This window comes from Chiloscyllium punctatum, chromosome 16 (assembly GCF_047496795.1).
Source record: "Chiloscyllium punctatum isolate Juve2018m chromosome 16, sChiPun1.3, whole genome shotgun sequence".
Lineage (NCBI taxonomy): Eukaryota > Metazoa > Chordata > Chondrichthyes > Orectolobiformes > Hemiscylliidae > Chiloscyllium > Chiloscyllium punctatum.
In genome coordinates, this window is record NC_092754.1 from 7,555,214 (window position 1) to 7,694,896 (window position 139,683).

General features: G+C 44.0%; 2 protein-coding genes across 4 annotated transcripts; one reads left to right on the forward strand and one right to left on the reverse strand.

The window, feature by feature from the left end:
• The first annotated feature begins 13,977 nt into the window (after positions 1-13,977).
• slc2a5 (solute carrier family 2 member 5) lies at positions 13,978-74,865 on the forward strand. 2 transcript variants are annotated; one of them, XM_072586148.1, is made up of 14 exons: positions 13,978-14,030; positions 28,935-29,092; positions 29,530-29,641; positions 33,173-33,271; positions 39,487-39,647; positions 43,424-43,548; positions 46,530-46,682; positions 47,604-47,729; positions 52,499-52,686; positions 57,619-57,729; positions 57,835-57,936; positions 63,442-63,517; positions 70,322-70,449; positions 74,394-74,865. In XM_072586148.1, the coding sequence occupies exons 3-14, from the start codon at positions 29,597-29,599 to the stop codon at positions 74,616-74,618; spliced, it is 1,539 nt and encodes a 512-aa protein (XP_072442249.1). In that variant the 5' UTR covers positions 13,978-14,030; positions 28,935-29,092; positions 29,530-29,596; the 3' UTR covers positions 74,619-74,865. The 2 variants fall into 2 exon arrangements, with proteins under 2 accessions (XP_072442249.1, XP_072442248.1); XM_072586147.1 differs by lacking the exons at positions 13,978-14,030; positions 28,935-29,092 and having other exon boundaries at positions 29,296-29,641.
• A 2,703-nt stretch (positions 74,866-77,568) lies between these two features.
• ca6 (carbonic anhydrase VI) lies at positions 77,569-109,702 on the reverse strand. 2 transcript variants are annotated; one of them, XM_072586146.1, is made up of 9 exons: positions 109,544-109,702; positions 109,113-109,295; positions 107,742-107,890; positions 104,129-104,224; positions 97,316-97,382; positions 95,189-95,346; positions 87,232-87,355; positions 87,050-87,142; positions 77,569-79,596 (listed from the first exon to the last, which is right to left on the reverse strand). In XM_072586146.1, exons 1-9 carry the CDS (start codon positions 109,656-109,658, stop codon positions 78,980-78,982), a joined length of 1,602 nt encoding a protein of 533 aa, XP_072442247.1. In that variant the 5' UTR covers positions 109,659-109,702; the 3' UTR covers positions 77,569-78,979. The 2 variants fall into 2 exon arrangements, with proteins under 2 accessions (XP_072442247.1, XP_072442246.1); XM_072586145.1 differs by having other exon boundaries at positions 87,050-87,145.
• Positions 109,703-139,683: the final 29,981 nt, after the last annotated feature.

Consider the following 139,683-nt stretch of genomic DNA (forward strand, 5'->3'; position numbering starts at 1 on the left):
TCCTCTCCTGTTGTCTGTCTCAAACCAAAAATTGCACAGTGGCATCAAATCACACGATGAAAGGAATTTTCAATCTAATTGTACTTTCCTACTACATCCCCATGTCTCTTGATTTCCTGAGAACTCAAAAGGTCTTATGAAAAACGTTTAAACCAGTTTTAAATGACTGAGTTTTCAATGAAAGTGTAAACTCTGTCAACTGATAACCCTCCTTGACCTAACAATTCCACAGTAAGTGTTTCAGAATTGGGAAGTCCTGAGGGTATGATAAGCTGATATATAAGTACCAATCATTTCTACTTTCAGATGCCTCATGTTATTAACTGGGTCACGTTGCAGACGACTTCAGCAGTAGCAGCATTAGATTATCAATTTCTTTACTTGACAAGTTAGAAATAGCCCAAAGATACTTGTATAGCAGCTTTTAAAATTAATATTAAAATTGGCTATAAGAGATCTGAACCTTGAGGGACCTGCCTGTACCTGGGAGAGGAATTCTTGATGCTAACCCTGAGTTCAAAAATTGGAAATCTTTCACCTTCTCCAGCACAGGCCCCACTCTTCAATGAACACATACACATAGAATTCTGGCCTGGGTCTTTATCATTGGGGGTAATTCACTGAACAAGCCCAGTTTGGATAGAATTGATAAAATCACAGTGCCATTCAGCATAGAAAGTGCCCATTCAGTCCATCGTGTCTTTGAAGGAGCTTTATCTTCACTGTCACTGGGTTCAAATCCTGGAAATTCCTCTTTAATGGCACTACAGGTGTAACTTCACCAAAAGGGGTGCAATGGGTTAGAAGGCAGCTGACTACAGCCTTCTCCTGGGCAATTAAAACCATCAGTTCTCAGGAACGATCACTCAACCTGAAACATTAACTCTGATTTCTCTCCACAGGTGCTGCTAGACCTGCTGAGCTTTTCCAGCAACTTCTATTTTTGTCTGTAAAATGATCTATTCTTTGGAAAGGGAAAGGAAATAGAAGAAAAGGAAGGACATCCATCACTTCAGGTCAGTTAGGGACGGGCAAAAAATGTTAACCCAGCCAGCCACGCCCGCTTCCCTTCATCAATCTTTTTCAAGTTAGTTTGACTTCCCCTGCTGGTCCAAACAGCAATCTCTGCCTCTTCATGCATATGTTTTATTCATTACTCAAGGTTGGTATTGAATCTGTTTCCACTGTGCTTTAAGCTCACTCATTCCAGATCAGATTGACCTGCTATGGAAAAAAATATCCTCTATCCTTCTTGTACCATCGCCGACGAACTAATATCCTCTGGATTAAGTTAAAAACCACACAATACCAGATTATAGTCCAACAGGTTTATTTGGACGTACAAGAGCTTGTCCACCCCAGTCCAACACCAGCTCCTCCATATCATCCACTGGATCGAAACAGTGTGATGCCTGAGACATTCCTGAAACGTGCAGTATTAGAAAGTCACTATTCTGCATATGAATGAGGCCTATGAAGCATTTCTGTCTCAATTCTATGACTGTATTGGTGAATTCCTCAGAGATTATATATTCTGCGCACTTACCCTCCAGGCATGTGAGAGACTGACGTTACTAACAACATTGGCAAAATCAAATCTATCACTAAAGTGCGCACCTTTCCCTTTTGCAAACATCGTCGCTTGGGTTCGTTTGATCTTGGTCAGAAAGGGAACCAATTCGCAGCGTAGTTGTTTGGAAATTGGCCACATAGTTTGTTTTTGGTGTTACAACATTACCCAAAGTTACAAAAGAGCCTGCCTTTCAAAATAACATCACCAGCTTATCCTGAGGTTGTGAAAGTTGCTATGCAAATGCAACTCTTTATCATTAGTCGTGCCAAGACTTGGAAGGTTAAATCACCTGGCAGCCTGAGTTACAGTACAGCTTCGCTTGTTATGAAAAAGTGAGGGCAGCGACCTTGGAATCTGATTCATTAGTTTAAACATTTAAAGGATGCATTTGTTTGAGATTGAGAGATAGAATCTGAGGTATGCGTTTTGTTTTTTTTTGTACACATCATCATCTTGCCTGCTGCCCCCTTGGTAAGATGCCACTCTGATGAAGATTTTAGCACATAATGACCTGTGTTCTCCCCTATGACCTTCTCCCACAGCCTCTCCTCTGCCCTCAGTTCCCATTTACATCACAGGCTTCGCTAGGCATGGACACGGTTCATGTTTCTGCCATTTTTCCAGCTCATCAGCTGTTGTTGACACTGAAACATAATGGGGAAGCAGTTGGTTTTGATAGTGACTTTGCTTGAGCTGGCAGCCATCACTGAGCAACCGGAATCTCACAAGGATGTCTCATGTCTGACCCAGCAGCTGCTCTGGAAACCACAAATACGCCTCCACATTCCCCAAGTGCTTCCATCCTCGCCATTTGTTCCTTGGTCTTGGCTGACTCTGCCTTATTCATGCTCAGGCGTGCAGATGGAATGTGAAGTGAGCATCAGAAGGATTGTTCCCTCAACGTTCCCTCCGTCGGTGAATAATCCCCTTTTGACGGGAGAGGATTCACCAACTGGAGGGGAAAAGAGCACCGCAGCTGTGTTAATTTATCACAAACAAAAGGTCAGAAGTCACACGACACCGGGTTATAGTCCATCAGGATTATTTGAAATCACAAGCTTTCGGAGTGCTGCTCCTTCATCAGGTTCACGAAATAAAGCTTGCTATTTATTCATTCAAGGGATGAGGGTGGCACTGGCTAGGCCAGCATTTATTGTCCATCCCTATTTGCCCAGAGAGCAGTTAAGAGTCAACTCCATTGCTGTGGTTCTGGTGTGACATATATGCTGGACCGTGTAAAGATAGCAATTTTCCTTCCCTAAAGGGCATGAGTGAGCCAGATGGGTTTTTTCCTGACAATCAACAATGTATTCATCATTCCAAATATTTATTGAATTCAAATTCCACCATCTGTCATGGTGGGATTTGAACCCAGGTGCCCAGAACATTACCCGGGTTTCTGGATGAACAATAACACCAGTTGGCCACCACCTCCTAGGTTTCAAAGAAACCTGTTGGACTATAACCTGGTGTCATGTGACTTCTGACTTTGTCCACCACAGTCCAACACTGGCACCTCCACATCATGACAGACAAAGAGAACGCTGGAGAAACTCGGCAGGTGTGGCAGCAGCTGTGTGGAGAGAAATCAAGAATCCTTGGCTGAGATCCTGAGATTGCATTTAATGATTGAATCACTAGGGGGCATGTGACCCTACGGTGGTCTCATCCAATCAGTCGGGGCAGTCTGAAGTTCTCAAGCTCCTACTTGGAAGCATCAAGTCGTCATCCAGAAGAGAATCCTGACCAAGTGTTTAGGTGCGCACTCAGGAATTTAACCATGGAAATCGTCCTGCATCTACATTCACACTGAGTCTAACTTTTCACACCAATAGTAAAAGATTACAGGCAACAAGTCCATGCTTTTTAAAAAAATCTAGGGATAAATAAAAGCCAAATAATGAAATTATACATCAATTCCTTGCATTATTCAAGGATGGTTTTTGTTGTTGAATGGTTTATGATGTAAATTAAGCTATTATTCAGTGCTTTGGGCAAATAAAATAAAATCAATGTCTAGAAAGTAATAGTTTCTCCAAGAGAAAGTAGTTAGTTCATATGGCTAGGAAATAGATTGCCTCAGTGCAAAGGCTATGGCTTGACAATTCCAGACCAGAAATATTTGATTAAAACTCAAAAAGGCTTATTTGAAGCAAGGCTCTTTTTAGTTCAAAGTTTTATGTGATCATTTTTGCAGTTGTTTTTATTTTGCACTTTCTCTAGCCTTCACCCACAAACCCTGGTGTAATAGCCCCTCAGTCTATTGGTTCTCCTATCAATGGTCTTACAGAAGGAATATACATGTACACAGAACCTTATCACATCATCTCAATGATCTAAAAACAGTGAGCGTGAGCACGTGTGGTAACAGATTTGTCTCTTTGAGGCATTGAAGGCAGCGAGGATCCTGGGGGAGGAGAGCAAGCTCAGTGTTGTCACTTCCTGTTTCAAATAGTGTCACCAAGCTATAGATTCTCTTTTGCTGTTGTCTCAAGGCCTGAGATGGCAATGAGTGGAGACAAGATCATAGAATCCCTCGAGTGCAGAAACATAGAACATAGAACATAGAAAGATACAGCGCAGTACAAGCCCTTTGTCCCTCGATGTTGCGCCAATCCAAGACTACCTAACCTACACAAGCCCACTATCCTCCATATCCCTATCCAATGCCCGTTTAAATGCCCATAAAGAGGGAGAGTCCACCACTGCTACTGGCAGGGCATTCCATGAACTCACGACTCACTGAGTAAAGAATCTACCCCTAACATCTGTCCTATACCTACCACCCCTTAATTTAAAGCTATGCCCCCTCGTAATAGCTGACTCCATACGTGGAAAAAGGTTCTCATGGTCAACCCTATCTAAACCCATAATCATCTTTTTCACCTCTATCGAGTCACCCCTAAACCTTCTTTTCTCCAATGAAAACAGCCCCAAGTGCCTCAGCCTTTCCTCGTACGATCTTCCTCCCATACCAGGCAACATCCTGGTAAACCTCCTCTGCACCCGTTCCAGTGCCTCCACATCCTTCCTATAGTATGGCGACCAAAACTGCACACAATACTCCAGATGCGGCCGCACCAGAGTCTTATACAACTGCAACATGATCTCAGGACTCCGGAACTCAATTCCTCTACCAATAAAAGCCAGTACGCCATATGCCTTCTTCACAGCACTATTTACCTGGGTGGCAACTTTCAGAGATCTGTGTACATTGACACCAAGATCCCTTTGCTCATCCACACTACCAAGTATCTGACCATTAGCCCAGTACCCCATCTTCTTGTTACTCTTACCAAAGTGAATCACTTCACACTTAGCTACATTGAACTCCATTTGCCACCTTTCTGCCCAGCTCTGCAGCTTATCCATATCCCGCTGTAACCTGCCACATCCTTCCTCACTGTCAACAACTCCACTGACTTTCGTATCATCCGCAAACTTGCTCACCCAACCTTCTAGCCCATCCTCCAGGTCATTTATAAAAATGACAAACAGCAATGGTCCCAAAACAGATCCTTGCGGAACACCGGTAGTAACTGCACTCCAAGATGAACCTTTACCATCAGCTACTATCCTCTGTCTTCTTCCAGCCAGCCAATTCCTAATCCAAACCTCCAACTCACCCTCAATACCATACCTCCGTATTTTTTGCAGTAGCCTACCATGGGGAACCTTATCAAACACCTTACTAAAATCCATATACACCACATCTACCGCTTTACCCTTGTCCACCTCCTTAGTCACCTTCTCAAAGAATTCAATAAGGTTTGTGAGGCACGACCTGCCCTTCACAAAACCATACTGACTATCCTTGATCACATTATTCTTATCCAGATGTTCATAAATCCTATCCCTTACAATTCTCTCTAAGACTTTGCCCATAACAGAAGTGAGACTCACCGGCCTATAGTTACTAGGATTATCCCTACTCCCCTTCTTGAACAAGGGAACCACATTTGCTATCCTCCAGTCTTCTGGCACTATTCCTGTAGACAATGAGGACAAGGCCAATGGCTCTGCAATCTCCTCCCTTGCTTCCCAGAGAATCCTAGGATAAATGCCATCAGGCCCAGGGGACTTATCTATTTTCACCCTTTCCAGAATTTCCAACATCTCTTCCCTACATACCTCAAAGCCATCCATTGTAATTAATTGTGACTCAATATTCACATCGGCCACAATGTCCTGTTCCTGAGTGAATATTGACGAAAAGTATTCATTCAGTGTCTCCCCAATCTCTTCAGCCTCCACACGCAACTTCCCACTACTATCCTTGACTGGACCTATTCCTACCCTAGTCATTCTTTTATTCCTGACATACCTATAGAAAGCCTTTGGGTTTTCCCTAATCCTACCAACCAATGACTTTTCATGTCCCCTCCTTGCTGCTCTTAGCTCTCTCTTTAGATCCTTCCTGGCTACCTTATAATTCTCAATCGCCCCAATTGAACCTTCATGCCTCATCTTTACATAGGCCGCCCTCTTCCCTTTAACAAGGGATTCCAATTCCTTATTAAACCACGGCTCCCTCACACAACCCTTTCCTCCCTGCCTGACAGGTACATACTTATCAAGGACACTCAATAGTTGCTCCTTGAACAAGCTCCACATATCGATTGCGCCCATTCAAAAGAAAGAGACCATTCAACCCATCATATCTGCACTGATCCTCCAAGGAGAATCCCTCCCTATCCCCTCATTTACCATGGCCAATCCCCACCTAGCCTGCACATCTTTGGATTGTGGTAGAAAACCCAGCATACACAGGAAGAATGTGCAAACTCCATATTGGCAGTTGCCCGAGACTGGAATCGAACCCAGGTCCCTGGTGCTGTGAAGTAGCAGTGCTAACTACTGAGCCGCCCCATTAGATTCCTAATTCTCAATATTCTTTATTCTACCAGCTGCCACAGCAGGATTTGAACCCCAGCCGCAGAACATTAGATGAGTTTCTGGACTAGTAGTCTGGCAATAACACTATTAGGCCGTCACCCCCCTATTCAATGATTGATTTATTGGGCTGGGTGTTAGGGTTAGGTTTCAGAGTGAGGTAAGGGTTGGGAAGCATTGAGTGGAGGCCAGTTATCCACTTGAGAAAGTTGGGGGGAGCAGTCTCAGAGTGGACCCTAACCAGGTTTCCTCCTCTTTATCTCCTTTCTATGCCACCAGTGAATTTGATAACTCCCTGATTGTTTCTCTAAAAGTTGAAGGAGCAACTAAGACCTCCCTTATATTTATTCATTGATATTTGAATTGATGCAAGGATTTATACAATAGTAAGAAAGGGAAAAAAAAGTAGGGGTCAGTGTGATAAAAGTTTCAGAGATGACATTAAGAAGATTTATTGTATTAATGATGCAAATAATTGAGGCACTGTAACTAATTTTGATTTAATTACCAATTCAACCATAGTAGGGGATTGTAACATGTCAGGTATGCAGTTCAGAAACTAATTCAATGAATACATAATGAATTGTTTTCGATCTTAATGAAGCAGAATGCTTTAATTTGCCATTGTGGCTTTGGAGTTACAAATATTGATAGTCTTGTTCTCGAGTAATAGCTGAAGATAGGAACATGTTGGTTGTTAATCTATGAACAGACTGAAGCTTTCTGTTCATTGATGCAGAGTCCGAGAGTCATACAGCATGGAAACAGAACGTCCGGTCCATGCCAACCTTAATCCCAAATTAAACGAGTCCCACTTGTTTGCTTTTGGCCCATATCCCTCCAAACCTTTCCTACTCACATACTCCTACCTACATCTATCACTTCCTCTGGAAGTTCATTCCACACATGAAGCACGGTCTGTGTAAAAACGTTGCCCCTTGTCTTTTTTAAAATTTTTGTATTCTCACCTTAAAAATAAATTCTCTAGTCTTGACATCCCTCACCCTCAGAAAAAGACACCCTCCATTCACCCTATCCATGCCCCTCATGATTTTATAAACTTCTATAAGGTCAGTCCTCAACCTTCAATGCTCCAAGGATAAAAAGTCCCAGCCTATCCAATCTCTCCTTTAGCTCAAACCTTGCTTTCCCAGCGACATCCTGGTAAATCTTTTCTGAATCTTCTAATCTTGAACAGGGTGACCAGTGCTGGACACAGTACTCCAGAAGAGGCCTCACCAACTCCTGGACAATCTCAACATAACGTCCCAACTCCTATAGGCAAAGGTCTGAGCTCTGTCTAGCCCAGCAAAAATAAACTCAGGGGAGGGGAGGGTGCTGGGGTAAAACAAAAGCAAATATTGGGAAAGTGCAGTCTGCCCATTGAGATTAGATTAGATTACTTACAGTGTGGAAACAGGCCCTTCGGCCCAACACGTCCACACTGACCCACCAAAGCGCAACTCACCCATACCCCTACATTTACCCCTTCACCTAACACTACGGGCAATTTAGCATGGCCAATTCACCTGACCTGCACATTTTTGGACTGTGGGAGGAAACCGGAGCACCCAGAGGAAACCCACGCAGACACAGGGAGAATGTGCAAACTCCACACAGTCAGTCGCCTGAGGCAGGATTTGAACCCGGGTCTCTGGCGCTGTGAGGCAGCAGTGCTAGCCATCTGAACAGAAAAAAAGACAGAATTACAATTTGGGAATCACATCATTAAAAAGGAGATCGTCCCAAGTCTGAAGTCAACACAAAGAGGCATTTCAGGCGGACAGGAGATTTCTCTTAAATCCATTCTCTCCAGCTGAAGACCTTGAGCTCTTTATTAATGCTCTCTCATGACTGTCTTTCAAGAGTAAGCACTGTGGAGGACCCAATGGATTTCCTGTGGGGAGCTGGGCGCTGGGGCAGGAAGAGGGAAATCCGAGTCACAAAGACCTTACCTCCTCATTCTCATCATAATTAAAAATACGCAGTGACCCGGCTGTTGAATGCTCTACCCTGGAAAAACAAGCCGATATATTCTTTCCAGACACATTGTGTATTTACAGGATTTGAAGGGTGATATAAACTCGAAAGGGAGACTTTCATGTTCCTATTGCCCGAATTCTTTAAAATGAAGGTTTACTAATTCCATCTCTCCATATAATTACATTATCATCTAAAGCTGAGCAGAACCTCTGAGTCATGACCACAGCTGCAGTCTTTCCTGAGAAAACAGGCAGTTTGCATTCCTGCTTGCTGGCAATCTGTTTTTATTGCCCACAAAATATATGCTGTGGGTACAGGCATTAGGGAGTTTTCAACAGCAGATGACCTGGTGCCAGAGGGGAATAGACATGACTGGCTGGTTCTGGACACTGTTATGAAACGTGAAGCAAGGTAACTGAGATTGAGGCTGCTTGACTGTTGGTGTGATCAGACAGGAACATGAGCGATAAATCACTGGAACACTTATCTAATTATTGAGTTTAATGGCCATGCTGGGAAGCAGTCCACTGACCATGATTGACAATGCTCTGGGAAACTCACAGTTGGCCAGATATATCACTGAGTGGTTCCACAAGCTGAAATAAGATTCCTATCAGTTTGAATCAAATGATTAAACAGTTGCTACTTTTGTATGGATCTGTTTGTTGACACCAATACACTTCCATCACCAACTTACTACTGACACTAACACAGTCCTGACACCAACTCGCTACTGATACCAACTCACTACTGATACCAACTCACTCCTAACACTAACATACTACTGACACCAACTCACTAACACCAGTACACTACTGACACCAACTCACTATTGATGCCAGCTCACTAATACCAACACACTACTGATACCAACTCAATGCTGATACCAACTCACTAATACCAGCACAGTACTGATACCAACACACTACTGATACCAACTTACTACTAACGCTAACTCGTGACTAACACTTACTCACCACTGACTAAAATTCTACAGATACCAACACAACTTGGACATCAAAATGCCACACATGTGTGCACAAGGTTAAGACAACTATAGACTACAAAATAAAAGTTGCACTTTATGACACGATTTATTTCTATCACCACTGTAAAATATTACCATTGCAATAAACATGTTTATTATAGTTGCATTTTTTAGGTCATTCTTAGGACATGGATATCACTGGCCTGACCATCAGTTATTGGATTAGTGGTGCTGGAAGAGCACAGCAGTTCAGGCAGCATCCAACGAGCAGCGAAATCGACGTTTCGGGCAAAAGCCCTTCATCAGGAATAAAGGCAGTGAGCCTGAAGCGTGGAGAGATAAGCTAGAGGAGGGTGGGGGTGGGGAGAGAGTAGCATAGAGTACAATGGGTGAGTGGGGGAGGAGATGAAGGTGATAGGTTAAGGAGGAGAGGGTGGAGTGGATAGGTGGAAAAGAAGATAGGCAGGTTGGACAAGTCAAGGAGACAGTAACTGAGCTGGAAGTTTGAAACTAGGATGAGGTGGGGGAAGGGGAAATGAGGAAGCTGTTGAAGTCCACATTGATGCCTTGGGGTTGAAGTGTTCCGAGGCGGAAGATGAGGCGTTCTTCCTCCAGGCGTCTGGTGGTGAGGGAGCGGCGGTGAAGGAGGCCCAGGACCTCCATGTCCTCGGCAGAGTGGGAGGGGGAGTTGAAATATTGGGCCACGGGGCGGTTTGGTTGATTGGTACGGGTGTCTCGGAGATGTTCCCTAAAGCGCTCTGCTAGGAGGCGCCCAGTCTCCCCAATGTAGAGGAGACCACATCGGGAGCAACGGATACAATAAATGATATTGGTGGATGTGCAGGTGAAACTTTGATGGATGTGGAAGGCTCCTTTAGGGCCTTGGATAGAGGTGAGGGAGGAGGTGTGGGCACACAGTTTTACAGTTCCTGCGGTGGCAGGGGAAAGTGCCAGAATGGGAGGGTGGGTCGTAGGGGGGTGTGGACCTGACCAGGTAGTCACGGAGGGAACGGTGTTTGCGGAAGGCGGAAAGGGGTGGGGAGGGAAATATATCCCTGGTAGTGGGGTCTTTTTGGAGGTGGCGGAAATGTCGGTGGATGATTTGGTTGATGCGAAGGTTTGTAGGGTGGAAGGTGAGCACCAGGGGCGTTCTGTCCTTGTTACGGTTGGAGGGGTGGGGTCTGAGGGCGGAGGTGCGGGATGTGGACGAGATGCGTTGGAGGGCATCTTTAACCACGTGGGAAGGGAAATTGCGGTCTCTAAAGAAGGAGGCCATCTGGTGTCTCCTATGGTGGAACTGGTCCTCCTGGGAGCAGATACGGCGGAGGCGGAGAAATTGGGAATACGGGATGGCATTTTTGCAAGAGATAGGGTGGGATGACCAGGGCCTCCAAGCCCTCTGTTTTTTCCTCTCCAGACGTCCCCAACAGTACCCTTCCACTGACACTCTCATTCGTTTGGCCGAACTGGTCCTCACCCTTAACAATTTCTCCTTTGAATCCTCCCACTTCCTCCAGACCAAAGGCGTAGCCATGGGCACACGTATGGGCCCCAGCTATGCCTGTCTCTTTGTTGGCTATGTAGAACAGTTGATCTTCCGTAACTACACCGGCACCACTCCCCACCTCTTCCTCCACTACATTGATGACTGCATTGGCACCACCTCGTGCTCCCGCGAGGAGGTTGAGCAATTCATCAACTTCACCAACACATTCCACCCTGACCTTAAATTTACCTGGACTATCTCTGACACCTCGCTCCCCTTCCTGGACCTCTCCATCTCCATTAGTGACGACCGACTTGACACTGACATTTTTTACAAACCCACTGACTCCCATAGCTACCTGGATTACACCTCTTCCCACCCTATCTCTTGCAAAAATGCCATCCCGTATTCCCAATTTCTCCGCCTCCGCCGTATCTGCTCCCAGGAGGACCAGTTCCACCATAGGAGACACCAGATGGCCTCCTTCTTTAGAGACCGCAATTTCCCTTCCCACGTGGTTAAAGATGCCCTCCAACGCATCTCGTCCACATCCCGCACCTCCGCCCTCAGACCCCACCCCTCCAACCGTAACAAGGACAGAACGCCCCTGGTGCTCACCTTCCACCCTACAAACCTTCGCATCAACCAAATCATCCACCGACATTTCCGCCACCTCCAAAAAGACTCCACTACCAGGGATATATTTCCCTCCCCACCCCTTTCCGCCTTCCGCAAGACCGTTCCCTCCGTGACTACCTGGTCAGGTCCACACCCCCCTACGACCCACCCTCCCATTCTGGCACTTTCCCCTGCCACCGCAGGAACTATAAAACCTGTGCCCACACCTCCTCCCTCACCTCTATCCAAGGCCCTAAAGGAGCCTTCCACATCCATCAAAGTTTCACCTGCACATCCACCAATATCATTTATTGTATCTGTTGCTCCTGATGTGGTCTCCTCTACATTGGGGAGACTGGGCGCCTCCTAGCAGAGCGCTTTAGGGAACATCTCCGAGACACCCGCACCAATCAACCAAACCGCCCCGTGGCCCAACATTTCAACTCCCCCTCCCACTCTGCCGAGGACATGGAGGTCCTGGGCCTACTTCACCGCCGCTCCCTCACCACCAGACGCCTGGAGGAAGAACGCCTCATCTCCTGCCTCGGAACACTTCAACCCCAGGGCATCAATGTGGACTTCAACAGCTTCCTCATTTCCCCTTCCCCCACCTCATCCTAGTTTCAAACTTCCAGCTCAGTAACTGTCTCCTTGACTTGTCCGACCTGCCTATCTTCTTTTCCACCTATCCACTCCACCCTCTCCTCCTTGACCTATCACCTTCATCTCCTCCCCCACTCACCCATTGTACTCTATGCTACTCTCTCCCCACCCCCACCCTCCTCTAGCTTATCTCTCCATGCTTCAGGCTCACTGCCTTTATTCCTGATGAAGGGCTTTTGCCCGAAATGTCGATTTCGCTGCTCGTTGGATGCTGCCTGAACTGCTGTGCTCTTCCAGCACCACTAATCCAGTATTTGGTTTTCAGCATCTGCAGTCATTGTTTTTACCTCATCAGTTATTGCTCATCCCTAATTGTCCAGAGTCAACCACATTACTGTCAGCCTAGAGTCACACGTAGGCCAGACCAGGTGAGGACAGCAGTTGCCTTCCCAAAGAACAGAAGTGAACCCAGTGGGTGATTTTTCCTGGCAATCGTTTCACAGTCAACCTTAGACTCTCATCTCCAGGTGCAGCAAATTTTGAAGATGGTTAATGTAATATTAGACTTTATTGCAAGAGGATTTGAGGACGGAAGTAAGTAAAGTCTTGGTTCTATTATTTAAGAGCTCATTTAGTCCATCTTAGTCTCTTTATTTCAGGAATGATATTATTATCCATGCAAGGAGTGCAATGAAGAATCATCAGGCTTGCTCACTGCATCTTGGGACTGTCCTATGAAGAGAGATATTGGTAAGCTGGGCATGTATTGTCTCAAGGTTTGAACAATGAGAGTTGATTTCATTGAACTACTTAAAGAGACAGAGAAAATCAATGCAGTAACAGGCGCAGTGAGGCAGTACCAGGGGGCTGCCAGGAAGGTAAATGTCTCATTTAAATACTTATGTCATGGAATCAGCAGCCTTCAGTTTGCAGAGGTAGCAGGGATAGTGAGGACCAAGGGGCTGCCAGGAAGATACATTTCCCATTTAATAACTTAACTTGTGGAATCAGCAGCCTCCATTTTGCAGCGGGAGTGGGATAGTGAGTGTGAGGACCAGGAGGTTGTCAGGAAGGTTAATTTCCCATTTAATAACTTACCTCATGGAATAAGTGGTCTGCATTTTGTAGCAGCAGTGAGTATGGTGAGAGCGAGGACAAGGGTGCTGTCAGGAAGGTTCATTTCCCATTTAAATAGTTACCTTGTGGAATCAGCAGCCTCCATTTTGCAGAGGGAGCAGTGAGAGCGAGGACAAGGGTGCTGCCAGGAATGTAAGTTTTTCATTTAATAACTTACCTCATGGAAGCATCAGCCTTCATTTCGCAGTGAGAATGGGAGCGATGAGGGCGAGGACCAGGGGGCTGCCAGGAAGGTACGTTTCCCATTTAAATAATTACCTCATGGAATCAGTGGCCTCCATTTTGCTGCAGTAGCAGCAACAGTGAGAGCGAGAATCAGGGGTCTGCAAGGCAGGTAAATTTTCCATTTTAATACAAAGCTCATGGAATCAGAGGCCTCCATTTTGTAGCAGCAGTGGGTGCGGTGAGAGCGAGGACCAGGGTACTGTCAGGAAGGTACATTTCCCATTTAAATAATTACTTCGTGGAATCAGAGGCCTCCATTTTGTAGCAGCAGTGGGTGCGGTGAGAGCGAGGACCAGGGTACTGTCAGGAAGGTACATTTCCCATTTAAATAATTACTTCGTGGAATCAGAGGCCTCCATTTTGTAGCAGCAGTGGGTGCGGTGAGGGCGAGGACCGGGAATTGCCAGGAATGTAAATTTTTCGTTTAATAACTTACCTCGTGGAATCAGCGGCCTCCATTTTGCAGCGTGAGCGGTGAGGACGAGGACGAGGACGAGGACGAGGAGCAGGGTGCTGTCTGGAACGTACGTTTCTCATTTAAATACTTTGCTTGTGGAATCAGTGGCCTCCATTTTGCAGCGGGAGCGGGAGTGGTGAGAGACAGGACAAGGGGTTTCCCAGAAAGGTAGTTTTTTTTTTCCCTCTTATAGACTTATGTTGTCAATGGGCAGAGCAAAGGCTGACACGGTGGCACGGTGACACAGTGGTTAGCACTGCTGCCTCACAGCGCCAGAGACCCGGGTTCAATTCCCACCTCAGGCGACTGACTGTGTGGAGTTTGCACATTCTCCCTGTGTCTGCGTGGGTTTCCTCTGGGTGCTCTGGTTTCCTCCCACAGTCCAAAGATGTGCAGGTCAGGTGAATTGGCCATGCTAAATTGCCCGTAGTGTTTGGTAAAGGGGTAAATGTAGAGGTATGGGTGGGTTGCGCTTCGGCGGGTCGGTGTGGGCTTGTTGGGCCGAAGGGCCTGTTTCCACACTGTAAGTAATCTAATCTACACAGGATTAGAGCAAACAAAGAGATTATAGAGCAGTAAGAATTTAGAATTATCACCTTCACGAAGGAATGGGAGCGGACATGGGGATTGCTGGGTACGTGAACTGATATATTCAGGCTAAAGCTAAACCTGAGACACCTCCCAGCCTTCCACTTCCTCTAACCAAAAAAAAGACCGTGTGGAGGCTTGGTAAGATGTTTTTGTTTTTTTTTCATTTATTCAATCTCTCTTCCCAGTTTAGAATACAAAGGATAGAAGCTCGGGCAGTTGCATGCTCCCCTTGCAGGATGTGGGAGGGAAGGGTCACCACTGGACTCCCTGCTGAATTGGCCTGCGAGAGGTCTATCCAACCCCAGCTGCTCACAGACCGCGTTAGGGAATGGGAACGGGAGCTGGAGCTGGATGAACTTTGGATCATTCGGGAGGCTGAGGGGCTGATAGAGAGGAGTTATGGGGAGGTAGTCACACCTAAGTTACAGGATAAAGGTGGCTGGGTGACTGTCAGGAGATGGAAAGGGAATAGGCAGACAGTGCAGGGAGCCCCTGTGGCCATTGCCATCAATAATAAGTATACCGTTTTGGATACTGTTTGAGGGGGGAACCTACCAGGGGAAAGTCACAGCGGCCAGGTCTCTGGAACTGAGCCTGGCCCTGTGGCTCAGAGCAGAAGGGGGGAGAATAGGAGCGTGATAGTGTTAGGAGATTCAATGGTGAGAGGAGATTGTGTGGTCACGAGCAAGTTCCCCGGTGGTGTATTGCCTCCCAGATGCCAGGGTCAGGGATGTCTCAGATCATGTCTACAGGATTCTTAAGGGGGAGAGAGAGCAGTCAGAAGTCGAGGTACACATCAGTACCAATGACATAGATAGGGAAAGGGAAAAGGACCTGAAAAGAGAATATAGGGAGTTAAGCTAGAAGGCAGGATGAGCAGAGTAGTAATCTCAGGATTGCTACCACTGCCACGGGCTAGTGAGGCTAGGACTAGAGAGTGACTGCAGCTGAACACGTGGCTGCAGCTCTGGTGTAGGAGGGAGGATTTCAGATATGTGGATCATTGGGATGCATTCGGGGGAAGGTTGGACCTGTACAAGGAGGACAGTTTGCACCTGAACTGGAGGGGCACCAATAACCTCCAGTTTGCTAGGGAGGTTTGCTAGAGCTCTTTGGGAGGGTTTCAACTAGATTGGTTGGGGGGGGGGGGGTGGGAACCAGAGCAACGGATCAGATGATGAAGGCAGTGAACAGCCAGAAACAGTGTGCAGAGAGTCTGTGAGGAGGGATAGGCACTCGTTAGGGCAAAGGTGCCGTGAGTGTGATGGGTTGAAGTGTGTCTATTTTAATACAAGAAGTATCAGGAATAAGGGTGACAGACTCAAAGCACAGATCAGTACTTGGAACTATGATGTTGTGGCCATTGGATATCACGGGCAGGAATGGTTTGTTAATGTTCCAGCGTTTAAATGTTTCAAAAGGAATAGGCAGGAAGGTAAAAGAGATGGAGGAGTAGCATTGCTAAACAGGGATAGTATCACAGCTGCAGAAAGGGAGGTTGTCGAGGAGAGTTTGTCTGCAAAGTCAGTATGGGTGGAAGTCAGAAACAGGAAAGGAGCAGTCACTTTATTGGGAGCTTTCTAGAAGCCTCCCAATAGTAACAGGGACACAGAGGAGCAGATTGGGAGGCTGATTTTGGAAATGTGGAGAAGTAACAGGGTTGTTCGTCATGGTGACTTTAACTTCCCTGATATTGATTGGAACCTATTTCGTTCAAATAATTTGGATAGAGCAGTATTTGTCAGGTGTGTCCAGGAAGGGTTCCTGATGCAATATATAAATAGGCCGACTCGAGGGGAGGTCATATTGGATTTGGTGCTCGGCAACGAACCAGGCCAGGTGTCAGATCTCTCAGTGGGAGAGCATTTCGGTGATAGTGATCACAACTCCCTGACCTTGATTGTACTCATGGAGAGGGATAGGAGCAGATGGAATGGGAAAGTATTTAATTGGGAAAGGGGGGATTACAATGCTATTAGGCAGGAACTGGGGTACCCAGATTACGAATAGATGTTCTCAGGGAAATGCACAACAGAAATGTAGAGGTTGTTTAGGAAGCACCTGATGAAAGTGCTGGACAGGTTTGTCCCACTGAGGCAAGGAAGGGGTGATAGGTTGAAAGAACCTTGGGTGACAAGGGATTTGGAACATCTAGTCAAGAGGAAGAAGGAAGCTTAGTTAAGGTTGGGGAGGGAAGGATCAGACAGAGTTTTAGAGGGTTATAAGGTAGCCAGGTAGGAAGTGAAGAATGGACTTAGGAGGGCTGGAAGGGGACATGGAAAAGCTTTAGGAGGTCGAACGAAGGAAAACCCTAAGGCATTCTACACTTATGTGAGGAACAAGAGGATGACCAGCGTGAAGGGAGAGCCGATCAGGGATAGTGGCGGGAGTTTGCGCCTGGAGTTGGAGGAAGTAGGGGAGGTCTTTAATGAATACTTTGCTTCAGTATTTACTACTGAGAGGGACCTTGATGTTTCTGAGGACAGCATTAAACAGACTGATATGCTAGAACAGGTTAATGTGAGGAAGGAGGATGTGCTGAAAAATTTGAAAAACATGAGGATAAATCAATCCCCTGGGACATATGGGATATATCCCTGGTTACTACAGGAAGCGAGGGAAGAGATTGCTGCATTTGGAGATGATCTTTGCATTCTCACTGTCCACTGGAGCAGTGCCAGATGATTGGAGGGTGGCAAATGTTATTTCCTTGTTCAAGAAAGGGAATAGGGATAAACCTGGGGCCAGTCAGTCTTCCTTCAGTGCTGGGCAAAGTATTGGAGAGGATTCCGAGGTTTTATGATTACTTGGAAAACTAAGATTGAATTTGAATGAAGAATATTGGGTTAAAGGCAGGATTCTTGGCAGTGTGGAGGGACAGAGGGATTTTGAGATCCATGTCCATAGATCCCTCAAAGTTGCCACCCAGATTAGTAGGGTTGTTAAGAAGGCAGATGGTGTGTTGGCTTTCATTAGGAGGGGGATTGAATTTAAGAGCTGCGAAGTTATGCTGCAGCTCTATAGAGTCTTGGTTAAACCAGACTTGGAATATTGTGTTCAGTTCGGTTGCCTCATTATAGGAAGGATGTAGATGCTTTAGAGAGTGTGCAGAGGAGATTTACCAGGATGGATTGGAGGGCATATCTTATGAAGAAAGGGTGATGGAGCTAGAGCTTTTCTCTTTGGAGTGAAGAAGAATGAGAAGTGATTTGATCGAGGTGTACAAGAGGCATAGAGTGGATTGCCAGAGACATTTTCCCAAGGTGGAAATTTCTATCACATGGGGACACAATTTTAAGGTAATTTTTAGGGGAGATGTCAGAAGTAGGTTCTTTAGTCAGAGGGTGGTGGGTGTGTGGAGTGCACTGCCAGCAGTGGGAATACAATCAGAAACATTAGGCAACTCTTAGATAGCCACATAGAAGATAGTACAATGAAGGGTATGTAGGTTAGTCTGATCGTAGAGTAGGATAAAAGGCTGGCACAACATCGAGGGTTGAAGGGCCTGTACTGTGCTGTACTGTTCCATGTTGTATGTTGTAGTCCACTGACCACGATTGACAATGCCCTGGGAAGCTCACAGTTGGCCAAATACATCTGTGAGAGGTTCCACAAGCTAAAATACGATTCCTACCAGTTTGAATCAAATAGTTAAACAGTTGCTACTTTTGTCTGGATCTGTTTATTGACGCCAACAAATTCCCAATGCCAACACACTCCCGACACCGACACCAACTCCCTGCCAATGCCAACTCCCTGCCAACGTCAACTCCCTGCCGATGTATGCACAAGGTTAAGACAACTATAGACGGTGAAGTAAAAGTTGCACTTTATTCTACGCTTTATTTCTGTCACCACTGTAAAATATTACCATTGTAATAAACACGTTTATTATAATTACATTTTTGAAATCATTCATAGGACATGGATATCACTGGCCTGACCATCAGTTATTGCTCATCCCAAATTGTCCAGAGTCAACCACATTACTGTCAGCCTAGAGTCACACATAAGCCAGACCAGGTGAGGACAGTAGTTGCCTTCCCATGGATAGGAGTGAACCCAATGGGTGGTTTTTCCTGGCAATAGACAATAGGTGCAGGAGTAGGCCATTCTTCCCTTTGAGCCAGCACCACCATTCATTATGATCATGGCTGATCATCCTCAATCAGTATCCTGTTCCTGCCTTATCCCCATAACCCTTGAATCCACTATCCTTAAGAGCTCTATCCAACTCTTTTTTGAAAGTATCCAGAGACTTGGCCTCCCAGCCTTCTGGGGCAGAGCATTCCATACACCCACCACTCTCTGGGTGAAGAAGTTTCTCCTCAACTCTGTTCTAAGTGGCCTACCCCTTATTTTTAAACTGTGTCCTCTGATTCGGAACTCACCCATCAGCAGGATAGTTTCACAGTCAATCTTAGCTTGCTGCACCTGGAAATAAGAGTCTACGAAGATGGTTAATGGAATACTAGACTTTATTGCAAGAAGATTTGAGGACAGAAGTAAGTGCAGTCTTGCTTCAATTGTTTAAGAGCTTAGTTAGACCGCACAGAATGTTCTGTGTGCAGTTTTAGTGTCCTTATTTCAGGAATGATATTATCCATGCAGGGAGTGCAATGATGAATCATCAGGCTTGTGCACTGCATCATGGGAGTGTTCTATGAAGGAAGATATTGGTAAACTGGGCATGTAGTGTCTTGAAGGTGGTGAATCTTTGTAATTCTCCACCACAAAGGGCTGTGGAAGCTCAGTCTTGGAACAAAGGGGGAAATTGGTAGATCTCTGATTATCAATGGCACACAGGATTATGAGGATGTTGGCGAATAAAAGGCATTGAAGTGTGCAATGAGCAATGCTCATACTGAATGATGGGCAAACTTGATAGAGTGAATAGTCTACTATTATATTCATATGTCCCTATAACTAGCACAAAGGCAATTGATAATGCTTGTTGAAGGCAAATCCTATCTGCCCTAGGACATTGTTGCAATTTGCCAAGGCTCCTTCAATAGCACTTGCTAAAACCATAACATGGCACCAATGAGAAGATCAAAGCAGACCACAAAAACACAGCCACATGAAAGCTCTCTTCCAACTCACAGACTATTCCGACTTGGAACAGCCAGTATTTTAATTATTCTGCTTAGACAATGTTGTGACACACACCTCTGGGACAGACCAATGAATGAATGATGATTTAATGTCACTTGTACTCCACAATAAACAGCATGGTAAAATACAGCGAAAAGCTTCAATTGTCACTACAGTATGGCGCCATTTTGAATAGTTTCAGAATAAAACGATAAAGAGAATCCATCTTGGTTCTGCCACCTCCACCAGGAGGCCTGTACCCTGAGCTGGCTGACTGAGGACACCTGCACCACCACCCCATAGCCGCCTGTGCCAGACCCACCAACTTTGCCACATTCCAGGCACCATCTCTTCATCACTGGGCCCTCCTCACCGAGAGGCCGCTGGGTTCCATACTGGACCCACAGTTGCCCGGCAACCAGGAGCACCCCCCTCAGCTCCACTGCCGTTGCCATCTCATTGCTAACCAGGAGTCCCTGGCTCTGGGCCTACCACAACCAGGAGCTGTGGTCACTGTCTTCCCGATAACCAGAACTTGAACCCAGGCCCAATGGTATTGACGCTACCACTACTTGACCATCCTGGTCAGATTCCTGGAACTCCCTCCATGATAAAAGTGTTATCATGTGGACTACAGCGGTTCAAGAAGGCACCTCACCTTCTTCAGGGAAAATAGGGATTGGCAACAAATACTGTCCTTCAGTCACTTCCACATCCCATGAAACAAATTTACAAAAAGCCGTAAGGCCTTCTTAGCATGCAACAAGTGTTTTGGTTTTTGGAGCACTCGCATTGAAAACATTGACAATTTGGGCACCCAGCATCTTTAGTTTCTATCTTATTCATTTTCAGGAAGTGGGCATCACGGTTAAGGCCTACAGTTATTACCCATCCACACTTGCCCTCAGAAGTATCGGTAGCTCTTTGCCTTCTAACTACAGGAGCTGGTTTGATACACCCTAGGCCATGCCAGAGGACAGTTAAGAATGAATCCCTCTAGACACAGCTCGACAGAGTAAAGACAATACCGTAATGAAGACCGTCATGAACCAGCTGGATTAGCAGCACAATCGGACAGCTTCACAGTTACTTTACCTGGAGCCAACCACTTTTTAAAAACTGAATTCCGATTTCCAAAAGATTTCCAAAAGTTAAACCAAAACATGACTGTTAACTATTTCTGATCGCATTCTCCATGACAAAACCTTTATCAATCAGACTCCACTGACCAACCCCTCTTTCTATGCGGTATAAATTGTATTCCATTTGAGATTTGGTATTCTTGAAATCCTGTCCTGATGAGCAGAAGGTGAACAGTTTGAGCGATTTGTCTATTTTTGCAGCTGCTGCCAAGTGAATTCAGATTTTTAAATTGCCCTGCTGGGATTTGAATTCCTAGCTTAATTGGATTACTAGCAGCATAACCACTGAACAATCGAACTGAAACTCTCTTATCTCTCTATGTGGCTTGTGATGTGTCTTTACAAACACTAGAGTGGCTCACAAGCCAGTTTGACAATTCTTACTCAAAGTGCAGTAATACTGACAATTGCTGCCATCATGAAAATAATTGATGGTGAAAGTGGCAATTGTACATGTGGCTTACAATGTTCAGTGATTTATTCTCTCTGAATCACTGATCCTGACATGTATTTTGCTTTTGAATACATTGTAAAAAGCCATCTGGTACCAGCTCAGGAGGGAACATCCAATTTATGGAAAAGACATCAAAACAATTAGATGGCATGGTGCAAAATGGAACTCTTTGCTCCACAATAAAGGAAAAATGCAGACACTTCTATCTGAATGAAAGACAGTGATGAGAGAATGTGTCCCAGGGAGGGCCAGGAACTAAAGTTGTGTGTGCATGAATAAATGATGCTGCTCTCTAATGCAGCAAAATAATGATGTCAATAAAATATTTATAGATGACTGCATTTCTGCCATGTGCTGGAAATCAGGAATCAGCTGGTATCCTGTTGAGAAGAGTACAAATCCCCATTTATTGGATGCTCCTGTTTCACAAAATATTGACGAATATTTTAGAGTGATTCAGGGCCAGGAAGTAATTCAGACAGAATGGGTTTGTCTACTCAACAGCGCGGGGCCACAGTTGTTCGCAACTGATATTGATTTAAGCTTTAGAATCAAAAACACAACCTGCAAATTTGCACCAAACACCCAGCTGACAGGACGAGGATGACTGCACTGTGAGAAAGGGCATGGGGGACCACCCAATGGCAGAGGAGGACGGGGCAGTGGGGGAGTGGGTATTGGTACGAGAGTGTGGTGCTGGAAAAGCACAGCAGGTCAGGCAGCATCCGAGGAGCAGGAAAATCGACGTTTCAGGCAAAAGCCCTTCATCAGGACTTTTGATTCAGGGCTCATGATTGCTCTTGAAGGGCTTTTGCCCAAAACGTCGATTTACCTGCTCCTCGGATGCTGCCTGACCTGCTGTGCTTTTCCAGCACCACATTCTTGACTCTAATGTCCAGCATCTGCATTCCTCCCTTTCACGGGGTATTAGTATGGTCAGAGGTAGGAGAACAAAGAAGCTGCCCAAGCAGGCTGGTCAAACTTAAAGCACATACACAAGCAACTACTGCTTCCTTAAACTGTTGCTGAAGCTCCCATCAGCATCCCACACATTGCAGTTATATAAAGGCAGAGATATAACAAAAACCAACGCCGACTATTATCCTCCACCCTACCCTGATGCATTCATCCTTCAGACCAGTGAACATGGATCATCTGATTATTTTATCACCCTCCTCCCTGTCAGAGGAGATTTTAATTTTAGGGACATAACTTTTACAAGTTGTTCTGCGAATCTCACTGAATCACTCAGTAAGTTGCACCAAAAACAGACCATCCGAGAGCTTGTTACAATTTAGCAAAAATTTACAGTCATAGAGATGTACAGCATGGAAACAGACTCCCTGGTCCAATTCATCAACGCAGACCAGATATCCTAAATTCCATTTGCAAGCACTTGTGCTATATCCCTTTAAATCCTTCTTATTCATATACCCATCCAGATGCCTTCTAAATACTGTATTTGTACCAGCCTCCACAACTTCCTCTGACAGCTCATTCCGTACACACACCACCTTCTGCATGGAAGTGTTGCCCCTTCAATCTCTTTTAAATCTTTCCCCTCTCACCCTAAACCTATGCTCTCTAGTTTGGATTCCACCACCCCAGGGAAAAGACCTTGTCTATTTACCCTATTCATGCCTCTCATGATTTTGTAAACTTTTCCTGATAATGCATAGAATCCCTAAATCATGAAGGCAGGCTTTTCGGCCCATTGAGTCCACACTGACCCTTGAACAGCATCCCACATAGACCCATCCTATAGCCCTGAATTTCCCAAGGCTGATCCACATCACCGGATGCTATTGGCAATTTAGCATGGCCAATCCACCAAACCTACATACCTTTGGACTGTGGGAGGAAACCGGAACACCCAGAGAGGAAATCCACACAGACATGGGGAGATTGTACAAACTCCACACAGACGGTTGTCTGAGTTTGGAATCAAACCTTGGTCCCTTGTGCTGTGAAGCAGCAGTGCTATCTACTGTGCCACCCATGAATAATTTCAAACATTTATGAGCATCACTTCAGCAAGTTGCAGAGAAATCCACCCTCAAACACTCTTCCCCCTGCCTCCCAACATGACATACAAATACACACACACACACACACACGCACATACACACACGCACATACACACATACACACACGCACATACACACATACACAAGCACATACACACACACACACACACCTCGGTGCGAAAAATTTTAATTCCCTTTATATCTTCGAAGGGTTTGCCTTTTGTTGTGATCTCACTGATGATACATCTTGTGGTTCCATCATCATCTTTCATATTGGGCCACCCTTAATTTTCTCAGCTCAAGTACATAACTTGTATTGTTTAGCCATGATGTGGAGGAGCCAGTGTTGGACTGGGGTGGACAAGGTTAAAAATCACACAACACCAGGTTATAGTCCAACAGGTTTATTTGGCAGCACTGGCTTTCATCCTAGCTACCTGATGAAGGAGCAGCGCTCCGAAAACTAGTGCTTCCAAATAAGCCTGTTGGACTATAACCTGATGTTGTGTGATCTTTAGGAGAAAGTGAGGACTGCAGATGTTGGAGATCAGAGTTGAGAGTGTGGTCTGGAAAAGCACAGCAGGTCAGGCAGCATCCGAGGAGCAGGACAATCGATGTTTCGGGCATGAACCCCTTATCAGATGTGATTTTTAACTGTGTATTGTTTAGGAACGAGTAAGAGGACTTTTAGGTTATTTGGCTGCTCAGTGAAGAGTTGATAATATAAATAAAGCTTTAATTCTCTCAGCTATAGATCCACAGGAGTAAATTATTGACCAAAGATAATGTAATCAGGCGATTATAACAAGATTGCAATGCAAGCAGTATCAAGCAGCTTAGCATTAATCTGATTATCACTGTACTATGATCACTCTGTCTGAGTGCCCCTTAACCCTTCAAGTAGTGTCTACGTTTGGCCTGATTGATTGCATTGAAAGTACAACAGAATTGAAGCAATGGATCCAGATTAAATTCGATTCCCTACAGTGCGGAAACAGGCCATTCAGCCCAACCAGTCCACACCGACCCTCCGAAGAGTAACCCACCCAGACCCATTTCCCTCTGGCTAATGCACCTAACACTGTGGGCAACTTGGCATGGCCCATTCACCCTAACCTGCACATCTTTGGACTGTGGGAGGAAACCGGAGCACTCGGAGGAAACCCACACGGGGAAAAACGTGCAAACTCTATACAGACAGTTGCCCGAGGTTGGAATCAAACCTGGGACCCTGCTGCTGTGAGGCAGCAGTGCTAACCGTTGAGCCACAATGCCACCCCTAATCTGCACTGGCACTGCTGCAACATTCACCCAAAGGATGGCCCACAGTTTTCAGTCAGTCAGTAATTCATGCAGTAGTTGGATGCTCTGGGAAATGTTATAACATCAGTCCATTGCAGAAACCTCACAGTAACAATAACTTCCATTTACTCAGCATCTTTGACATAGTGAAAGGCTTTAAGATGATTATACAGGATCGTTAATTGAACAACATTAAACGGGAGGACAGATGGGAGGATGGGCACAACAATTTGGATCAAAATGACTCATATTGAAGGGGTAGAGAGGGGGAGGTGAATGGAAAGGTTTAGGGAAGGAACTGTACAATTCTAACAAGAGGAAGCTTCTCAAAATTCTCATTTAGGTTCTCACAGGACCAACATTATTTTGCTTGCTAGACCATTTCCAAACCCACTTCCTGTTTTTCTAATTCTCCCTCACGTCTCGTCTCTTTCAATCCAAAGGCCACAAATAGAAAACTGTGCAAAGAACATTTTTAAATATAGGAAGCAGAATTTCTTAACTCAAATTAGGTCATTTTCAGTGTTTACGTGTTTCTTTTTGGCTGCGTATGTTGGGGCACATTAACCATATTATTACCCAGTCTTTTGCAGAGACAGCAAAGAGGCTTCTGACTGAGATTCAGAGTAATAGCTCCCAACAACCCTTTGGTTTCTATCCAAACAATCCAATGCCTGGGCTCGGAGATTAAGTGTGAGCATTTTCAGTGACGCTCAGTCACCATAACTTTGATGGAAGAGCTGTGGGAATTCAGCAATAATGTCAGTTGGCTGGGGAGGGACACGTTGCCCTGTGGGCATTCAGCCAACATTGGGCTCATACACAAGTGACAAAACAGCTGGATCCAGTCAACACGTATCAGATCTTCATTCACACTCTGGCTCTTGTGGCACAGTGGTAGTGTCCCTTACTCTGATCCAGAAAGCCTGAGTACAAATCCTACTTGCTTCAGTGGTATGTCAAAACACTGGTTGAATTAAGAAATACTCGCCTCCACACATTGGCTTTGCTAATAGGGATGTTTGGGTAGTGATCTCGAAGGAAATTAGCACTCTTTTTCTCCATTGTTTAAAGGTACTTAGGCCTATTTTATTTTTATTAGTTCATCCAATGTGAAAGTCACTGACTAGGCTACAACTTATTGCCTGTTCCTAAGTTCCTTGGAAAAGTTGGTGGTGAACCATCTTCTTGAACTACTACAGTCATTGGGGTTCAGAGACATCCACAGTGCTGTTAGGAATTTCGGGAATTCCAGGATTTTGATCCAGTGACAGTGAAGGAACGGCGATATATTTCCATGTCAGGATGGTGAGTGGTTGGGAGAAGAACATGCATTTGGTGGTGTTCCCATGTACGTGCTGCCCCTTTATCCTTCATGGTGGTAAAGTTCGGAAGGTGCTGTGGAAGGAGCACTGGCAAACTTCTGCAATGCCTAATGTAGATGGTACAGCTTGCTGAAGCAGTGTTGGTGGAGAGAATGAACATTGAATGTGGCGGAATGAGGTCCAATCAACTGATCTGCTTTGTTCTTGCTGATGTCCAGCTTCCTGAGTGTTGTTGGAGCTGCACCCAACCATACAGACAGGTGGAGAGTATTCCACTGTGTATCTGACCTGTGCCTTGTAGTGATGGACAGGCTTTGGGGAATCAGGAGGGGACTTGGATCAGCCTTGGACTTGTTAGCAAGAATATTTATATGGCTGGTCCAATTCAGCTTCTAGTCAATGATAACCCCTAGAATGTAAATAGTGGGAGATTCAATGATGGTAATACTATTGAATGTCAAGGGGATTTGGTCAGATGCTCTCATGTTGAACATGGCCATTGTCAGGCACAAAATAGCTCATTCTAATAATACTGTGGTTCTTCCTACACCCCAAGGACTGCAACCGCTCAACGTAGCACCTTACATCAGCTTCTCCAGGGTAATTAAGGACGGACAATAAAGATTAGCCTGGCCATGTCACCCACTTTCCATAAACAAATTTGTGTGGCACAAATGCTACTTGCTACTCATTAGCTCAAACCAGGTCTTGCTGCAAATGGACACAGAGGTCTTTAGTATCTGAGGAGTCACACATGGAGCTGAGCATTGTGCAATCATTGGTGAACATCCCCATTTCTGACCTTTTGGTGAATTGAAGGTCATTGATGAAACAGTTAAATGTAGCACATCAGCACTTACTCAGTATTGACCAAACACTGCCTGGAACCTTGCTGGATCAATACCATGCTGGATCATTAATCAAGTGTTATACTTGCTGATTTTCATCATTCAAACTGAGGTAAATCCAACAGCATTCCCATTCTATGGCCTGTCATGTATCCAGTCTCCCATTGTGATTCCTAATGTCAAGAATAAAATGTCTCGATGAGAAAACAATATCGTTCCATGTTTCCCTCCAAGAGACAGACCATTTGCAAAAAATGCTGCTGCTTCTACAGCAGTGACAGATGCGATGTGACAAGGTTTGGAATAACCTTTCTGCTTGTTTTAGTTTCATAATTAAAATTATAGCCATACTTCTACTGAGAGCACCAGGGCTGTTGTGTCAAGGTTAAAGTAAAACTACACATTTCTGTGTTCCTTGACAAGAGGGGCTACTTATAGCAAAATCAATAACACCATCAGAAAGAAACCCAGCACAGCTGACATGGAATGGGTGGTGGGACCTCACCAGTGTTCAGCCCACAGATCAATATCCATTAACTTTAAATAAATGGAAGAAAAAAGCATCTTTCGCAACGCATGTTTTCTGTGAGTTCTGCTTCTTGTTGAGGGTGTGGGTGTGCAGGATTCTCTGTTTAATAGATTTTGTTGCTTGGTATGAGCAGTTGCGTTAACCTGAAAGAAAGAGGAATATCATGCGTTGATGTCCCTTGGATGTTCCAACCTGGAAACCAGGAAGGGTCTAGCCTGGTGCAAGAGTAAAGCGTGTTTTTCACTGCATCTTCAGGGGCAAAACAGTCCCGAGGGATTTCCAGGGTGCAGTGTGTATTTTTAGGACCTGTCCTGTAACCCTGATTTGGAAAAACACACAAATCGTGCCTCTAATTGCACACCATGAGAGAATACCACAGGGAGTCGAAATAGGTTCCTTCGGCACTGACATTCCAGGATACTCCACTGAAGAATGTTTCTGGGATACAAACGAGACTTTTTAAAACAAAGTGATGATTGTATATTTTACCTTATGAATATTTGCACTAATGCAGAGTTCAAGACTAAAATCCCTTTCAAATCCCACCAGGGAACTCTCAGGCCTTCTAGAGTGTCATCAAAAACAATAAAAGAGAAACCGGGACAGGAGAGACTAATGATCAAATGTGATGTTTAACTCAAACATTCAGAACTAAATTAAGTCAATATCGATTCGTGCATTGGTCCAGCAAGCTCTTTCAAAAGTTGAAGTTTGAGATTGTTCCATGCAAACATTTGTGTAATGGTAGATAAGTAACACAATCAGTAAACAGTTCATATTAGATTATTAGGTATTTTAAAGAGGCCACATCCCATCACCAATCACTCTTTATTCACAAATGCATAGCCTTTGACAATGGCACTGCCTCTCACTGAGTCAGGTAATCCAGGGCTCAGTATCATTGATATTCATCCTTTTATGCTACATGGGGCTCCTGGATTGGACTAGATTAACAGCCCCAGTTAGGGAACTCACATTCTATGAAAACTGAAAGAACTTTGGAAGCTGTAAATCAGAAACAAGAACAGAGGTTGCTGGAAAAGCTCAGCAGATCAGGCAGCACCTGTGCAGAGAAATCAGAGTTAACGTTTCAGGTCCACTGACTTTTCCTCAGAACTGGACCCGGAATGTTAACTTTGATTTCTTTTTGCAGATTAATCCTGCGATCCAGGTAGTATTCTGAGGGCCTGGGTCCTGCGATCCAGGTAGTATTCTGAGGACCTGGGTTCGAATCCCACCACAGCAGGTGGTGGAATCGGAATTCAATAAAATCTGGAATTAAGGATCTAGTGATGATTATGAAACCATTGCCAATTGTCGGGAAACCCCATCTGATTCAGTAACAGGAACAGAAACTGCCATTCACACCTGATCTGGCCTACATGTAACTCCACACTCACAACTATGTGGCTGTCTCTTAATTGCCCTCTGGGCAATTAGGGTTGGGCAATAAATGCAGGCCCAGCCAGTGACGCCCTCATCCCATGGATGAATAAAAAGAAACCGTGATTCAAACCCAGCGAAAGGAAGGGAAGGTATATTCTGTAACTGTGTCAATGGCATGCAAATTATCTCTTTTTTTATAGCAATTAAATGCTTTTTTGGTGTCAATTTAAGGTGTTTTTGACTGAAAATCCATGTGTTCCAATCACATTGTAGGACGTGCATTCAATATCTAATCTGGCATTAATTTAGCGCAGTGATGGTGGAGTGCTGCATTGCTGCAGGTGCCATTTTCCAGATCAGGCATTAGAAGCAAGGTCCTATCTGCCTGTCCAAGTGAAAATCAAAGATCCCTCGGCATCATTTAGAGGAAGGTAAGGAGATCCCCAGTGGGCTGTTTTCAAACCCCAGTGACAGATTAAGCAGTCATTTATGGCATTTCCTCACTGAGTCAAAATTGCCTCGAACCACAACAGTGACTGTGATGAGTTAATAAGGTTTCAAAAAGCAACATGGATTTTTTTTTTGTAACAGATTCTTGCATCATCATTTGTGTAACCAGTGGTGTAGCATTTTGACTTTCAAAGTTTAGAAAGCACATTTGTCTTAATGTAAAGTGTAAGCATTAATATAATGCACAAACGTAGTACATTTTGATCAGCAAGAGGGTAGTTTTTACTCTCTGTATATAACGTTTGTTTTTAAATATGCCATAGTTGCAGTGGACTAGTTGCAGTGACCACCTAATGATTAGAAGCCATTATAAAATTCAACAGGTAATAACATTGTCTTCCTGATAATGTGTCCAAAGTCCAAGGTATCAACATTGAAGACATTCAAGATTAGGATTTCCAAACTATGAACAGAATCAAGAAATCATGGAAGGATCAGAGGTTTTGCAACAATCTACTAAAAGGAAAGGGGTGAGTTCTCATTTTACCTGGCCATTTTCTGTGTGTTGTCTATTGTGAGTACAATGAACTGCTCTTCTGATATTCACTGGCACTTTCTCTGTCAGGTTTCTTATCAATATCACAGAACAGCACCACAAGAGCAAAACCGTACGGCAGACTGAAAGTGAAAAAGGGACTCTTAAAAAAGAATACTCAGCAGATCAGGCAATTGAGTTAGTGGATGTGATTTTCAATCACTCATAGGGGCTGAGGTGGTCCCTGGGTGTGTTTTGGAAATATTGCTGCCAATGTTGTGTCAGTGCTCTGTCATTTTCATAACGCGAGAGGAATGGGAAACTGGGCTGGTGGGGAATAGGTTGGAACCCACTCACCTCTAAATAATAGCCATCATTCTCCCTGGCCAGGGAATGCCAATTTTGAGGGCAATTTTCAAACTGCTGATTGTCATAGCCCACACCGCCTGTTGCACGTTGCTGCACACCTTTCCAACCCACTTGGAAGAAATTCCACCCTTAATATTGCATTCAGCAGCTTCTAGAGCTCTTGTGATGCACTGGTACTGTCCCTACCTCTGAGCCAGGCAACCTGGGTTCCAGTCCCACCTGCTCCACAGGTGTGTATCAACATTTCTGAACAGTTTTGTTAGAGGCCAAGGGAACAGAGGAGTCTATGTGGCACAATAATAGTGCCCCTACCTTTGAGCTAGGAGACCTAGGTTCAAGTCCTTCTTGCTCCACAAGTGTGTAATAATGTTTCTGAGCAGGTTGGTTAAACCTGATCAGTAGCCCAACTCCATTTATCAAATTTATATTTGCTTCATATCCCTTGATTACCTTAACTAACAAGAAATATTTAACAATTTCAAATCATGAACTCTGGCCTCCATTTTGATTTTCTTTTGCCTAATGCTGGCTATATCCTCATTTCATGTTTTTTCTTTCAGATATCCCTTACTCTGCCAGTAGCACCCACTCTAGACTGAAGCTTTCCTTCTTTACTGCATCTCTCCCTTTGCTTTCTGACCCATGACACCTTTTGGCATTTATCTGCCCCACCCTCTACCCTAAACCAGACTCTTTCTTTTGTACTTCATCCAACTGTCCCCTTTCTACTTCCCTTCCCTTCTGAAGAAGAGCTGAAATGGTAACTATTTATCTCCATAAATGCTGCCGGATCTGTTGAGTATTTTGAGCACTTTCTATTTTTATTTGAACCATAAAGTAATGTTTCCCTGAGGAAAGGATTTTGACAATAAGTGTTTCTGTTTCTGGTCAGATATTATTGGCCTTTAGTCAATGATTTGTCCACTTCGGTCAACCATGAGGCTGCAGACCTCTGATGAACTGTCTCCTTTCTTCCACAAGATAGTAACAACACCCATCATGGCTGCTGTCTGCCTTGGACGGTTGTATTCTACAGGCCGTTCCTGCCTCCTCACAGATCTCAGTGCCATTACTCTGATACAAAACTCATTTGTAACCCAATTGGATGTCTGCAGGGAAGATGAGGCACATGAGGAGTACAGATATGACACAGAGAAGAAATCCAGAATGTGGCTGGCATTGGGCTCCAAAGCCCCTTACTGAAAATTGTTAAAGTGTTTCAGGAAGATGACAGAACTTGAAATAGTTAGAAATCCAACAGTTTACTAGAAAGCTCAAGTGCAAGAGTATTTTGTACTTTACAAAAACAAAATGGAAAGTCCCTTAAATCATCAAATCCCTACAGTGTGGAAGCAAGCCATTCAGCCCATCAAGTCCCCTTCAACCCTCTGAAGAGCATTCCACCTAGACTCACCCTCCCCCACCACCCTATATTTCCCATGGCTAATCTACCCAGCCAGCACATCCCTGGACACTACGGGCAATTTCCCATGGCCAATCAACCTAATCTGCACATCTATGGTCGGTGGGAGGAAACCAGTGCACCTGAAGGAAACCCGTGCAGACAGGGGGAAAATGTGCAAACTCCACACAGACAGTCACCTGAGGGTGGAATCGAACTCAGGTCCCTGGTGCTGTGAGGCAGCAGTGCTAACCACTGAGCCTTAGCTTCATCTTAAACCATTTAGGCCAAAATGTCCCAAGATACATATATGAGATAACCTTGTACTGGGAGCAGCTGCAGTGGCTGGAGTGTTCCACAGACCTGAATGCCCCCAGAATATATATCCAAAATGAAAGTGGAGGAGTGGGCCTACCTGTGGGAACTAGCGAATCAGCCTCATTCAGGGGGAGGTCATTATAAGGTCACGTCAGAGGCTGCTCAGGGTTTTCCAGTGATTTTGAGATGCCAGAGAAACTGGAGTAGCTGCTGGGTGGTAGAGCTGGGTGGCAACGGTGAGGAGGTGGGCAACTGTCCAAGTTGGATCCCTCTATTTCTCATATTAGATCAAGAGACTCCATCTGAAGGGCCTGATTCCCTGAGTCAGCTCGAAGCAGCAAGTTCTGTTCTTCTGCTGTGCCTTTGAACATTGAGGGATTCTGCCCTGTGACCACTGCACTTCCCAGACAGGGTGGGATTCTGATCCCATTGGAGTCTGACAATGGGATCCTGGAATGTGCAGTGAGAATCCTGCTCCTGCTCCTGGTTATCAGTGGGAGATGTAGACATCATTTTGTGTGCATTCCTCATTGACCTTGAACTGAGCAGATCCCTCAGGCTATTTCAGAGGAAGGTTAAGAGTTAACCATATTAAAGGAGTCATCTGTAAACCACACCAGGTAAGGACGTGAACCAGGTAGTTTCATAGTCATCAGTACTGAGGCTGGCTTTGTGTTCTCGCTTTGTTAAGTGATTTTGAATTCCGTTTAGTAAAATATAATCCCACATCCTGGAAGATTAGCACAACCCTCTGAATTACTGGGCCAGTGATATTACCGCTGTGCTATCACATGCTTGTAAATACATATGTTTGTAATACATTTGACCATAAAGTTGATCCAGAGTCAAACCACTAAGTTCATTTGATGTGTGTACCAGCTACAATATGCATTGTAGGAACTTACCAGAGGACTTTTAATAACATCTTCCAAACCCACGACATGCCCTTTGTTTGAGGTGTGGTGACCCTCAGGTTAAACTCACCCCACTGCATCTTCTGGAATAAGACAGCAGCTCTATGGTAGTGATATTACCTTTACCATGTCGAAGGACAAAGGCATCAGACACAGAGAAACACAGTACCTGCGAGATCCTCTCCAAGACACTCACTTGGAGGTATATTGCCGTACTTCAGTGTCACATGATTAGAATCCCAGAACTCCCTCCCTAACAGCCAATGTGAGCAGACATACACCTCAATGCCTGCAGTGGTTCAGGAAGGCAGCTCACCACAAACATGAGTAATAAATTTCTGGCATAGCCAGTGATGCCCACATCTGATGAATGATAAAAAAAAAATGCTCTTTTCACAAAAGCTACAACTAATCTATTTTAACTTTTCCATTTGTTAATTTTAAAAATTATCTGTGTTAATATCCTATGTTAATTTTGCCATTTAATTTGATCATGTGATGTGACGATGTTGCTTTTCCCCAGCGACTAACCAGAGTCCTGGCCTTTGCTATTCTCGTGTCGACATTTGGATCTTCCTTCCAGTATGGTTATAACGTTGCAGTTATCAATTCTCCAGCTACGGTAAGTTATTAGTGCATTTGTATCCCTCATGCTTTACTCCTTCCAAGGATTGTTCAGTGGCCTTCAGCGAGCAATGTAAGATGAGAAAAATGTTCAGTCTGTGCTGGTTTCCTGGTCACTGCACCAGTGGGCTCAGTCTTTCCCTGTATATTGCTTAACCTTTTTGGACTCCACATTTATTTCCTGAGTGCTTCTCTGCCCCAGTACCATCATGGGTTATTTTTTTTTTCCTTTTCTCACTTCCACCCTCCTCTCAATGTAAAAACGTTATAGAATCACTGGTGAGATTTCTGGTCAGCCTGGTTTTTGGTGACTCGGGGGCAGCGGCGGAGTTGGAGGTGCAGTTTCTGGCTGCGGGGTGAGTGCTGACCCAGCATCAGCGGCCCATCAATGAGGTAGCTCCTGTGATAAAGCCACGGCGCCTGTAGAGTGATGGCTCTGACCTTGGTGCATCAATGTCAGTGTGGTCAGTCAGCAGGCTCAGGGCTCATGGTAGAGACGGTGCAATGAAGATGGTCTCTTTCAGCTTCATCCCTTTATTCTTAAATTATTAAAGTGGGGCTGGATTGTGATGACAGTTGAAGCTTTTCACCGTATCTTACTGTGCTGTTCAATATTGAGTACGAGTGCCAATCAATCATCATTCATTCTTTAATTGTTCTGGACTCACCTGCAGAAGGAAGCATATATTATCCACCTTGGTCTTGTCACCACCTTTCAGGATGGTATATACTTCACGTCACCCCTCCCTTTTCTGAACTCCAGTGGAAAGTGTACCTGAGAAAGAAAGCCGTCACTCTATAGGTGCCATGGCTTCATCATGGGAGCCACCTCACTGATGGGCCGCTGATGCTGGGTCCACACTCACCCCACAGCCAGGAACTGCTCCTCCACTGCTGCCCCTGAGTCACCAAAAACCAGGAGCCTCCCCTGCTCCGGACGACCAGAAATCTCACTGATTGAGTTTGTTGATTGTATAACCTTTCCTCATAAAACAACCTGTTCAATCCAGACAGCAATCTAGTAAACATTCTTTGAGCTGCCTTTGACACATTTCTGATGAAAGGCTTCTGCCCAAAACGTCGATTTTCCTGCTCCTCGGATGCTGCCTGACCTGCTGTGCTTTTCCAACACCACTCTAATTTTGACAAATTTATATACTTCCCCAGTAATGGAAACCTAGACAGTCTACAGTATTGGAGATGTGGTCTCACCAATTCCCTATATCACTGAAGCACAATATCCTTACTTTTACGTTCAGTCCCTCTCAAGCAAAAGATAGCATTCCATCAGCCGCCTTAGTTACTTGCTGCATTTGCATGTTATCCTTTAGTGACTCATGCATTAAGAATGATTTGGAGACACCGATGTTGGACTGGGGCGGACAAAGTTAAAAATCACACAGCACCAGGTTATGGTCCAACAGGTTTATTTGGTAGCACTAGCTTTCGGAGCGCTGCTCCTTCATCAGGTGGTTGTGGAGAATAATTTGCTATAAATTCTGTGTCTTACAATCTTAGTCTCCACAATCACCTGATGAAGGGGCAGCGCTCCAAAAGCTAGTGCTTCCAAATAAACCTGTTGGACTATAACCTGGTGTTGTGTGATTTTTAACTTTATGCATTAAGAACACTTTGTTTTTTCTCCACCTGAGAGTTCTGCAGTCATTCTCCATTAGGTAATGTGTTGCACTCCACAGGAAGCTCCAGTTCTAGTTACTTGTGCTTTCGATGAAGCCAGAGTTTTCTGGATAAATGGCTAACATCTTCTACTGAGACTTCAGTGCTATCTCACCTAATAAAGGGCCCATTTTATGGAACTGCATTCTCTAGTCTCAATCTTTTTTCCGCTATTTTGATAAAAGCCAAAACTTAATGGATAAATAAATTGTTGCAAATGTTGGCTTAAACTTGCAGAAATTAATCTCACTAATGAACACAATCATGTAATTACAAACTGGGAGAGTTAGTAAATGAAACCTGTGTGACCCAATTATGAATCTATCATCTGGTATCATCCAATTCTGCTGCTTGTAGCTAACAGCAAGACTGAGGCCAAATGTTTGCCTCAGAATAACCCAGTGCAAGAGATTCAATTCACTCAAGAATATTAAGATAACTGAACTGAAAAATACTGTTCATCATCACACACCTATATATTTCCCAAGGAGCCCATCCCCTCAAAACTTGCAGTAAATGATATGTTACAGCAAATGATATTGTAAAAATCAGTGAACTGCTTAATGAGACTTCCAGTTAGTGAAACAATCTCTTGCTTAGGTTAGCTACTTGAGACGCAGTGCACATTTTGTGAAATTATTATTTTGGTAATGCTACATGATTATAGTAAGGAGTAATGACAACTAAAATTTTATAATTCTAATATGCATTGAGTGGGAGTGTTCCACATTTATTTCAAGATGAATCAGTTGTGTGGAAGGTGTTGAAAGAGAGAATACGGTCACTTATGACACCTGAATCCTACTTACTGATGAGGCACACCCTAAATAGAATGACAGTCTGTGAATAATATTGGGACAACATTTGCTTGTGAAATGGAAGGTGGTCAATTTAAACCCCACTCCACAACTTGGATGTATAATTGCATTAAGCCATCAGTGCAAGGATTATTCTCCATTATGGGGGATGCCATGCTTCTGATGAGAGTAAAACTCTTAGTCCATTCAAAATGCCGTTTGATGAAGAACAGGGATTTTTTTTTGCCCAGTGCCCTAGCCAATATTTCTCCCTCAACCATTCTAATTAAACTTATTATCCGACTGCTTAGTTTATTTGTGTTGAACTGAAATGTGTCTCAGTTGGGTAGTGCTGGAAATCAAGTCCCAGGGTCATCACAAAAATTAATGATTTTATAAAACTGTGCAAAAATGTATCCGTCTTTTCGACCCAAGTTGACAGAAAACACAGGCCAGGTCTCTGTGCTGAACAAGAATTACTATTCTTTACAAATCAATAGATTCTAGAGACAGGTAAACAATTTTGATTTATCAATATGTAACTCGACTCATAAAAATTCCTTGATAAAATCCTTCTCGCACAAATACATGCTCACGTGCACACACGCACACAATCACTCACACGCAAGCACACATGCACACGCACACATGATCACACACACATAATCAAACATGCGCACATAATCAAACAAGCAGACACATAATCACACACATGATCACACGCACACACAATCACACACATGCGCACGCACACATGATCACACACGTGCACACACAATCACACATGCACACAATCACGCACGCACACAACCACACACATGTGCACACACAACCATGCACACGCACGCATGCAAACACACAGGCACACAATCACACACGTGCACAGTCACATGCACAATATAGCGCACAATCACGTGCACACATGCACATGCAGAGACACACACACAGGCACACCCAGACAGACAGACATACAGGTAAATGTACAAACAGACGGGCACACACAATCACACACACTCTCACTCTCACACACATATTCACTCACACTCTCTCACACACACACACGCAGGCATGCACACACATACACTCTCACACACGCACACTCACTCACTCACTCTCACACATGCACAGATGCACACTTGCTCACTTACACACACACTCTCTCACACTCACTCTCTCACACACACACATACACACACTCTCTTACACACATGCTCAGACTCACGCACTCACACACACACTCTCACACTCTCACACACTCTCACACACATTCTCACACACATTCTCACACTCTCACACTCACTCACTCACGCGCACACGCACACATGCATACTCTTACACACACTTTCACACACTTACACATACTTACACACTCTTACACACTCACACACTCTCATATTCTCTCTCACTCTCTCACACATTCTCACACTCTCTCACACATTCTCCTGTACGGACACACACACATTCTCACGCTCGCACACACACACATTCGCACGCTCTCACACACACATACTTACACTCTCTCACACACACTCACTCACGCATGCACACACTCATACACACACTTTGCACACTCTCACACTCTCTCACACACTCACACTCTCTTACACACTCACTCACTTCCACACACTCTCTCTTACACATATGCTCAGACTCACACACTCACACACACACTCTCTCTCACACACACTCTCACACACATTCTCACACACTCACACTCACTCACTCGCACACACAGTCACTCACGCACACACACGCACACTCACACTCTCACACACTCTCACACTCTCACACTCTCACTCTCTCTCACACTCTCTCACACACTCTCACATACTTACACTCCCTCACACACACATGCACGCACACACTCATACACACACTTACGCACACTCTCACGCTCTCTCACACACACACTCTCTCATACACTCTCACACACTCACGCACGCACACTTACTTTCACACACACACTCATGTACACACACACTCTCTCACACGCACACCCTCACACTCACAGACACATTGTCACACACATTCAGTCACTCTCACTTACTCTCACTCACTTTCACTCACTTTCACTCACTCACACACTCTCACACACTCTCACAGTCTCACACTCTCACACTCTCTCACACCCTCACATTCGCACACACACTCACATTCTCACACTCTTTCTCACACTCACTCTCTCACACCCTCACGCACACACTCGCACTCACACATACTCACAGTCTCTCTCTCACATACACACTCATGTGCACACGCACACACTCTCACACGCACTCTCACACTCACATGCACTCTCACACACTCACACACTCTCTCTCACACTCTCTTTCACACACACTCTCTCTCTCACACACACACTCTCTCTCACACACACACTCTCTCCCACACACACACACTCTCACGCACACTCTCTCACGCGCACACTCACACGCACGCGCACACTATCACACACTCACTCACATGCACACCATCACACTCACTCAGTCACTCTCACACACACACTCTCAGACACACACACACTCACACTCACTCACTCTCACATCTCACACTCACGCACACACTTTCTCACACACACACTCACTGTCACTCACACACACATCCTCACACACCTACATTCTCACACACACAGACATTCTCACACGCACGCACACACACACACATACACACACACACACACACACACACACACACACACACACTCTCTCACACACACACAGATAGACACAGACAAGAAAGACACAAATAGAAGAAAAGACCGGGAAGGCAGGTTCCTGTTTACATGGTTTGCTGAGATGGCTTGTTACGCTGCGTTGCTCCTTAATTCTCCTTCTCCAGATCCTTTCATTTGCTTGCAGAAAGCTCAGGGTGACTGGTTTCTGCTCATAATAGTGTCTGGCTTCCTGGTTAAGAGGCACAGTTGATAGAAACAGCTGATGGAATAACAAGCTGACATTCCTCAGGCTTAAGGTGTTTTCTCGTGCAGAGAGAAGACATGGCTCCTCCTTTGGGGAGATTTACTGGCTTCCCTCCAACATTCACACCCCCAAATTGTTAGGCTGCCTGGAAGCTGAGCACATAACTGTTAGTGGGCAAAAGGCCTTCATCATTAATAACTGGTCACTAATCTATGGAGCAATCAGCTATTTGTTCCCTACCAAAACTCCATGTATACCCGCCCTTGACTTCAATTCTCCTGCAAACCTTCCCCTTCCCACCCCCACTGCTTGAGCCAGCAGCTGTGTAAACAGCAATTACAATGAGGGTCAGGTAACTTGCTTTTTAAAATGTGGCAATCCTTCAACACACCTGAGTTTTAAAAACAGCTGTTTTCTCATTTCAGCCCAAATCAAAAATATTTTTAAAAAGATATGGTCTTTACATTGTGTGGAACTTATCTCCTTTTAGAACCCCAGTGATTAAAATTCTGAAGTAATTTATTGGGTGCAAAGCACTTTGAAACATCCAAAACATCTGAAAGAAAGCCCCTAAATGCAAATTCTTTCTTTCCTGAGAATAAACTGCAAAGCTACCTACCATGGCTGCAAGTTGCCTTGATTCTGTTCTGATGATGCGTTTCTTATCACCATTGCATACTGCAAGAGTAGGAAAAAATGTTCCTCAACTGAAAATTTATTTGGAAGCACTATGTAGTTAACAGTAATTAAATCAGACCTGCAATTATAGAGTTAAATGTTGTACATTGTTGGAACTTTACTTAATGTTTTATGTCTTACAGTACATGCAACAGTTTTACAACCAGTCTTACTTTGATCGATATGGGACATACATGGATAATAGCTTTCAAACTGTGTTGTGGTCTCTCACCGTCTCCATGTATCCACTTGGAGGGTTTTTTGGATCCCTTATGGTTGCCCCACTGGTAAATACATTGGGCAGGTGAGCAATGAGAGGTCAGCACACCACATAAGGAATATTTAATGGCTCAAAGTGTTTACAAAGCAGTCATCTGAATACAGGTAGATTCAAGATGACACACTGAACCATATAATTGCGGACTGACCAGTCCCTGCTATGGGGCTGGCATGGTGGCTCAAACATTAGCATTCCTACTTCACAGCCTCAAGGACCTGAGTTCGGTTCCACCATTGGGTAACTGTCCATATGCACATTCTCCCTGTGACTGCATAAGTTTCCTCTTGGTGCTCTAGTTTCCTACCAAAGTCCAAAGTTGTGCAGGTTAGGTGGGTTGGCCTTGCTAAATTGCCCATAGTGCCCAGGGAGGGGGGTTAGGTAGATCATTCATGGGAATTGCAGGGTTACAGAGATAGCAAAGGGATGGATCTAGGTGGGCTGCTCTTTGGAGGGTTGGTGGGGATTTGATGGGCTGAATGGCCTATTTCCACACAGTAGCGGTTCTATGTTATGTGCCCTGAATAATGTTGTAATCTTGAGATACTTCACAACGCTGTGTCCAAGTGTAAATCTCTGTTTAGACCATGGAATTGGTGAATTTAATGAATGAATTTCATGAGGTGGTTTTTAATTCAATCACAGTTGATGATTCCAACATTAATAGCTTGCAGCTATAAAACAATCACTACTGGTTCTGGAGAGAGAATCAGCTGCCAATTATCAGGAAGCAATAATGTTTCAATGTTTTGAAAAAGAAGAGGCACTATTCTGCCACACTTGTTCCAGATCTGAGCGGAAACCAAAAATAATGTCCTACAATTGGATTCATCATCTTTAGATTACAGCGGTTTGAAAACGTAGCTCACCAACACCTTCTGAACAGTAGTCAGGAACGCTGGCCTAGTCAATGATGATCACATCCCATGAACTATTTTTTAAAGGCCAAAGTCAAATTCAGCAATGATTGCTGAAAGTAAGGGAAACAAAACCCAGGTGACTAGAGGTCAGTTAGCTTAACATTTATCATTGGGAAAATGTTGAAGTTTGATATAAAGGATACAATAGCAAAGCATTTAGAAGTACTTAGTATAATCAAACAGACTCAGCATGGTAGCATGAAGGGGAAATTCTACCTGAGAAATTTATTAGAATTCTTTGAAGTGGTAACGACTAGGGTAAATACAGGGGATCTTGAACATGTAATATATTTGGATTTCCAAAAGGCATTCAGTAAGGTATCACACACAAGGCTACTTAATAAAATAACAGCCCATGAGGCTGGTAATGGTATATTACAATGGATGGGAATGGATAACTAGTAGCAGACAGAGAGTTGAAATAAAGGCGCCATTTTCAGGATGCAACCTTTAACTCGTGGAGTGCCACAGGGATCATTGCTGAGTCCCCAGTTACTACAATCAAAATGAATGACTTTGTTGAGAGAATGAATATACTATAGACAGGTTTACAGAGGACAGAAATAAAGGTGGCAAGGCAAGAGGTGAAAATGGCAGGGAGTCTGGAGAGAAGTATAGACAGGTTAGGTGAGTGGGCAGAACCATGGCACATGGGCTATAATGTGAGGCATGCATTTTGGCAGAAGAATAGAAGAGTTGAATATTAGTTAAATGGAAAGAGACTGCAGCACAGAGGTATTAGGGGGTGTCTTGTGTTTGTATCATAAGTTTAGGGAAAATAGGGGAGGCAAATGAACTGTAGGCCTTTGTTCCAAAGAGAATGGACTATGGAAATAGGGAATCCATGCTAAAACTATACAAGTTTCTGATGTGTACTTTTGGCCCCCGATTTTTAAAAAAAGATGGAATAGGAGACAGTCTGGAGAAGGTTTCGAGAACAGAAGGATTTTCCTATGACGAGATGTTGTGTTGTTTATATTTGCATTAACTGAAGTTTAGAAGAATGAGAAGAGCCTTTGTTGACATATATAACATTTTTCAAGGGCTTGACATGGGGGCAGACACCAAGAGGTTGTATCGTCTTATGGGATAGCCTGGGACCACAGAGTAAGTAAATTAAAGATTAGATTACATTAGATTCCCTACCGAGTGGAAACAGACCCTTCGGCCCAACAAGTCCACACCGACCCTCCGAAGAGCAACCCACCCAGACCCATACCCTTACGTTTACCTGGCTAACGCACCTAACACTATGGCCAATTCACCTAACCTGCACATCTTTGGACTAGGGAGGAAACCGGAGCACCTGGAGGAAACCCACGCAGACACGGAGAATGTGCAAACTCCACACTGAGGGTTGCTGTGAGGCAATAGTGCTAACCACTGAGCCACCATGCCACAGAGATGAGAAGAAATTTCTGCTCTCAGGGGATAGTGAATCTGTGGAAGTCTTTGTCACAGAGGGCTGTAAAGTCATAGAGTCAAGAGCACGGAAACAGACCCTTCGGTCCAACCAGTCCATGCCGACCATAATCCCAAACTAAACTAGCCCCACCTGCCTGTACTTGGACCATATCCCTCCAAACATTTCTTTAAATATCTTTCAAACGTTGGAACTGAACCAACATCCACCACTTCCTCTGGCAGTTCATTCCACAAACAAACTATTCACTATGTAAAAAAAATTGCCCCTCATGTCTTTTTTAAATGTTTCTCCTTTCATCGTAAAAATACGGATCTTAGTCTCGAAATACCGCACTCTAGGGAAAAGACATCTGCCATTCACCTTATCTATGCCCCTCGTGATTTTATAAAGTTCTATAAAACCATCCCTCAACCTCCTGCGCTCCAGTGAAAAAAAGTCCCAGCCTCTCCTTATAATTTAAAACTTCCATTCCCGCCAAGATCCTGATAAATCTCTTCTGAACCAACTGCAGCTTAATAATATCCTTCCTATAACAGGGAGACTCGAACTGGAGACAGTATTCCAGAAGAGGCCTCACCAATGTCATGTACAGCTTCAAAATAATGTCCCCAGCCCTACACTGAAAGGTCTGTGCAATGAAGGCAAGGGTGCTAATTGCCTTCTTTGGGTGGCACAGTGGCTCAGTGGTTAGCATTGCTGCCTCACAGTGCCAGAGACCCGGGTTCAATTCCAGCCTCAGGCGACTGTATGTGTGGAGTTTGCATGTTCTCCCCATGTCTGCGTGGGCACCCTCCGGATGCTCCGGTTTCCTTCCACAGTCCAAAAAGGTGTAGGTTAGGGGAATTGGCCATGCTAAATTGCCTGAAGTGTTAGGTGAAGGGGTAAATGTTGGGGAATGGGTCTGGGTGGGTTGCGGGTCGGTGTGGACTTGTTGGGCCCTAGGGCCTGTTTCCACACTGTAAGTAATCTAATCTAATCTTAACCTCCCTGTCCATCTGTGAGCAAACTTCAAAGAGTTATATACCTGAATGCCTAGGTTCAGGCTGAGTCATTTTGTATCTTCAAGGCCAATGTGGACAGTTTGTTAATCGGTAAAGAAATCAAGAATAGTAGAGAAAAGGCAGGGAAAATCGAGTTGAGGATTATCTGATCAGCCATGATCTCACTGAATGAAGGAGCAGACTCAATGGGCTGAATGACATATTTCTGCTCCTTTGCTTTATAGTCTTACTTGAGGCCTACTTCAGTGACCATGTCATCGGAGTAGAGGTGAGAAAATGAAAAGGAAAAGATCATCCATGTGGGAGTTAAATTGAAAGGTATAAGGAAAGGAGAAGGAAATTAATGTTATGCAGCGCTATGTCATATTTTGAGACTCTGTATTTGGTGCTATTCATGTAGTTCACTCAGCGCCTCTTCAAATTTTAACACAACCTATTTTCTGTGAAATATTTCAGAAAGGGCACTTTGTTATTCAACAATATATTCTCCATTGTGCCAGCGATACTGATGGGAACAAGTAAAGCAGCAAAGTCTTTTGAAATAATAATATTTGCGAGAATTATGATTGGAATCTGTGCAGGTATGTGAAGTCAGCTGAAGTGAGTGAAACCTGAAGTCCCTGAGTGAGAGACTGTTTGGTTTTAATTTGATCAGCAATACATGAACATATTTCATGCTTCAGATCGATTAGTCTTTATTGGGTTATGACATGGCTGTGATTTAGTGATATTAATTCCTTAAAGCATGACCTGGGTGATACAGATTTGAACAGTACAACTATAGGGTTCAGTTTTCACAGCTGTTTAGTACTGCCATGCAAAACATTATTCTATGTTACACAAGATGACTATGTAACTCCAAACCACAGAATATTTATGAACCACTTGGCTTTCTACACCAATACAGCAGCTTAGCCACAAATAATCAGCTTTATGGAATTCAATTTCACAGCATTTAAACTCACAAGTGCAGGGTAATTAACCACTACACTACACTGCCCAGAGCTAATGGGAGCAGGATAGTTATCGTTAGTTCCAATGCTTCCCCAGTGTCTCGTGCAAGTTTGTCAGGAGTTATTGGTGTTTGACACAAAGGACATATTTACAGAACGAACAATCCATCAATCGCATTCTCTTTTCCAAAGTAGTGCGATAAACATTGAAGGTAACTCAAGGCTGTAGCTGTTTTTGTCCAAGGCATTGCAGGTTAATTTCAGGGTCCAAGTACACAGAATTCTGGCACTATTCTTGATCAGACCATAAGACCATAAAAAGTAGGAACAGGTGTGGGACATTCGGCCTCTGAACCTGCTCTATCATTCAATGGGATCCTGGCTGATCTGAGATTTCTTATTTCCACCTCCCTACATTTTCCTCATACCCTTGATTCTCCTAATGATCAAAAATCGATCTATTTCAACCTTAAATATATACAAGGACTCTGACCCCACAGCTGTCTGTGGCAGGGAGAACAAATTCCTCCTCATTTCAATCTTAATACTCCGATGTGGTATTCCCAGCACCTTGTACAGTTGCAGTAAGATTACCGTGCTGTTATACTCCACCCCACCCCCTTGAAATAAGGACTAATATACCATTAGCCTCCCTGATTACCTGCTGCACCTGACTGCTAGCTTTCTATGTTTTGTGCACAGTCCCACCAAGTCGCTTTGGGTTGCAGTTTGCTGCAGTTTTGCTCCATTTAAATAGTTTTTTGCTCTTTTGTTCTTTCTTCCAAAATGAACAACTCACACTCTCCCACATTATACTCCATTTGCCAACTTACTTAACCTATCAATATCTCTCTGTAAGCTGTTTGTATACCTGCCTTTCCACCTATTAATGTGTCATCTGCAAATTTAGCCTCAATGCATTCACTTGCTTCCTCCAAATCATTAATGTATACTGTAAACAGTTGCGGTTCCAGCACTGATCTCTGTGGAACACGACTGATAAAGAACTTCTTATTCCCCGCTCTCTGTTTCCTACCCATTAACAAATTCTCTAACCATGCCGATATACTATACCCAACACCTTATGTGTTTATGGGCTTATGGCTTCACCCTTTTGTGAAGTAACTTGTGAAACATCTTCTGGAATTCCAAATGCAACACATCTACTGGTTCCCCTCTATCTATTCTGGATGAGACCTCAAAATGTTCTGATAAATTAGTGAGAGGTGATTTCCCTTTCATGAAGCCATGTTGATGCTGCTTGATTAGATTAATGATGTTCCAAATATATTGCTCTGACTTCTTCGATAATTGATTCCAATACTTTTCCAAAAGTTGATGTCAGGCTAATTGGCCTATAGTTGCCTGCCTCCCTATTGGAATAGAGATGGACAAAGTCAGAAGTCACATGATGTCTGATGAAGGAGCAGCACTCCGAAAGCTTGTGATTTCAAGTAAACCTGTTGGACTATAACCTGGTGTCATGTGACTTCCGACTTTGTACACCTCAGTCCAACACCAGCACCTCCACATCATAAAGCCAGGTGTGGCATTGGCAATTTTCCAATCCACTTGTGCTTATTATCATCTAAGGACCCTCCAAACTGACAACAATGCCCCCCGCCCCCACAAGTCCCTTGTTGAAGGCACACGTCCAGGTTCACTGCAAACATCACCCACCATGCCCTGATCCAGAGGGACCTCGATCATCTGGCCTTCAATTATCCGAGTATCAGATTATCTGGCAAAGTCCTGCCGCTCGGCTAAACTATGTTATCCGGCATTTGATTATCTGGAATTCAATTAACCAAACGAAATACTGCCCGCCCCTGTCCTTTGGATAATCGAGGTTCCTCTGTAACTGTTGAAGTTTTGAGTTTACAACCTACATGGAAAACATGGACAACCTTCAACTGGTTGTGGATGGGTTGAGGAAGATGTAAAGCACTTATTTCACTAGGGGGGACCATGAGGAACTCAGTGACACTGGCCACCCGAGTCAGACCATTGTCAGCAGTGAGATTCACTCCTACTGCCAATACAACCATTCACATTCCATCAGCTGAAGAGATTAAATGGATTGTTGAACCCAACATATCTGCTTCACCAGCCACATGAAAGAAAATCTTCAAACAACGGGCTGCCACAATACTTAAACCCAGTCTTGCACATTTTGAGATTCTTTCTCAGCGCTATGAAGTGGACTTTTAAAAAATACTTTTATTGCATGGAAATTTTTGACCAGTATTTACTGGCGCAGATCTGTTCCTGACTGACTGCAGGAAATGCAGGTCATTGTTGCCAAGTTCAGAACATTCATGGCAACTCGGAGAAAGTGAGGACTGCAGATGCTAGAGAGTCAGAAGTGTGGGGCCGGAAAAGCACAGCAGGTCAGGCAGCGTCCGAGGAGCAGGAGAGTTGATGTTTTGGGCATAAGCCCTTCATCAAGAATGTCTTCTTCAATTCCTGATGAAGGGCTTATGCCCGAAACGCCGACTCTCCTGCTCCTCAGATGATGCCTGACCGGTTGTACTTTATCAGTGGCACACTTCTGATTCATGACAATTCACTGAATGGGAATTGACCCTTGCTCTTATACTCCTGCCTAGGTCTCTCCTCCAATGTGGTCCCTATGTACTTGGGCGAGCTTTCACCAAAGAACCTTCGAGGTGCCATCGGTGTGATGCCCCAGCTCTTCATTACGACTGGCATCCTGATTGCTCAGATATTTGGAATAAGAAGCATTCTCGCTAATGAGAAAGGTACTCAGGGTGTATTCACCTGCAGCTCAACAAGTTACCTGTAAAACAGGTTGTTGGAAAATTGTTCAATTACAAATAGAGTCCACACACAGATTTGTGAAATTGACAAACACTGGTTTATTTCTCACAATGTAGTGGCAAGGAGAAATTGACCAGACTGATACAAAATGGACAATTTGCACAGTTAAGTCAAGGATTCTCCTCCATGGGCTTCGATGCGGACAGTTCTTATAGGGTTACAGTAGCGGCATATTAATTACAAGACAATGCAGTTTCAATTACAGTTAATAGAAAACAATTGCTTGTCCAGCAGTATCCATCAGTTAACAATTGTAACAGGAGGGTTAGCTAATCTGCAGAAATGGGTGCTAATGGCTAGCATCCTGGCTTCAATGGGCCCCTAGGGTAGTGTTCATTCTTGTCAGGTATCTTGGTGCCACCTAGTCTGCGTGGGCTTTATGGGGATTGAGTATCTGGGGAGATAGGGAAAGCCAGTGATACTATTGTGAGGTCGGAAAACTAGTTAGCAGATCATCTAGATAATGTATTCCTTCAGTCAGGAAACTGTTTAGGTATTGTGTCATTTCACTGTTAGTTTCTGAGCTGAGTGTGGTCTAGTCAGTGGCGTTATGGGTAGACTCCCTTTAGCTAAATGGTTTCTGTGAGCAGTTGGTGGGCAGGCAGAGCGATTTGCTTTTTTCCCACACAGGTAAAGGTCTGCTGACGCCTCAGCTAAATATGTAATTGTACAGACCTGTATATATGAATGATTACTCGGTCTCTGTATACCAAGAAATGGAATGTTTACGGATGTATGGTGTGACCAATTGTACAGCTCATCAAAATATTTTATGAATAAAGTATATTTTTGAAATTAAAAAAAAGGTAAAGGTGTTTAACATTTCTTTATCTTCTTTTCAGGCTGGCCATTACTTTTGTCACTCACTGGATTCCCTGCCGTTGTGGAGCTCATTCTATTGCCTTTTTTCCCTGAAAGTCCAAGATTCACGTTGATCCAAAAAGGCAATCTTACTGGAGCAAAAGCAGGTAAATAAGGCTGGACATAAGTTAGACCGTGGTTTCGGGGCTGCAGTCAAGTCAATGTGAAATGGCTTGGGTCCATAGGAAAGTGAGAGCTCACCCCCAGAGTCAAGTCTACTCCGAAAGCTGATGCATAAAGGCAAGCAGTGTCGGAGTTTGGTCAAATAGGCTATTCCTCAACCAGTTTGACTCCAGTATTGTGTGAAGTCAGGGGTTCAACGGAACTCGGCTTGGCTCCACTTTCTCCAGGTTCATAGAATCCCTACGGTATAGAAGCAGGCCATTCAGCCCATACCTCCACACCGACCTTCCTGAAGAGCATTCTACCTAGACCCACACCCAACCCAATGCATTGCGAGTCTACTTACCACAAGGCACAAAATCACTTTGCTGCAGTAAGAGGCCATTTGGCCCACTAGATGGACTGCAGTGGTTGAAGAAGGTGGCTCACCACCACCACCTTCTTAAGGGCAGTAAATGTTGGGCCCAGGCAGCAGCACCCGCATCCCATGAATAAATAAAACAAAGCTCTGAACTATCTTCTATTGGTGAAGGACAACTTACAACCAGCAGTATAACTCGCATCAGTACTGTGTTTTTCACTCAACAGCAACAAGTTACAGCACCTTTAGCATTTGGAAAAACACAAAGCCACTTGCTACTAAGCAGAATTTAGCACAAGGAGACAGGGTAGAATGGCTATCAAAAGCTTTCTGATGAAGGGTTTATGCCCAAAATGTTGACTCTCCTGCTCCTCGACCTGCTGTGCTTTTCTTTTAGATTAGATTAGATTACTTACAGTGTGGAAACAGGCCCTTCGGCCCAACAAGTCCACACCGCCCCGCCGAAGCGCAACACACCCATACCCCTACATCTACTCCTACCTAACACTACGGGCAATTTAGCATGGCCAATTCACCTGACCTGCACATCTTTGGACTGTGGGAGGAAACCGGAGCACCCGGAGGAAACCCACGCAGACACGGGGAGAACGTGCAAACTCCACACAGTCAGTCGCCTGAGGCGGGAAATGAACCCAGGTCTCTGGCGCTGTGAGGCAGCAGTGCTAAACACTGTGCCACCGTGCCGCCCAGCACCACACTTTCCGACTCTGATCCCCAGCATCTGCAGTCCTCACTTTCTCTCATCGAAAGCTTCTGTCAGCCAGATAGGTTTGAAGGACAACTTAAATGGGTGGGCAGAGAGGCAGAGAGATATAGGAAGAGAATTCCAAACCCTGGGGCCTAGACAACCAAAGGCAGTCCCCAGTGCTGGAGCCATTAAAGTCAGGGCAGCTAAACAGCCTTGAATTGGAGGAACATGGCCATCTAGGAGGCTTGCTAGAGCTGGCGGAGATTACAGAGTTAGGGAGGGCTGAGACCATGGAAGGATTTTGAAGCAAAGATGCAAATGCTACATCAGAAGCACTGCTGGAGCCAATGTAAGTCAGAGACCACAGAAATCAGGCTGATAAGGAGTTGGTATGAAACAGGATATGGGGAGCAGAAGCTGGAATAATTTTATGGAGGGTGAAACAGGGGAGGCAAGTCACCAGGAGTGTGTTGGAATAGATAAATATCGATGCATCAAAAGAAGTCCAGTCTGAACTTTTACAGAGATTGGTTTCAGGTGTTATATAACAGCAGTAAGGTTTAGCTTCTAGATTAGAGTGGTGCTGGAAAAGCACAGCAGTTCAGGCAGCATCCGAGCAGCAGGAAAATCAACGTTTCGGGCAAAAGCCCTTCATCAGGAATAGAGGTGGGAATAAAGTTTAGTTGGCAAGTGAGGGAGCTGCCAGCATAGCATGAGCGCAGGTAGATAACCCTTTATCCAAAATCCCGAAATCCGAAAAGCTCCAAAGTCCGAAGGTTTTTTTGTGAAGTTTTTTTTTCATTCACAAGGTTGTTTGGCATGCAAACAGTTAACACACTCACTCGATGCGTGTCACTCAGATGTGACGTGTAGGGATGTGGCCTGGCACTGGCAGGCCTCAATTCTGTTTCAGGGCCCATTTTACTCACAGTAAGTCTATTCTTCGGAAAGATTTTTAAAAATTTCACCATCAAACTGCCACTTACTCTGAAATTCCAAAAATTCTGAATTCCGAAAACCAGCTGGTCCCAAACATTTTGGATAAAGGATTATGCGGCTGTAAAAGCCTGGAACCGACTCAGTGACACCGAGCACTAATTCCCCGTTATCTTGAGGAACAGAGCAGAGACTGCAGCATCTGGACATTGCACACCTTGTACTTGCTGAGACGGTGTCAAATCACGTCAAAGGTCTGGATCTCCACCACGATTAAGAGTCATGGCAAAACTGACTGATCAACCTGGGAATGGCAAGTCTCACTCCCAGCCCACGTCCCTCTGCCCACCTCCGGACACAGTTTTTCCTGTTTTTGTGGGGTGCAGGAACAGATAGAGGTAAAGTTTTGTGCCTACACAGCTCCCAGAGGCAGCTGGCTTTCTGCCTCACTCCTGTGTGATTTTTTTTTTGGTGGCCCCCAGAATGTGCCCTGTAGACCCGTTAGGTGCAGGTCTGAACTTCTTGCCTTTCTTTGGATAACTGGGGTCCACCTTTCAGACAGGTGATGTGTCCCTTTGGATAAGGTCCTGGAACATTTTGAGGGGAGGTCAGATGACATTCGCAAGGTTTGTGAAGGTTTGTAGCCCAGGTTTAGGGTGTAGGTTTGCTCGCTGAGCTGTAGGTTTGATATCAATGGATATCAAACCTACAGCTCAGCGAGCAAACCTACACCCCCCCCCCCCCTCAGATGACATTTTTGGAGCAGTTAAAGGACCAGTTGGGATGGTTAAAAGTAGGTATGAATGTATGTAAAAAGTCTGTCAAGTTCATTGGAACTGTCAACAGATCAATCAAAGTGAGCAGTTAAAAGTGTCAAAAGAAATTGTTAAGAGGTCACGTCAAGAAGACCTCTCAAATATAACTACAAACTGAGTTGTCAAGGCACTTAAAAGTCTGTCCCTTTAAAATTTTGCAAAATGTCTAAAGTGTTTTGAAAAACCATTGGTTGCTATTTCTCTCTGCCTATGGACATGAGCCTGTGGGTTTCACTGCTGCATGGCTTATTTCACCACCATCACAGCGGGGTGCCTTCCATTTCATACTGAGATTGTTCGCAGTATCTGGATATAAACTCTTTGAAATGGAACAAAGAATGAATTTCAATGTTCTTTGTTATCAGATGCATTTGAAGGAAATGTTCAGGCATTATGTAGTCAGAGTATTGTAAATATTGGACATGGTTCTTAATGATTGATTTTTTTCAGTAAGGCAAAGTGTTGACCTTTATCTAGTAGAACTTAAATTTAACCTATTCCAGGAATGTCTTGAGGTGGTAACTAGGTGAGGCATCATAATTTGTGTAAGGGTAAAGGGTGGTGACTGGAGTGGGACGTGGGTGGACACAAGCTGAATCTCTGTTGACATAGAGTCATAGAGTCATAGAGATGTACTGCATGGTTACAGACCCTTCGGTCCAACCCGTCCATGCCGACCAGATATCCCAACCCAATCTAGTCCCACCTGCCAGCAGCTGGCCCATATCCCTGCAAACCCTTCCTATTCATATACCCATCCAAATGCCTTTTAACTGTTGCAATTGTACCAGCCTCCACCACTTCCTCTGGCAGCTCATTCCATACACGTAGCACCCTCTGTGTGAAAACGTTGTCCCTTAGGTCTCTTTTATATCTTTCACCTCTCACCCTAAACCTATGCCCTCTAGTTCTGGACTCCCCTACCCCAGGGAAAAGACTTTGTCTATTTATCCTATCCATGCCCCTCATAATTTTGTAAACCTCTATAAGGTCATCCCTCAGCCTCCGACGCTCCAGGGAAAACAGCCCCAGCCTGTTCAGCCTCTCTCTGTAGATCAGATCCTCCAACCCTGGCAACATCCTTGTAAATCTTTTCTGAAGTTTCACAACATCCTTCCAATAGGAAGGAGACCAGAATTGCACGCAATATTCCAACAGTGGCCTAACCAATGTCCTGTACAGCCGCAACATGACCTCCCAATTCCTGTACTCAATACTCTGACCAATAAAGGAAAGCATACCAAACACCTTCTTAACTATCCTATCTACCTGCGACTCCACTTTCAAGGAGCTGTGAACTGCACTCCAAGGTCTCTTTGTTCAGCAACACTCCCTAGTGTATACCATTAAGTGTATAAGTCCTGCTAAGATTTGCTTTCGCAAAATGCAGCACCTCGCATTTATCTGAATTAAACTCCATCCGCCACTACACGGGGGTTATGAAGAGCCATGGGTGTGGGTAGAGGGGCAGAGATTGGCACAGAGGGTTTGAGAGGTCATGGGGTGGATACAGGGCATGGTGTAAAGAGGAAGATTTTAAAAATACATGAGGGGCAATTTATTTTTACACAGAGTGGTTCGTGTGTGGAATGAACTTTGACAGGAAGTGGTGGATGCGGGTACAGTTATAACATTTAAAAGACATTGAGATGCGTGCATAAATAAGCATGGGACTAGTTTAGTTTGGGAACATGGTCTGCATGGACTGCTTGGACCACAGGGTCTGTTTCTGTGCTGTATGACTCTATGATATAGAGACAAAAGCCTAATGGTATGGATTAGCATGAATGTGACAGGAGGAGTGTGAGGCGTGGGGCGTCACCACCCTGAAACAGGCCCAGCTCCCACTTAAAGGAAATCTAGAGCTTGAATTGAAGGCAATGAATTGCAGAACAGTAATAAACAGCGGAGTTCACATGTATTGTGTTCAAGCTTTGAGACGGATAAGAGGCTGGGATGACGTGGATGATGAAATAGAAGAAATGCGTTTGGAGGATCAGTCAGAGAAAGCTGAAGGCCACATGTCAGTACTGAACCTCTTCTCGTTCAGGTCATTGCGATGGCAACTGGTATCCATCATTGTTCTAAATATGGGGCAGCAGCTGTCTGGAGTTAATGCAGTAAGTATCACAAACTTATCAACGCAGGCACTGGGTAAAATACAGAACTTGCATTTGTTGTAACTACAGTACAATAGCAACTTGTATTGACGTAGCCCCTTTGGCGAGCCACAACATCCTTTCAAGCTTTGCAGGAGCATTGTTGTGGAGATCTGACCTGGGTCACTTAAAATGAGATAATTGCACAGACCAAATTCATCTTTTATCATTCGTTCACAGGATGTGGGTGTTGATGGCTGGGCTGTTATTTATTACCCATCTATAATTGCTCTTGTGAAAGTCGTGGCGGACTGTTCCTTGAAATGCTACAGTTCCTGTACTGGAGGTTGACCCCACCACATAGTTTGGGAGGGGATTTCAAGATTTTTGTCCCAGAGATACTGAAAGAATGGCGCAGAATCATTTTCCTTAGTTTCAGTTACCCGCGATTTACTGTGGTCGGAACATATTAAAGGGATTAGTGGTGCTGGAAGAGCACAGCAGTTCAGGCAGCATCCAACGAGCAGCGAAATCGACGTTTCGGGCAAAAGCCCTTCATCAGGAATAAAGGCAGTGAGCCTGAAGCGTGGAGAGATAAGCTAGAGGAGGGTTAGGGGTGGGGAGAGAGTAGCATAGAGTACAATGGGTGAGTGCGGGAGGAGATGAAGGTGTACCTACTGGAACCAGGGACCAGGGGATGCTGGGAAGGTAAAATTCTCATTGAAATGAATGGGTTTGCGACTATCCACGATTTTGGGCATCCGCGGTCGTTCTTGGAACGTATTCCCTGCATGTACGGGAGGACTACTGTATTTTCAGCTCAGGATGATAAGCAGCTTGGAAGGAAATTTTCAGGTGGGGATGTTCTTCTATATCTGCTATCCTTGTCTTTCTGGATGGCAGTGGTTGAGAACTACAAGGTGCAAAGGAGGCTGGGTGAGTCCCTGCAGTAATCTTGTAGATGGCCACTGTGCATTGGCAGTGGAAGACATGGGTATTGAACATGGTAGATGGGGTGCCAGTCAAGTGGGCTACTTTGTCCTGCATTGTGCCAGCTTCTTGAGTGTTGTTGGAGTTGCACTCTACCAGGCAAGTATTCCTTCAGATTCCTGACTTGTGCTTCGTAGATGGTGATGGACAGGCTCTAGGGAGTCAGGAGGTGAGTTACTTGTTGCTCTGTTAAAGAGAGAGATTTTAAGGAACAATTTAAAGAAGATGGGGAAGGAGGCAGAGGGACTCAGAAAGGGAGTTCCACAGTTTCAGGCCGATGGGGCTGAAGGTACAGTCACTGATCAGAACTGAGTCAGACACCAAGATTGGAGGGGCACAGATGTCTCAAACAGTTTTAACTCCTGGGAATGTTTGAGAAACAAAGAGGGACAAGACTATGTGGAACTTGAAAAAAGGATTAAAAATTTCAAATTGCTGCACTGGGAGCCAATGTACATTAATAAACAGAGAGTTGATGTGTGTATAAGACTTTGTGCGAGTTAGGATATGGGCAGCAGAGTTTTACATAAGTACTGAAGAGTCAAGTCTACAGGTTGTGAAGATTTCAGCAGTAATTGAATGAAGGCAGTATTAGTGTTGGGCAGGACTGCAGAGGAGCGATTCAGTGGTCTGGACATTGGAGTATTGGGGCAAGAGGTTTCTTTCATGGTTAAATATAGCATAAAGTTTGCAAAATTTCTGGCTGATTTTCAGTTGCCTGGGGGATTAGAGTCATAGAGTCATAGAGATGTACAACATGGAAACAGACCTTTTGGTCCTAGCTCAGGAACAGATTTTGTATTGGAAATAGGAGCCAGGGGTTTCAGACATTTCACAAGCTGGGTAAGATCACAGCTCAATGCAAACTCAAGAACCTACACCTTCTCTCTTGACTCTACAACTTCACAGCCTTCTGGACTTGACACCGAGTTCAGCAATTTTAGACCCTAACTTCTGCCTCCATTTTGTTTTGTGTTTTATTTAGTTGGTTCACATTACACTTGTTCCTTTCCTTGTTCCTTCACTTTGCATTCAGATGGCTACTATCCAACCACGCCCCCCTGTCATGATGTGTCTTTTGTTTCTTCACTTCTTACCACTGCCTTTGATTTTTGTACCAGTTGGCTTTTTGTTATTTAACCTCTCCTGACCTCCACCTGACCAAAGATCTTTCCTTTTACTTTTCTTCCAACTCTCTTCACTTTCACATTCTCAAAACGTATCACATTCTATCCTTACCTCAATTTGCAATGAAGGATCATTAACTCTGTTTCTCTCTCCCCCCATATGCCAACTAACCTGTTGAATGTTTCTACAATTTTCTTGCATTTCTGTTCATTCAGTATTGAATGTCAGAAATGGATTGTAACAAGAAATTAAATTTGATCTGGAATTGAAAGCCAATGTTGAGCATAAAATAACTCTCAATTGTTTTAAAAGCCCACCTAGTTCACTCAAGTCCTTGAGGGAAAGAAATCAGCTGTTCTTACTCAGTCAGGCCTATGTGTGACTCCAGACCCATAGTAATTGGTTCATCCTTAACTGCTCTTTCAAATGGCCAACAAGCTACTCACTCCAATGGTAGCTAGGGATGGACAACAAATGCTGGTCTTGCCAGTGACACCCACATCCATGACAAACAAAAAATCTAGTACAATGGATGTTTGAGAGGGATGTCATGCATAACCTCACAACATCCCAACATGCATCCAGGCAATGTTTGAAGTGACACTGAATTGTTTGAAGGATGGACGTATTGGAATCTAGGAAACATGGCAGCTAATTCACAAAGAACAATTTTCTAAAAAGAGCAATATGATAATTATCAGAATTTTTAGTAATTTTGTTTGAAGTATCAATTTTGCAAATGATGAGTTCCCTTAATCTTTTTGAAATTATCTCTTACATAGACCTGAAAGCAGCCTAGGCCTCAATCTTACAACATCTCTACCTCTTGGTACTGCCCTAAGGTGTCAAATTTACACTCAAAGTGGAACTTGAACAGATATCCTCTGACTCAGAGGCAAGGTGCTGCCCTTTGATCCATGGACCATACCACTAGACCTGAATCCACATTCCAAACTGACTCCGTTCTCACTTAATATACAAAGCAGTCGATCCTATTGCTATGCCTCAATCTTTACAATTCAACTTGAAAAATATGTTTTTATAGATCAGTAGTTTCTGAAATTATTTTAAGCAATATTTTCTTACTTTAGTACTTGAGCAGAAATTTCACTCAATTTCAAATTGGAGATCTTTAAGCTTCAATACACGGGAGATTCCATTTTCCACATCATGAGCAGGGCCACCCGATTTGGCAAATGTTTCAGTGTATGTGACACTCGACCTACTTTGTGGGAGTAATAGTGAAAACTAGATTTTATATTTCAGGTTCTTTTGATGTTAAATTGTGTCTTTTTATTGGGAATATTAAAATAATGCTGGTTGGAAAGAGTTTAATAATGTCCTTCCCTTTACTGCAGGTTACTGCAAGGTCTCGAAAGTTAAGTTATTGAGATAAATCTCAGCAGATGCCAACCCTGGTTACTACTGAGGAGGAGGCCTGATTTTTAGCACCACTGGTGATGGTACTGAGGACAGCAGGTTCCAAATTAATGCCACCTGACTCTGTGCAGGGTCCCCCATTCCAAGGTGACACCCCAGAGTCATTGGCCCATTATCAACCATTAAAGGAGGCTTTACCTGACAGCCTCCTGGGAGCCGTAAGAGACTGAGAGCAGGACGACAGCCTGCAGACTGTCCCATAGAGAGTGACTACAGGCAGGGTGAGGGGGTTGGGAAATTGGAGGGGGGAGGGTGCTGTTAGATTTCCAGACATGAAACTTGAAGACTGCTTTTATCTTCCTGTCTGGGTGCAGCATCTACTGGGACAGCCAACTTCACCACCAATGCTCCCCCACTATCAACTCCCCTCCCCTTCCCCATTTCACTGCTTCCTCCCACCCACATCAATCACCCCTCCCTATTTCACTCCTCCCTCCCACCCACATCAACTACTCCTCCCTCCTCCCTCCCCATTTCACTCCTCCCCACTAGTCACATCAACTCCCCTCCCCCACCACCACCAGCACCCACAATCCCACTCTGATGAACATGCTGCAAAGCCATTCTTTATTAGAAATGTTAAGATTTTAAAGAATGAGTAAATCCATTTTTAATCTTTGTCTACTGCATGTAACTCCATGGCAGATTCTATTATGCTGAAAGGCCTTGGATTCCTGCCCCCTCCCCCAAAAAAGCTATAATCCTTAATTGGATGACCCCAGTCTTTTGTCATTAATTTTTTTTACTCATTCATGAGATATGGGTGTGACTTATCAGGCCACCATTTATTGTCTATCTCAATTTCCCACACCTGGTAAAGATGGCAGAATCCCTTGCCTGAAGAATATTCATGAATGAGGTTTTTTTAAAAAATGACAATAATTTCATTGTTATCATTACACTCCTAATTCAAGATCAGTCTTGAATTCAAATTTCACTACCTGCCGTGGCAGGATTTGAACCTGGGTCCCCAGAACATTATGTGAGCCTCTGGATTGTAAATAATACCACCAGGCCATTGCCTCCCCTTGATTGTCTGCTCTGGGAAACATCCCAATGAGTGACCATTTCCCACATGGTATGACCTTTCAACCTCCCTTTACAAACAAGGGTCAGAACCCTAATTGGGGAAACTGTGCCCAGAGCACACTTTCTGGCCCAGAGAGGGAGGTATAAGTGTCACCTCACTGCAGGATCTCTGGCTTGCTTCCCTCTTTACCCAACAGAGGTGCAGAAAAGCTTTCAAAATGGTGATTAAAACTTGCAATGCCAAATCTAAATTCTCCACCAGAGACTGAAAATGACAGGAAGAACAGCAGGAGTTAATTGCATAATAACATTGAAAATCTGTATCAGTAATCGCTCTTCGTCTACTGAAACTATTTCTGTTTGCAGATCTATTATTATGCTGACAGCATATATCGATCAGCAAGGGTGAAAGAAAATGACATTCAGTATGTCACCGTTGGAACAGGAGCTGTTAATGTGTTCATGACCATAGCAGCAGTAAGTCCAAATAGAGTTGTCTTTAACAGGCATTTCTAGAGCTGTGTGTTACTGCTGTACATTCACATTTCTGAGCTCAGTCTGTCACATTATTATGTTCTGCAGATTTCTATAATAGAAGCATTAGGACGAAGGATGCTTCTCCTGGTTGGATTTGCGATTTGCTGCATTTCATGCGCAGTGTTAACCATGAGTCTAAACCTTCAGGTTTGTTCAAAACCCCTTCCACTGTGCAAAATCTTAAAAATGTATTCCAGCCAACAACAAACATGCAGAATAATGGATTATTGTTGGTTTGCCACTCTGGAGTCTGTGACCTCTGTACAATTAAAGCAGACTTCTTCTGATCTTTGGCTACTTGGCATAATGTAGAAGAGCAGGTAAATTGGAGGAGCCTCCTGATGGGTGTGCTCCTGACCCTGTCCTAGGTGGTCATTACCAGATCCAGGCAGGAGGCTGTGGAGTGCACTATGAGACCCAACTGCCTGCCACTGTTCCATGGCTATGTCTGCACCAGATGTCCCTGGAGAAGGTGCACCTGATGTCCCATTGCATTGTTTGACATCTTCCACTGGGGGACACTACAGGGGATGGAGAGTATCATTTTCCCCATCCCCAAACAATATTTCCATTTTCAATTTGTTAAGTTTTCTTTGAAATTTGGCCTTCTGGAAACAGAGGAGGGGGAGGAAAACAGAGGGGAGAAATGGGGGAGCAGAGAGGGGGAAACGGGGAGGGAAATAGAGAAAAGGAAAACGAGAGAAAAAAACAAAGAGGGCGTAACAAAGAGGAAGGAACAGAGAGGGGACAACAGAGAGAAGGAAACGGGGCAACAGAGAGAAGGAAACAGGGGGCAACAGAGAGTGGGGCAACAGAGGGGCAGGTAACAGAGGGAGGCAATAGGGGGCAACAAAGAGGGAGGCAATGGAAGGGAAGGAAACAGAGGGGAAGGAAACAAGGGGAAGGAAATGAAGAGAAGGAAATGGAGAGAGGAAAATGGAGGGGGAGAATGAAAAGTAGCTAAAGAGAGGAGGCAGAAGTAGAGGGTTTCTCCATAGTGGTGGAGAAATAGTGAGAAAGAAACAGGACGGGAGAAATACAGGGAGAAATAAACATGAGTGTTGTTGGTTAAGGGTTCCTTTAAGGAATTGTCACTCATTTATTTGTTGATTCAAATCATTGGAATATTTGAAATATTATAAAAGCACGTTAGTACCTATTACGGATGAAATTTCTTTTCCTTGAGTTTTGACCGGGGCACCAGGCTACTAAACTAATTCATAAGGGAATTTCACAAAAGTGTGATGATCATTGATTTGTTGATATGACAAGCTGCAGTTTTCATGCTATAGTTTCTGTGCTAATTTTATATGTTTTTCTGTAGACGCTGGTTTGAAGTTCCCCATTGGCTGTTCACTCTACTGTGACATTTAGTTATGGCAGTTTGTTGTTGTTTTCCTCCTCTTTAGTGAATTTTATGCCAGTAAGGGTAGTATTGATGGTCTTGATGGTATTGATGGTAGCCCACAAACCCACCAACACACTAAAACAGCAGCTAATGAACTTGAAAGACCCTATACAAACAATGAGCAAAACTAATATCATTTACAAAATACCATGCAAGGACTGTAACAAACACTACATTGGACAAACAGACAGAAAACTAGCCACCAGGATACATGAACACCAAATAGCCATAAAAAGACATGACAGTCTCTCACTAGTAACCTCACATACGGATGAGGAAGGACACCACTTCGACCGGGATAATACATCCATCCTATAACAAGCCAAACAAAGACACGCACGAGGACTCCGAGAAGCATGGTATTCCAACCAGAACTCTATCAACAAACACATCAAGTTAAACCCCATCTACCACCCCCTGAGAAAAGAACAGGAAGTGACTTCAACACAGGAAATAATATCACCACAGGAAATGACATCACTAACCCAAAGAAACCCAAACATATAAATAGAGAGCAGGAATTTTCAGCAATGCTTTGCAAGAGGTCCACTGAAGATATTAACTAGCAAGGTAACGAAACGTCTGGAAATGAACCTTTCAGCTCAGTGAGCAAACCCGCATGTCATAATTCCATGACGTTCAATGTCACTATTGCAAAAAACGTTGCTTCCACTTTGCCATGATCATCCCATGTAACCTGTTAGACTTATATTATAATTTTTAATATTAAAAAAAACACAAAAATTGCAGATGCTAGAAATCAGAAACAAAATCAGAAATTGCTGATTGATGTGTTCTGAAAAAGGGTTAGTGGACCTGAAATGTTGACTCTGCCTTTTTTCCACAGATGCTGACAAACCTACAGAGTTTTTCCAGCAATTTCTGATTCTGTTCTTAATTTTTTATGTTATTTGATGTTAGTTTGGGTTAATAACTAGTGGGTTTTTTGAGTGTCTTTAATTTTTAATCATCAATTGTTATAAGTATTTCTGTGGCCACGGTGATTTATTTTAAAAACAGATTTTTTTTGTGTGTGACTTTAATTTTTAATCATTGACTTTTATGTATTTCTGTAGCTGTGGTGATTTATTTTAAAAACAGATTCTGAAGCCTAGCTATAGAATGGTTGGATTTGGGCATTGCTCATAGATTTCTGCTTATTTCAGATTGTTGCAGCCAGCCTGGTAATAATGGGGTCTCCATGGTTTGTGAGAGTCTGGAACTTGGCATTTTTAAAGCTTAAGGAAATACCCATAACTGAAAGAGAGAGACTTTTTATCTCACATTTGAATTTGAGTGGGGCTGTGAAGTCTTTGTTATAGAATGACTGCGGAGGAAAGTGCTCCTGAGAAGGAAAGGATAGATGTAGTGAATTGGATTATCTTGAAGTGAAGAGTTAGTGTTAGTCCCAGGGCAGAAGTGTTAGGATAAAAAAACCCTAAAGAGGTTACCTAAAGCTAAGACAGATCTTCACTCACTCTGTTCGCCCTGTACAACACTCCCACCTGCCTTCACATCTGCCCCAGTCACACTCCACTTTCCTGGATTTGTGTTCACAAAGGAAAAACCCATTGAGCCACCAGTTTGTTGAGCCACCAGGGGGATCCCAGTTCTGAGAAAATCCCAGAAGTGCTGCCATTGGGGACTGCTGCTAAAATTGGCAAAGAGACATGTGAGTTCCAGACATCAGGCCAAGACTCACACTGGAGACCAAGCCCTGGTAGCACTGGGGATTAACTGAAGGAGTCACTATTAATGCTTCTCAACCCACTGGGAGTAGGGGCAGGTGCATGAATCCTTTACTGATGCACACTACACCTGAGCACCACTTTGCACATAATGACCTCAGCAAGGGACAGTAAATAGGGAAAGAAAAATCCTCTGGGAATTTTGATTAAACTCCAAAGAGCACAATATTAAACTACAGAGCCAAATCTCTATGACTTCTCTCTGTCACTGCTTGATAGTAATTAATTTTTTTTTGTAAATAACAAATAGCTCTAAGTAATTGATTATTTGAATCAGGCTAATCAATTTACTTGAGCTGACTAAAGTAAGATTGAGCTTAAGCTAATCCCTGGAAAGTAGACTTGCGTCTTCATATTTATATTTTTCCCATACATCCTCACTGATCATACCTTCCTACCAATAGCTCACATACTGCCACTGAAGACCATTTACCAGTGAGGTGGTCCAGCTTATCCCCTAATTCTGCACTGATCATGCCTCCGACTGGGATATTGAAAGAGAGAGGAATTGCTCTCATTCCCACAGAGCAGAGAGAGAGAGAGATGACATTAAGATGCAGAATCTAATTGCATTCCCCATGGCAACACTCTGACCAATCAGTCTACTTGTCTGCTCCAAAATCAGCCAGTGATCTAAGATTAACCATTAACAGATCCTGCAATTTTCCAGCAATTTCCGATTTGTTCTTAATTTTTTATGTTATTTGGTGCGAGTTTGGGTTAGTAACTTATGTGTTTTTCTGTATGTCTTTAATTTTTAATCATCAATTGTTATAAGTATTTCTGTGGCCACGGTGATTTATTTTAAAAACAGATTTTTTTGTGTGTGACTTTAATTTTTAATCATTGACTTTTATGTATTTCTGTGGCTGTGGTGATTTATTTTAAAAACAGATTCTGAAGCCTAGCTATAGAATGGTTGGATTTGGGCATTGCTAATAGATTTCTGCTTATTTCAGATTGTTGCAGCCAGCCTGGTAATAATGGGGCCTCCATGGTTTGTGAGAGTCTGGAACTTGGCATTTTTAAAGCTTAAGGAAATACCCATAACTGAAAGAGAGAGACTTTTTATCTCACATTTGAATTTGAGTGGGGCTATGAAATCTTTGTTATAGAATTACTGCGGAGGAAAGTGCTCCTGAGAAGGAAAGGATAGATGTAGTGAATTGGATTATCTTGAAGTGAAGAGTTAGTGTTAGTCCCAGGGCAGAAGTGTTGGTATAAAACCCTGAAGAGTTTCTTTGTGTGACTTTAATTTTTCTATGCCAACCAGGGATCCAATCAATCAGCGCCTTCTTCTCATGCTGAGTAAATGGGTGTTTCCTTTCTAAGTTTAGTTTTTTGCTTCCCTAGGCAAAAGTGAGGACTGCAGATGCTGGAAATCAGAGTCTAGATTAGAATGGTGCTAGAAAAGCACAGCAGGTCAGGCAGCAGCCGAGGAGCAGGAAAATTGAAGTTTCGGGCAAAAGCTTTGCTTTTCCAGTACCACTCTAATCTGGACTCTTGCTTCCCTGTTCTGATGAGTGCAAGGCGAAAAACTCTGCCTTCTTACCCAGTTTTACTGATTCTCGATTACCAATCATTTACCCGATCTAATTGGAGGTGCAGAATGGTTGGGCACTGCTTTTTTGAATAGTACACTGACAATCTCTTGGGAATATGCTCAGTGACTATTCACCACTAAAACCAAAGTGCCAAATAAAACATGGTAGTCTATCAAGGCAGGATTCAATTTGGGATCTAACTTGTCCAGTATTACCATCAGCTGGGATTAAAACAGTGATGATATTACCTGTAGCTATATTACACAAAGAGAGAGAGAGAAAAACAGACAGACTTGCACTTACATAGGGCCTCTGACATCCTTAGTGTATTCCAAAGCCTTTAGTAGCCAATGAAGTACATTTGAAATGAGGTCATTGTTGAATGTAGATATGGCAGCCAATTTATGCACAGCAAGCTCTCCCAGACAGCAATGACATATAATTTTTTGGGGGATATTGAATAAGTGAGAAACCTTGACTAGAATGTTTAGTGATAATCCCCTGTTCTACATTAAAATACTGGCATGAGATCTAAATGTCCTTCTGAGAGAACAACAGTTCATGGGTGGCATAGTGGCTCAGTGGTTAGCACTGCTGCCTCATAATGCCAGGGTCCCAGGTTCGATTCCAACCTCAGGTGAATGTCTGTGTGGAGTTTGCACATTGTCTGCGTGGGTTTCCTCCAGCAGGCCAGGTAAATTGCCCATAGTGTTAGGTGCATTAGTCAGAGGGGAATGGGTCTGGTTGGGTTTCTCGTCAGTGTGGACTGGTTGGGCCGAGGGGCTTGTTTCCACGCTGTAGGGAATCCAACCTAATGCTTTATCAGCGCACCCTTTGTTTCATACCAATGTGTTAGATGGACCCCCTATTTGGTGGCAATTGTGCAATTGAAATACAAAGTGACGACTGATGTTAAAACTCATTAAAAAGCATAAATATATTCTCTCCTCAGGATAATGTTGATGGAATGCCTTATTTAAGCATAGCCTGCATAATCATTTATGTTATTGGGCATGCAATTGGACCCAGTAAGTATAATAAGTATTCTTTTGTTTATTTGATTTTTCACACTCTCTTTTTCATAAAGGTATGTTATAGTTACAGAACATCAGCAGCCTTATTATAGTCAGCGTTCTTTTGTGTATACTGCTGTATTCTTCCACCATCAATGCATTTTATTTTCTATCATGTTGAATTTGGTTTGATATGTTTGGATTTCAAGTTGGATTTTACAAGTAACTTAGACTAAACAGCAGCTGATGGTGGAATAGCAGTAACCACAACGGTGAAGCAATACTCAGCTTCACAGAAAAAATACATCCCTGTCATGCCATATAATGAACCTTCGTTTATCTAATGTGCTCTGACTTCTCCATACATTCCTCTGTACTTAATCTAATGAATGAATTGAAAGAGTTACATTTGCTGCTGGAAAGTGGAGTTGAGGATGATCAAATCGGCAATGATCTCATTGAATGGTGGGATAGACTTAGTGGGCTGAATGGTCTACTTCAGCTCCTACATCTGTTGCTTAAATAGCTGCCATTTTGAAATCTCTATGTACAGCAGCTGAAGGGTCAGGTCATCTGCTTTTGAGAGATGTCCTCAGGAGAATTCCCTCCTTTATTTTTTGAATTGCCCTACCGAGACAGGTAGGTTTGCAGTTTAAAGTCCCATCCTATACAGAAGACTCCCATATTTCCTTGGATTTAGGGAGAGGTGAAGGTCTAGTGGTATTATCGTTGGACTATTAATGCAATTCTGGTCTCCTTCCTATTGGAAAGGTGTTGTGAAACTTGAAAGGGTTCAGAAAAGATTTACAAGGATGTTGCCAGGGTTGGAGGATTTGAGCATTTGGGAAAGTTTGAGTAGGCTAGGGTTGTTTCCCCTGGAGAGTCAGAGGCTGAGGGGTGACCTTATCAAGGTTTATAAAATCATCAGGAGCATGGATAGGATAAATAGACAAAGTCTTTTCCCTGGATGGGGGCGTCCAGAACTAGAGGGCATAGGTTTAGGGTGAGCGGGGAAAGATATTAAAGAGACCTAGGAGGCGACGTTTTCACTCAGAGGGAGTTACGTGTATGGAATGAGCTGCCCGAGGAAGTGGAGGAGGCTAGTACAACTGCAACATTTAGAAGGCATCTGGATATGAATAGGAAGGGTTTAGAGGGATATGGGCCAGGTGCTGACAGGTGGGACTAAATTGGGTTGCGATATCTGGTCAGCATGGATGAGTTGGACCGAAGGGTCCATTTCCGTGCTGTACACCTCTATGACTCTAAATGTTCTGGGGACTTGGGTTTGAATCTTGCCTTGGCAGAGAGTGGAATTTGAAGTCAAGTTGATTATCAATAAAAATCCATCTAGTTCACTAATAATGAAGGAAACTGCCATCCTTCAGTGGTCTGGCCTACATGTGACTCCAGACCCACAGCAATTTGGTTGACTCTTAACTGGCTTCTGGACAATTAGGGATGGGCAATAAATAGTATTGTAGTCAGTGAAACTGACAACTTGTGAGAGAGTAAAACATAAATCATCCAACTGCTAAATTATTTGGATTGTTGGGTGGTTGGAAATAAGATTTTGGAGCCTGGCTGAGTTATTCTCATCTCCCACCCCTCTCGCCCCCCCCCCCCCCCCTCCCGAATTAGAAACCTAGAGAATGGCAGATGCTGGAAAATCAGAAACAAAAACAGAAATTGCTAGAAAAACTCAGCCAGCTGGTCAGCATCCATGGAGCAAAAGCAGAGTTAATGTTTGGGATCCAGTGACCCAAAGTTCTGAAGTCACTGGACACACAATGTTAACTCTGCTTTCTCCCCACAGAACCACAGAGCATTTCCAACAATTTCTGTTTTTGTTCCTTGTCCAATTTAATTGTATCTTATGTCAAGGAAAGAGGTGGTAAAATAATAAAATGTTAAAGAAAAGCAGAGAATGGGTGAGGGATTGTGGTGATGATGCAAACAAATACAATTTACCTAGTTCTGTCCAATGCACCTAGTCAGGAGAAGTCTGCTGCAGTACCAGCAGTGGCCATAGCACCCAGTGGCACTGCTGAGGCTGAGGAACTTGCAATCCTCTAATTGATCCTTAGGTTTGTCCTTAGGTGGTGTGGAAGCTCTGAGGAAAGGCAGTTAACTGCATAATTGCCATGATGTTCTGCAGGGGCAAGATTAACACCAGTTTTCTGGCTATATCCTGTCTGCTACATATTCAGCTTTTTTGTGTAAGGCTGCAGAATGCTGACACAGTACTGTCGAACTGTATTGGCCAACTGTTACATTGGATCCCTACACTAAAGCTTTAAAAATTCACATGATAACTGAATGAATCTTTTGTACAGCTAAAGTATTTATATTCCTTCTCAATCAGACTCTGTAAATAGCAACCCTGAGGCTGAACAGTATTTATAACTCAAGGGGCCTGACTGGACATGAGCTTGTGTGTTTTGAGATTGGATCATTGTTCAAATATGGTGTCACATTGTTCACATGTGAGGTATCCTTTATAAAGTGATACTGACTCCATGAGAAAGGAACATCACGAATCTGATGTAGGAACTCAGAGCCACAGCCAGACACTGAATCATAGAAATAAAAACAGCAAAAGCTTCAAAAACACCCGGCAGGTCAAGCAACATCTGTGAACAGAGTCCAAACCTACAGTAATCCAAGGGCCCAGAGCTAATGCTCTGAGGAAATGTGTTCAAATCTCTCTATGGCAGCTGGGGTGTTTTTATTCAGATAATAAAATCTGGAATTGAGAGTTAATCTCAGTAATGGTGACCAAATAACCAGTGTCATATTACAGAAGAGTCACTGGCATAGGTTTAATGTGAGAGGAGAAAGATATAAAGGGGACCCAAGGGGCAATTTAGAAGATGGTGTGTGTATGGAATGAGCTGCCAGTGGAAGTGGTTGAAGCTGGTACAGTTACAACATTTAAAAGGCATCTGGATGGGATATGAATGTGCAGGGTTTGGAGGGCTGTGGGCCAAATTGGGACAGTGCAGTGGCTCAGTGGTTAGCACTGCTGCATCGCTTCCAATCTCGGGCAACTGTCTGTGTGGAGTTTGCAGATTCTCCCCATGTCTGTGTGGGTTTCCTCTGGGTTCTCTGGTTTCCTCCCATAGTCCAAAGATGTGCAGGTTACATGGATTGGCTGTGTTAAATTGCCCTTAGTGTCCAGGAGTGTGCAGGCTTGGTGGACTAGCCATGGGAAATGCAGGGTTAAAGGGAGAGGGTGGGTCTGTGTGGGATGCTGTTTGCAGGATTGTTATGGACTCAATGGGCCAGTGTAGGGATTCTATGCTCCTTCTATGATCCTATGAAATGCTGGCAAATAGGACTAAATTAGGATATCTGGTCATCATGGACAACTTGGATTGAAGGGGTCTGCTTCTGTGCTGAATGACTGTATGACACTGGACCCAAACAATGAACTCTGCTTTCTCTCCACAGATGCTGCCAGGCCTTCTGAGTTTCTCCAGCAATTTCTGTATTTGTTTCAGACTTCCAGCATCCGTAGTTCTTTGTTTTATCATAAAGACTTGCTAATTTGCTCTAGGGAAGGAAATCTGTTGCCCTCACTTGGTCTGGCCAATATGTGACTCCAGACTCACAGAAATGTGGCTGACTCAGAACAGCCTTCCAAGATGCTCAGCACGTTACTTAGTTTGAAGGCAATTATGGATGGATTTCAATACCAGCAACATCCACATTCAGATAAAGAAACAAAAGCAGTGGGTTACATATTTGAGCAGCTAACTGGAGTGTAGGAAAAATTAAATGATAAAAGGAGCAAAGCGTTTAGGGGGAGATTGGGGAAATATAAGGAAACACAAATGAAATATGGGCCCAGCGTAAATGTTTGAAGAATGTCAAAAGAAATTGTGAGTGATAGTTGAAGGTCTAAAGTTTGTAATGCTTATATTAAGATTGGAAAAGTATGAAATACCTTGTGTAAGGATGATTTGCCTGTTTTTAGTCATTCATGGGATGTAGGTGTCATTGATTGGGCCAACATTTATTGCCCATCTTTTCTCTTCCTTGAGAAGGGGGTGATGAGCTGTCTTCTTGTGCAGTCTGTTTGTTGTAGGGGCACCCCTATAATGTCATTATGGAGGAAGTTTCAGGATTTTGACTCAGAGACCCTGAAGGAATGGCGGCATATTTCCAATTCAGGCTGGAGAGTGGCCTGGAGGGGAACTTACATGTATTCCCATGTATCTGCTGCCCTTGTCCTTCTAGATAGCAGAGGTTATGTGTTTGGAAGGTGCTGTCTAAGGAGTTAAGGTGAGTTGCTACAATGCATCTTGTAGACAGTATCTACTACTGCCATTGGGTGGTGGAGGGAGTGCATGTTGAAGGTGTATGGAGTGCCAATCATTACTTGAGCTTGAGTTGCCTTTCGTTGAAACAGTACAGGACATTGAGGACAGATGGATGAGAGTGGCAGAAGGATACAGTAATAAAGTAGTGAATGATGGGAATTGGGGTCACAGCAGTGAACTGAACAGAAGTGTTCAGTGAGGCAAATTCCTCATCTGCATGCGGTCTGCCCAGTGAAGAGGAGATTGCATTGCGAGCAGTGAATGTAGAATGGAGAAAGGGTGTTGAAAGAGCAGATGAAGTGATGGGAAAGTGAGAATGGCAGAATAAGGTGTGTCTAACAGCCAGACTGGAAAGAACACAGTCCCAGTGAAGTGGGGCGAGTGGAATGTCACAATAGGAAATAGGAAATTTGGCTGAGAGACAGGTAGAGACAGAAACCCTTGTTATAATTATCAACATCCTGGATACTCAGTTAACTTGGCGAAAGCTACAGGACCACAAAATCAGAGCTGGAGGATGAGCATAGACTGAGCAGATGTGTTTTTTTCTCAGCCCACACAGACATAATAGGCCAAGTGGCCTTCCCTCTATAACTCTTGAGGCGAGTGAAGCCACTAACCTGCTGAGCACATTCACAGGGCAGATTGGAAGGAGTTGATTCTGCAGAATCTCATGCTGACTTGGGGCCAGAGCATTGCTCATTCTCCTTCAAAGCATTCTCTCCATTACAGAGCCAGAGCTATCTCCAAGGTTTTCCTTTGCATGTCCCAGAGCGTAATTTATCCGTTTTGTTTCTGGATCCTATTCATCTCCCTCCTGCTCCCAGGCCCCACCATCCCAAGAATGTGCAATAATTCTAGGGCAGGTTTACCGTGCTGTGCCATAAGATGGAAGGACACAGGGTCAGTAACTGATTGGCATTGACAGCCGGCCTGGGAACAGTCATTTGACTGCTCTTGGCTCGGAGGATGGACAGACTGGGGAAATAAAAAATGTCTTTTATAAATGAAAAAGCAAGTTAGAGCCATTAACACTGAAAATGGAAATGAAAGAGAGGAAAGCTTTATCCCCAGACAATTAACTTCTATTCTGTCACAGTGAATTGCATGTATAATACAGTGAAATACCTCAAGATGCTTCACAGAAGGATAAATCAAACAAAATTTGATGCTGAGCCATGTAAGGAGATATCTGGACAGATGACCAAAACTTTTTAGAGGAGGAGAGAGAACAAGAGAATGGAGAGGTTTAAGAGAGAATTACAGACACTGGAGTTTAAATTCACACTACAGTGCGATTAATGTGAACATCTATCGAGGATTAAGTTTGTATTTCAAGCCTACTTGAAAGTAGTTATCAAGTTACATCCTCTGCTAAAAATCTCCTTGTATCAGGTAACTGACTTAATGCAGTGGAGAATTTGGAAGAACCTGACATTGTGAAAAGTTCTGTAGAAATGCACTTTCCTGAAGTCATATGAACAAACATTGACAATGGCAGGCAGGAAAAAAGTTTCATTTGTCCATGTAATCTATTGCACACAACTTGTACATCACAATATATACTCACCGCCTCACCCAAATTCTATAATGTCAACCTAGAAACACGAGTATGGATTGTCCCCAGTTGGATAATTCTAACAAATGAATAAAAATAATTCCCATTTTTGTAATGGCAGCTTGGTGGCCTTGACCTTCACACAGCATCAGACCTGGGGTGGATATCCATCTTCCTATACAAAATAATTGTGATAGCAATTTGGTTGCATGATAGTGGTACGAGATGAAAATGTGATGTTTCCCTCAAACAGGCCTTCCCACCAACTCAATGTCAGACATGGTAATTTATTACTGATGGTTACATAAAATTGAGCACCATTTGCAACTTCTTAGATACTGAAGCAGTCTCTGTCCAAATGCAGCAAGACCTGGACAATATTCAGGCTTGGGCTGACAAGTAACAATGAACATTCACACCGCACAACTGCCAGATAATGATCATTTGCAACAAGACAGAATCTAAACCCTTGATATTCAATGTCCTTACCCACCAAACTCACCACCCCTTCCATCTAGAAAGACAGGTGCAGCAGATAAGCAGCAACACCATCACTTCCAAGTTCCTTCAGTGCAGCTGGGTAAAAACTCCCTTCCTTTCAGCATTTTGGGTGACCCTACACTAGATAGACTTCAGCAGTTCCAGAAGATAGCACCATTGCCTTCTCTCAGGGAATACATGCAAACCCAGCCAGTGACAACCATATCCTGAGACTGAATAGAAAGAACAGGAAGAATTCTCTCCATTTTTCCAGCTGGTTAGAAACTCAGCGCCAGCCAAATTTTGAATCTGAAGCTGAGATGGAATATAGGACTTTCAGACAGGGGTGAAGACATTTGCTCTTTCATGAAACGGAGGTTGATTAATTTTTGAAGAATACTGTGGAATATCTGATGTTGTTATTAACTAGACTCTTTCTACCTTTCTCAATTCAAGGCCCTATCCCATATGTGATAACAACAGAAATGTTTCGTCAGTCTTCCAGGCCAGCTGCTTTCATGGTGGCAGGGTCAGTGCATTGGTTATCCAACTTCATTGTTGGTCTTATTTTTCCATTTTTAGAGGTAAGTGTCATCCAACATTCACTTACTAGGCGTCTAAATGATGATCCTAATCATTTGCAATCTTACTCCAGGACATTTGAACCAGGTTACTAGGCACTATTAGCCCAAATCAGAAAATGTCACTGGGAGAAACCATCATGACAGCTGATGTGGGAAGGAGAGAAATTGTAAAACTTGCTCTACTGAGCTCTGTTCTGTCTCTAAGAAACATTGAAAATAGGAGAGGAGTAGGCCATTCAGCCTGTCGGAATCTGCTTTTCCATGTTATCATGGCTGATCACATAACTCAGTGCCATGTTCCACTTTCTTCCCTTACCTTTTGATCCCTTTAACCCTAAGAACTACATCTAATTTCTTGAGGGAGTTGGTTGAGACATGCCTGAATGAGATAGAGATAGAGAAATAGGAATAAGTATGGTTATTCCTCCATATTCATGAGGGTTCCATTCCTGAGAGACCCCTACAAATGGTGGAAGTCTCAAGTGCGGAGGTCATTTAAAAATAGGTTAAAGGTAGGTTAAAAATCACGGATCTGGGAGTTTTGCCCACAGATGTTGTTTTTTGTTGTTACTTTCATTTTGTGGAGAGGCAAATTCACAATTTGTGGATGAAGAGGGTATACGGCATTTAACTCCTGTTGTGAGTGGTGGCTGATGGAAAATATTCAGCCTGGAGTCCAGTTATTAATGGTGTGCTACCAGGATCTGTTTTGGGACCACTGCTGTTTGTTATTTTTATAAATGACTTAGGCTGGATGGGTTAGTAAGTTTGCAGATGACCCTAAAGTCAGTGGAGTAGTGGAAGTGTGGAAGAATGTTGCAGGGGGACTTGGATAAACTGCAGAATTGGGTGAGAGGTGGCAAATGGAGTTCAATGCAAATAAATGTGATGTGATTCAGTTTGGGAAGAATAACAGGAAGGCAGAATACTGGGTCAATGGAAAGATTCTTGGTGGTGTGGATATGCGGAGCGATCTTAGAGTTCATGTACATAGATTCCTGAAAGTTGCCACCTAGGCTGATAGTGCTGTTAAGAAGGCATACAGTGTGTTAGGTTTCATTGGTAGAGGGATTGAGTTCCGGAGCCACAATGTCATGCTGCAACTATACAAAACGCTAGTGTGGCTGCACTTGGAATATTGTGTACAGTTCTGGTCACCCCATTACATCACATGGATAAGCACATAGATGATGATGGGATAGTGTAGGGGGATGGGCTTAGATTAGTTCACAGGTCAGCACAACATCAAGAGCCGAAGGGCCTGTTCTGCATTGTGTTGTTCTATGTCCTATGTTCTGTGTTCACTAAGCGCAACATGTGCCTTAATCATTGATTTATTTTGAATAAAAATCTGACAATAGGACAGAACATACAAACATAACAGCACATCAGCTGATAGGGCTAGAATAGGGAACAACGGTAAAAAATTCTTTGAAAACATACAGTGTTCATAACAAGTTTGTTGAATGGATGGTACAGGTAGAAATAAATAGGTTCGACATGAAAATTGTTACAGAGACATGATGGCTAGGAAAAAGACTATATATTCAGAAATACTTGGCACTTTCAAAGGATTGGAATAAAGAAGAAGATGAAGTGGCCCTGTTAGTAAAGATGTAATCAGTGTAGGAGTGAGGAATGATCTTAGCTCAAATGGTCAAGATGTAGCATCAGTTTAAGTGAAGATAAAAGCTAGCAAATGATCAAAGTCACCAGTGAGAGTAATTTATAGATCTCTTAACTGTAGCTCCAATAGAAAAAAAATCAACAAATCGAGAAAAAAAATTACTGTCTATAAAAAAAATACTAGAATGATCATGAGTGATTTTAATTATTCTATAGATTTTTATTTGTCCAATAGACAAATAAAATGGGTAAAGGTAGCCTGAAGCAAGACTTCACAAAGTGTTTTTGGGATAGTTTCTCAGAACTACATTCTGGAGCTAATCAGAAACAGGTATTGTAGACCTGGTAACGATTGGTGAGATCGGATTAATTTATGATCTCATAGTAAATGATGCTCTAGTAAAGACGAATCCTAACATGAAAGAATTTTGTCTTCAGTTCGAACATAAGAAATTTGCAGCTGAAACTAATTACTTAACATTATGTAAAAGATTTTCAGAAGTACAAAGATAGAATTAGCTAAACTAGACATGGAAATAGATTAACAGGTAAAATGGAGATTAGCAGTGGCAGTCATTTAAGGTGATAAATGTAGAAGATGAAACATCTATGGTTAATCAAGGAAGTTAAGGATTAAATCAAATTGAGAGAAAAGACATTTAATACTGCAGATTACAGTAAACCAAAACATTGCAATTTTGTTTAGAAATCAGCAAAAGTTGAGTTTAAAAAGGGAAGATTAGAATTTAAGAGTGAACTAACAAAACAATAAAATAAAATATATGCAAAGGAAAAATGTAGCTAAAATAAATATTGAGCCCTTAGAGGACGAAACTGAGAATTAATAATGGAAAACAAGGAAATATAGCTACTTTGAACAAGTATTTTATATCCACCCTCACGATAGAAGATACAAAAAACACTCCAAGAATGATGCAAAATCCAGGGGCAAAACGGAGAGAAGAACTTAAAGAAACCACAATCACCAAAGGACAAATACTGTGGAAATTCAGAGGTCTAAATCTGGCAAGTCTCCTGAACCTGATGCAGTTGTAACGATGCTGTTCTTTTAACAAGGTTTTGTTGTCCTTGGTGTTTTTCAAAATGGGTTGTAAAAGGCAGATGTTCCGATTTTCGATTAGATTCACTACAGTGTGGAAACAGGCCCTTCAGCCCAACAAGTCCACACCGACCCTCCGAAGAGTAACCCATCCAGACCCATTTCCCTCACTAAAGCACCTAACACTGTGCGCAATTTAGCATGGCCAATTCATATCTTTGGCCTGTGGGAGGAAACTAAAGCACCCGGAGGAAACCCATGCAGACACGGGGAGAATGTGCAAACTCCACACAGAGAGTCACCTGAGGCCGGAATCGAATCTGGGACCCTGGTGCTGTGAGGCAGCAGTGCTAACCACTGAGCCACCGTCCTGCCCCCCAGGTTTGGGTTGTCTACGATAAAGCCATTTTGCTAATGGCTAACAGATACTGCCAAAGGCAACAATCAAGGAAAAGGGCTTTGAGGTTTTTTTTAAAACACTTGTACAATGAAAATGGGGTGGCCACCTCTCCCAGTTCAGGGAATTTTCTAGTTTGGTTTAGTTTTACCTGGGGACCCGAAGAAGCTGCTGGTTTGATGTTTCAGCCAATGATACCTGGCTGATCCTCTCTCTCTCTCTCATCTCTCCTTAAGAACTTGTGTTTGAATTTACCTTTATGCCAAGGGGTGTGGTTTTGGGATGTTGCAGGAAATCAGAACAGCATTTTGTTAAGTTGCAGGGGATATTGTGTTGGTTGAGTTTTCAAATAGTTGTTATTCTAACTTCTGTTTTCTTTTGCTTGTGTTTCATTCAGTAGTGTGTAAGTAAATTCTGTTTTGTTTCAAACTGAGTGGTTTTACCAGCTGCATCGCTCCTGGAATATCCACTCTACACCTGCTTAAACCAACTAGAAAATTTAGGGTCTGGGCTATCTTCTTGAAATGTTTTTGTGGGGTGCCTGGCCCAGTCCAAAACACAGTTCATGATGTTTAGGGATAACTACAGTGATGTTAGACAGTTCCTGCATTTTGACCCATTGACAGTGAAGGAACAGTGATATAGTTCCAAGCCAGGATAGTGTGTGGCTTACAAGGCAACTTTATGTGCCCTTGACCTAGTTGTTTTAAATCGAGGTTTAGAAATTACTGCTGATAGCTACCTCTGTTCACCGTGTTGATATTCAGTTGGATAATTCATTAATGATGGGAATGGAAGTTGGGGAATAGCAAAAGCTTATATTCTTCAAATGTTCAACTTCCAAAAAACCTTTTCTTTCAGAAAGGGCTCGGTGAATATAGTTTCATCATCTTCGGAGGCATCTGCCTGGCAACATTTGCCTACATCTTTATCATCATTCCCGAAACAAAAAGCAAAACATTCCTGGAAATCAGCCAAATGTTTGCAAAGAGGAACAAAGTTGAAATTAAATTGGAATCAGAGCACCTTGAATTGCACAAGACGAATACAGATGAACACAAGGAAGTGAAGAACACACCAATGTAGCCAATTTCAAGATGTCCTTTGGGTGAGGAGCAGTATAAACAACCAGTACAAGAGCTTGTCTCTATCAAGTTTGTCTTGCACTGCAGAAAATGTGCTAACTCATTGAAAAAAAAATTAGGTCTGTTATTATAATGGACCGATGAATTGTTAAACTTCCTTCCCTTAACCTTCCAATTCTCTACCTCTCCTGGATTCTGAACAATGTTCTTTAAAACCTACCTCTTTGACTAAAAGCTTTGATCACTTATCCTGGTGTCTCCTTTGTTGGTATTGTCTGACTTTGCTCCTGTGAAATAACTTGGGGTGCTTTAACACATTAAAGATGTATTTATATGTGAGATGTGTTCATTGCACAGCATGATGACAGTTGATTCGCTTGTGTTAACATTGTGCTGTAGTTCTCTGTTTGCTTAATGAGATCATTGATATGATTCAAATTGAGATATATTTCCAACATCTTATCATGAATTGAAGTGACGGACCTTAAATAATTGTTCCGAATAGAGTGGAAGGAACAGACAATTGTTGTAAGCACTTGGACTTATTTTACTCTGTTAATGGTTCTACCTAATGCAAGTTGTTGTTTCGATGCAGTTGCGAAGATGTGTCAATGTACAACCAGGATCTAACGAAGGCAATGGTTGACATTTTCTAATAGCATCTGTTTCTATAATCGTTTTATAATTCACTGCATCTCTACAATATATAGAAATAGCGGCGTTACTGACAAATATAGGAGCAGGGCCAGGCCATTTTGATTTTTTTGTTTCATTGGAGGGTCCAGTTAAGCTGTCTATCACCGGAAACAGGAGGTGTATAAGTTACTCATCGGAGGTGACCAAGTGGCAGAAAGGTCAGATTGTAAGACCCCCATGTTTACTTTGCAAATCAAGCATGTTCACAACCATCAGACAGGTACGGCTGAATCTTACTTATTTTTGGCTAAGTGTCAGTTGAGTCAGATTTTTTCACCCTCAGGCCCAGCAAGTTTTCTCACCACATCTTGTCAAACTCACCCCTATTATCTAAATGCCCTCTCTGTATGGCATCCCTCACATCCAATTCCAGCTCCAATTTAATTCACACCACTCCCAGATCAACCCGCTACTAATGGGATTTCCCGAAATTAACTGGCATCCCTTGTGCTGGCACCTTCTTTAGTGGTCTGTTGCACACTGGGAAAGGCACTGCCAGTCTGGAGCTGCCCTGCACCGTTCCTGACATTTGTCCCAGACGTGGCAGAAAGGAAGAAATCACATCCTGCTTTCTGGGAGGGATCCAGAGATCCTGCTGGATAGGGTGGTGCAGAGATGGAACTACCTCTTTCCTCAGGACCAGCATTGAGGGGCACAACACCAAACAACACCAGACTGGGTCGGTACAGGTTCAGCCACCTGGAGGAATGTACAGATTTGTCAGAAGTATGTCCTTCTCCTCTTCACCAGTGTACCACACATCTCTCTGCTACTTCACACTCACTCTATCTCTACCACTGCACCCACTTCACACCAAGGGCTCATGCTTTACCACTCTCACTATTGCCTGCAACATCTCTTCCACTCTCTCACACTCCAATCCCCCAACACCAATCTTTGCAGCCCACTCAGTTGGGTCTCCGTGCCCCCCAACTGCACCAACTATAATAGCTGTGCCACTCACTTTCATCTCCCATAATGGCTGTCTCTTTGTCTCTCACTACTGAAGGTGGTTGCTTCCCCCACAGGACAAACAGAATCAAGAAGGATGGTGGGCTGCCCAACATTTACCTCCCCACCCGTCATGTGGAGAGCATTCTGATTCTGACCACCCTGAGTGCCTGACTGACTGGGTCCAAGCCCCTGGACTGGCAACGCAGCCCACCTGTGGTTTACTGTTATCAACACTCCTTGAGTAAAGACAGTTCCCCTTGTCTTGACTGAGGACTGCTGACAGTCTGGACGAGTGTCCTGGCTTTATGTCTGCGCTGAGTGACATAGCAAGTCAGAAGTAGTTTGAGACTGGTATCTCTGACTGAGGGGGCAAAGTGCACTACGGCGAAGTAAGGCAACACAAGGCAGGGATGTTGTGAGCATCCAGATAAGGCTCAGAGTGAGTGAGCGCTGTGAAAGCAAGCAAACAGCCTGGAGTCACAAGCTGGTCCAGTCCCCGTGTCCCTGAGCACATGGTGTCCTTTCAGTAGTATTACAATGAGGTGCAGTGCAGAAACGACCTGTAAGTGGATCATAGATGTGCTGTGAGTGTCCCCAAAGGCTGGCGCATGTTATGACGAGGGAGCATATTTTTAAGGTGAGAGGAGAAAGATTTAAAAACGACATGGGGCAATTCTTTTTAGACAGAGGGTGGTTTGTGTGTGGAATGAACTTCCAGAGGAAGTGGGTAAAGTTATGACATTTAAAGGACATTTAGATCGGTGCATAAATAAGAAATGTTTGGAGGGATATGGGCTACACACAGGCAAGCAGGAACTGTTTAGTTTGAGACTTTGGGTCAGCATGGCATGGTTGGACTGTGTCAGATGCCCGTGGTCCATCAATGCGGGGTACGCGTGGCCAGTGCCCATGGAGCATGCCCTGAGAAGGTGGTGTCCAGTGTCCAATGTGGAGCTCCCTTAGAGCAAGTGACGAGCTAAATTCGCCAGGTTCTTGCTCTGACTTCCATGTCAAGTTCCCAATATCTAACTGTGTATGATGAAAGACAGAAAGCTGAATAATAATGAGATGAGTTAGGTTGTTAACAAGGGGTTTAAAAAGTAATAATACACCTTAATTGGCAAGATGCAGATGCGGACTGTATGAAATGCCAAAACCATGAAAAATTTGAGCTGCTTCCGAAATTGAGATAGGTGCCACCTGATCTCCTGCACAATTCTCCATAGATCCCCTCCAGTGTGGAAACAGGCCCTGCAGCCCAACAAATCCACTCTAACCCTCCAAAGACTAACCCACCCAGATACATTCCCCTACCCTACATTCTCCCCTGACTAATGCACCTAACCTACACATTCCTGAACACTGTGGGCAATTTAGCATGGCCAATTCACCTAGCCTGCACGTCTTTGGATTGTGGGAGGAAACCCATGCAGACACGGGGAGAATGTGCAAACTCCATACAGACAGTCACCCAAGGCTGGAATCAAACCCAGATCCCTGGCACTGTGAGGCAGCAGTGCTAACCACTGAGCCACGGTGCCACCCTAATTCTGACCACAGCCTGTGTCGCTAAGACCCCTATATGTCATAGCTAAAATTTAACAAGTTACTGTGAACAGTTTGAATTCTGCTGTTTAAATCAATTCCCTGAAATTTCCAGTCTTTGTATTGTTCAAAGCAATTGTGGTAAAAATATCAGCAACCCTTTTGAGTTTGATACAAAATCATGCAACTGAATAAATTCTTTAAGCTCCTAAACTGTGTCCTATCAGTTGTAGATTGATGATGAAAATGATACACCTCTCTACTTCAATAAAAGCAAAATACCACAGTTGCTGGAAGTCTGAAACAAACTCAGAGTGCTGGAGAAACTCGGCAGGTCTCGCAGCATCAGTGGAGAGAGAAACTGTTAATGATTCAAGTCCAAATGATGTCTTCAAAACTGAAGTTTCTTCAACATTTTGTTATTTCTTTTGTATTACTTCCCAGTGGATATTTTTAAAAATGCTTTGTCCCAAGCAGTTGTCTTAGCTGTTTCTCTCTTTATCATAGAATAACTCAGTACAGAAGAGGCCTTTCACCCATCAAGTCTGTACTGACAAAATGCTACTCTTGAGTTTACACTAGCCCCACTTTCCAGCATTTGGTCCGTAGCCAGATGATGACATTTCAAGTCTAAAGAGTGGTGCTGGAAAAGCACAGCCGAGGAGCAGGAGAGTCTGAGCATACGCTCTTCATCTCATTCCTGATGATCTGGAGTCAGGTGTGTTAACATTGCATCACAAGACCATCCTTTAAAGGACATTAGTAAAGCAGATGGGTTCTTTATACCGACTGATGGTAGTTTCATGACCATTATTACTCAGACTAGCTTTCAACCCTAGATTTTATTCACTGGATTTAAGTTCTACCACCTGCTGAGTAGGATTTGAACCCATGTTCACAAAGCATTAGCCTGGCTCTGGATTATTCATCCAGTAACATTACCACATGTGTCTGGCTCCCCACAATTGTGTCATCCACATTTAATGATGGAGATAATTATGACCTGTCTACCCAATGTGTAGCCTTTTGTGACCCATTTACTAGTGATTCTCAAAATCAATCTGTAAATTTAAAACTGTACCTACTTTCCCAAACCACGGATTTGTGCTAAAGGTAAACTGATTAATATTTCCCTGGCCCCATGTAGCACATTGTAATGGAAATAAATTACCCCAAACAAGTGCTATCCTCTTCAAGTTTAACCCCACCAAACACTGTTGTGGAACTCTTCCCCCAACCTATAACATTTCCCCTTTTCCACCTGTATCGGCATTCCATTATATTTCGAATTTCCAAGGGAGTGAGGACATAATCCCACATGTTAACAGCGCTAATGTCACCAATGAAAGCATCAGATAACATGTCCACAATGCCATCGTGATCTTTACCCAGCAGCACAGTACCACCAGTTTTAATAATATACCCTTTCTTAAGATAATTGATCTTTCCTGACAGCCCGTTATTCCACATTTCCACAGCCCCTGATTGAGATGTCCATGTCACACAGTAGTGCACCCATTCATTTGGACTGAAAGACAATGGCATGTTCACAAAATGCCCTCCAATCCATAGCCCCCAGTCGAAACCCACAGAGATGACCAGTTCGTTGTCACTATCCGCTGTTGCATACGACAGAAGAATTCTTGGCTGGACATCTCTTGTTCTGACCAACATGCAGATGGTAAAGGAACTGAGATTCATGCTGCAAAGGGTCTGGATCTGAACGTAACTTGAAAGGCTTTCCTCACAGAAGTGAAAACTGGGATAAAAAGGCAACTTGCTGCCTGCAAAAATAATTGAAGAAAGGGTGATATTAGCTATTTTTACTCACTCTGCTTCTAAAGTATACATCATTCTCTGTTAAATCAAGTATTACTTCTAGGGATGAGGAATATCAGCACTGAAAAATGGAATACAGTCAGCACTTTGCTCCTTGTGCCAACGTCAAATCAATTAGTTAAGTGTGGAATTCTTTAAATTTGTCCTCAATTGGAGAATTAACCTCAATTGGAGAATTAACTCTCAGAAAAATACTCAAGATTGCGCTGTTTTGACTTCAGGCTTCTCTCTCTCAGCACGAACCTACAAGGGGCTTTGCAGTGCAGTGCTAGAGTCCCTATCTCTGGACCCGAAGGCCCGAGTTTGCATCTACCTGCTCCACAGTTGTGTTATAATATCGTTGAATGGGTTGATGAAAAATATCTAGCAGGAACCTACCAGGCTATTACCAATTTAATGCTAAATATGAACAGTCTGTTTGCCCTCTCAGTTTCTCTATCTGACAAGTCAATTTTAATTCACGTCTTCAGAAACTCTGATCAACATCTACATCTCTTACCTTCAATGGCTACAATTTTACTCTTCACCGACCAAGAGTTTAGGCCTAATTTTCTTGCCCATAACTCCATTTCATCAAATCTCACAAAATTCAGATCACTCTTTTATCTCAAAATCTCTTTTCCCACAAAGACTCGCTTCCCCTTAGCAATAAATACAAGAGGGATTGATTTTCATCTCATACCATGGGTGGGGTGGGGGAAGATCCCCGCCTAGATCCAAATTAAAGATAAAAATATGGATTTTTATTCTATTCGTTTTAAAGGATTAGGGTTATAAGAATATAAGGTGTAGGAGCTTATGGCTATTCAACCTATCAAATCTGCTGTGCCAGTCATTGAGATCATGGTTGATCTGATAACCCTCAATTCCACTGGCCTCCCTTTTCCCTTGATTCCCTTTACTGATTAGAAATCTATTTCAGCCTTGAACGTAGTTGTCATGCACACACATATACACTCTCTCTCACAGATACTCACAACTCCCTACCCCAGACAAACAGACAGACACACACACACCCTCACAGACTTAGACATTCTACACTCACATACACACACATATACACTCTCTCTCACACTCACAAACCCCCACCCCAGACAGACACACACACACAAAAACCCACATGCATACATGTGGTGCAGTGAATTTGTACTTGCAGAGTTACAATGTACTTTGCTCAAAAACTGCATGAACTCAAGTAAGACTTGGTAACTCACTTTTTAGATTAGAATCAGGCAAGGAGGTCAGTTTCCTTTCCTAAAGGACATTAGTGAACCAGAGGGATTTTCCCCAATAATCAGGAATGGATTCAAGGTCATCGTTAGACTCTTAATTACAGATATTTATTGAATTCAAATTCCACCATCTGCCACGGCAGAATTTGAACCCAGGTCCCCAGAACATTATCTGGCTCGATAGATAATACCACTAGGCCATCATTCCAGGTACAGTCTGACTTCTGCCAGGTATAGATCAAAACCTTATGTGTTTCTACTGTGGCAAACCTTGTGAGACATCACTCAGTGAAGATGAAAATATACCCCACTCACCCATAATTTCAGCCTCCTCTTTGCATTCTAGTTGAACTAAAGTTCATTGTGGATTATTCTGACTTCCGACGATATAATGTGTGAGGGATAACACTGCCATTATCCACGTCTCTCCCCATTTTCAGTCCCAGTTACATTAACGGAAATGAAAATCAGGAGCAGTGAATAATGGGCAGCTGAATCGATATCATCTGTTTCACATTGGTTCCCAAAGTCAAAGTGACACCTTCCTTGTTTAACTAAATTTCCTACGATCTTTTGACTCGGTTTTTGCTTTTCCTTTTGATCATCAGGTATTTAAGAATGAATCTTGGCCAATCGTTATCTCTCCATTTCATTCCATCAACCCAATTCTTCATTTTTCATGGTATCTGGCATTTCCAGCCTATTTGGCCCATCCCCCATATCTCAGTCCCAGTGAGATTGTGAAGGACTGTGCAGTAATTTTCCAGCAAGTTCTCTAAATTAAATCTGAATTCTAGAAGGTATTACACTAACATCTAGTGACAGATTATCAGCACTGCACCCAAATCTACTGTTAGCTCAGAAGTCAAACCTCAATGATAGCTATCAATCTGTATATAAGTGGGAAAGACTGGTTGATGTTTTGCCAAATGTTGACGAATTTCTCTCTTGCAGAGGGCAACATCCTCTGTACAACTCCAGAAAATTTTGCATTTATTTCCAAAGGACAGTTTTCTCTTTTTACCTTGGCTTGCTATTCTGGCTAGATTTGCATCACAGGAATACAGGAACAGGAGTAGGCCATTCAGCCCCTCAAGCCTGTTCCACCATTGAATGAATTCATAGCTGACCTTGGACGCAGAGAGTGGTGCGTGTTTGGAATGAGCTGTCAGAGGAAGTGGTGGAGGCTGGTACAATTGCAACATTTAAAAGGCATTTGGATGAGTATATGAATTGGAAGGGTTTAGAGGGATATGGGCCAAATGCTGGCAAATGGGACCAGATAAAATTAGGATATCTGATCGGCTTGGCGAGTTGACCCGAAGGGTCTGTTCCTGCTGTACAGCTCTACGACTCTGTGACTGTATGAAATTATGGCTGATGTGTTGCCTACCTCTGAATACCTGCCTTTGGCCCAAATCCCTGAGTAACTTTGTTTCACAAAAAGTTATCTATTTCAGATTTAATATTAGCCACTCCTCTTTCCAATTTGGGTTCAATCCCAAAGGGAGCAAATATTTGAGAACTTGAATTGTAGCTGATCCTGAGTTGGTATGAAATGAGATTTGGTCCTGACGACATAGAGACCCAGGCCACTTTAATACAGGGCACCCGTCTCCAAGCCTCCATCAGCCCTCACCCTCAGTGGATTTGGCCAAGAGGTGGCAACTTGCTGTTGAGAGGGTGGAAGAATGGGCTAGTATTCCTGGAGAGCAAGGTGCCATCAGCAGGGAGAGAAGGAAACTTGTCCAGCACTCAGTGAAAACACTGGTTATCAGAGAATCTTGTGATCCGAAAGAGGAGGGAAAATGGGTCAAGAGAGGCCTAAATATTCCAAGTGGGATCTTCTTCCTCCTCCTACAGCAGTAACCAAGTCCACCTAAAGTCATAGAATCAAACAGCATAGAAAACAGCCCTTCAGCCCACAATATCAATGCTGACCAACAAACACCAAGCTACACTAATCCCATGTACTTGCACTTGTTCCATAGCCCACTCCACCTGGGTTTTTTAAGTGGTCATCCAGATGCTTCTTAACTGTTGCAAGAGGACCTGACTGCATCACCGTCCCAGGCAGCACACTCCATATTTCTACCACCCCTCTGAGGGGAAAAAAAAGTGTTCTATAAAATTTTTATGTTTGAACTTCCTGTTGTCCTGATTCTTTTTCCCTTGAGTTTCACCCCAGGGATAAACCATGGCACTTCCCCATTTCCCCACAGAAATCCTCATAACGTTTAAGAACAATGTAGAATTACACTTCCAATGCCAAAGCATACGAGGCTATGGGCCTGGTGCTGGTGAATGGGAAATAGAACAGTCAGGGACTTGTTTACAGTTGAGTCAGACTCCTTGGGCTGAAAGACCTTTTTCTGTGATGTATCCCTCTGTGTAGCCCCTTTTCGGGGGAAAGCCCACCATACTGAGTGGCACCTGGACACTTGACTGTTCAATGGCAGACCCAGAATCAAGAACCAATATCTTTTTCCCAGTGGGGAAGTGGGGAGGAGGTTGTGAAAGAGTGGCCAACCCAAGAGTTGCCAGCAGATTGGCAACTCTATTGAAGGGTAGTACCCACTGGGAGGTGATGCAATGTACCTGAGGCCCAATGTATCTGCTGTATTCCAGCCCAGAGGGGAAAAAAAATGGTTAAAATGCAAAAATAGTACATACTGGTACAACTCATCAAGCGTGTACACTTCAAAATAGGGGAGGGCATTTCCAGTAGGCTCATTTCCAACCATGACAGGTTTTAGCCCAGGCCATAGGGTCAGTGAGGGTTGATGGTCCATGTGGTGGGGTCATGGGAAAAACAGGGGAGGGCAGCACCAAGGGCTGTCAATGAGGGTGCTTCCCAACAATTCCCATTTCTCGATGTCCAACCCCTCAACAGGGCACCAGGAGCTCCGGAATGAGGAACTCCCACATCCCAGAATCCACAAGTGACTCTGGACAGGAATGCTTGTGGCTTTCCCAATGTTACGAGACCCCCTCCTTCCTCCATTGGCCCCATCCACTGTTGGGTTGACATCACCAAGAGCAGTAGCATGTTGAGACCCTCAGCAGGTGGGTTAGGCTATTCACAAAGCACCTCATCCTGGATTTAATTGGGGTTGCACCTAGATAGGGAAGCCCACTCACCAATATCTCTGCTGATTAAATGCCCCCCATATCCGCATTTGCCTTGAAGGCATCATTAGATTCTGTCCTGAGTCATATTCTAGTAGAATCCTGCACTATTCCAAACTGCCCCAGCTGACCTCCCTCCATTTTGAAATATGTAAGAGATGTCAGGGTGGGGGCTCTTGTGGTGCACCGGTAATGTCCTTACTCTGAGCTAGGGATCCTGAGTTCATGTACTACTTGCTCCAGAGGTGTGTCAAAGCATCACTGAACAGGTTGAGTAAAAGTACCTACAAGAGGTCTCGAACCAGTATGTGCCATTTGCCAATTTAACCCCGTTCTGTTGAAAGAGAATTCTTTATTCATGTGTCTGAGCTTTTCAACCTTTGTGAGTTTTACCTGCAGCTGGGTTAAATGATGACAGGTTCCCCAAATTAGGTTTGAGTTCCTTTGCGTTTTGAAGATGTACTGGGCTGACCCACTTGAGGTGTGCAAGACGCTTAAAGAATTTGCTGGATTAGCAAGAGATAAACTCTATCTGTTGGTGGAGGAGTCACACAGTGGGGTTCCAAAATCTCAAAGTTATCGCCCAGGCTGATGTCAGGAAGCATTTCTTAAGGTCCTGGAAATCTGGAATCCGGTCTCCCAAAAGAATACTACTGAACCAAGGTGAATTGAAAATTTCACAAAGGAATTTGGTGGATTTTTGTTAAACAAGGGTATGAAATATTACAGGCAAAATAGATAGATTGGGTTAAAATGCACATCAGTCAGTTTCCAACTGACATGGCACTTGTAAAAGCTCTCTCCTGGCAATCTTTATCAGCTCCAGATTTCCAGCTGTATCATAGCAATGATGGACACCCTTCAGCAAAGGCATGTCCCCTCAGTGCATGGAACAGAGAGAAAAAGGAGGGAACTCCGGGAAGCAGAAAGCCCAGGGACAGACTGATGATGAACTAAATGACCCAGAGAGAGAAGATGCTGCTGATGCTATGGGAAGACAGAGGTTGTTCAATGTTTCACTGCCATCTTCAGGAGTAGATGCGAAACATCTTCACGGTGCACACTTTAACAACAGCTTCAGAGCTCAGCCCTCCTACCTTTCAGGGAGAAAGTGAGGACTGCAGACGCTGGAGAGTCAGAGTCGAAAAGTGTGGCGCTGGAAAAGTACAGCAGGTCAGGCAGCATCCGAGGAGCAGGAGAGTCGATGTTTTGAGCTAAATCTCTTCATCAGGAATGCTTTTCTGATGAAGGGCTTATGCTCGAAACATCGAATCTCTTGCTCCTTGGATGCTGCCTGACCTCCTGTACTTTTCCAGCGCCACACTTTTCAATGATTACTTTTCAGTTCACTAAAGAACAGCACTAAAAGCTTATATTTCCATATGGTACCGGAGGGGTTGGGGTTCAGTAAGCTCAGACGACTGGTCTGCGATGCTGAGTGATGCCAACAGTGTGGGTTCAATTCCTGCACCAGCTGAGGTTATCATGAAGGACTCTCCTCAACCTCTTCCCTCAGCTAAGACATGGTGACCCTCAGGTTAAACCACGACCAGTTGTCTCTCTACTGACAGAACAGCCTTATGGTAGCTTTAGATTTATGTAGCACCTTTTCTCTATTGTAAAGTCTCCATAGTCTTACCAGACCATAAGGGCCTTGAAAACCAAAGCTAGCAGATTCTTGGGAATACCACCCCTTTCAAGTTCCCCTCTGAGTCACTCACCATCCTGACTTGGAGCCTGTTTCTTCACTAACGCTTGGTCAAAATCCCAAATCTCTCTTCCCAGCAGTCCCATAAGATATCCCTACCCCACCATGGATTACAACATTACCCAGTCCTCCAGGCCAGTTAGGGAATGGGCAATAATCATTGGCTGTCCAATGATACCCTCATCCCATTGTTACGACACGGGGTAACCCTTCTGCTTAATTTAAACCAGCAACACAGGAAAGGTTTATCCTGTGCAATAATCTGTGAAAACTCAAGAGGCCCAGAACTATTTAAAGTAAAAATTAACAACTTAAAGTATAACAGAAAATAATTAACTAACAACTATCTACAGCTCCTGCCTTTAATCCATCTTTTTACCTTCCCTTTTTTATACTAGTCTGATAAAAGCCCCCAATTTAAGATTTACCAAAAATTCAAGTTTTCAAAACCAACTAGCTGTCGAATCTTCTATTTAGATCTTCCCGTGTCTTCTTTTCTTCCTCGAGATTCTGCTTCACAGGTCACGGATCAATAAAGGTACCTTTAAGAGAGCTATTCTCCAGCAATCTGCAGATGTTGGCTTGGCAGTTCTCCTCCCAACTGTTCAATTTTCCCCGGCCTTATATTAGATTGTGTCATTGGCTTTTAGGATTGTCAATAAACTAAATTCAAACTTGATTGGACTTTGTTATTTTTCAGGATATAATTTAAACTGATTGGCCTAATTTGAATCTGTTTAGTTGTTTCCTGGAAACCCATCTAATCTTCAACCAAATGTTACATTGTCACCTTATTGATACCTCACTTGGTGCTGTCAGGTAGTTCTGTTAGCTTTTAACTCTCTTAAAGGTACAGTACACCCACATCTTCATAACACTATGATTGAATAAACAAAATGCAAAGGGTCTGACTGTACCTACATCCTATCACTCACCATTACAGAGAAGCATAGAAAATAGGAACAGGAGTAGGCCATTCAGCCCTTTGAGCCTTCTCTGTCACTTATTATGATCATGGCTGATCATCCAACACAGTCCCTCGTTCCTGCTTTCTCCCCTGTACCTTTTAACCCTGACAACTATATCTAACTTTTTTTAAAAATCCAATGTTTTGACTTCAACTGCTTTCTGTGGCAGTGACTTCCATAGGCTCAGCACTCTCTTGGTGAAGAAACTTCTCCTCAAATTAGTTAGAAATTGTAATTACAATTTCATTATTCAGAATGCAGTAAGGATTGTCATTTATTCTGAGCAGGGCAACTTTAAAATATTTTCACGACATTTCTTTCTCCTGACAGTAATGAGAAATTACACTCCTTGATTATTTACCTGTAAGTCTTGATTCTGAATTTGCGTCAACATGGTTCAGAATCCCTTCAATTTTGTCCAGCTTTTCATGAATTGTTTCAAGATAGCAGGAACCTGCTAAAGAAAATGAGCGTGACAATAATTTCAGTTCATGTGTGGTTGTAAACTTAGTACTTTTGAGTTAAAAACAATTATTATCGCACCTTTCATCAGGGCGGGTTGAAAAGAGGCTTCCACAATTCTATCATTGACAGGTTGTGCGTGTCGATAATCATTTCTCAAAGTTTTGTTTTCCCAGTCCAGCACAGAAGTCTCCAATAGCCTGATCTGCAGCAAGACATCAACATACTGTTTTTAAAAGGAGGAAAACCAACATGTGTACAATATGAGAGCTGAGAATTGATTAGTTGGCAAGTACATAGAACATAGAACATAGAACAATACAGCACAGAACAGGCCCTTCGGCCCACGATGTTGTGCCGAACTTCTATCCTAGATTAAGCACCCATCCATGTACCCATCCAAATGCCGCTTAAAGGTCGCCAATGATTCTGACTCTACCACTCCCACGGGCAGCGCATTCCATACCCCCACCACTCTCTGGGTAAAGAACCCACCCCTGACATCCCCCCTATACCTTCCACCCTTCACCTTAAATTTATGTCCCCTTGTAACACTCTTTTGTACCCAGGGAAAAAGTCTCTGACTGTCTACTCTATCTATTCCTCTGATCATCTTATAAACCTCTATCAAGTCACCCCTCATCCTTCGCCGTTCCAACGAGAAAAGGCCGAGAACTCTCAACCTATTCTCATACGACCTATTCTCCATTCCAGGCAACATCCTGGTAAATCTCCTCTGCACCCTCTCCAAAGCTTCCACATCTTTCCTAAAGTGAGGCGACCAGAACTGCACACAGTACTCCAACTGTGGCCAACAGTAGGCTCTGATAAGACCATTAGATATAGGAACGGAATTAGGCCATTTGGCCCGTCATGTTTATTCCACTATTTGACCATGGCTGATATGTTTCTCAAACCCATTCTCCTGCCATCTCCCTGTATCCTTTGATCCTCTTACCAATCAAGAACCTAGCCATCTCTATCTTAAATACACTCAATGTCTTGGTCTCTGCAGCTCTCTGTGACTTCTTCCAGTTGAGGCATTAAACTGAGAATAATAAAACAGAGAACTGTGGATGCTAGAAATCTGAAACAAACAAAAACAGAAATTGCTGGAGAAGCTCACCAGGTGGGACAGCATCTGTGGAGAGAGAAACAAGCTTCACGTTTTGAGTCCAGTGACAGTATTCTGAAAAAGGGGCATTGTCCTCGAAACGCTAACTCTGTTCCTCTCTCCACAGATGCTGCCAGACCTGCTGAGTTTTTCCAGCAATTTCTGTTTTTGTTTGCAATTAAAGCAAGGCTTCCTTTGCCTGCTTGGAGGGATGCAAATCCAATGCCACCATCTCCAGAAAGAGCAGGGAAACTATCCTCAGCGTCCTGGCCAATAGTCATGCCTCAATCATCTTTGCAAAAATAAATTATATTGTCATTATCACATTACTGTTTATGGGAGTCCATTGCCAGGATTCATGCAATACAATAGTGACTCCACTTCAGACTACTTAATTTCCTGCAAGGTGCTTCAACACAATCATGAAAGCTATGATAAAAATGCAAGGTTTTAGCTCTTTGTCCAACTTTGTGGCTGTCACCTCAATATTCTGAGAACATATTAGTTCCTGCTGATTCTTGTATCTCAGCAGCACCACCAGCAGGAATGTAGTGGTACTGCATATACATGTAGCAGTTTTATAATTCCTAATAAAATTGGCATGACAGTGTGTGCTGCATGTCTGCTGCTCAGAGATAATTGCATGTCAACTTTCAGGAAACTATAATTCAGCCTAATCTGACCCAGTCTGGCGTACAGTATTGTTGGCTGTTGACTGAGTTCTGAAGGAGGACCTAAAACGGTAAAAGCAAATTACTGCGGATGCTGGAATCTGAAACCAAAAGAGAAAATGCTGAAAATCTCAGCAGGTCTGGCAGCGTCGGTAAGGAGAGCAAAGAGCTGATATTTCGAGTCTAACTGACCCTTTGTCAAAGCTTTGACTCGAAACGTCAGCTCTTTTCTCTCCTTACAGATGCTGCCAGACCTGCTGAGACTTTCCAACATTTTCTCTTTTGGACCCAAAACAATAACTCAGTTTCTCTCTCCACAGTTGCCACCAGATCTGCAGCATTTTCTGTTTATGTTGTCGACTCGAACTTAAATGACCGAGCAAGCTACTTGGAGCCAAGGGCAATTAGGGATAGGCAACAAACCTTCTCGGGTCTCTTACATCCCATGGAAGAATTAAGAAAATAAAAGAAGAACTCCATTGCTTTCTGACTGGGGCACAGTTTAAGCAGCTGGAGAAGACGGCTGGTTTGCCATGCCTGAGTTTTTGCAAGTTTTTTTCAAACACAAAGGATGTGAGAGGCAGGCCTTTGATGATGTCCTTTGTTCCTGTGCTGTAATTTTCTTTGCAACAGGTTTAGATAGAGGATCTAGATCAATGGAGGGCCGAAGGGCCTGTTCCTGTGCTGTAACTTTCTTTGTTCTTGTTCTTTCTTCTCACCCACAAACTAAACCCACACATTTTCAAGTGAGCTTCGCCACTGAAAGGTAAATAATTTGCAGCATTTTGATCTCTTTAGCACTGAATCTTTCCAGAATGTCCTGCGCAGCATGAGACCTCGCACAATGGCTGTTACAACAAATATTTCATTTCCCTCAAACATAAAGAATTTCTAATAATTAAGGACAATTCGGAGGTGACAGTAAATACTACTGAGGCACGTGTGTTTGATAAGCTGACATCAGCTGGTTATCTGGCATCATGTAACAATGTCTGGGAAAATAAATGTTTTGTTCCCAGAACGCATGAAAACTAACTTTCAGGCAAGGGGACCACAGCCATTCCGACATTGTGAGGAGCTGACCATCCTCTTTGGCTGAAAGAATTGACGTGGAGGAGCTGGTGTTGGACTGCGGTGGACCAAGTTAAAAATCACACAACACCAGTTTCTGGTCCAACAAGTTTATTTGGAAGCACTAGGTTTTGGAGCGCTGCTTCTTCATCAGGTAGCTGTTGAGTATAAGAGCATAAGACACAGAATTTATAGCAAAAGATCATAGTGTCATTGAACTGAAATGATATAGAGTCAGAGAGATGTACAGCACGGAAACAGACCCTTCGGTCCAACTCGTCCATGCTGACCAGACATCCCAACCCAAGCTAGTCCCATCTGCCAGCACCCAGTCCATATCCCTCCAAACTTTTCCTATTCAAATACCCATCCATATGTATTCTAAATGTTGCAAGTGTACCAGCCTCCACCACTTCCTCTGGCAGCTCGTTCCATACCACCCTCTGCGTGAAAAAGTTGCCCCTTAGGTCTCTTTTAGATCTTTCCCCTCTCACCCGAAACCTATGCCCGCTAGTTCTGGATTCCCCCACTCCCGGAAAGAGACTTTATCTATTTATCCTATCCATGCCCCTCATGATTTTATAAACCGCTATAAGGTCACTCACCCCTCAGCCTCTTACTGAACAAACCTAGATTGCTGTTAAGTCTTTCATCTTTTAGAATGGGTTTTGGTTCATTAATATGTAAATCCCAGAACTTCTTTCAAGTCACATTCTCGAGATAAGGTTTTATAAAAAATAGGTGACATCTTAGCTCAGACAATGCATTAAAGCTATGAGGTTAGAGTCCGAATGTATCCCAATCTTGAGTAAGACTGGAACTTCCTATTTTTATTGACTTTACTCGTAATCCTGTGCCTAAAATGAAAGCAAGAAAGAGTTCCTACCGGGTTCAAGCTCTTAATAAAAGCAAATTACTGCGGATGTTAGAATCTGAAACCAAAAGAGAAAATGCTGGAAAATGTCAGCAGGTCTGGCAGCATCTGTAAGGAGAGAAAAGACGTTTCGAGTCTAACTGACCCTTTGTCAAAACGAAACGTCGGCTCTTTTCTCTCCTTACAGTTGCTGCCAGACCTGCTGAGATTTTCCAGCATTCTCTCTTTGGATTCAAGCTCTTGTTGATTTTAGACAAGATAAGGAGGTAAGATTCCCAAAGGAAAAATGAGTCTTGAAACTCTCCTCCCAAAAAGCCAGTGAAAGCAGAGTACTTGACAATATCTCAGGCAGAAATAGATATATCCTTGATGGAGCAAGGGGTGAGAGGTTATTGGAGTAGGTAAGAAAATGGAGTACAGACACACCCCGGGTTGCAAACGGGTTCCATCCTTGAGTGTGTTTGCGAATCAATTTGTACGCAAGTTGGAACACAGTGCAGGACAATATAAAACAGTCAATCAGGAAATGCTTGTATGTTGGATGTTAAACATTGTACCCCCGTATGGGATAGTGCTCCTATGTATGATTGATCATCAAATGTTCATAAATCAGAGACCTCCTGTAATTGGATCAGCCACGATCTTATTGAATGACAGAGCAGACTCAATCATTTTGAACGACTGATCCTTTATTCACATGTCCGTATAAAAACTGTTTTGTATATTAATATGTTATTATTTTCTTTGAAGTTGCATACACAGAGCCTGGTGGTTGGAAATGTTGGCCATTATTCCCTCCCGGGAGAAGAGGGACCTGCACACGAGCAGTGCAGAGAAATCCCAAACACAGTACATAAGTTGCTCACTCACTCTGCTTACTGAACTACACGGACAAATACAGAGCTGCCTGCCTATTGCAAAATTCTATTTAGCCTTTTATGTGTCAGTGGAGTCTATAAATGATAAATAAAATGTCCATCTTTAAGTCTCCCTCCTTTTGTAAAATGACTTGGGGGCATTCTCAGAGCACTATATAAAAGTGAGCCATAGTTTGACCTCATTTTCATTCAGCCCTCCCTAACGTTCTCCTTTCCATTACCAAAGGACCGACTTGCACTTGCTGGCAGCAATAAGCATGAGCTCATTCATTCTACACTGTGCCCTTCGATAAAATCAGCAGCCTGTTTGCAGAGGGTGCACTTCATAGCTAAACCTGACCCGTCTTTACCTGACGTCCAACCTTGCATAACATCCAGCTCCCTAAATAGTAATCAGGACTGAGAATCCAGCGAGTTTTCTATTTCTGGAACTGTCAGTGCTGCTCTCAGCTGAGGCTGGCTGATTAGCTCAGACCTGGAAACTCTCCTAATTTGTACAGTCAACTACCTCCTTGGATACTTCACTGAGACAGACAAGATCGTGAAGGGGTAGACACAGAGAGGTAGTATCTATTGGATGAAGAATCTAGGAAACAGGGCATGGTCTCACAGTAAAGGATCAATCACACAGGAATTCGATAGGGGGAGTTTCTTCAGGATACTCTTATTCTTTTGGAATTGTCTCACCCAGAGGATTGGGGATGTTCTGTCATGAAGTAGATTTAAAGCTGAGATAGAAAGACCTTTAGTTTGTCGGGAAATCAAGGGGAATGGAGAAGGAGGTAGGATAATGGAGTTGAAATAAAAGACCAACCATGGCTTGATCAGGTGTACCCTGGAACTCTTTGGGAAGTTAGGGAAGTGATTGCTGAGCCTCTTACTGAGATATTTGTATCATCGATAGTCTCAGGTGAGGTGCCGGAAGACGAGAGGTTGGCGACCGTGGTGCCACTGTTTAAGAAGGGTGGTAAGGACAAGCCAGGGAACTATAGACCGGTGAGCCAGACTTCGGTGGTGGGCATGTTGTTGGAGGGAATCCTGAGGGACAGGATGTACATGTATTTGGAAAGGCAAGGACTGATTAGGGATAGTGATTTTGTGCATGGGAAATCATGTCTCACAAACTTGATTGAGTTTTTTGAAGAAGCAACAAACAGTATTGATGAGGGCAGAGCAGTAGATGTGATCTATATGGACTTCAGTAAGGCGTTCAACAAGGATCCCCATGGGAGACTGATTAGCAAGGTTAGATCTCATGGAATACAGGGAGAATTTACAGAACTGGCTCAAAGGTAGAAGACAGAGGGTGGTGGTGGAGGGTTGTTTTTCAGACTGGAGGCCTGTGACCAGTGGAGTGCCACAAGGATCAGTGCTGGGTCCACTACTTTTCATCATTTATATAAATGATTTGGATGTGAGCATAAGAGGTATAGTTAGTAAGTTTGCAGATGACACCAAAATTGGAGGTGTAGTGGACAGCAAAGAAGGTTACCTCAGATTACAACGGGATCTTGATCAGATGGGCCAGTGGGCTGAGGAGTGGCAGATGGAGTTTAGTTTAGGTAAATGTGAGGGGCTGCATTTTGGGAAAGCAAATCTTAGCAGGACTTATACATTAATGGTAAGGTCCTAGGGAGTGTTGCTGAACAAAGAGACCTTGGAGTGCCGGTTCATAGCTCCTTGAAAGTGGAGTCGCAGGTAGATAGGATAGTGAAGAAGCCGTTTCGTATGCTTTCCTTTATTGGTCAGAGTATTGAGTACATGAGTTGGGAGGTCATGTTACGGCTGTACAGGATGTTGGTTAGACCACTGTTGGAATATTGCGTGCAAGTCTGGTCTCCTTCCTATCGGAAAGATGTTGTGAAACTTGAAAGGGTTCAGAAAAGATTTACAAGGATGTTGTCAGGGCTGAAGGGTTTGAGCTATAGGGAGAGGCTGAACAGGCTGGGGCTGTTTTCCCTGGAGTGTCGGAGGCTGGGGGGTGACCTTATAGAGGTTTATAAAACCATGAGGGGCATGGATAGGATAAATAGACTCTTTTCCCTGGGTTGGGGGAGCCCAGAACTAGAGGGCATAGGTTTACGGTGAGAGGAGAAAGATATAAAAGTGACCTAAGAGGCAATGTTTTCACGCAGAGGGTGGTGTGTGCATGGAATGAACTGCCAGAGGGAGTGGTGGAGGCTGGTATAATTGCAAAATTTAAGAGGCATCGGGATGGGTATATGAATACGAAGAGTTTGGAGGGATATGGGCCGGTGGGACTAGATTAGGTTGGGATATCTGATCGGAATGGACGAGTTGGACTGAAGGGTCTGTTTCTGTGCTGTACACTTCCATGACTCTCTGACTGAAATATCTCCACAGAGGCTGGTATCCCATCACCAAGTCACCCTTCATTTACACATTTAGGGTCCAGCCTTTGCATTGTCTCACCTATCCCCAAAACCAGAATCTCTGGGCTAATGTTTATAGAGAGCAAGGGAATCATTGTGGAGATCCAAGATATGCCAAACTCTTGTGTGACCTTTAGTGTGTTAACAAGAGAGGAAAGACACACAGCAGCTGCACTCATCCCCTCTCAGTAACTCCATGGAGAGCTGGAGTAATTCTCAGCAGTGTTTGAAGAGCCCTTCCTCAGATTGTAGAGAATAATTAAATTCTCTTCCTGTCCAAACAAAAGCAAGTAATGAATACATTAAATTGTAAAATATTACTTTCAGTGATGGACTCAAAAAGCAAGCTAACATCCAAACATATACTCTGCTTTACACTTTCTTCACTTTTTAGATATCAATTGCCACTAAACACTGTGAAATAACTCCACAGGGGCCAGTATACTGTCACCAAATCTTATTTACATGCAGAGAGTCCTGGACACTGATCCAACTCTAAGAGTGAACAGAACCTCTGACACTCCCGTTTATATCTGTCAGCCAGGGCTTCTTGATTGGACCAGGTTAACAGCCCCAATCACGGAACTCATATTCTATGACATCCATCTGGCTGACCTTGTTACAATCACTACAGTGACCATACTGAATGGTACTCCAGGGTCAGGGGGCCAAATGGCCTACTTTCTGTTCCTATTTCTCATTCTTCGGCTCTTACATTGGGAGAGTAATAAGTCTGGTTTAAAACAAAACTTGCCTTGCTAAAAGAAAAGACTAAATATTGTGAAGATCAATCTTGCACTGATCTTGGGGCTTAAGAGGTGGAGATGCTGGTGTTGAACTGGGGTGGACAAAGTCAGAAGTCAGAAGGACTTCACCTAACGAAGGAGCCGTGCTCTAAAAGCTTGTGATTTTAAGTAAATCTATTGGACTATAACCTGGTGTCATGTAACTTGGAGCTTCAGATCACAACAGCTTGGCACATTCATTGCCAATCACACAATCACAGAGCAATGTAAAAGGCAGTGGGTCAAATTTACCTGATTAGATGAGAGCACAATTGGTGTGTCAAAAATGGTCCAGATTATTGACTCAAAACAAGGTGGAGTTGTTAAAGATCCTCTGTACCTATAGAAGTTTGAGAGGTTATGAGGCAGCAAGGTGGTAATGTCTATCGGCTGTATTTCTGTGGATTGCCCTGAAATTGAACAGAAAAATGAACAGCATCACTAGTCATACAGAATATAAATGTTGCAAAAAATGAAGTCAGACATTACAGGTTGTTTGTGATTTCTTTCTAAAGGCTCTCCCAGGTAACCATCCATTCCCAAACTGTCTAACTGCATGTCCACAGGCCTTAAAGTGAACCTCCAGGATTAAATTTAGACGCCCGAATTTGCTTTGTCATTCTACTGAAAGATGAATTAAGCAGATGGGCAACATTAAAAGGAAATCTATTTATACTGTGTGAAAAAATTCTTGCATATTTTCCTCTTTTTATTAATGAAATAATTTGGCAGTCAAGGGCCCGAACATATCAAATCTTCATTTCTGTAAGGATGATATTTTATATTAATGTGTAAATTAGTGGCACCTAATTGTCTATTGCAATGATTTTCAATAGCATCTTAGAACTATACAGTACAGAAGAGGCCATTCAGTCCATCAAATCTGTATTGCCAAAAATATATTATTGTCCACGTTAGTCCCACTTTCTACACTAGGCCAGAATGTTATGACATTTCAAGTGCTCATTCAATTATATTTTAAAGATCTCAAGGATCCTTCCAGGCGGTTCATTCCAAATCCACACCACTCTGTGGATGACCAGGTTTTTCCTTAAAATCCCTCCAAACCTCATGCACTTCACGTTAAAATTATGCCCTCTTGTTACTAACCCTTCAACGAAGGGTTTTCTATTCATTCTGTCTGCACCCCTCAAATTTATACACCTCTATCAGGTCCCCCTCAACATTCTCTGCACCAAAGAAAATAATCCAAGCTTATCCAGTCTCTTTTCATCATTAAACTGCTCCATCCAATGCAACATCCTGGTGAATCTCCCCTGCACCCTCTCCAGTGCTATCACATCCTTCTTACACTGTGGTGACCAGAACTGCACACAGTACTCCAGCTGTGGCTGTCCTGTACAATTCCATCATAACCTCCCTGCTCTTATTAATATATGTCATGAGTGATAAAGGCAAGCATCCCGTATGCCTTCTTGACTCCCTATTAACCAATCTGCTACCTTCAGGGTTCTCTAACCAAACACCCTGAGATCCCTCTGTTCCTCTGAAGTTCCTCATGTCTTGCCATTCATTGAGTAGTCCCTTGTCTTGTTCCTTCTATCAACTCATATTTATCAAGGTAAGAGTCCATCTGCCACTGATCTACCCAACTGACCCATCCGTTTATATCCTCCTGGAACCCAATATCCTCATTGCCAACCACCTGGCCAATCTTCCTGTCATCCACAAACCCATTTACCATCCTTTCCACATTCTCATCGATGTCGTTTATGAATACTACGGACGATAAGGGACCTAGCACTGATCCTTGGGGTACACCCTGCACATGGGGCTCCAATTACACAGACAGCCTTCTCCCATCATTTGGATCCACCTTGCCAAGTTAGCCTGGATCTCATGAGCTTTTACCTTTTTCTTATCTATTTCCCATGTGGGAAGTATAGATCAGGACTGTGCAGTGTCAGCCATGATTTGTTCCATGGTGTATGATTGTGGAATGTGAGTACTGGAACCTTCATTACCTGTCTTCCCATTAGCTTCACTCTTCTGGCACAAGTAAGTTACTAATGCAAGAAACTGTAGTTTTCTTTAAAAGGCTTACAAAATCAAAGGATGACTTGCAATTATATAGTGACTCCAAATGCATGTCACAGGAGCATTATCCACCAGAAACCAGACACAAAGCCACAATTGTGCTTTTGTGCTGTATCATTCTATTATTGTTGTGGGGGCTCCCATCCTGTACAAATTAAAGGCTGCATTTCCATTCATTAAAACCCTAATTCCACATTAAAAGCTCTTTTGAACATGCTTAAAGGTGCCATGTAAATGCAAGTTCTTTCTTAAGTAGGAACTGTACTTACAATAGCACAGACTGCCAGAAAGGTTGAAAAGCTTGCCGAGAAAGTAATGTACCTGCGTATCTGATTTTGCTTAAGCTGGATATGAAGTCACTATAGTATGTGTTTTCGAAGTGTCCATCCTGAGAAAAGACCAAATTCCAGTCAGAAAATCACAAACAGACACATCCCAGCCAAAGCCTGATGATATTTCTTTGCTGTGTTTACACAACAACAACTTAGATTTCTACAACACTTTTGACATCTTGAAGGACTTTGACGGGATAAAATGAATGCAAAGCTAGAGGGAGCAGGAGTTGCAGGAAGACTGGATGGGGAAACTTAGAAGTTGAAGATTTGGAAGAATATTTGAGGAGGACTCTAGAAATGGTCTCAATATTGTAGAAATAAATAATTGCTTTATTTGAATGTGATTTGCTTTGTCTTTGGAAGATTTGTTCCATGTTGTATGATTCTGGAGTGTACGTACTGGAACCTTCATTACCTCTCTGCCCATTAACTTCACTCTCCTGTCACAAGTGCATTACCAATGCAAGACACTGTGTAGTTTCCTTTAAAAGGCTTATAAAATCAAAGGACGACTTGAATTTATATAGTGACTCCAAATGCATGTCACAGGAGCATTATCCATCAGAACCAGACACAAAGCCAGATAAGGAGATATTGAAAAGTTTGATTGAAGAGGTAAGTTTTGAGAAAGAGGGTTAGGATGGAATTATACAGTGTTAGGGTCTCAGCACCAGGAAACACAGCTGCCTCTGAAATCTGATTAAAGGGGGAAGAAAATCAGGGAAGAATGCAGAATCTCCAGGAGGTTATGGGGCTAGAGAAGGTTACAGACAGATTAACAGCAAGAGTCAAAAACAAGGGTGAGAATGTTAACTATTGAGATGTAGCTGGATCCTGGAGTTAATCTAGGTGAACATATTCAGGGATGAGAGGGGAAGAGCACTTGGGGCAAGTTAATTTACAGGCAGCAGGATAGGATTTTTTTTTGAAGAGGTTTGCTTACGGTTCCTGCTGAAAGAAGATTTGGGGATTGTTAATAATCTGTCAGTTTTTATTATCTCACATGGAGAGTTGCCCTTTGCTTAATGTATATTCCACTGTAATTGATACAGGCGGATTGCAAGTCTCCTTAAATACAAAATAGTGAAAACATGTGCCTCATTGACAGCTCTAGCTGTGGCAGTGGATCAATAACAGCTTCTTTTTCAATCTTTTTCTTCCATCCATGAGCTTTTATTGCTCTGTGATAAACCCATCCAGATTGCAATGACATTAAGCTCGCTAAGCCAAGTATGGGCTGCCTGATTCATTCAGGTGCTGTTTTAAGTTGGAAATAGGCTTCGTAATTGACAGATAAAACAGTCCATGTTGCACTTAATTAACAAGCTGATCCCACTAATTAAGAATAGGGACAAAAGCCAGCAGTAACCAGTTTTCTCCAAGTTGACTCCAATGTAATCTACATCAGTCCCATGTGAATCATGATTAAAATTCAGTGCAGGAGTCACTGACCCCCTTACAACGTATCTTCTTAACTGTATGCATACAACCTTGGGTACTTGATAACACAAAATGCAGCATCAACACATGTATCGTTGCAGAATTCAATTCAGGTGAAACAAACAAGCTCACAGTCCACACTGAACTCATCCTTGTTTGGAGGTTAAGTTGAATGCTTTTTTCCAAACCCCTTCACATAGTCCTGCTCCATCCTTCTCCTTTGTCAGAGAATATTCTTTGAATGGAGGGGAAGTAATCCACTCTCACAACCTGGAGACAGGTGTGCAGATGCTGGAGATCAGAGTTGAGAGTGTGGTGCTGGAAAAGCACAGCAGGTCAGGCAGCATCCGAGGAGCAATAGAATCAATGTTTTGGGCCAGAGCCCTTCATCATTTCCTGATGAAGGGCTCCAGCCCAAAATGTCAATTTTCCTGCTCCTCAGATGCTGCCTGACCTGCTGTGTTTTTCCAGCAACACACTCTCAACTCTGCTCTCACAATCTGCCAATCCCACCCCTGATAGTCATTTGTCACCACTACGTGGCATCATCAGCAATCTGTACAGTTAATAATGACTATTCACCCCTGGGTCATCCACCTTTTCCTGGCCAGAAATTGTTGGATCCATTGGGCACTGGCAGCAGTTTTCTATTTTGATGGCCAATCAGATTTGTGCCTGAGTTTTGTTGTTTTGTGTCAGTAGAGTGTTTTTGGTTTGGAATTAGGACTGACGTTTTAATATTTATGCAGTCCTACTCATCCTGCACTTCACTAAGATCAGCAGTGATGCTAGTGCTATTTCTGCATCTTAAGAAGCACCCTTGCAACATTGAAAGTACACTGAGGAGGTTCCGATGTAGGACTGGGGTGGACAAAGTCAGAAGTCACACAACACCAGGTTTATAGTTCGAAAGGTTTATTTGAAATCATCTGACAAGGGAGCAGCACTCCGAAAGCTTGTGATTTCAAACAAACCTGTTGGACTATAACTTGGTGTCATGTGACTTCTGATCTATAGTATATGATATCAGCCCTTTGTGTAATTAATTACACCTCTTTCTAATCTACTCAACTTATTTGAAGAGTAGTCTCAGAGATATGAAGTTTATATGATTTATCTTACTGTATGCAACATGTACTCTATGGCAACCTTCGCTTTATAATGCTAGACTTTCCAACTGTTTATATGTTTTGCTTGTCTTGTGAAGCAATTCATTTTAATGAGTTAACATGTGATTTATCTCCAGTTCTGTTCTTTAATACACTGTTGGCTTGAGCTGACTCCTTCCACATGGAGGATAATGGTCCTCAGCGTTAACAGACGCACACAGAGAGACGTCACTCCAACAAAAGGACATGACTCCCACAGAGATGTCACTCCCACGGTGAAATGTGACTTGCACAGAGAGACCTGACTCCCCGTGGAGGATGTTGGAAGGAAGAAGCATCTTGCCAAATGTTGACACACTGCATTTTATAGCCATGCTATCAAATAGTGATCCCATATTCCTTCCTCAACCAATAATGACCAAAAACAGTTTGGTTAACCATTCATTGAGGCTGTTTTAGCAAGGTAGCTGGTACAGTATGCCATTGCATTTCAAAGATTGAAGCACATCAATATATTTTGGAGATGCCGGTGTTGGACTGGCGTGTACAAAGTTAAAAATCACACAACACCAGGTTATAGTCCAACAGGTTGAATTGGAAGCACACTAGCTTTCGGAGCGTCGCTCCTTCATCAGGTGATAGTGGAGGGCTCAATCCTAACACACAGAATTTATAGCAAAAATTTGCAGTGTGATGTAACTGAAATTATCTATTGAAAAATTGATTGTCTGTTAAGCCTTTCATCTGTTAGAATACAGTGATAGTTTCACTTCTTTCATGTGTAAATCACAAATTTTTTTTAAAAAGTTGCATTCTCAGGTTAGCTGTTAACAATGGTGATAGCTAGACAATATGTTGAAGGTGTTGACCCCCTGTGTTCTCTGTCTATGCCATGATGTTTAGATTGATTCTAATCTAAAAAGTGAAATAACTGAGTTTTACATAAATTCATGCAGTTTTTGAGTTCAGAGTTCTACATGAATGCATGCAGTTTTTGAGCAAAGTACAATGTAACTCTGCAAGTACAAATTCACCCCACAAAATATATGTGTGCATGTGGGTCTTTGTCTGTGTGTGTATGTCTGTCTGGGTTGGGGGTTGTGAGCGTGAGAAAGTGTATGTGTGTGTGTAGTGAGTGCAGAGTGTCTTAAGTCTGTGAGGTGGTGCATGTGTGAGTGTGGGAGTGTGTGTGTCTATAAGGGTGTGTGTGGGTGTCTGTGTGCACGTCTGTGTGTATGTGTGTATAGGAGTGCCTGTGTGTGTGTGAGAGTGTGTGTGTGTGTGTGTGTGTAAGAGTATCTGTGTGTGTATAGTGCAATGGTGATCACCTGTAATGTGACATGAACCCAAGGTCCCAGTTGAGGCCCTCCCTATGGGTATCGAACTTAGCTATCAGCCTCTGCTCGGCCACTTTCCTCTGCTGCCTGTCCTGAAGTCCACCTTGGAGGATGGTCACCCGAAAGTCCGAGGCTGAATGTCCTGGACCACTGAAGTGTTCCCCAACTGGGAGGAAACCCTCCTGTCTGTTGGTTGTTGTGCAGTGCCCATTCATCCGTTGTTGTAGCCTTTGCTCGATTTCCCCAATGTACCATGCCTCCGGGCATCCTTGCCTGTAACGTATAAGATAGACAATGTTGGCTGAGTCACATGGGTACCTGCCATGTACAACGTGGGAGGTGTTCCCACACGTAATAGTGGTATCTATGTCCACAATCTGACACATCTTGCAGCGTCCATTGTGGCAGGGTTGTATGGAGTTGTCCTGAGAGCCGGGCAGTTTGCTACGAACAATGATCTGTTTGAGGTTTGGCGGTTGTTTAAAGGCAAGTAGTGGAGGTGTGGGGAAGGTCTCAGCACCACGCCTCAGGATGGACACCCCAGCACCACACTCTAACGCAAACCCACAGACAACCTCACAATGCTACACTTCTCCAGCTTCCACCCAAAACATATTAAAACAGCCATCCTCTATGGACAAGCCCTACGCATACACCAGATCTGCTCAGATGAGGAGGAACGTGACAGACACCTGGAAGTACTCAGGGATGCCCTCACAAGAACGGGGTATGATGCCCAACTCATCAACCCCCAGTTCCGACGTGTCACAGCAAGGAACCGTAATGACCTCCTCAGGAGACAGACACGTGCTGCAACCGACAGGATACCCTTCGTTGTTCAGTATTTCCCAGGAGCTGAAAAATTACGCCATGTTCTTTGTGACCTGCAACACATCTTCAATGAGGATGAGCACCTCACCAAGACCTTCCCCACACCTCCACTACTTGCCTTTAAACAACCGCCAAACCTCAAACAGATTGTTGTTTGTAGCAAACTGCCCGGCTCTCAGGACAACTCCATACAACCCTGTCACGGTGGACACTCCAAGACGTGTCAGAGTGTGGACATAGATACCACTATTACACATGGGGATACCTCCCACCTTGTACATGGCAGGTACCCATGTGACTCAGCCAACGTTGTCTATCTTATATGTTGTAGGCAAGGATGCCCTGAGGCATGGTACATTGGGGAAACCGAGCAAAGGCTATGACAACGGATGAATGGGCACCGCACAACAACCAACAGACAGGAGGGTTTCCTCCCAGTTGGGGAACACTTCAGTGGTCCAGGACATTCAGCCTCGGACTTTCGGGTGACCATCCTCCAAGGTGGACTTCAGGACAGGCAGCATAGAAAAGTGGCCGAGCAGAGGCTGATAGCTAAGTTCGGAACCCCTAGGGATCACCTCAACTGGGACCTTGGGTTCATGTCACATTACAGGTGATCACCATTGCACTACACACACACAGATACTCTTACACACACACACACACACACACACACACACACGGGCACTCCTATACACACATACACACGGACACACATACTGCACACAGACACTCACACACACCCTTACAGACACACACACTCCCACACTCACACATGCACCACCTCACAGACTTAAGACACTCTGCACTCACTACACACACATACACTTTCTCACACTCACAACCCCCAACCCAGACAGACATGCACACACAGACAGATAAAGACCCACATGCACACATATATTTTGTGGGGTGAATTTGTACTTGCAGGGTTACATTGTACTTTGCTCAAAAACTGCATGGATTCATGTAGAACTCTGAACTCAAAAACTGCATGAATTTATGTAAAACTCCGTTATCTCACTTTTTAGATTAGAATCAATCTAAACATCATGTCATAGGCAGGGAACGCAGGGGGTCAACACCTTCAACATATTGTCTAGCTATCACCATTGTTAACAGCTAACCTGAGAATGCAACGTTTTTTAAAAAAAAAGATTTTGTGATTTACACATGAAAGAAGTGAAACTATCACTGTATTCTAACAGATGATTTCAGTTACATCACACTGTAAATTTTTGCTATAAATTCTGTGTGTTAGGATTGAGCCCTCCACAATCACCTGATGAAGGAGCGACACTCCGAAAGCTAGTGTGCTTCCAATTAAACCTGTTGGACTATAACCTGGTGCTGTGTGATTTGTATCAATATATTTGAATGGGATAGAGTGCAATGGGTCATATGGCACAGTCGGTAACTTCCCTGCCTCTGAAATGGAAGCTCCGTGTTGAAGTACCAGTCCAGGCCTTGGAAGGTGGATTTATCATGAGGTCAAACATGCTGAATGTTAATTTGTTATCCTTCTAATAGCCAGGCCATTGGCAGGTGGTTAAAAACAGGAAAGGTTTCTGGTCAGCGGTGTAATTGAAAGAAAGTGAAGTCTCTACTCGTACTCTGTATCTCCTGGCTACAACATGCATGTAAAAGTGGATGTCCCTGCAGTAATTCAAACTCTGATGTTGGCACAGATAGCTCAGTTGGTAAGACAGCTGATGTGAATCAGATTGATGGATTTATTACCATGGATCATGGAGCTGTCCGTCAGATCTGCCATCCAACGCAACAGTCAAGAATAAGGTGCTGTGTAATTTAAATCAAACTAGCTTTTAACCATTAGAGACCTGGGACATGCTCCCAGTAAATGTCACTGAGTGATTGACTTACACAATAAAGGATGATTGTATCCATTGCTAAATACTCCTGTTTGCTCCCATTTAACCAACAGAAACTGCTCATCATATGATGCTCTTTCAGCAAGAAATCCTGATGGTCACCTTGTTAAGATGCCTGTGCTAAAAAGTTACAGCCCGAATTTTATTGCCTTACCAGCATAGGGTTTGCATAACTACCCTTGAACCATACCTCATAGAAAAACGCAAGCACAGCCAATCCATCTGCTTTATCTGAAGCTTCCAAGAAACTGCTGTATTTGTCTGAATTATAATGAACAATATGCAGCTGAAAAACAAAACATTAAACAAAAGCCTTAATCCATTGTACGACACCCTTTTCAGTCTTAATGTTTGAACATATTACATGGAGTGCTGATAGGAAAGATAAAGGTCACCGTGGTCTTACCAGACCCCTGGACTGCTCTGTCATTAGACAGAGGCGACTGGTGGTGGTTTAACCTGAAGATCACCATACCTCAGGTGAGGGGAGAGGTTAAGAAGGGAAATCCTTCATAGTGAGTGCAGGAATTGAACCCATGCTGTTGACATCTCTCTGCTCTGCAAACCACAGCATGGACTTGAAATGCTGAATGGTCTCCTTTTGTGCCAAAATGGCTCTATATTGCACAGCAGCCAGGAATACCCCAACTTCAAATACTGAAGAGAGCTGGGAGTCTGGGGATGTATAATATGTACAATGTGAACACTGGGTGAGGTCAAGATTGATATAATTAGCTGCTGACATAAGGAATAGTCAACGGAATGAGAACTGGTGGCAGGGGCATTGTTTGTAGCACTGTGTCACACACACCTGTACAACATCACCTCATTGGGGTTGGGCAACATGTGGGGAGAATTACAGTGTTAAAGATGTTGCTGGCCAGCTGTGTATTGGAAAGAAAGTGAAGTCTCCTAGCAGCATCATCCATACCTCTTGGCTCTGATGGGGAAGTGGTCAGCTCAGTTGGTAAGACAGCTGCTGTGGCCCAGATTGGTGCTAACAATAAGGGGGTTGATTCCTATTCCAGGTGGGGTAGATTTGTTACTAGACTCCTTGCCCTATCCATCGTGGAGCTCTGGGTCAGATCTGCCTTCCAATAGACAACTCAAGAACTGGGGGCTATGTAATCAAAATCAAACCCAATCATGTCTTCCAACAAACCAGTAGATTATTCACGAACATTTTTAGAAAATTGAAATTTTATTCTTTGCATTTGAGGTTAGAGTATAACATTGGCTACAGTTCACAGATTGTCAATCTAAACTATGCATTGCTCGCATCCCTCCAAATCTCTCATCCCGGTAGAAAGGTGGGTCAATAGCTCACTGACTTAGTTGATATTATGCTGGGAGTGGCCTTAAAAATGTGTGGATGGGACTTTCTCCCTGAGGGAACAAGAGCTCCTGTCCTCGAGAGATGTAGCCAGTCGGGCTGGGAGTTGAGTCGTCCCAGCAGTGCTGGAATTCAGTAGTGGCCACTGCTGGAACTGCAAGCAAGTCAGAAGAAGATTGGGGTGGGGGGGGTGGGGGGAGGGGGTGGAACTAAGGACACTCATAATGACGGGGTGGAGGAGATTGTTTTAAGATGCAAGTTTTGGGGGAAACAAAGGGTGAGCTACCATCTTGGGGATGCAAAGGAAGTATTTCCCATTTATTCCATCATTTACCCCAAGTTGGGGTTCCACCTTGCTCTACCCATTCTTAACTGGTGACAGAGATGGAATCAGGCCCCTGAGGGTCTTTAATTAGCAACAAAGCCGTCAAAGCACCGAGTGGTGGAGGGGTATCTGGCTGATGCCATGACCCCCACTCTGCTACGCCATGATCTGGGCTGGAACAGATCAAGGGAGGCTAGGCAGGCAATGAGCTGGCCAACTATTTTATGTCACAGCTCCCCACTCAGACTTCAAATATGGCAGTCTTTGCAAAAGTCTCATACTCTGAGGTAGGGTCAATCACTTTAGACAGTTCTGTGGTAGTTACAGAAGTAGCTATCCAGGAAATGTTAGACTTTTAACTTTTTGAGTCAAGATTAAAGTGGTGTTGGAAATGCACAGCAGGTCAGGCAGCATCCGAGGAGCAGGAGCCCGTCATGATCAGATTCCTGATGAAGGGCTCCTGCCTGAAATGTCGACTTTCCTGCTCCTCGGATGCTGCCTGACCTGCTGTGCATTTCCAACACCACTTTAATCTTGACTTAATCTCCAGCATCTTTTGCCAAGTTGATTTTAACTTTTTGAGTTCAGCTCCTTTCCCCCAAATACCCAATCCCCGCACCCAGACTACTCCCAACTCAAATTGACTGTCCCATCAGACCACCTGAATCATAGAACCCTTACAATGCAGAAATAGGCCTTTTGGCCCATTGAATCTGTACAGACTGTCCATAGAGCATCCCACCCAGACCCATCCCCTACTCTATTCCTGTAACCCCACTAGGCTAACCCACCTAGCCTGCACATTCCTGGACACTATGGGGCAATTTAGCATGGCCAATCCACCCAACCTGCACACCTTTGGATTGTGGGAGGAAAATGGAGCACCCAGAGGAAACCCACGCAGACATGGAGAGAATGTGCACACTCTACCCGAAGCTGGAATTGAACTTGGGTTCCTGGTGCTGTAAGGCAGCAGTGCTATCCACTGAGCCACTGTGCTGAATACCTATCCCTAATACTCCTAACCCCTTGACTGCACACCTGATCCCCCTCCAAACAAACATCAACCTGACCCGACTATACCTGCCAACCATGCAAATGCCCAGACTCTTCCCCTGACCAGACCAACCAAGCCCCAAATCTGACTACCCTTCATAAGGGTGGCACAGTGACTCAGTGGTTAGCACTGCTGCCTCCCAGCGCCAGGGACTTGGGTTCAATTCCTGCCTCAGGTGACTGTGTGGAGTTTGCACGTTCTCCCTGTGTCTGCATGGGTTTCCTCCCACAGTCCAAAGGTGTGCAGGTCAGGTGAATTGGCCATGCTAAATTGCTCATACTGTTAGGTGGATTAGGCAGGGGTAAATGTAGGGGAATGGGTCTGGGTTGGTTACTCTTCAGAGGGTCAGTGTGGACTTGTTGGGCCGAACGGCCTGTATCTACACTGTAGGGAATCTAATCTAATAACCCAATCCAGAATCTCGCTGCTACCCCACCCAACCACTATCACCCTACTGGCCTGCCACTTATCCACTTACCTCACCCACCCTTACACAGTCCCCTGCCCGTTCACTCATACATCCATTCACCTAGTCGCTAATATTCACACTGGACATTTACATTACAGCAGCTACAACACTGCGAGGGATTGTCTGCCCACTGCTTTTGTAGAATCCAAGATTGGAAGAATCAGCAAGAATTGCTGAGCCACGTCTAGTTGCAGAAAAGAGCAGAGCAGCAACTGAACAGCCATCTGGGCCAATCGTCCACTGGATCTTTAAGTAGATTCCTAATTAGACAGGAGACTATCGACCCTTTCACAAAAAGGCCAAACAAGTATCATTTGATCATATTTAAAATCAACCAATATATGCGTGTTCAACATTATTTATTAACTGGCTTGTGTTTCAAAATAAAATAATAAACAGATTACACTGTCAATGCTACTGAGTCAAACCTAATACTTGGAAGATTGTAAAATATCTGTTTCAATTGGACCTTGCAAGTAGAATTACAAAGAAAGGTTTACAGATCTGCAGTTCCATTCACAATCTCAGGATATCCCAAAGTACTCTTAAGCCCACGCTGTTCTCTTGAAGTAGTTAATGCTGCGATGTAGATAAAATCAGGTGTAAGTATGTGCTATACCTCTGCCACATAGCGGATGCCATCAATTGTATGCTCTGAGCCACTGCTCTCCAAGTCAAGGCCACCCCAATGGAAATGCATCTGAACCGCTGTGTAACGATTTGGCAACCCTTTGCTGATAAACATGGAGGGTGGCAGATTTATTGCAACTATGAAAACAAAATACACAAGGTTACATGTTAAAATGTGCATCTTCCTCAGAGTGTCATAGAGTCAGACAGCACAGAAACAGACACTTTGGTCCAACTAGGCCATGCCAAACATTACTCCAAGCTAAACAAGTCCCACCTGCCTGTTCCTGGCCCATATCCCTCCAAACCTTATGTATTCATATATTTATCCAAAAGTCTTTTAAACATTATAACTGTACTCGCATTCACCACTTGCTCAGTAGTGCGCAATAGTTTTAAAATCCTGACCCACATAGACACACAAAATGATAATTTTTTTAGCTATATACAGCAGATATAAAACATATATTTCCATGAAGTGTATTGAACTCAGTACTGACAGATAATCATTATCATTGTGAGTTTACATAATGAATTTTAAATTCTGTATTGTAACTACAGCACCTCAGAATTACTTCCATAAACACAATGGATTTAATGACAGCAGCTATTTATGTGGTGCCTTTAAAATGGAAAATGACTTATGTCTCTAGACAAAGAACCAGATATCAGGCAACAGCTGAAGAGTTAGGGGGAAACGTCAAGGGAAGATCAAAAAGGAATGTATTTAAAGATTGAGATGGAGGCAAGGGTTCAGGAGCAAGGTCTATAAAGTTAGATGCAGAGGGTTGAAGGTTCAGACACCAATATTGGAGCAGAGGGAATTAGGTAACACATGAAACAATTCCACAGAGAGTTATCAGAGCCAAAGCTGATCCACTGATCCATTGGTAAAAACAATGACTGCAGATGCTGGAAACCAGATTCTGGATTAGTGGTGCTGAAAGAGCACAGCAGTTCAGGCAGCATCCAAGTAGCTTCGAAATCGACGATTTCGAAGCTACTTGGATGCTGCCTGAACTGCTGTGCTCTTCCAGCACCACTAATCCAGAACCACGGATCCATTTGTCAGCAGAGATTACAGAAGATCATTGAGGCGGAGGAACCTGGGCTGATTAATTCCGTTTCAGGGACACTGATGCTAATGACAACACTCACCGAGATTAAACCATTTGGGTGAAGTGCAAAGGGCTGACCCATCTTTGGAAAATAGCATCAGCAAGTGGCAACACCTTCTTAATAAGGACAGGGAAAATTAAGGAAATGATATACGAGACAATCAATTACAGATACAATTATTTCAGGAAATTTAAAGAAAGGGTTAAAATTGTTAAAACATAGAATGAAAAGAGTACAAGACCTGAATGCCCATTATTGATCATCAGGAATGGTTCCTCGTGTAGTCCGTCATATCCACTTAACTCTAAATGGGATAGGCTCATATTAAACTTCACTTTTTTCCTCTGGATATCGATCGGAGATTGGTGTGAGCCAACACAGGCTGGATATTTCAAACCCCAATGAGCTTCATTCAAGTCACCTTCTAGAAAACATGTAAAGGACAGAGAACCACAGTAAACACCTTCAATCCCACACCTATTGTCAAACTCTTACCTTGATTCCACAGTTTCTCACTCGTATAAGTTCCTTACAACTTTATATCTAAGTATGAAATTAATTTTCCAGGTCATCAATCCTCCTCCCTGCACTCTGGTTGAAAATGAGGACAATTATTGCTGAGCTGAACTTTGTGCGAAATAAATTTGTAGGTATGGTGAGCATTTTATTTACCTTGGTAGCTCCAGTGCTCCTTGTTAGCAATACCTGACTGCACCCAAAGCAGGATAAAATTCCCCAAAGCAAGCTTCCTCAAATCCATGAGCCTGAGACAGAAATGATACCACATGCTAGTCAATTACAGTCCTGCACACAGACTGGCTGTCAGCAGGTCATCAGTCCTAGACAGACCAGAGTACACCACTGATGCTCCAATTTAAATGCTAGATGTAACCTGGGTGTGGCAAATCATCTGTTCAAATTACAAATTGTGGATTCGTCTTGGTTGTGCGAAGCAGTCATGAACGCTACCTTTTTTAAAATAAATCTATATTTCAAAACGTGGGTCACGACAACATTAGTGGAATTGGAACCCATTAATATTACAACAATTACAGACAACGTTGCCCATTTTTATTCCTTCAGTCTGCAGCTTGAGGGGCTGCTGAGGAAATTTCTCAGTTGCAAAAAGGACCATGCAAGGTCTTTTTCTTTAAATAGAAGCACAGATTCCTCACTTCATGTCTGGGAGGTAATGGAGTTGCAAGTGATTACCTTTGAGGATCCATCTTGTGGCAGATGGCTGCAAATTTGTAGTCAGCATCATTGGCTTACTTGACGTGACCGAAATGGGCTGAAAGAACCACAGCGATGGGTTACAATCAGCAGAGGCTACCAAGGACAGTTTTGCAGTCGTTCAAAGGAGGCAATAATCATTACGGAATTTCAATTAGAGCAAATGTATGACACAAACAGAATAAAACGTAACTGGATGTAAAGGAGATCAGTGAGCATCTGTGAAGAGGACTGATGAACTAACATGTTTTGGTTTAGATCTTCCAACAGACTTTATTGAAATTTGAAAAGAACTTCCTGAGGAAGTGGTGGATGTAGGGAGAATTACAACGTTTAAAAGTTAAAAATCACACAACACCAGGTTATGGTCCGACAGGTTTATTTGGAAGCATTATCTTTCAGAGTGCTGCTTCTTCATCAGGTGGTTGTGAAGTGTAAGATAATAAGACACAGAATGTAAAGCAAATGATTACAGTGTCATACAGTGATATATTGAACAAATTGGATTGTTAAGTCTTTCATCATTTAGAATGCAGGTTTCAGTTCATTAATATGTTAATCTCAGAACTTCTGGGATTTACATAAATCAATATGTAAATCCCAGAAGTTCTGGGAATGTAAATCCCAGAACTTCTGGGATTTGTATATTGACTTGAAAGGAGTTCTGGGATTTGCACAAGTCAATATGTAAATCCCAGAACTTCTGGGATTTGTATATTGACTTGAAAGAAGTTCTGGGTTTTGCATAAGTCAATATTAATGAACCAAAACCTGCATTCTAAAAGATGAAAGACTTAACAATCCAGGATTGTTCAATATATCACTGTATGACACTGTAGTCATTTGCTATAAATTCTGGACTTTATGATCTTATACTCAACAACCACCTGATGAAGGAGCAGTGTTCAGAAAGCTAGTGCTTCCAAATAAACCTGTTGGACTATCACCTGGTGTTGTGTGATTTTTAACTTTGTCCACCCCAGTCCGACATCGGCTCCTCCAAATCATAACGTTTAAAAGAAATTTGGATAAATATACAAATAAGAAAAGTTTTGGAGGGATATTGGCTGGTAGGTGGGAATAGTTTAGTTTGGGATTAAAATCAACAAGGCAAAAACAATGACTGCAGATGCTGAAAATCAAACACTGGATTAGTGGTGCTGGAAGAGCACAGCAGTTCAGGCAGCATCCAAGGAGCAGCGAAATCAACGTTTCGGGCAAAAGCCCTTCATCAGGAAACATGTTTGGCATGGGGCTGATTGAACCAAGGAGTCTGTTTCTGTGTTGTACGTCTCTATAAGTGAGTTCCTGAAGAAAATTGCATGTTAAAATATCAGGAGGAGAATGGCTGAGAGCAGCTGTGAATTATGAATATTGACACCTGGCAAAGAGATTGGGTTGTTAAAGTCTGTTTCTTTGCATCCTTATCTGTTTCTGTTTCTCATTCATTCTGCAAAGGGGTTGGCTTATTGTTCAGCACATTCCTAGAAAATATTGTTCTGTTTCCTTCATTTGACAGGTGCTGTGGTTTACAATTTCCTATTGTAAACCATGTGCACATCTGAATCACGTGGCATCAGTATGGGAAACTGATTTTCTGATGTTCCAATCCCGAGGTACTAAAGAATTTTGAGCTTTTAAACAAAAGCTGTTTGTTTCATTCAGTTTTCTTTCCACTGGGACTGTTTAAATTCACTGGGACTGTTACAAAATTCAAAGCAAGACTTACATATCACAAAGCAGCATTTTCATGGTATTTCCCCAGTTATAGTCACAGTCCTACAGCATGGAAACAATCAGATGAACCCCTAGGTCTCTGTTCTACAACACTATCCAAGAATGGCTCATGCCCGAAACGTCGATTCTCCTGCTCCTTGGATGCTGCCTGACCTGCTGCGCTTTTCCAGCAACACATTTTCAGCTCTGATCTCCAGCATCTGCAGTCCTCACTTTCTGCTAATGCTACCCAAGGCCCTACTTTTAATTATACAAGTTCCGTCCTTGTGTTTTACCAAAATGCAAGACCTCACATTTATTCAAATTAAACTCCATCTGCGACTCCTCAGCCCATTCACCCAATTGCTCAATCTCAGATAAACTTCTGCACTGTGAACTATACCATTAATTTTGGTGTCATCTGCAAATGTACTAACCATGCCTCCTATATTCACATTTAAACCATTACTGAGTCTGATGTCTTTTTTTTTGCCTCTTTTTCATTTAACATAGTCTTTTTCTCTATGAGAGTGGACACAACAGAGGTTAGTGAACAGCTTAATCTTCAGCAGGTATTGTGAGGAATGAGAGGTAGTTTAGATATAATCTTAATTCCAACGTTACCATGCTTGCTGTGTTTTTGCATGGTAGGGGAATTAAGGGTTATGGAGATAATGCAGGTAAAAGGGGCTGAAACGATGAATAGATCAGCCATGATCTTAATGAATGGTGGAGCAAGCTCGATGGGCCAAATGGCCTACTCCTGAGTCTATTACTATGAAACTTTGTTTAACACACTCCAAATCTAAAAGGGACGTAGAAGCAGAAGGAGCTTGGCAGCATGTGTGTACAAATTATTGAATAGATAGAGTAGACAGTCAGAAACTTTTTCCCCGGGTACAACAGAGTGTTACAAGGGGACATAAATTTAAGGTGAAGGGTGGAAGGTATAGGGGAGATGTCAGGGGTGGGTTCTTTACCCAGAGAGTGGTGGGGGCATGGAATGCGCTGCCCGAGGGAGTGGTAGAGTCAGATTCATTGGCGACCTTTAAGCGGCATTTGGATAGGTACATGGATGGGTGCTTAATCTAGGATAGAAGTTCGGCACAACATCGTGGGCCGAAGGGCCTGTTCTGTGCTGTATTGTCCTATGTTCTATGTTCTATGTTCTATGGCAGGGTTGGAAAACAACCTACAGAGATCTTGGGGTTTATAAATAGGGGCATGGAGTGAAAAAACAAAGAGGTAGTGATGAACTTGTACAAAATATTGGTTCAGCCTTAGCTGTAATATTGTATCCGATTCTGGAGACCCATACTTTAGAAAAGATAAGAAGGCTTTAGAGAGCATGCAGAAAAGATTCGCAATTGTTCCATGGATTTGGAACTTGATAACTTTCATAGATTGGAGAAGCTGAGTTGCTCTACGTAGAAAAGAGAAGATTTAAAGAGGATTTTGATCAAAGGGTTCCAAAGTGTAGTGGCTCTGAACGTAAGAAGAAGAAACTGTTACATTGGCAGAAGGGTCAGGAACCAGAATACACTGACCTAATGCAAATTATGAAAGCAGTAGCACAACATGAAGTGGAATTTTTTATGAAGCAAGAATCGGTAATGGAATGCCTTTGAATAAAGAAGAGGCACGTTCAATTATGGCTTTCATAAGAAAACTCACAGAATCCCTACATTGCTGATAGAAGCCATTCAGCCTATTAAGTCTGTACCAACCCTTCAAAGAGCATCTCACCCAGACCCAGCCCTTACCCTAGACCTATAACCATGGCTAATCCACCTAACCTTAGATACTATGGGCCAATTTAGCACACCAATCCAGCTAACCTGCACATATTTGGACCTGTGGCAAGAAACTGGCAAGAGGAAACCCACGCAGACACGGGGAGAACACACTGACTCCACACAGACAGTCACCCTAGGCTGGAATTAAACTCAGGAACTAAACCCCTTGAACTGTGAGGCAGTAGTACAAGTTGGATAACTGTGTGAAGGGAAAAGGAATCATAACAGGGAAATGGCAAGCAATTGTAACTAGGTGAGCTGCTCTTGCGGACAGCTGGGATGAACTTAAAGGGATGAATAGCCTCCTTCTTTCTGTAACGGATCTATAATTCTAAATGGCACAGTGAAGCTGAGCTGCTATGGAAACAAGAAATAAGAACAAATGATCCCGAAAGAGGATTGCAAAGGTAAACAAGTGTTACCCCTCCCAAGCAGTGAAAAGTGAGAGAGTAAATATTTTCTGATAAAAAATAATGCAAGTATTTAGCAAGATCTTTTATGACCTTGGAGCAACCCAAATTTCTTCACAGAGAATGAAGCATTTTTTTTGGAAGTGAAAGTCCCCGTTATAATGAGGGGAGTTTTGTTTTTATTATTGTTGAGAACTACTTGGGATAATGTTGCTTGACAAATTGGTCAGAAATCCAATGACTGGACTTTCCTGAGAAGATAAACAAGAGTTTGTACACGAGCCCATTGACTAAAGCATGAGACTGTCAGGAACATTCCTTTGTATTGAATGTATTTCTTTTCAGTCCCTTTGCCAGCCCCTTTTACACTGATGTCCGTTCACCTGAGACGCCAAGGGAGTGTCACTCAGGATACAATAACCTCATTTATGCCATCAACCCTGTCCTGATGCCAGCTATTCATGGACTTGTGATCTATTTGTGTGATAAGGAAACTGTTTTTAATACCTGCAAAATCGGAAAACCAACACAAATCAACTGTGTCAAAAAAAAGCAGGGTAGTTCTTCCTGGCTAATATTTAACCCTCAGTCAAAGTCACAAAAACAGACTAGCTGGTCACCATCCGTTACAAAGATAAAACTCACTCATCGCCAGCTATAGTCCAACAGGTTTATTTGGAAGCACTAACTTTCAGAGCACTACTCTACCTAATATGGGAGCAGTGCTCCAAAAGCTTGTACTTCCAAATAAATCTGTTGGACTATAACCTGGTGTTGTGTGATTTTTAACTTTGTACATTCCAGTCCAACACCAGCACCTCCAAATCATGGCTATCTGTTACTGTTGGGTGAGAGGTTGTGTGCACTAAGTGGCTGCCGTGTTTCCTACATTATAAAGTAGCTAACATTCCAAAACTACTTCACTGATTGCAAAGTGTTTTGGTGTGGAGGTGCTGTTGTTGGACTGTGATGGACAAAGTCAGGAGTCACATGACACCAGGTTATAGTCCAATGGACTTTGTTGAAATCATTAGCTTTCGGAGCAGTTTCATTTAGTCACTGGTTTTCAGTTTTGATGTATGAAAGGTTCATTGGAAGGACAGTAAAGGTTTGATTAGAGGACATTTATTTAATTTAACAGCTACAACAACACGGCTGTGATCTAATGTAACTCAATCTATTCTTGCTGTCCATGCCTTTATCTGTTTTGTTAAACAAAATCAATACTGGTGTTCACTGGTGTGAGGACGATTTGCCCCAGGGCTGAAACAAATTGTCTGCTGAGGTAATGATTAGTCAGTGTAAAATTCCATCTCAGAGAAAATGAACTTCATGAAGGGCATTCAGCACAAGTGAAAAATTTATATTGAATAATACTAAATTGCAATAAGATCCTGTCAGAATATAATGGTGGCTGCATGAGTTTTTAAATGCAACATATTTTATTATTGCTGAATATTTACTATTGCTCTATCTTCTCTCATAGAAAATATCCTAAATTAATGTTAACACTAAATGAACATCTTTCATATGTAGGACTATTACCATTAATGCATAGGTGGCAATATGGAGTCTTTGACTCCCAGTCTTTAAATGGAAATATTCCAACACCCATTGCCTTCCATACAAAAGATACAATTCTGTGTGGAATCCATTGTTTCAGTCATCAGATCCATTATGCTCTGCCTGTTGTCGTTGGGGGTTTGTCGATATCTCATGGCAGTTAGATGTTATTCTCATATTTTGTATTGTTTTATGCTATCCAAGAATTTTAAAAATGTCTAGAGGCCAAAGATGTCAAGAGAGAGTAGGAGTGTGGGGTTGAGATAAAGGAACAGCCGGTGATAATGTTGAATGGTGAAGAGTACTCAGTGGGCTAAAATGGCGAACTCCTGCTCCTATTTTCCACTATTCAGACATCAACTGCTTATGAATTTGCTACTGGTCCCACTGTTGACTCACTTGATGAAGACATGCAAGTCAGCAGGTTACTGTTTGGATACTTAGTTGGTGCTGAGTTAGCAGATCTCAACGTGGACGGCAGTTAGGGTTGGTGACACAGGGAGTTGGAAACCAGTCCCATTTCCATACCTAAACAGGGTCCTTCCTTGGAGCATAGCATTCCAACTGGAACTCTATCAACAAACAAATTGAGTTAGACCCCATCTACCAACCCCTGAGAAAAAGAACAAGAAATGGCATCACCACAGGAAATGACATCACCAACCCAAAGAAACCCAAACATATAAATAGAAAGCAGGAACTATTGGCAGTGCTTCGCCCAGAGGCCAACTGAAGATGTTACCTAGTAGGGTGACGAAACATCTGGAAATGAACCTTCCAGCTCAGCGAGCAAATCTACATCCAGGGTCCAATAACTTGAGCAGGTCTTTGAGGTTTGGAGGAAGGCAGAAATGGTTTCACCTGTAGTTTACTAACTTACCACCACTGATGGTCCATGGTTGCTTGGTTAAGTTGTGACAGGAAACTAGTGCAGGTATAAGACAATACTTTGAGAAGGCAAGAGGGAATAAATAAATGCCAAGCATGGTATGAAAGTGTGAAGATTGAAATTTCCCTTTCTTTAGCTCTTAATCTTAACTAATGATTGAAAAGATACATCTTGACCTGCTCTTGATGGACTTAAATTATTTGCAAATTAGTACTATATTTTTAAATAGTACAATTAAATGAGTGATCAATACTTAAGTCAGTTGATATTTATTTGATAGAATTTCTATACATTGATTGACAAAATTTCTATTTATGCTTTCATAATAGTTTTTACATTATATGTGTTTAGATTGTACACGCAGTTCTGGTATAGTTCTCTTTTATGTTGATAAGGACAGTATCACCAGTTTGACTAAAATATTGCAAGTTATTATTTTTGTTTTGGCTTATGGTTATCTGTTAACAGCTTAATTCAGTGATGAGTGTCTTGTGGCTTCTTGTTATCCACATGCTTTGTGAAAACATTAATTTTCAGTTAATGAAGCAGAGAGTCACTACACAGTTTGATATCTGTGGAAAAACAGATTCTGTCTTTGCTCATACCCTTCCTGTCCCTGGTGAAAGCATAATATCACAAGATGAGACCTTTGGGCATGTTTCTAAAATGGAATGGAATACCATTTTAGTTTGAAATGTGGAAATGATATGCAAGATTCAGTGCAACAGAACAATTTACCAGTTACCACCCCCACCCTCCTCCCCCCTCACCAAGATGTAAAGATTGGCTGGAGTTGTAATCAACATTTCATACAAATTCTTAAACCATGCCATAATACCATAAAGGCACAAAATAAACATATTTCCATACAGCTCAAGGTGGAAAATTGTAGGAAAGAGTTATCTTCTGTGAGCTCCTTTGCCTCCCATTGCCTTATAGAGGTCTACAGCATGGAAACAGGCCCTTCGGCCCAATTTGCCCACGCCGTCCAGTTCTCATGATTAAACTAGTCCCATCTGCCAGCATTTGGTCCATATCTCCTCATACCTATCGTATCCAAGTACCGGTCCAAATGTTTCTTAAATGACAAAATTGTACTCATTTCCACCATTACCTCTGACAGCCCATACCAGACACTCGCCACTCATCTGTGTGAAAAAATTGTCCTTCTAAACCCTTTTGTATCTCTCCCCTCTCACCTTAAACCTATGCTCTCTAGTTTCTTGACTCCCCTACCATAGGGAAAAGCTGTTGGCTATCTTCCTTATCTATGCCTCTCATGATTTTAGAGATCTCTATAAGATCATCCCTCAGTCTCCTACACTCCAGGGGAAAAAGACACAGCCTGTCCAGTCTCTCCTTATAACTCAATCCTTCCACTCCACGTAGATTCCTAGTAAATCTTCTCTGAACTGTTTCTAGTTTGATAATATCCTTTCTACAATAGGGTTTGTGAAATATCATTTGGCAAAGTCTGTGAGGCAGTTTTCCCATACAATGTCTCATGGTAAAAGTATGCAGTGCATGGTAACTTGGAGAAGAAAGATATTAAAACAGTGTGCTATACTTTTGAAGCCAAAGGATGGTAGGTTTGCTTCCATGAAAACTACTGAGTTTTCCAGTTGCAGGAAAAAATTATATCACTGCAGATGCGCTATTTAACAAGACCAAAATAGCCTCAAAAAATTATCTTATGGCGTCCTGCATACAATGTTGTTGTCATCAGTACGCAATTGATTTATAAATGGGGAAAGCTGTCATGGGCAGTTCTGTAAAACACATTAATTCCCAAAATGGCATAACTGAAATTCAATGGCAGAGTTCCAGTATGAATTGGGTTAAAGTACATAAGTGTCAATTTCCATGCATCTAAACTAGACACATTCTACAATTCTTTTTTGCTTTGTTATTAGTTTTAAATGGCTTCTAAGTTTTAAAGCCTTTCTTAAGATTAAAAGTCGAAAGCTTTAATTAAAGTTCAAATGCTTAACTTTGAAGAGTATTGTAACAGATTTTGATTAGTTTGATTTACAGTCTACAATTCTAATCAGCTGTAATATTGACTGGTACTCTTGCAGTTCAAAAGGACACAATATCTATCAGAAAGAACTTGCTCTACAGAACAATTTATCACATCATACGGACCTTCCAAACTACTTCACACTCAATGAATTATTTGTCAGTGTTGCAAACTAGAGTAGACCATCTGTGCATAAACCCTCCAATATAATGAGCCAAATATGTTTTTGATGGTACACAATAAACAAAAGTCAGAAAAAAGAAATGCAGAAATGAGAAACTTGAAACAGAACGTGAAGAACTTTTCACAAAGATCCCCAATTCCAAAAAGTCAACACAGATGCTGCCTGACTTGTTAAGTGTTTTCAGTATTCCTGTCTTTGGGCACTGGAGAGGAAATGAGTTTCTATTCATGCAGATGGTGGTGCATTTGTGGAACAAGCTGCTAGAGGAAGTGGTGGAGGCTCAACATTTCAAAGGCATCTGGATGGGTATATGAATAGGAAGGGTTTAGAGGGATATGGGCCAAATAGGACTGGGTTAATTTAGGATATCTGGTCAGTATGGATGAGTTGGATCGAAGGACCTGTTTCCGTGCTGTAGATTTCTATAACTCTATGACTCTAACAGAATTAGGTCATTCAGCCCCTCAGATCTATTCTGTCGCTCAATTAGATGATGGCCGATCTATGTCATTTATCCATCTAACGTTCAATACTCTTCCTCACAAAAGTCTGTCAATCTCAGTTTTAAAATATTGACCTAAACCCAACAATTTTTTCAGAGAGATTTCCAGATTTCCCTTTGTCCAGCATCAGCCCCGAAATAGGAAAGCTCTAAATTTAAAGTTATGTCCTTTTGTTTTGGACTCCTCCACCAGAGGAAAGAATCCTTTCCTTTCCGTCATTGTAAATGCTATAATCAGATGTCATCTTCTCCATTTCATGAAATACAAACTACAAATAGAGTCTCATGATTTGACCTATTTAGCCTGTCTATAATTCTAGTGAGCTAGACAAAGCAGGAGGCTGGAAGAACACAGCCGGCCAGGCAGCAACAGATCAACAGACCCATCTGGCCCCCTCCACCAACACCCTTACCAAACTAGTCCTCACCCTCAATAACTTTTCCTTCAACCCTTGCCATTTCCTCCAAATCCAGGGGGGTGGCCATGGCCATTCGGATGGGCTCCAACTCAACTTGCCTCTTTGTCGGCCATGTCAAACAGTCCATCTTCAGTACCGTGCACCAACTCTCCTGCCATTACATTGATGACTGCATCAGTGCAGTATCCTACACCCGGGCTGAACTGGAGCAGTTCATCAACTTCACACACAACTTCTACCCTGCACTTGGTCCATCTCGGACACCTCCCTCCCCTTTCTTGACCTCTCCATTTTCATCTTCTGTGACAGTCTCCAGACGGACATTTACTAGAAACCCACAAGCTCTCACAACTACCGGGACGAAATCTCCTCCCAGCCAGTACCCTGCAAGGACTCCATCCCGCTCTCCCAGTTCCTCTGCCTCCCCTGCATGTACTCAGGTGAGGAGACGTGCCACACCCTAGCATCGCAGATGTCCACCTATTTTGAACAACGTTCTTTTCCTCGCTGTCATCCAGACAGCCCTCCACCGCATCAACTCCATTCCCCGCTCCACTGCTCTAAGCCCACCCCCTCCAAACACAATAAAGGTAGGGGCCCCCTTATCCTCACCGACCACCCCATCGGTCTCTGCATCTCATGCATCATCTTCTGCCTGGGCAGCCTACAGCCTGGAGGACTCAACATTGTGTTCTCCAATTTCAAATAGCCTCCCTTCCCTTCCCCCTCCCTTCCATTCCTCTGACTGGCCCTTCCTTCCAGCTACCAACCGAATTCATTCCTCCCATCAACCAACCAGGCTGTCCCCTCTATCTTTGTTCACCTGTCCCTACTTTGCTACTCAGTGCTTCTCCCCACCCAAATCCTCCTCCACACCACCCCCCCACCCCCTTTATCTGCAGTTCCTCTTACACCCACCCCCAATCCCGAAGAAGGGTTACATCCGAAACGTTGACTTCCCCACCTCCTGATGCTGCCTGGCTTGCTGTGTTCTTCCAGCCTCCTGCCTGTCAACTTTGGATTCCAGCATCTGCAGTTATTTTGTCTCTAATTCTAGTGAAGCTGAGCTGCATTCCTCTAGCCTTTTCCCAGTACTCTCCACATGCTTTCTACTCAGATCCCTTTTGAATAACTCAATTGAACCTTCCTCCAACATAATGTCAGGCAGTGCGTTTCCAGATCTGAGCCATTACTGTGGAAAAAGATTTTCCTCAATCACTAATGCTTCTTTAACTAGTACAAGATCTTTAACTCCTTCTTTAACTACTACAACTAGTACAAGGGTGGCATGGTGGCTCAGTGGTTAGCATTGCTGCCTCACAACACCGGGGACCTGAACTCAATTCCAGCCTCAGGCAACTGTCTGTGTGGAGTTTGCACATTCTCCCCGTGTCTGCGTGGGTTTCCTCCGGGTGCTCCGGTTTCCTCCCATAGTGCAAAGATGTGCCGGTTAGGTGAATTGGCCTTGCTAAATTGCTAATAGTGTTCAGGGATGTGTAGGTTAGGTGTATTAGTCTGGGGTAAATGTAGAGGAATGGGTCTGGGTAGGTTACTCTTCGGAGGGCCGGTGTGGGCTTGTTGGGCTGAAGGGCCTGTTTCCACACTGTAGGGATTCTAATTCTAAAATTCTAAAGATAAATAAATATAGGGCTACAGGGATAGATTAGGTGGTGGGTCTTTAGAGAGTTGATAAGGAAGCGTGCAGATGCAGCAGGTTGTAAAGAAGGCAAACGGTGTATTGGACTTCATTGCATGAGGTTTCGAGTACAGGAGCAGAGATGTGTTACTGCAATTATACAGGACCTTGGTGAGGCCACACCTAGAATATTGTGTCCAGTTTCGGTCTCCGTTTCTGAGGAATGATGCTCTTGCTCTCAAGGGAGTGCAGTGAAAGTTTACCAGGCTGATTCCAGGGATGGTGGGACTGACATGAGGAGAGATTGACTAGGTTAGGATTGTTTTTGCTGGAATTCAGTGCAAAGATTAGAGTGGTGCTGGAAAAGCACAGCAAGTCAAGCAGCATCCGAGGAGCAGGACAATTGATATTTCGGGCAAAAGCCTTTCATCAGATGAAGGGCTTTTGCATGAAATGTTGATTTTCCTGCCCTCGGATGCTGCCTAACCAGCTGTGCTTTTCCAGCACCACTCTAATCTTTACCCTAATCTCCAGCATCTGCAGTCCTCACTTTCACCTTTGCTCGAATTCAGATGAGTGAGGGGTGATCGCATAAAGACTCATACAATTCTAACAGGGCCAGACAGGGTAGGTGCAGAGAGGATGTTCGCAATGGTGAGTATGTCCAAAACCAGGGGTCAAAGTCTGAGGATTCGGAGTTGACCATTTAGGATGGAGATGAAGAGACATTTCTTCACCCAAAGAGCGGTGAGCCTGTGGAATTCATTACCACAGGAAGAAATTAATGCCAAAACATTGATTATATTCAAGAGGCAGTCGGATATAGCGCTTGGGGTAAATGGGATCAAGGGTTATGGGGAGAAAGCAGGATTAGAGTATTGAGTTGGATGATCAGCCATGATGCTGACGAATGGTGGAGCAGGCTCGAAGGGCTGAATGGCCTCCTCCTACTCCTATCTTCTATGTTTTCTATGAATGGCCTGCTTCGACACTGTAAGGATTCTATGATTCTAAAGGTTGAGTAGACTTCATCCTAGGTCTAAAAAATGATTGATCCTGAGGTATGAATGATGATTTTATTATCATTTGTATGTTAGACTGAAGAATTTGTAAAATATAGTGAAAAGCTTCTACTGTCACCCTGGTTTGGTGCCAGTTGAATAGTTTAAGAATAATAGCTTTAGGAGAGTCCATAACCCGTCCACCACTGCATCACCACCGCCAGTACTGGACCCAACTAACAGTGAAGCCGTCCCTCCTCAGGAGCCAGCTCTTACTGCTGGGCCTATCTCAGTGATGTTGCCTCCACCAATGTAGCATCCAATGTTTGCCTGTGTTCGCCTCTTCACCAGCCGCCTCCCACACCATCCACCAGGATCACCAGGGACAGGCTCCAGGATCACCAGGGACCCTGCTCCAGGATCACCAGGGACCCTGCTCCAGGATCACCAGGGACACACTCCAGGATCACCAGGGACCAGCTCCATGATCACCAGGGACCCACTCCGGGATCACCAGGGACTCTGCTCTGGGATCACCAGGGACACACTCCAGGATCACCAGGGACCCTGCTCCAGGATCACCAGGGACCCACACCGGGATCACTAGAGACCGGCTCCGGGATCACAAGGGATCCTGCTCCAGGATCACCAGGGACAGGCTCTGGGATTACCAGGGACACACTCCAGGATCACCAGGGACCCTGCTCCAGGATCACCAGGGACCCACACCGGGATCACTAGAGACCGGCTCCGGGATCACAAGGGATCCTGCTCCAGGATCACCAGGGACAGGCTCTGGGATTACCAGGGACACACTCCAGGATCACCAGGGACCCTGCTCCAGGATCACCAGGGACAGGCTCCGGGATCACCAGGGACCAGCTCCGGGATCACCCGGTACCCTGCTCCAGGATCACCAGGGACCCTGCTCCAGTATAACCAGGGATCCACTCCAGGATCACCAGGGACACACTCCAGGATCACCAGGGACCCTGCTCCAGGATCACCAGGGTCTGGCTCCGGGATCACCAGGGAACGGCTCTGGGATCACCAGGGACGAGCTCTGAGATCAACAGAGACCCACTCCGGGATTACCAGGGATCCACTCAGGGATCACCAGGAACACACTCCAGGATCACAAGGGACCTACTACAGGATCACCAGGGTCCCTGCTCCAGGATCACCAGGGTCCAGCTCCAGGATCACCAGGGACCCACTCTGGGATCACCAGGGTCCGGCTCCGAGATCACCAGGGACCCACTCCAGGATCACCAGGGACCGGCTGCGGGATCAACAGGGACCCACTCCGGGATCACCAGGGACACACTCCGGGATCACCAGGGACACACTCCGGGATCACCAGGGAGCTGCTCCGGGATCACCAGGGACCCGCTCCAGGATTACCAGGGACACACTCTGGGATCACCAGGGACCGGCTCAAGGATCACCAGGGACCCTGCTCCAGGATCACCAGGGACTGGCTCCGGGATCACCAGGGATCCTGCTCCCGGATCACCAGGGACTGGCTCCGGGATCACCAGGGACCCTGCTCCAGGATCACCAGGGACCGGCTCCGGGATCACCAGGGACCCTGCTCCAGGATCACCAGGGACTGGCTCCAGGATCACCAGGGACCCAGCTCCAGGATCACCAGGGACCGGCTCCGGGATCACCAGGGATCCTGCTCTGGGATCACCAGGGATCCTGCTCCAGGATCACCAGGGACTGGCTCCAGGATCACCAGGGTCCTGCTCCGGGATCACCAGGGACCCACTCCAGGATCACCAGGGACCGGCTCCGGGATCAACAGAGACCCACTCCAGGATCACCAGGGACCCACTCCGGGATCACCAGGGACACACTCCGGGATCACCAGGGACACACTCCGGGATCACCAGGGACCCGCTCCGGGATCACCAGGGACACACTCTGGGATCACCAGGGACCGGCTCAAGGATCACCAGGGACCCTGCTCCAGGATCACCAGGGACTGGCTCCGGGATCACCAGGGATCCTGCTCCAGGATCACCAAGGACTGGCTCCGGGATCACCAGGGACCCTGCTCCAGGATCACCAGGGACCGGCTCCGGGATCACCAGGGACCCTGCTCCAGGATCACCAGGGACTGGCTCCAGGATCACCAGGGACCCAGCTCCAGGATCACCAGGGACCGGCTCCGGGATCACCAGGGATCCTGCTCTGGGATCACCAGGGATCCTGCTCCAGGATCACCAGGGACTGGCTCCAGGATCACCAGGGTCCTGCTCCGGGATCACCAGGGACCCACTCCAGGATCACCAGGGACCGGCTCCGGGATCAACAGGGACCCACTCCAGGATCACCAGGGACCGGCTCCGGGATCACCAGGGACCCACTCCAGGATCACCAGGGACCCTGCTCCAGGATCACCAGGGACCCTGCTCCAGGATCACCAGGGACCCACTCCAGGATCACCAGGGACCCACTCCAGGATCACTAGGGACAGACTCTGGGATCACCAGGGACCCATTCCGGGATCACAAGGGACTGGCCCCGGGATCAACAGGGACCTACTCCAGGATTACCAGGGATCCACTCCAGGATCACCAGGGACCCACTCTGGGATCACCAGGGACTGGCTCCGGGATCAACAGGGACCCTGCTCCGGGATCACCAGGGATCCACTCCAGGATCACCAGGGACACACTCCAGGATCACCAGGGACCCACTCTGGGATCAACAGGGACCTGCTCTGGGATCACCAGGGACCTGCTCTGGGATCACCAGAGACCCACTCCAGGATCACCAGGGACCCTGCTCCAGGATCACCAGGGACCCTGCTCCAGGATCACCAGGGACCCACTCCAGGATCACCAGGGACCCACTCCAGGATCACCAGGGACACATTCCAGGATCACCAGGGATCCTGCTCTGGGATCACTAGGGACCCACTCCGGGATCACCATGGACCCTGCTCCAGGATCACCAGGGGTCCACTCCAGGATCACCAGGGACACACTCCAGGATCACCAGGGACCGGCTCCGGGATCACTAGGGACACACTCCAGGATCACCAGGGACACACTCCAGGATCACCAGGGACCCTGCTCCAGGATCACCAGGGACACACTCCAGGATCACCAGGGACCCTGCTCCAGGATCACCAGGGACACATTCCAGGATCACCAGGGATCCTGCTCTGGGATCACTAGGGACCCACTCCGGGATCACCATGGACCCTGCTCCAGGATCACCAGGGGTCCACTCCAGGATCACCAGGGACACACTCCAGGATCACCAGGGACCGGCTCCGGGATCACTAGGGACCCTGCTCCAGAATCACCAGGGACAGGCTCCGGGATCACTAGGGACCCACTCCGTGATTACCAGGGATCCACTCCAGGATCACCAGGGACCCTGCTCCAGGATCACCAGGGACACACTCCAGGATCACCAGGGACCCTGCTCCAGGATCACCAGGGACACACTGCAGGATCACCAGGGACCCTGCTCCAGGATCACCAGGGTCTGGCTCTGGGATCAACAGGAACCCACTCCAGGATCACCAGTGACCCACTCCAGGATCACCAGGGACCCACTCCGGGATCACCAGGGACCCACTCCGGGATCACCAGGGACACACTCCAGGATCACCAGGGGCACACTCCAGGATCACCAGGGACCCTGCTCCAGGATCACCAGGGTCTGGCTCTGGGATCAACAGGAACCCACTCCAGGATCACCAGGGACACACTCCAGGATCACCAGGGGCACACTCCAGGATCACCAGGGACCCACTCTGGGATCACAAGGGACCCTGATTCGGGATCACCAGGGACACACTCCAGGATCACCAGGGACACACTCCGGGATCACCAGGGACCCACTCTGGGATCACTAGGGACCCTGATCCAGGATCACCAGGGACACACTCCGGGATCACCAGGGACACACTCCGGGATCACCAGGGAACCTGATCCAGGATCACCAGGGACCCACTCCGGGATCACCAGGGACCCTGTTCGGGGATCACCAGGGGTCCTGCTCTAGGATCTCCAGGGACCCAATCCAGGATCTCCAGGGACCCAATCCAAGATCCCCAGGGATCCTGTTCCAGGATCACAAGGGAACTCAGTGCCCAGTGCAATCAATGCCAGCCCAGTGCAGTCTGACCTGTTTAATTGCTGGGATCTAAGTGCCCAGTGCAATCAATGCCAGCCCAGTGCAGTCTGACCTGTTTAATTGCTGGGATCTCAGTGCCCAGTGGACTCAATGCCAGCCCAGTGCAGTCTGACCTGTTTAATTGCTGGTATCTCAGTGCCCCGTGCAATCAATGCCAGCCCAGTACAGTCTGACCTGTATAATTGCTGGGATCTCAGTGCCCAGTGCAATCAATACCACCCCAGTGCAGTCTGACCTGTTTAATTGCTGGGATCTCAGTGCCCAGTGCAATCAATACCAGCCCAGTGCAGTCTGACCTGTTTAATTGCTGGGATCTCAGTGCCCAGTGCAATCAATACCAGCCCAGTGCAGTCTGACCTGTTTAATTGCTGGGATCTCAGTGCCCAGTGCAATCAATGCCAGCCCAGTGCAGTCTGACCTGTTTAATTGCTGGGATTTCAGTGCCCAGTGGAATCAATACCAGCCCAGTGCAGTCTGACCTGTTTAATTGCTGGGATCTCAGTGCCCAATGGAATCAATGCCAGCCCAGTGCAGTCTGACCTGTTTAATTGCTGGGATCTCAGTGCCCAGTGCAATCAATGCCAGCCCAGTGAAGTCTCACCTGTTTAATTGCTGGGACCTGAGTGCCCAGTGGAATCAATGCCAGCCCAGTGCACTCTGACCTGTTTAATTGCTGGGATCTCAGTGCCCAGTGCAATCAATGCTAACCCAGTGCAGTGTGACCTGTTTAGATTAGATTGCACTACAGCGTGGAAACAGGCCCTTCGGCCCAACAAGTCCACACCAACCCGCCAAAGCGCAACCCACCCATACCCCTACATTTACCCCTTACCTAACACTATGGGCAATTTAGCAAGGCCAATTCACCTGACCTGCACAGTTTAATTGCTGGGACCTGAGTGCCCAGTGCAATCAATGCCAGCCCAGTGCAGTCTGACCTGTTTAGTTGCTGGGATCTCAGTGCCCAGTGGAATCAATGCCAGCCCAGTGCAGTCTGACCTGTTTAATTGCTGGGACCTGAGTGCCCAGTGCAATCAATACCAGCCCAGTGTAGTCTGACCTGTTTAATTGCTGGGATCTCAGTGCCCAGTGCAATCAATACCAGCCCAGTGCAGTCTGACCTGTTTAATTGCTGGGATCTCAGTGCCCAGTGCAATCAATGCTAGCCCAGTGCAGTGTGACCTGTTTAGATTAGATTGCACTACAGCGTGGAAACAGGCCCTTCGGTCCAACAAGTCCACACCAACCCGCCAAAGCGCAACCCACCCATACCCCTACATTTACCCCTTACCTAACACTACTGGCAATTTAGCATGGCCAATTCACCTGACCTGCACAGTTTAATTGCTGGGACCTGAGTGCCCAGTGCAATCAATGCCAGCCCAGTGCAGTCTGACCTGTTTAGTTGCTGGGATCTCAGTGCCCAGTGGAATCAATGCCAGCCCAGTGCAGTCTGACCTGTTTAATTGCTGGGACCTGAGTGCCCAGTGCAATCAATGCCAGCCCAGTGCAGTCTGACCTGTTTAATTGCTGGGATCTCAGTGCCCAGTGCAATCAATGCCAGCCCAGTGAAGTCTGACCTGTTTAATTGCTGGGACCTGAGTGCCCAGTGCAATCAATGCCAGCCCAGTGAAGTCTGACCTGTTTAATTGCTGGGACCTGAGTGCCCAGTGCAATCAATGCCAGCCCAGTGCAGTCTGACCTGTTTAATTGCTGGGATCTCAGTGCCCAGTGCAATCAATGCCAGCCCAGTGCAGTCTGACCTGTTTAGATTAGATTGCACTACAGCGTGGAAACAGGCCCTTCGGCCCAACAAGTCCACACCAACCCGCCAAAGCGCAACCCACCCATACCCCTACATTTACCCCTTACCTAACACTACGGGCAATTTAGCATGGCCAATTCACCTGACCTGCACAGTTTAATTGCTGGGACCTGGGTGCCCAGTGCAATCAATGCCAGCCCAGTGCAGTCTGACCTGTTTAATTGCTGGGATCTCAGTGCCCAGTGCAATCAATGCCAGCCCAGTGCAGTCTGACCTGTTTAATTGCTGGGATCTGATTGCCCAGTGCAATCAATGCCAGCCCAGTGCAGTCTGACCTGTTTAATTGCTGGGATCTCAGTGCCCAGTGGACTCAATGCCAGCCCAGTGCACTCTGACCTGTTTAATTGCTGGGATCTCAGTGCCCAGTGCAATCAATGCCAGCCCAGTGCAGTCTGACCTGTTTAATTGCTGGGATCTCAGTGCCCAGTGGACTCAATGCCAGCCCAGTGCAGTCTGACCTGTTTAATTGCTGGGATCTCAGTGCCCAGTGCAATCAATGCCAGCCCAGTGCACTCTGACCTGTTTAATTACTGGGATCTCAGTGCCCAGTGCAATCAATGCCTGCCCAGTGCAGTCTGACCTGTTTAATTGCTGGGATCTCAGTGCCCAGTGCAATCAATGCCAGCCCAGTGCAGTCTGACCTGTTTAATTGCTGGGATCTGATTGCCCAGTGCAATCAATGCCAGCCCAGTGCAGTCTGACCTGTTTAATTGCTGGGATCTCAGTGCCCAGTGGACTCAATGCCAGCCCAGTGCACTCTGACCTGTTTAATTGCTGGGATCTCAGTGCCCAGTGCAATCAATGCCAGCCCAGTGCAGTCTGACCTGTTTAATTGCTGGGATCTCAGTGCCCAGTGGAATCAATGCCAGCCCAGTGCAGTCTGACCTGTTTAATTGCTGGGATCTCAGTGCCCAGTGCAATCAATGCCAGCCCAGTGCACTCTGACCTGTTTAATTACTGGGATCTCAGTGCCCAGTGCAATCAATGCCTGCCCAGTGCAGTCTGACCTGTTTAATTGCTGGGATCTCAGTGCCCAGTGGAATCAATGCTAGCCCAGTGCAGTCTGACCTGTTTAATTGCTGGGATCTCAGTGCCCAGTGCAATCAATACCAGCCCAGTGTAGTCTGACCTGTTTAATTGCTGGGATCTCAGTGCCCAGTGCAATCAATGCCAGCCCAGTGCAGTCTGACCTGTTTAATTGCTGGGATCTCAGTGCCCAGTGCAATCAATACCACCCCAGTGCAGTCTGACCTGTTTAATTGCTGGGATCTCAGCGCCCAGTGCAATCAATGCCAGCCCAGTGCAGTCTGACCTGTTTAATTGCTGGGATCTCAGTGCCCAGTGCAATCAATGCCAGCCCAGTGCAGTCTGACCTGTTTAATTGCTGGGATCTCAGTGCCCAGTGGAATCAATGCCAGCCCAGTGCAGTCTGACCTGTTTAATTGCTGGGATCTCAGTGCCCAGTGGAATCAATGCCAGCCCAGTGCATGGCGATGTCACTGTTTCCCGGGTTACCCATTGTTACGGTGCTGGAACGAGCCAATAAGAGCGGCGGCAGGGGCTCGGGCGGTCTCTTTGTTGCGGCCGGGGCTGGTGTCCTTGCCGCGTCCTCCAGCTGCTCTGCCCGTCCGTGCTGCTGCTGGCCCCTGTCTCTCGCCCTCCGCCTCCTCTCTCTGGGCAACAGGTACGCGCCGCTCTTCTGGTGTGGGGATTAGCAACGCAAGAAGCGACAACTCCGTAGTTTAGCCGCTTTTGTTTCCCTTTGCAAATGAGAGCTTCCTCCAGCTCCTGCAGGAGCATTCTGCAGAGCTGGAGCACGGAAGGGAGGTCGTTCTGGCCATCGTGCCGGTGCTGTTCAGTTTGACTCGTTCAAGTCTCTCCCAAAGTGTTTCTATCATTAGTTTGAATGAACTTTTCAACAGTGTTGAATGAATGATGTTAATGGCTTTTAAAGCGAATATATTTGCACGAGTTGATGTGGATTGGATGTGCATTATTGGTGTGTATGGGCTCACCAGTCGGGCGGTGTTTATCTGGAGGATTTGCCTTGGGACCGACCACGTTGTGGGTAACTTGGCTGAATTTAGAAATGTACGGGGTTTAACTTGTTTGTTAGTCGGTCACCTAGAATGGTTCACAGACCCAAACCAGAATGTTAACTTGTGCAGGAGATATGAGATTGATGGGTTTAGACTAAAAATAGAGAAACCCGAGTTCTCTGCTAGCGTTCCTGAATTTGGTCATTCGGGAGATACGTTTTGGGAGCCAGTGTTGTGTTGGAAGTGTCGAGTTATGTGTGTGCAATGTAAAGGGGAAAACACACTTCTGTTGATGTGTCTGTATTTTCATCATGTTCTTGCCTGAAATGTTTGGAACAAGTCAGTTTTACTTCCCCTTGTATTTAAGAGCTAAATCTCGATTATGGAGTGAGCACTGATTTTTTTTTGTCAATTCGAGATTCCGTTTGTAAAATTTGTGGTACCTTATTTTGATTTCCCCCAGTTGCACAGTTTGACAACGCCAGTAGGTCCCTGAAAGTGTAGCAACCCGTCCAAGAATATTCGCATTCACTATAAATAACTTTTAAGATTTTCTAACCTCTAGCTCAGTCTCATTGACATGTAGCTGTTCAATGTTCTTCACTCGGAGCATAGCAGTCTGTAGAGAATGGTCACGTCCCAAACACTTTTTTTTCTCCTTAGTACTGTCCCACACTTAGGCTACAAAATTAAAAATCACACATCACCAGGTTCTAGTCTAACAGGTTTAATTGGAAGCACTAGCTTTCGGAGCGACGCTCCTTCTTCAGTGGTAGTGGAGGAGTGTCGCTCCGAAAGCTAGTGTGCTTCCAATCAAACCTGTTAGACTATAACCTGGTGTTGTGTGATTTTTAACTTTGTACAGCCCAGTCCAACACCAGCATCTCCGAACCATGGCTACAAAATTAGTGATTGTTATGCCATTTTCTTAAGTTTGTCTTTTGGTTTTATTTCTGCAAAACTTAAAGAATTAAATATCCCTCTGTTGTCATCTTGTTTGTCTCTGTGACCACTTGACTGACTTCCAAGATCCACAATTTAATACGTGCAAAACTTTGTTACATGCATTGCACTAAATGCCATTCCTGATAAAGGGCTTTTTGCCTGAAACATTGATTTTTCCTGTTCCTCGGATGCTGCCTGACCTGCTGTGCTTTTCCAGCACCACTCTTTTATTGACCCTAACCTCCAGCATCTGTAATCCTCACTTTGACGTACTAAACGCCATTTGTCCATTAAAGTAAAACAAAAGAACTGCAGATGCCGGAGTTCTGAAACAAAAGCAGAGATTGCTGTAGAAACTGACTAAGAATCACTGAGTCAAAAGTTAACTCTGCTGTCTTCCCACACATGTTGCCAGATCTGCTGAGCTTCTCCAACAATTTCTGTTTTTGTGCCAGTGTCCACTGCTATATTCTGCATTGGCTCCCAGTTCCTCCAAATGTATTGTGTTTAAAATCCTTGCCTATTTCCCACAACCCATGTCATTTCAATCTCCTACATCCTCTCCTGAGCATTCCAGTCTCCCAATTATGCCTCACGTCAAGTGACAGAATTTTCAACTACCTTAGCTGTCGGTACCCACCTCCAAAATCTTCCTCCACTTTGCCAATATCTTCTCAACCAAGTTTTTGGTTAGTCTCCCCTCCCAATCCCAAACCACCCCATCAACCATCTCTCCCACCCCAATGTGATTCCTCTTTCTTTGTCCCTCTCTGGGAACTGTTTTGGGTTGCATTGTTAATGAACAGTGAATGCGCAACTTTCTATTTCGACTGCTGGTGGCTCCTTTAGTCAGGCGATCTGTCTTGATGTGCTATGCTCGTGTGTGATGTGCCATTCGCACACGACTGATGGAGCTCATCTGCGAGCGCTCTGTGACATCCCGTCATCCAACTCTGACCAGGTAGACCCCTTCTGCTGCCATTCCACTTTGTCCTTGAAACAAGACCTCTGTATCTCAAAGATTTATCCTCCTGAAAACATTACATTCTGATTGTGTGGTTCCTCTAAAGGCCCTTGGGATATTTAGGGAGGCTGAAGGCACTGTATGAATGCCAGTGATTGTTGTTGAGTGGCTCCAGTTGACAGGGCTTTGGGTTTAGACTTTGCTCACTCGGCCTCTGTGATAGAAAGGCATGGGAGACCTGAGTCTGTGGGTTCCCCCTGGTGTTCTGCCTCTGGTGTAGAGGTTAGTCTGGTGGGGGGAGGGGGGGGGGGGAGAGTCACTGAGACAGCATGGGGTGACCAGCTGCACTCATGCACAGGAAATGAAAGCTCAGCATTTAATACTGAACTGGGTGGTGACTGAACGATGTGTGAGCGAGTCAGACAGGGGGGAACCAACAGTAGGCATGAGCCATTGATATCGGGACACCGGCTCCAGTCAGGAGAGCAGCAGGAACTGGGAGCTCAATGAGAGCAAACAGCATGAGAGCAACAGGAGGCCATTCAGCCCATCCAGTCTGCTCCATTATTCTTTACTCAGAGTAGTAGGGGTGTGGAACGCACTGCCTGCAACAGTAGTAGACTCCAACTTTAAGGACATTTAAGTGGTCACTGGATAGGCACGTGGATGAGAATGGAATAGTGTAGGTTAGATGGGCTTGATTGGTTCCACAGGTCAGCGCAACATTGAGGGCCAAAGGGCCTGTACTGCACTGTAATGTTCTATGTAGTTTTCCACTTCTGATAAATATGACATTGTCTTTTCTGTATGACACTTTCAAGTTTATTTAATTTGATTTGATTCATTATTGCCACATGTACCGAGGTACAGTGAATTGTTTTGTGTGCAATGCAGTCAGATCATATCAAACAAAGTGCATTTGGGTAATCAAACAGAGCGAGGAATACAATGTTACATTGAAGGTGCACAAAGAGCAAGATCAACATTAAATTTAAAATTTGAGAGGTCCATTCAGGTGTCTAATAATAGCAGGGAAGAAGCTGTTCTTGAACCTGTTGGTATATGTGTTTAAGCTTTTGTATCTTTTAAGCTTTTGTACCTGTTCTTTCTTGCTGTTGCAAATTCAAGCACCTCTCAATATTTATTAAGAATTTAGATTTTCAACTGGGGGACCATTCCTAAAATAACATTACAATAAAAAAATTAAGAAAAGGAATTGCGAAGTAGCTGTGATAGATACCACACTGTCAAATGTTCAATAGTCACTCCATTTTTCATTCTCATTCACTGCAATTAAGAAGCAGTTCATCATTTAGAATAAAATCACGCTGTTTTTGATTATTGTATGTATTTGAGAATGGCATTTTAGCCAATAATAATGATGAAGCCTTTTACTACCTCATTCAATTAAACATTTATCAATTAATGAAAATGTGGATTGTTTAACATTGCAATGACTTGTAGACCATGAGAAGTCGGAACTGAAGTAGACCGTTCGGCCCCTCAAGCCTGCTCTGCCATCCAATAGGATCATGGCTGATCCAACGTTCCTCATGTCCAATTTCCTGCCCTTTCCCCATTATCCTTGATTCCCTGACTGATCAAGAATTTATCTCAGCTTTAAATAATGACAAGGACTCTGCCCCCACAGTTCTCTGTACCAAGGAGTTCAAAGATTTACAACACTCTGGGAGAAGGAATTCCTCCTCATCTCATTCTTAAGTTTGTGCCCCTTTATTCTAAGACTAAGCCCTTTGCTCCTAGACTCTCCCACGACGGAAAGCATTCTCTCAGCATTTACCATGTCAAGCTCCTTAAGAATTCCATATGTCTCAATTAGACCACCGCTCATCCTTCTAAGGTCCAATGTGTACAGTGCCAATCTGTTTAACGTTTGCTCATAAGACAATCCCTCTATATTGGGGATTATCTTAGAGTCCCATCTCTTAACTGGAATGTTCGTTTGATTCAATACTGAAAGAAATGTTGAATGTTGAAATCATCTTTCAGAATTTACCGATTAATATCCTAGAGAATAAGCTAAAGAAACCAACATGTTGTGAACGGATGTGAACATTACTGATATAAATTAAGGATGCTGTTGGGCTAAATGTCAATCCATGTGAAATATAAATTGATAAGTCATTCCAAAACACTTTTACATGTTATCTACTTACTTGAACTAGCTATTCTCGATTTGGAGCTAGTTTATTAGCTGGTCAATTCAAACATTACATCCTGAAGACATATGCAAGGACAAATCCAAATTATTAGTGGAAAAATAGTGGGCGGCTTGGTGACTCAGTGGTTAGCACTGCTGCCCCTCAGTGCCAGGGACCTGAGTTTGATTCCAACCTCGGGCGACTGTAATGTGTGGAGTTTGCGTACTCTCCCCGTGTCTGTGTGGGTTTCCTCCGGGTGCTCCTTTTTTCCCTACAATCCAAAAGATGCATGGGTCAGGTAAATTGGCCATGCTAAATTGCCCATAGTGTTAGATGCATTAGTCAGGGATAAATGTAAGGTAGGAGAACGGGTCTGGGTGGGTTATTCTTTGGAGGGTCGGTGTGAATTTGTTGGGCCAAATGGCCTGTTTCCATACTGTAGGGAATCTAATCTATTCTAAAAAGTGAATTTGGTGTCTCTTTACAGTGGGCTGGGGTTAACACCATTTGAACTGGTTTTCTCACTCTCATGTTACCATAAAACTGCAAAGAAAGTCTTGTACCAACTCCGTGTCTCTCAAATAACTGCATCTCATGAATGACTTTGAATAATGTTCAATGCGCAGGTAACCAAAATATTCTTAATCAAAGGCTTCTGATGGACTTTCAGTGTATTCCTGAATGCAAGAACATATGATGGTAAAACCTAAATCTAAATCTACTTCCAAACTGTGGTGGTCATGTTGGATAACAGATTCCCCTCAATCTGGAGTTATGTCAATAGTTTGAAGGAAGGAGGTTATTGTAACATTCTCTCAGTGATCTCGTTTTTCTTGGAAACATTTTACAAAGAAGCATAAGCCAGGAGGCTTGGGCTCTCAGAGTGTGCAGTAGACTAAAAATATCTAGTATACTTTGCAGTAATGGGACAAGATAGACAGAAGTTTGATGTTGCAGGTGATCAACGGTCATGGAGATTGGCCTGGAAAGTGGAGTTGAGATATGAGAGCAAAGTGTGGGGACACACAGTCAACAACTATGCCTGTCTCTTATGTTCTTACAAAAGACATTTACTGTCTGGAAAACTTTCCAGACGGAGCTCCTCGGTAGTGCCTCCCCCAACCCCTCCCCTAGACAAGATTCTGGGATCAAATATCCACTTCAGTCGATTCTCAGTTCTGCAATGATCAGAAGGGTCATCTTGCAGAGCCCAGCCTGCCCTCTTAGCTCGATGTAAAGGATCCCATGCACTGTTTTGAAGAAGACCAGAGGGCAGTAATCCACAGTTGTCCTGTCCAACGTTTTTACCTCAATCAGCATCACATTATCTGGTCAATATTACATTGCCCTTTGTGAGACCTTGCTGTGCATAAATTTCCTGCCGTGTTTCCTCACTTACAACAGTGACCTGTAATTTAAGTTTGTTTTGTAAGGTGGTCATGGAAGGTGCTATGTAAATGCAAGTCTTTCTCAGTGGAGGAAGACTTTATTTCAGCAAAATAAACAAACCCGCTGCTCGAGATGGAGACTTAGGAGAGCGAAAATTGGGCAATTCTCATTTGCGTCAGGTGGAGAAAAGAGGGAAATATAACCCAACTGAGACAATTTGAACACAATCACACCCTTTGCATTCCTTGGCGAATTTAGCCATTCCTTCCACACGGTGGCTCAGTGGTTAGCACTGCTGCCTCACAGCGCCAGGGACCTGGGTTTGATTCCAGCCTCCAGCAGCTGTCTATGTGGAGTTTGCAATTCTCCCTGTGTCTGCATGGGTTTTCTGCATGGGTTTCCTCTGGGTGCTCTAAGGTTCCTCCCACAATCCAAAGATGTGCAGGTTAGGTGGATTGGCCATGCTAAATTGCCCATAGTATTCAGGGGTGTGTGTAGGTTAGCTGCATTAGTCAAGGGTAAATGTAGGGAAATGGGTTTGGGTGGAAGACTTTTTGGAGGGTTGGTGTGGACTTGTTGGGCTGAAGGGCCTGTTTCCACACAGTAGGGATTCTAATGCTTCCTGTTCCCTACATTCAAACCATTCTTCAAGAGATGTTCAATTGTCTGGAAAATGCCTTGGGACACCTGAGATTGTGAAAGGTGGTCTGTTGTTTCCTTTTCTCCTATATCAGTCTGTAGTCACAATCTAATATTGATGCTGATCCTTTCTAGTTTTTCAATTGCATGTTCAGTTTTGTCACAACTATTTTGAACGTGCTGGCTTTGTGTGCAGGAGGTCGTGTGTCATAAAGGATTGATTTTTTTTGAGGGGGAAACCAAAACAATTTGATGAGGGTAGTGCAGGAGATATTTTCTTTAGGGACTTTAGTAAAGTGATTGATAAGGTTCTGCATGGTCAACTGGTTAGTAAAGTTAGGTTACATGGAATTCAGGGATAGCTTGCCAATTGGACACAAAATTGACTTGATGGTAGAAGACAGTGGGTGGTGGGTTGTTTTTTTGGACTGGAGGCTTGTGACCAGTGATGTTCTGCAGGGATGGGTGCAGGGTCCACTCTTGTTTGTCATTAATATAAACAATTTGGATGACAATTTAGGAGGCATGGTTAGGTAGTAAAGAAGACGTTTAGCAAGCTTGCCTTTACTGGCTTTGCGTTGAGTATAGGAGTTGGGATGTCATGTTGAGGTTGTATATGATGTTAGTGATGCCATTTCTGGAGCATGGTGTACAGTCCGAGTTGTCAGGGCTGGAGGGTTTGAATTATAAGGAGAGACTGCATTGGCTGGAACTTTTTCACTGGAGTGTCCTTATAGTAGTTTATAAAACCACGAGGGACTTAGATGAGGTAAATAGCACAGGTCTTCTCCCTAGTGTGGATGGGTGACTTCAAAACTAGAGGACATATTTTTGAGGTGAGAAGAGAAAGATTTACGAGACCTGAAGGCAACTTTTTCACACAGAGGATGGTTCGTACATGGAATGAACTACCACAGGAAGTGGTAGATGCAGGTACAGTTACAACATTTAAAAGACATTTGGACAGGTACATGAATAGGAATGGTTTAGATGGATGGAGGGCAAATACAGGGATGCAGGACTAGGTTAGTTTGGGATGCTTGGTTGACATGGAAGAGTTGGACCAAAGAGTCTGTTTCTGTGTTATATGCCTCCAAGCCTCTGTGACTATATGATGCTATGAGATTACAGTCTGACCTTCTTGCACGTTTAATATGTTTAATGTCCCTCAAACACTGTATTAAGAGGGTGCAGATTTCAAATCTTCCCATAGCCAATGAGGAACCCACTTTCTAAGAGCTGGATGCTCCATATAAAGTTCCAGTTTCCAGCCAGCTATTTCATGCTGTTATTTGACACTGATGCATCTTTCTGCCGTTAATGTTATGTAGTTGACTTTCTATCAAGGGGAAATTCAGTCAGTGATTTTGCTGTCCAGAAGTGGAACAAATCAGTTGAAGGAGTTTTTACTGAGTGTTCTGACTCCAACGCAATGACTACATGCTACTTTATTTGAGGGGATTGTCCAGGTATTGAAAGCAACTGTTTCATGAAACAAAGCTGAAGTACGTCTTTTATAAAACTGCTGGTGTCTTTGATGCTCACAAAGCATAATGTATGAGTTGCAGCTCAGAGTGCAGACATCATGTTTCAGAGGGTCTTAACCAGGGATAGTCACCGTTTGTTGAATGGTGTTAAAATTTTAATGTGACGAGATTTGAACACATGGAGAGCCCAAAGATCATGAGGCAGGGGTTCTTTATTCCACTCTCATCGGATCATAACAAACATGAAGCAAGGATTAACATTAAAGTTGGTGTGGAGGTGCCAGTGTTGGACAAAGTTAAAAATCACACAGCACCAGGTTATAGTCCAACAGGTTTATTTGGAAGCACTAGCCTTTGGAGCACTCACTTTGCCAGGCAGTTAGCGGAACAGGATCAATTCTGTGTCCTATGATGCTGCCCCCTGACTGAGGAGGAGCGCTCGGAAAGCTTGTATGTCCAAATAAACCTGTTGGACTATAACCTGGTGTTGTGATTTTTAACATTAAACATTGGAAGGTGTTCTGCTTACATGGAATTATGCATGCGGTTTATGTCTGGATGAGAAAATCTCTTTGTCTGTTTAATCCCTCCACCCATCAGGACTATAACCCTAAAGCAGCCTTACCTCTGTGGAGGGTCCATTTGACTGTTCCATCTGCCCTGCTCAGCACCTTCCCTCACCTTCCCCACCAGTTACTGGAGGCATCAGCACAACTCCCTGAGCTGCCCTGCTCGGTGCACTCCCTCACCATCGCCACCTGCTGCCAGAGGTCTCATTATGTTAAAATAGATGCTTGGAGTGTTGGCAAATGTCGTTCAGAGTAAATCTGTTTGCGTCCAAAGGTATCTGAAGTCCTTTGGTGACAGCCCCCACTGTGATTCCACTCCATGAGTTAAATGGGACTCTGTTGTCAGATAGAGTAGATGCTCATTTTGGTGCAATCTCTGGACCATATATCATGTCTGCATTATGAAGGTAAACAGAGTCGAAAAGTGTAGGTCTGGAAAGGCACAGCAGGTCAGGTAGCATCCGAAGAGCAGGAGAATTGATGTTTTGGGAGGGCTTTGTTTCTCCTGCTCCTTGGATGCTGCCTGACCTGCTGTGCTTTTCCAGCGTCACACTTTTCAACTCTGACTCTCCAGCATCTGCAGTCCTCACTTTCTCCTAATAAAGTTAAACAGTTCTAATATTCTGCACTGCCACATTTATCAAAAGATTACAAGGAGAATGTTGCAACCAGCGAGGTAAATTTGTCAGAGCAAACTGGGTACTCGAGATAATACAATTTTGCGAAAAGAGTTTTAGAAGTATTGTTTAAATGTAGAAATTGCAAGGAGAGGAAGTCACTTGTTCGAACACAAAAAATAAGAGTTTTCTGTGGTTTGACACATTGCCAGTATTCTATCTGACATGCAAACATGTCCAGTGAAAGCTTATGCTCTTGGTATCCACAGCATGGTCATTTTTGGGTTCTGGTCCAGATCCAACTACCTTTGTTTCAAAGGAATCATTTGCAGTATTTTCAAACCATGTATTGCATGAGGGATGATCCTGAAGGGCAGTTGCTTTGTTTTCTTTGGGGGGTGGGCTAAGAGCTGTTTATTAAGTTATAAACCTTTCACACTTGCTTTTGTCACTAGGTTCAAGTTTTAAGTGCCCACACCAGGACTTGAGCACCCAGGTTGGTGTTCTTAGTGTAGTATTGTAGGAGTGCTGCATTGTTTAAGGTGATGTCATTTAATAGACTCTTTAAACTGAAACCACATTTGCCTGTTTGGTGGATATTGTAGTATAATGAAATTGTACTGTGCATTTTGTCCCTTGAAGGTGT

What these genes read in the sequence shown, in the direction of transcription:
- slc2a5 (XM_072586148.1), top strand. Translation starts at nt 29,597, where the DNA reads ATGGAAGGATCAGAGGTTTTGCAACAATCTACTAAAAGGAAAGGG. An exon ending in CCATGAGTCTAAACCTTCAG is followed by an intron (nt 57,937 to 63,441) that starts GTTTGTTCAAAA and finishes TTCTCTCCTCAG; the next exon opens with GATAATGTTGATGGAATGCC. An exon ending in TTATTTTTCCATTTTTAGAG is followed by an intron (nt 70,450 to 74,393) that starts GTAAGTGTCATC and finishes CTTTTCTTTCAG; the next exon opens with AAAGGGCTCGGTGAATATAG.
- ca6 (XM_072586145.1), bottom strand. Translation starts at nt 109,658, where the DNA reads ATGTGGTATCATTTCTGTCTCAGGCTCATGGATTTGAGGAAGCTTGCT. An exon ending in GATCAATAATGGGCATTCAG is followed by an intron (nt 107,891 to 109,112) that starts GTCTTGTACTCT and finishes TTGTTTTCATAG; the next exon opens with TTGCAATAAATCTGCCACCC. An exon ending in AAGCAAAATCAGATACGCAG is followed by an intron (nt 95,347 to 97,315) that starts GTACATTACTTT and finishes GTTCAATTTCAG; the next exon opens with GGCAATCCACAGAAATACAG.